This window comes from Monodelphis domestica, chromosome 6 (assembly GCF_027887165.1).
Source record: "Monodelphis domestica isolate mMonDom1 chromosome 6, mMonDom1.pri, whole genome shotgun sequence".
In the NCBI taxonomy this organism is placed as follows: Eukaryota; Metazoa; Chordata; class Mammalia; order Didelphimorphia; family Didelphidae; genus Monodelphis; species Monodelphis domestica.
The window spans coordinates 5,052,100-5,184,682 of record NC_077232.1 but is presented as its reverse complement, the minus strand read 5'-3'; the positions used below and the strand labels follow the sequence as shown (position 1 = coordinate 5,184,682).

The following is a 132,583-nucleotide window of genomic DNA, read 5'->3' as shown; positions in this document are numbered from 1 at the left end:
GGGTATAGCAAAGGCTGGGAGGTGGGAGATGGACTCCCGAAGTCAGGTAGCTCCAAGATTTCCAGCTGGGCTGCAGGGGAGCGTGCTCGGGGGGAGGGCCCCTGGAGCTCTGAAGGCCTAGCCATGGACAGCGTTCAAGTTCGAGGCCGAGGAGCTCCCTTTTTGTCCTGCGGCCGTGAGGTGGTCACTGAAGGGCCACACGCGGGGAAGCAGCGAGGCCCAGGGAGGCCCAGGGAGGCCCATAGGACCAAAGAAAGCTCCAGGGGAGAGGCTCCACACTCCCTGGGACAGGCGCAAAGGAAAGTGACCATCCAAAGGGAAAACCTTCTATGTGTCCCTCCGGATGAGGCCTCTGAAGCCTGCAGTGATTACTGTGTCCTATGAGACGCTGAGGAACAAATGAGGCTTTTTTCCAGAAGAGACCATATGAGAGACAGAGAGAGAACGAGGGAGAGAGGGAGGGGGAGGGGGAGAGAGAGAAAGAGACAGACAGACAGACAGAGACGGGGGGGGGGGGAGAGAGAGGGAGAGAGAGAGAGGGAGGAGAGAGAGAGAGGGAGAGAGATGGAGAGAGAGAGAGAGAGAGAGACGGAGGGAGAGAGGGGGGAGAGGAAGAGAGAGACAGACAGACAGAGACGAGGGGGGGGAGAGAGAGAGGGAGAGAGAGAGAGAGAGAGGAGAGAGACGGAGGGAGAGACAGAGACAGAGACAGAGAGAGGGGAGAGAGAGAGAGAGAGAGAGAGAGAGGGAGAGGGAGGGGAGAGAGAGAAAGAGAGCAGGACAGACAGAGAGAGACGGGGGGGGGAGAGAGAGGGAGAGAGAGAGAGGAGGGAGAGAGAGAGAGAGAGAGAGAGAGAGAGAGAGAGACAGAGAGAGAGAGAGACGGAGGGAGAGAGAGAGACAGAGAGAGGATGAGAGAAAGACAGAGAGAGAGAGAGAGGGAGAGAGAGGGAGAGAGGGAGAGAGAGAGAGAAAGAGAGGGACAGAGAGAGAGAGAGAGAGAGAGAGAGAGAGAGAGAGAGAGGGAGAGAGAGAGAGAGAGAGACGGAGGGAGAGACAGAGACAGAGACAGAGAGAGGAGAGAGGGAGAGAGGGAGGGGAGAGAGAGAGAGAGAGAGGGAGGAAGAGACAGAAAGAGGGAGAGACAGAGACAGAGACAGAGAGAGAGAGAGGGAGAGAGAGAGAGAGAGAGAGAGAGAGAGAGAGGGAGGAGAGAGGGGAGAGAGGGAGAGAGAGAGAGAAAGAGAGGGACAGAGAGAGAGAGAGAGAGAGAGAGAGAGAGAGAGAGAGAGAGAAGAGGGAGAGAGAGGAGAGAGAGAGACGAGGGAGAGACAGAGGGACAGAGACAGAGAGAGGGAGAGAGAGAGAGGAGGGAGAGAGGGAGGGAGGAGAGAGAGAGAGAGAGAGGGAGGAAGAGACAGAAAGAGGGAGAGACAGAGACAGAGACAGAGAGAGAGAGAGAGAGAGAGAGAGAGAGAGAGAGAGAGAGAGAGAGAGAGAGAGAGAGAGAAGGACGGGAAGAGAGCGAGAGACAAAGACAGAGAAGGAAGGAGGGAGAAAGAAAGAAACATAGAGACCAGAGAGACAGAGACCAATATCTGAGTTCAAATCCAGCCTCAAACACTTACTAGCTGAATGACCCAGGCAAGTCCATTAATTGCTGTCTGCCTCAGTTTCCCAAACTGCAAAACAGGGATCTATCTGCCCCTGCCTCCCCAGGTTGTCGGGAGGATCCGGTGAGATCACACATGTGGTGCCTAGTAGGTGCTCACCCTGCCCTCCATAAGCCAGAGCCAGTGTGATAAGTGTGAGAAGAACCCTCGCTTCAGAGTCACGAGCCCCAGATTCGAATCCTCCCTCTGCCATTTATTGGCAGAGACGTTCCCGGCAGGTCCTCCAGCCGTTTTGGGCCTCACTCTCCCCTGTCAGTAAAATGGGGGCCGTTGGCGTAGAGGCCTCGGAGGCGTCTTCCAAGTCTGGGTCTGTGAATCTGTGAATGCTGGAGCTGATCGAGCTTCTCTTGGCCGAGTTACAGCAACCTAGGAGATGGCCTGGGGCGCTGGCCCGAGGCTGGACACGAGGCCCTCGGGGAGGTGCAGGGGGGAGGGCGGTCCACCCATCGCCAGCACTGATGGAGCGCCTGCTGCGTGCCGGCCCGCTTCTTCCCGTGCGTCTTGCAGCCTCGCAGTGGCTACACAGGGGAGGGCAGAAACCTTGGCCTGGAAGGCTTGGCACGAAGGCTACCAGTCAGCAGCTGGTGACTTGCAGCCTCCGTGCCTCCTCTGAAGCAGGAGCGCGCATGGGGCGGGATGGAGCTGGCCTCTGAGTCCTGGGGCCCGGGTTCCAATCCTGCCTCTGGCCTGCACAGCCTCCGGGACTGGCAAAAGACACTGGGCGCCCCAGGACACGGGGGTCTCTGTGTTGGCAGAACAGGAGCACATCCCCACGGGCAGACCGCGTCCTCCCCGGCGGCCAGCCCTGATGAGGTCGCCGGGCCCCTGCAACCCCAGAATCTAAGGCGACGGGCAGGGGGCGCCCCACCTCCCGAGGAATTCCAGATTCCCAAGTCTTGGGTCGAGGCTCCCTCCAGCCTCCCAACACTTCCCTGGTCCCAGCTTTCCAGACAGGCCGGAAGGGTCCAGGAGCCTTGAGGAGGAAGCCGTGCAGCTGGCTCCGGAGCTTTTCGGGCCGGCCTTTTGCTCCTCCTCCTCTGAGGCTGGGCCATAGCCAGGCCCGGAACGTTTCCTCTCGGGCTCTGCTAGGCCAGAAGGGGCTTTGGGGCCCCTCTTTGTTTGAACCCGGGTCCTTTCGGCGGAGGCGAGAGGCGTCTGCCCATGTGATGGTGACCCTCCCAGCCTCCGTTTCCTCATCAGACCCTCAGGGGGTCCCGACCATCCCGTGGAGCCCCTCCAGGGGGGCTGAACCATTGGGGGAGGCTGGAAGAAGCGAGGCCCAGATTGGGGAAGGAGCGCGGCCATGTTTTCCTGCATATCCAGGCAGGAGGAGGAAGCTCCTTGCAGGGAGAGTGTCCTGTCCTGGGTTGGCTTCCACGTTGCCCCCTCGTTGCTCCAAGGCCTCCCGGCTGCCTCCCCCCGTCCCCGGCTCTTACCCCCCTGTCTCCCCCCCCCCCCCGCTCCCGGCTGCCCCCCCCCCCCACTCGTCTCTCCCAGATGCCGGCTGGGGCTGGCTGTGGGCACGGAGGGACCCAGAGGAGCCGGAGGGGCCGCGGCGCGAGTGCCCAGCCTCTGGCCTGGCTCTAGAACTTGGGAAAGGCTCCTCGGCCCCCCTTCGGCCTCCTTCAATAGACCGCTAAAGCAGGCCGTTTTGTGCCTGGGAAAGGGCCGATGGAGGGCGGGCCCTGCCCGGACCTTCCCTGCGGCCCTGCCTGGCCCGCCTCGGACGGAGCTAGCTGGGAGCTGGGGGCGTTTCCGCCCGGGGAAGTGGCGGGACGAAGCCCTGCGTCCCCTCTCCTAGGGAAAGGCATCGAGCTGGTCTGTCGCTCTGCCTTCCCAGCCCCGGCAGTGAGCGCGGCCCGGAAGTCTAACGGCGGGCCGGAGGACTAAGGAATTCCTGGCCTAGCCGGCCACTTAGCCTGGCGGGGGGAGGATGGGAATTCACAGCCCTCCACCCTCGGAAGCTCAGTGGTCCCATGGATAGCGCACCCTGCGCGAGGTCAGCAGGCCCTGCGTTCAAATCCAGCCTCTGCTACGTGATGGCTGTGTGACCCTGGGCAAGTCACTGAACTTCTGTCCGGCAGGCAGCCGCTGACTTGTTCATCTGTCTCCCCCCGTCCAGCGATCTGCCTGCCCAACCAGTTCCGTTGTGCCAACGGCCAGTGTATTCTCATCAAGCAGCAGTGCGACTCGTTCCCAGACTGCATGGATGGTTCTGACGAGCTCTTGTGTGGTGAGTGGGCCTCTGGGGGGGCTCTGATCCCGGCCCAGACCCTGCAGATCCAGTCCGACCCAATCCACCTTCCAGGCACTGTGCTGGGGATGCGGACATGAAAAAGAAAGCCAGTCTCTGCCCTGGAGGATTCGACAATCTAACGGGAGAGACGATGAAAACTGGGGGGTGCCCGGTGTGGGGACACGTCGATGGCAGCTGCCCAGGCCAGAGGGGCAGCAGGTGCCACGGGAGGAGCCGGCTGGGCTGCAGAGCCCTCTTTAAAGGGAAAGCAGAGTTTCGTTCTGCCTTCCAGGCCTCCAGTTGGAGTCCTGGCGCTCCCTGATGGTACTTCCTGGCCATGAGCTTTTCGGGGGTGGGGGGGGCAGGAGAGCCAGATCGGTGACCCGTACAAGTGTCTGTACAGGGCTGAAGTGACAGCTCTGAAGCGCCTTTGGTGGCACATCCATCCCCCTTCCTTCCCCCAGAGCTAAGCTTCTTATTGCCAGATTGAGTCCCTAGCCAGGTCTGGGAGGGAGCCTCTGCCTTATGAAGTCGGTTGTCCCTCAGCGTTCCCCCCCATCCACCTGGTCCCTCAGGGAAGTCCGCGACTGCCAGCTGCCTCCCTTGTTCCTGCCTGTCTCCATCCCCTGTTCCTCGGGAGGGGGTGCCAAGGAGGGGAGCCTCTGTATTTCCTTCTGGCAGCGGATGGTTTGTCGCCTGAGACCCTTGAGGAGAAGACGCGCCTCTCCTTGTCCCCATCCCTTCCTGGCATTCAGAGGGGGCGCTTGGCTCCACGGCGGGTACTTGGGCATGCCCGGAGGCCGGCTGTCCTGCGTGTCTATTTAGTGGCTGTTTCTTTTGGCCATGGATTGCCTTTGCAGACGACGAAGGGCCCTTCCTCCTCTCAGATTCTGCGACTGAGCCCAGCAGGTCTGGGCCTCGCGTGTCTGGCTCTGGACCCCACGGAACATCTCTTGGCTGAGGTCGATGGGCTCCTCTTTGGTACCTTCACCCTTTCAGAGCGTGGCCCGAGAGGCGCCGTCCCATAAATGACTTGTCCAGCGTGGAGCTGTGCTGTGTCCGAGGAGGAGCCGGAAGGCAGCTCTTGCCGGTCTCCGGCCAGCTCAGGACTGGCTCGTCGAGCTCGTCGTCCCCCTTCGTAGCCACGGCGACTCCATCGACGCTTCCTCTTCTCTTTCCTTTGGCAGAGATCACGAAGCCCCCTTCTGACGACCCGCCTTCCCACAGCAGCGCCATCGGGCCCGTCATCGGCATCATCCTCTCCCTCTTTGTGATCGGCGGCATGTACTTTGTGTGCCAGCGCGTGGTGTGCCAGCGCTACGCCGGGCCCAGCGGGCCCTTCCCCCACGACTACGTCAGCGGCACGCCCCACGTGCCCCTCAACTTTATCGCCCCCGGCAGCTCTCAGCACGGCACCTTTACAGGTAGGCTGAGAAACGGCGAGGGAACGTCCGTGACGTGTAGACCCGCTGCGTGCTCGGGATGCTCAGCGCCAGTGTGGTGTAGACACCCCCTTCCACGGTCCCAGCAAGATGGCAGCCAGGTGGCCGCCCGCTGGGCCGTCTGCCACAGCGCAGATTCCCAGGACATTCCTATGGTGGGGGGGTTGGGGGCGACCAGACCTGGAGTCCCACGTTAAGGGTGGGGCGGCGTGATTTAGGAAAGAGTCACCGGCTGAGGAGCATCCAGAGGAAAGAGGAGAGGATGGGAAAGGCCTTGCGCTGGCGCTGCCCCAGGAGGCGGAGGGCCCGGAACGGCCAAGCCGGGGAACCTTCGAGGCCCCAACGGGGATTGTCTGGGCCCAGAGTCACCGGGGGGTGCAGAGAGTTCAGGCTCAGCCTCAGGAAGAAGCTGCAGCAAAATGGGGCTGCCCCCAGGGGGAGGGGCTGCCTGGTGACGTCCCAGGGGGCAGGGCCTCCCCGCCCCCCATGGGGTCTCTCCACCGCCGGCGCCAGGGCTGCTCAGAATGGGCTGCTCTTCACGATGGTTGCCGTCTCATCCAGCCGCGAGATCCTGGGATTCTCAAGGGCTCCTGGGTGAGGCGGACCAGCGTCCTCTCCCCCCACTAGCCGCCCGGAAGCCCAGGGGACCCCAGCGCCCAGGATCACCCCAGCCTGCCTGCCTTCCCTCGTCCCTTTACAGGCATCTCCTGTGGCAAGTCCATGATCAGCTCCATGAGCCTCATGGGGGGCAGCAGCGGGCTGCCCCTCTACGACCGCAACCACGTCACCGGCGCCTCGTCCAGCAGCTCGTCCAGCACCAAAGCCACTTTATACCCACAGGTGAGGGCGCCGGGCCGGGGGGGGGGGTGAGGGGGGCAGGGAGGGGCCTAGGGATGGGGGGCAGCAAAGCCTCTTCTCACAGCCTCCCTCTCCCTCCCCAAGGGGAGGTGACACAGAGCTAAAGACCCAAGGGATATGTGTTGGTGCATTGGGGAAGTTTTTGCCTTGAGCAAAAACTCTCTCTCCCTCTCTCTGTCTCTCTCTGTGTCTCTGTCTCTCTCTCTCTGTCTCTCTCTCTCTCCCTCTGTCTCTCCCTCCCTCTCTCTCTCTCTGTCTCTGTCTCTCCCTCCCTCTCTCTGTCTCTCTCTCTCTTTCCTTCCGTCCTTCTTTCTGTATTTTCTCCTCTTTCTGTCTTCCCTTCTTTTCCTTTGTTCTTTCAAAGCCAGGACATGAGCTTCAATCTTGACTTCCATCTGACCCTCTTTTTGCTAACAATCCGACATCCGATATTCAGTTCAATTCCCAAGCATTCATCAGTCTCCATCACATAGGGCCAGCAAGGTGGCTAGGCCTGAAGCCAGGAGGACCTGGGTTCGGATTTGGCCTCCGACACTTCCTAGCCGTGGGCCTGTGGCCAAGCCCCTCCCCTCAGTCCTCAGCCCTTCCTGCTCTTCTCTCTTAGGACATAGGTAGGGGTTACAAAGAGTCCATGCCATGTGCAGGGCATGGTGCTGGGCCCTGAAGAGAGGAAGACAAAGCCATGGGCTGCTCCCCGCTTTCCAGAAGCTTCTCCTCTCCTGACTATGGCTCAGAAGCCACACACGGCCTCCATGTCTCTTTGTTGCCAAGCGATCCTTAGAACCGCAGCTCCGGGCCTGGGCCCAGGCTTTAGATGGAGTCTCTGCCGCCCGAGGCTGCCCTGTCGGTGGCGGGGCCCAGGGCAGAGCCCTGCTTTGCCAGGATCCCAGCGCCACGTGGGGCAGGTCTCCCAAGCTCTGCTGGCTTTGCCCAAGAGGGTCGGAGGCAGGAGGGCGAAGAATGGGCCTCGGCGTGGGGGTGCTGAGCTGCCCGCCGGCTCGCTGGCCAGGCCCTTTCCTCCCTTCCATCCTGCGGGAGGTGCTCTGAGCTCTGGCCGCTCCTCACTCGGGACACAGAAATGGTCTCACACTTTAGCCTGTCCGCCATGGCGGCCCAGAGGCTCAGCCGCTCTCCAGAGGAAGTGACCGCTGTGTATACAATGGTCGGGAGCTTGCCTCGCCCCAAGGTCCCTGTTGATGTTGGCTCGGAGGCTGCTTGGGCGAGATGGGAAGGCCACGCCTGCTAGGTCCCAGGCCACTGCCCAAGGGAAATGCCACGACTGACCGGACAGTCTCTGTGCTGTCCACTGGCATCCCTGGCTCCCTAGGTTGGATATTTCCATCCCAAATACCTTCTCCTGGCCTTTGCTGGACTGCCAGGATTCTGGAGCCAGAAAAACTCCCAGCTTCGCCTCTCTGAGCTCCCCCTCCCAAGAGGAAAAGGAAGCCAGCCTGTTGGAGTTCACATCACCTCCCCCAGCCCGAGGGGAGGCCCTGGAGGCCGGCCTGGACTCTGGCCAGATTCGGGGCTTTTCACAAACTGCCGTTTTCCATCTTTCTTGCCATTCACCCACCCGTGACCTCAGATGAGCCACAGTTGGGTTTGGGCCCAGCAGTCCCGGGCACGAGAGGTCTGGACGAGACAGCCACGGGAGGTCTGGTTCTTGAGGACGGCGCCGAGGAGGCTGTATTCGGTGCCCGCCGTATGCAGAGCTGCATAGGCGGCCACGGTCGGTCGCAGAGAACCAAAGATGGTCCGCCGGCGGCGGCGGCTGATCCAGTGAGATCGTGTCTGCAAATGGGGCTGCAGGAACGTTCGGGTGTTCTGTTCCTGCTACGGCTGTTGCCTCTTCTGTGGGAAGCGCTGGGGAGGAGGGCCGCGCAGCCGGTCTTTATGACGCTGCTGTGTGCCAGGCCCCGTGCTGAACCCCAGAGATGCGGGAGCCATGGGCGGCCCCTGCCTCGAGGAGCTCACAGCCTGCTGGGGGAGACAGCAGGCAAAGCACTGTGGACGAGCGTGTTCTAAACGGCGTAAAGTGGAGCTACCTGATGGGGGGTTTCTTGGACAAATCGGGACCTTGACTGAGGCTGGAAGCAAGCCAGGAGGCAGTGAGGAGGAGGCGTGGGAAGACAGGCACAAAGATGGGGTGTCTTGTGGAAGGAAAGCCAGCAGGTCGGTGCTGTCGGTGAGCCACGTACATGGTGAGAAGACCGCAGAGGCCGATTCTGAAGGACTCCAAGGCCAAACAGGGTCTTATATTGAGTCCTGGAGGGGATGGGGATGCCCTGACACTGACTGCATGGGGTGGGGAGGGACGCCGAAGCTGATTAGAGCACCAGCTCAATGGGAAGAGGAAGAAGCCTCCCGTCCGTTGGGGGGCCTGGAAGATGACTCCCCCCCCCCCCCCGAGGACACAGAGGAAGAGCAGTCAGAGGCAGGCAGAAAGGAATCCGAAGAAGCCGGTAAGCCGTGCTTGGCCTGCCGAGAAGTTGCAGTGCAAGAGAATGACGAAAGCCATTGGGTTTGGCCACAAAGAGGTTGTCGGGATGTGACTGCCGGCCTCGTACTTGTCTTTCTGTCTGGGAGATGTGATCAAGACAGAAACACCCAGAGAGCACGCTAGCGGGGAACCCTGGAAAGCACCTTTCCATAGGAACGAGGAGGCCAGAAGCCGCACCATGGAGCAACCATTCAAACGAGAGGAAAAAGGAAGGGAAATCCCTGCTCTCGGTGATCTTCTCCAGGAACGTCGCCACTGACCCCAGGAGCTGGATGGGACGATTGCTGGTGGGCCCGGAGAGAGCCGGCGAGGGGTTTCGGCAGAGCTTTGCCCAACTGCCCAGACACATCCAATGGCCGTTTCTCCCAACATTCTCTTCGACCTCTCGGCAGCCCTGGCTGTTGTGGATCATGCTCTTCTCTAGGTTTTAGCGCTCTCTTCCTCCTCCTCCTCCTCCTCCTCAGGCTCTCCAGGGCAGAAGGAAGGAGCCCAGAGCTGGGAGAGAATGAAGATCAGCGAGGGAGGAGAGATGTCAAAGGGGCCAACCTGCTGGAAGACACTAGTCAGAATGGGATTTCTTGTGTGGTCGAAGAAGCAGGTGCTCTCCATCTGAGAGAGGGCGGAGGAGGAGGTGAGATCAGGAAGCCTCTGAGGGTTGGGAGATACAGAGAGAAAGAACGGGGGGGAAATGGCCTCAGAGTTTTCAACAGAGTTTGAGGGTGGCTCGATTGGGCCACATTTGGTGTCTTCCAGCCCATCCACAAAACAGAGCAGAGGGGATAGAAGGACGCCGGGGAGCTGTGAGTTAAAATCCTGACTCCGGCCCTTCAGGATCTCCCTCCGGCTTCCTTTTCCGTCTTATTCCAAATCACCATCTTCTGTGCCCTCTGCAAGTCGGCCAGCCTGGCCTTCTTGTGGTCACCATCTCTCATCTCTCATCTCCAGGCTTTTGCACAAGCCGTTCCCCCTGCTGGAATGGACTCCCTCCCCGTCTTTGCCCTTTCGAATCCCAGCTTTCTTCAGTCCTTGGCTCATGGGCTCCCTTCAGCATGAAGCCACGGCCCACCCCCGCCCAGCGTGGAGCCCCTCTTGGGAAGAGTGAAGCTCTGTGAGGGGGACGATCTTGTGTTGCCTTCGTATCCCCAGGCCTGGAGCACGCGGGCATCCTTGTTGTCCTACTCTCCCCGACCCCATGGACTGCGGACAGCCACGGGTTTGCCTGGGGAGGACCCTGCGCCACCCTTTGCCGTTTCCTTCTCCAGGGGGTCTGGCAGCCCTTTTTTCCTTTTCCAAACCTTCACCGTCCCTCCTGGACTCAATACTGTGTCTTGGCTCCAAGGCTGGAGACTGGTGAGGACGAGGCCATGGGGTCACCCAGCGAGGCAGTGCGAGGCCGCATTTGGGCCCAGAATCTCGTGTGTCGGCGCCCGGCTTTCCCTCCACGGAGCCTCTCTCCATCGCGATTGCTTGTTTAACTCAAAGAAAACCAGCGTCGAATAGGCCTCGGCCTCGGAAATCGTCTTTGACAGACGCAGAAACGGAGGCCCAACGAGCGCAGTGGCGTTCCCAGGCGCGTCTGCGTAGGAAGACACGTCCGTACAGCCATCTGGCCCAGCCCCTCTCACGACCCCTCGGACCTCGGGCAGTTCTCAGACACTCAGCTGGATTTCGGAGTCAAAGATCCCGAGCTCGAGTCTCATCTCTGCCGCCCACTGACTGTGTGACCTTAACCCAGTCTCTGCCGTCTGAGCTTTAACTTCCTCATCTGTCAAGTGTCGCCCTAGAGTGGGAGTCCTGACGCTCGGGACGTGTCTTAGGCCTCTTGGGCAGAGAGTGAAGCCTACAGACGGCTTCTTCCAATGGGGCTCCACGTTTAAAAAATTCACAATTGAAGGAAACGCTCCATTGCAGGAAAGGTCGGTGAAAATAGTCTTTTTTTCCCATCCAAGTTCATGGACACCCTGAAATCTATTCATAGACCCCACCGGGAGACCCAGATGAAGAACTTCTGGACTGTGGGGCAGCTGGACGGCTCAGTGGGTGGAGAGCCGGGCTGACAAATGGGAGGTCCTGGGTTCAAATGTGACCTCACACACGTCCTAGCTGGGTGACCCTGGCCAAGTCACTTCACCCCCATTGCCTGCCTGGAAACTGGTACATGAGGCTGATCTTAAGATGGAAGGGAAGAGCTTTGAAGGAAGAAAAGAGCCCCAAGACTCCACAGACTACCTTGTAATTCTAAGTTACGGTCGGGTTATGGCTCCTGATCACTTCCGGGCGAGGCTTTTCCCATGGACGATTCCTATGCTTGAGGTTCGGGGATGGCCCACGTGGGGCTCCCGCCTTAGAGCCTCCTCTTTGGCCTTCCTGGAATTCGGGGGACCTGAGACAAGCGGCGGCGACGCCCCCTGTGGGGCGTGGAGGGAGGGGTGCGGGCAACACTAAGCCTCTTGTCCGCTGTCCCCCCAGATCCTGAACCCGCCTCCTTCTCCTGCCACCGACCGCTCGCTGTACAACACGGAGATGTTCTACTCTTCAAACATTCCCTCCACCACGAGGTCGTACAGGTAGGAGCTTCTGGCCCCCTCCCCCACCTGACCGTGCACCCCCCAGGGGTCCCCCCACCCCCGGGAGGGAAGTGAGGCCAGAGAGGCGTGCTGGGCCGGGACCAGGTTCCCAGTGTGAGCAGGAGGACCTCCGAGGCTGCTCTGCAACCCGCCCCCGGGTCACGCGGACACCGAGGTCTCCCGACTTCCTGTCAGCCTGCCTCGACTTCCTCTCTCAGCCCGCCTCAGCGGCCTGTAAGTCTCTACCACGTGGCGGCCTCCTCATTACCATTTTTCTGTGGGATGGATCCCAGCCTGCTGGGCGGAAGGGCAGGCCTGGCTTTCTGTGCCTGAGCATCGTCCCCGGCAGGTGGAGGTTCGCTGGGTCTGGCCCCTCTGGAAGGGCTGGAGAATGAGCCAGGCAGAGGGTTCCCTGGCAGGAGCTGTCCAATATGGCGGCCTTGGGCCCTGGTGGATGCTGGGAACAGCCCTGAGGCACAGCCCCAGTTTTGGGGACTCCAGCTGAGAGGCGTGGGTGGGGGGAAAGGGGGTTCGGAGGAGAGATCCAAGCTCTGCCGCTGCTCAGTAGTGTTGATCGGAGCCTCTGGGGCTCAAGGGGGCGTCAGGAGCCATCTTGATGGTCCCAGACATGTAGATCATAACGTTCCAAGACAGGATTGGAACCCAGGACCTCTCAGTTCTAGAGAGCTTTAAGTTCCGTAAAGCACTTACAGGAACCTTGTTGTCCCTGTTTTACCAAAAGGGAAAAGCTGACCCCAGGAAGGGCTTGAGCTGGCCCTGGTTCTTCGGGCTCCAGGTCCCAGCACTGGCCCAGGCTGGTGTCCTAGACAAGCGGGCCCCGGCCTCCTGGCGCTCAGGCTTTCTTCCCTTCTCCCCGGCAGGCCGTACATCATCCGCGGGATCGCGCCCCCCACCACCCCATGCAGCACGGACGTCTGCGACAGCGACTGCACGAGCAGCCGATGGAAGGCCAGCAAATACTACATGGATCTGAATTCAGACTCAGACCCCTACCCACCCCCTCCCACCCCCCACAGCCAGTACCTCTCAGCAGAAGAGAGCTGCCCCCCGTCACCAGCCACCGAGCGGAGCTACTTCCATCTCTTCCCGCCACCCCCCTCACCCTGCACAGACTCCTCCTGACCTCGGCCCCTCCGCCTGGGCCTGCTTCCCCCCCTGTAAATATTTTTAAATATGAACAAAGAAAAATATATTTTATGATTTAAAAAAATAAATAAATATGGTTGGGATTTTAACCCAGAGACGTGCGTCCTACCGGGGTGGGCAAGCCTGGGAAACTTTGTACAGTGGGGAAATATGTGTCAACTTAACGTTTCCCGTTCTTGCTGTGCTGGGCGGGGGGTCAGGGCCCTCCGGCGGGCCTGCCTGCGGCGTGCCTGCGTCCTGGGACCCCCCTGAGTTTCGAGTCCTCCTTGCATCCGGGTTCATCTCGGCCGGCCCAGCCCGAGGATTCCACTGCCTCGTGGTCCTCGGGCTCTCGGAAGGGCACCCAATGCAGGGGATCCCCTCTATGGCCGCCTCAGCCCGAAGGCCCTCAAGAAGGGGAGCTTCCGAGCCAGCCCGGCGGTCGAGGCGTCCAGATGTTTCTTCAGGGGATGCCTTTCAGCCCTAAGAAGTGGCCTGGCAGAGACGGGCTCATCTGAGAAATGGGCAGCCAGATGCGCAGGCAGGAGCAGACGGCCTCCTCCCTCCGCTCTACGCATTAGGTGGGCCGAGATGCCGCAGTCAGATCCTGGAATGGCTGTTTTATACAGAATTCCAATCAGCTGGACGTCCCCATTTCCCGGCTCTTCCAGGCCAGGCTCTGCAGAGTCCGAGGAGACCTTCTCCTAACTGGACAGCCGAAGTGCGGGGTGGCTATCGGGCCATACGGGACCGCAGAGTCCCACTTGTTCAAGCCAGGCCTGAACCAGAGCCTGGGCTAGACCAGACCAGCCTTCGCTGGAAGGCCTCCAGACGACCCAGCATGCTTTGGGGCAGCGCCTCTGGCTGGAGAAAGCGCCCTTTTGTTAAGCCAGTCTAATGCACCTTTAGGAAGTCTATAGTCCTAGCCCAGCTGAGGGTCAGGTCTTGCCCCAGAGTCGGGCTTTGGTCTACACATTAATTCTACAAACGCCTGATCGGGCCTGCTGTGGGCCAGAAATCCTCTCCACCAGGCTGCTCGGTGGCCCGCCCATGGCCAAGACGAAATTCAAAAATGGCGCCAGGCCCAGGTGGCCGCCCCTGCCTCTTGGAGAAGCGTGGCAGGGGGGAAGGAAAGAACCCAGAGAATCCTGCAGTTCTTCGTCCATCCACAAGCTCCGCTGGCCGGTGGTCCTATGAGAGGCAATCTGTGCCGGACAACCGAGACAGGAGCTCAGGCTTCATGTTCTTGCTACCAATGAAGGGCGACTCCCGGGGCTCCCTGGAGAAGCTGAGACAGGGCTGCACGAGGTGGCTTTTGTCCTAGCTCCAAAGCCCTAGAAATCTTTCATCGTGAGAAGAATAATGCCATCGTGCGTACCCACACCAGCATTTAAGGTCAGGGTGGTAGCAAAATGACTGTCTAAGCCATCAGTTCCCAGTTTGGGCTCAGGTGCAGAAGACAGAACGCCATGCCCAGAGTCAAGAAGACGAATTCAGGTCCAACCTCAGACGCCGCCGTAGTTGTGTGACCCTGGTCAAGTCACTTAACCTCTACTTGCCTTACTGTCCTCTATAAAATGGGGATAATAGCAGCACTTATCTCCCAGAATTGTTGTGAGGACCAAATGAGATTGTAATTTCAGTGTTTAGCCCAGTGCTTGGCACACAGTAGGTACTTTATAAATGTGAGCTAGTTTAAAAAGAATTTGACAATTGTATTTCAATATACTTGGTTTCTTTGTTATCCTCTGTGTTTTAAGTAGTTAAAGCTTCAACTGACTGCTAGGCAAAGGAGTCAATGACACTAAAAAACCATTGAGAACTCCTGCTTCTGGAGGCAGCTAGCTGGCTCAGGGTCTAGAGTCAGGCCTGGAGAGGGTAGAACCTTGGTTCAAATGTGGCCTCTGACACTTCCTAGCTGGGTGACCCTGGGCAAGTCACTTAACCCCCATGGCCTAGCCCTTACCGCTCTTCTGCCTTAGAGCCAATACACAATACTGATTCTGAGACAAGACTTAGTAAGTAAGGGGTAAAAAAGAAATCTCCTGCTTGAAACCAAATGAGCAACTGTTCTGGGGTCAGCTCAGACTATTGTCTCATTATAGCCAAGAACATAATTTCAAATCAAACAAGGAGAGAGAACAGTTATGAGAAAATAGTCATGTAAAATTCACATTTAGCCTGGAATTATAGAAGCAAGTTCTTGAAAATGAAAAATGGGAAGGGTGTGAACTTTAGATTACTCCTCCCTACTTAGTCTAACAAAAACAGGAATGTCTACACCCCTACTTAAGGATTCAGTATTTAGGAGGATGACCAGTGACAGACATGTGCTAGCAAATGACAAATCAGAAACAACTGAAAGATCCCTGGGCTGTCCTACGTCAAGCTTAAGCTACCATTGGTACATGTGAGATGCAGGAAGTGATGCAAGGAACAGTCTATATATTTCATGTCACTTCCTCTCTCCAGTATTTTTTTCTGCAGAGAGGTGGCTCTGACGGCAGCTTGCTGAGTATTTCGGCATCTTGGCATGGTGGCAGCTATTGTCCGGATTTGGAGGTGAATTTTCCTTGATACTATATTGGGAGAAGCATAGTAGCTTAGTTCAGGTGAGGCATCTTCACTGAGCTCTCTCAGAGTTTAGGCTGATTCTTTTCTCCTTTACCTTCCAAACACCATCCTCTTAGGAAAGCCTTGAAATCTTCAAAGACCTCATGGTGATGGTCTTTGAACTCCCCCTGGCACAGGCCAGGCAGGAGAAATCCTATACCCTCTTTTCTCTCTTCTTCTTAATTCCTTCCTTCTATATTAATTAAAATCATAAATTTCCAAACTGACTTGGGTATTTTATTTGGGATTTTCTCTGGCAACCAAATTAATTTAGACTAAGTCCCAACCCTAAAACTACCCTTACAAGGGGCAATAAGAATGCCACGTACACTGGCTATCACCATTTTATCTTGAAGGTGAAACCAATACCACCAAAGGAGCCCAGGGAGTGTCTTGTTCAGCAAACATTCACATTATCTGCCAAGCAGAAAGAGATGACTGCCAGTGGCAGGTTTGCTTCAGACTGTAAATTTATGGGGAAAGGATGATGGATAACTATGAGCAGAATCTTCTACATCAGAGTCCATGGAGGGTAAAACTGATCCAAGGAGAGCCTCACAAGTTAACTTACTAGGCAAAGGCATTCTGTGCAAGCATAAAAGCAGAAAGAGGGCAAACCAAAAAAGAAATGGAAAAGATCTGCAAGAAGTTATGACAACAATCTTTTTTCCAGTTAGGGTAGTGGGACATTGCACTTGGGCCCTGTTTTCACACTACCTGAGGCGCTTTGGGGGAAGAAAAGGGACCCTATTTGTTTTTTGTTTAAGCTACACAGATAGGTGATCCACACTGGAAGGGATACAATGGGGAGGCCTTTGAAAGGCCACTTTTACAAGGAGGTGACCAAAGAAATCTTGAACCTTAATGATTAAAAAAAATGGTGACAGAGAAAACAAAGTCAGCTGCCATGCTTTACTCCTGCTTGTCTATCACAATATAATCTCTTTGGGGGTTTTCTGCTTACAAAGAAAGATCATCTGCCCTGTGGTTATAGTGTAATTATTTTGTGTATGTATGTGTGAATTAAGTTGTGTTGTTTTCATCAGGACGCAAGGCATCGTGAGCCTCTGAATGAATCTCTAATTTCTCAGAGGAGGTTGGACTTACCATCCACATGGGAAAGACCAGGTGGATGAAAGGTTTCTAAGGCCAAGATTTCAACATTCCTCTGAACGGATCGCGTATGCAATAGGGTGTGTAATCTGGACAATTTTCAATACAGACAGATATTGAGCAGTAGCCAGAACTGGAAAAGAGGAGGATAGGCTAGATTGTCTTTGGAAAACTGCAAAGCCCTTTTACTAACCTCATGCTTCCCCAATCTGCAAAAGCCCATCTTCTGAATACAAATATTTTGCCCATGTTGCTATATGGCCGTGAAATCTGGAATCCCCCTGCCTCTGAAGAATTAGAGATGAGCAGCACCCAGAAGGCAGTGGAGACGGTCCTGGTGGGTATGAGCACCTGCCATGCAGAACCAATAAGAAAGGCTACAGATGAATAGGAGGAAAGGGTGGCGTCCAAGATCTGTTTGACAAGGAGACGAGATGGGTTGGTGATGGAGTGAGAGCAAATGATGACAGCTCCTCAGGCAGGGGGCTCCATTGGCACGCACATGATGTCAGGAAAAATCAAGGAAGTTTTCTAGCATGGCAGATGGTCCCCCTGTGGTGCACACTTCAGAGGACACAGATGAGAGGCACAGAGCATGGGCAGCTGTGGTTGGAGAAGATAATACATGAAGAAGCAATGGGACCACAGCCTTGAAAAGTAAATTAAGGTCAGATGATGGGATGGCAAATATCAAACAGAGGAGTCTCTTCGCTATTTTAAAGACTGCTGTAATCTGGTTTTTGACAAATCCAAAGATCCAAGATTTGGGGACAAATCACTGTTTGACAACAATTGCTTGGAAAACTGGAAAGCAGTGTGGCAGAAACTAGGTATAAACCAAACCTCACACTATATAGTGAGATAAGGTCAAAGTAGATACATGATTTAGATAAAATATGGGGATGCCATAAGCAAATTAGGAGAGTATAGAATAATTTACTTGTCAGATCTATGAATAAGGGAAGAAATTATGACCAAAAAGGAGATAAAGAACATTACAAGATGTAAAATGGACAAGTGATTACATCAAATTAAAAATGTTTTGCACAAACAAAACCAACGCAGCCAAGATTAGAAGGAAAGCAGAAAATAGGAAAAAAATTTTACAGCAAGTTTTTCTAATAAAGATCTCATTTCTCAAATATATAAAGAAATGGGTCAAATTTATACCAATACAAGTCTTTCTGCAATTGATAAATTGTCAGAGAATACAGACAGTTTTTAGAAGAAATTGAAGCTATCTATAGTTGTATACAAATGCTCCAACTCACTGCAAATGAAAAAGGACTCTGAGGTACCACATGAACAGTTAGGTAGCACAGTGGATACAGCTTGGATGGCCAGCACAAGGGATCTAGTGCACTGGGGTGGAGGTGGAGCACAGGGCAGGGCAGGAGCCACCACTACAACAGGCCTTGGGCAGAGCTGAAACAGCAGCCAAGGCTTCTGGAACTCTCAGGTGCAGATGGTAAGAGGGCATAGGACAACTGCTCAGAAGGAGATTACAAGGGTCCCTTTGCTGACTGTGTTGCCCATACACAGATCCAGGTTGCAGTCAGAGGTCCTGATCACAGGGTGAGGAGGAGCACTAGTAGCACAGTGGAGCAGGGGACCTGCTTAAGGTTACTCACAGACCAGAGCACAGGCCAGGAGAGTATTAAATACATGTCTCTTTATATCATACCACCCTTGAAGAATTGAAAGCAGAGCTAGCTCTGATGGCATTGTAAAGATAAGAACATAGACGAGTTGAGCAGTAACTATTCCTCTCCCCAGATCTCACCCTTGGATGCTCTGAAAACTTGCAGACCTTCAGAACCAGCTCTGAAAACAGCAGTATAGAAAAAGTCTGAAGCTTGGGCACAGTGTCTTTTTACCCCTCCCAAGTGAGCAGAGTCAAACTTTAACATAAAGTTCAATGAAAAAAAAATTGGCTGGAAACTGAGCAAACAATAATGACAAAAAAAGAATATGACCATAAAAAAGCTATTATGGTAGCAAAGAAGATAAGACATAATAAATTCAGAAGACAACAATGTGAAAACAGCTACAAAAATGCCTCAGAGAAAAATGCTAATTGAACCTAAGCCCAACAAGTATTTGTAGAAGTGTTAAAGAAATGAGTAGGAGCAGGAAAATTGAGAAAAAAAATGAGAATAATGCAAGAAAATTATGAAAAAAAAACCTTACCAGCTTGGTAAAAAGGCACAAAAATAAACGGAAGAAAATAACATCTTAAAAGCAGAATTGACTAAGTGATAAAAGAGGTACAAAAATTCATTGGAAAAAAAGACTTCTTAAAAAGCAGTCAAATGGGAAAAGAGGTATAAAACCTACATGAAGAAAATAATTTCTTAAAAATCAGAATTGGGCAAATGGAAGCTAATGTACTCTATCAGACATCAAGAAGCAATAAAATAAAGCAAAGAATATAAAAATAGAAGAAAATCTGAAATATCGGGGGGAAATTGACTTGGAAAATAGGTTGAAGAGAGAATTTAAGAATTACTATATTACTTGAATGTCAAGATCAGAAAACGGTAGCTAGATATATTTCATAAAATTAGGTAGAATAAGTGCCCCAGTATCTTAGATCCAGATTTTAAGTAGAAATTGAAAAAAATCTATCACTCACATCTTGAAAGCGATCCAAAAATGAAAACTCTTGGGAATATTATAGCCAAATTTTAGAATTCCCAGGTCAGGGAGAGAAAATCACGAACAGCCAAAAATAAAGAATTCAGATATTGTGGAGTGTTGAATTTAATTGTGGTTGGCCTCTGAATATATTAGTTAGGTGGTTGCCAGGGATTTAATTTCTAAATCCCCAAAATGAATTACTTTAAAGTAAATGGAATTTATGGTAGTTTATTTACAATAGAGGGAAGATATTAAGGAAGAGAGAAAAGGGGAGAGAGAGAGTAAACTCTGGCTTCCTCTTAGTCAGGTAGAAATACTAAGGCCCAAATCAGGGAAAAGAGTCTCAAGATGATGGTCCTTTCCTGGAGGCTTTATGTCTCCAGAAAGGTGGGGGTCACTAAGTCAGCCTTTCACTCACCAATGGTGACTGTCTGGGTGTCTGTCTTCTAGTCTCTCCTCCAAGTCAGAGAGCTCTTCGATCTCCTCAAATTGATTATTCAATCGAATATCTCCTCTTCTGCCCTCTGGGTCTCTTTTTAAAGATCTTTTTCTCTTGTGTCACCTTCCCTAAATTTCACATCTACCAATCACATCAGACACTTTCCCCCAGGTCTGCCCATTCTTTCGTTCATACCTTCTTCGGTTATATCTTTTGGGGTTGCTTAACACCTTTTTTGGTTAGTTCACCTTTTGTAGTTACTTAATACCTTTTTTGTAGTTAAAATGGGTAGATCTACTTTAAATACTGAGTTACCACCTTTTTGTAGATCAAAATCTAAAAATAGATTGTGGATTACAATTCAATCTTTCCAATAAAGGAAGAGCTAAGTATCTTCATTGTTACAATCAGGAGACAGCTAAATCCAATCTTCACAGGAGCCACAGTCAGGAACATACAAGATTTAGCTGCTTCTACATTAAAGGATTGGAGGGCTTGGAATATAATATTCCAGAGGGCAAAGGAGCTAACCTTACAACCAAGAATAATTTACTCAGCAAAACTTAAGTATAATTCTTCAGAGGGAATAAAATGGGTATTCAATGAAATAAAGGACTTACAGGTATTCCTGACGAAAAGCCCAGAGCTGAATAGAAAATTGGACACTAGGACTCAAGACTGAGAAGCATACAAAGGTAAACATGAAAGAGTAATCATAAGGAACTCAATAAAGCTAAATTGTTTACATTCCCTCATGGGAAGATGATACCTGTAACTCCTTAGAACTTTATCCTTTGGGGAGTTAGAAGGCGTCTCCATAGAAAACATGAGTGTGAATCAATTATGTTGGAGCGAAGGAGTGAGAAAGGGGAGACACGAAAGAAGGGGGGAGAAGTAGAATGGGGAAATTTTCCTCCCATTAAAGTGATCCTAAAGTGAAAATATGGTCTTTGCACCTAAAAGGCTGATAGGCTGCCTGCAGTAGGCGGGGTGCGCGTGTGTGTGTGTGTGACTATATAATATGGTGTTTCTAGAATTCCATTATATAATATAATATTATACCATGTTATCTGCAGAATGAATCCAAGGTGCCTGGAGGGGGGACTCCAATGGTTGGAGAGATTAGGAAAGATCTCACTGAGGAGGTGCTGCCTGCTCTGTGCCTTGAAGGAAGCCAGAGATTCCGAGGACCAGGAGAAGAGAGTGAGATCCAGGCAGCAGAGCCAGCCAGGGCCAAGGCAGGCATTAGGCTACCACATGGTGGGGCAGGGGATCAGAGAGACCAGCTTGGCTAAACACAGTGTCAGGAGAAGGGCATGATGGGCAATAGATTGGAAAGGCAATTGGGGTCTAATGAGGAAGAGTTTCAAATGACAAATGAGTCTCTAAGCCTGGGCGTCACAGGGGACTGCTGTAGTTCATTGGGCACCCTCGTGGGGGTTATTTCTTCTTTTGGAAAATCATCTCTGCTGCTTTGGGAAAGATGCATTAGATAAGGGAGAGACCAGCCAGGAAGCTGTTGTAACTGGCCAGTGGGGAGGTCCTGACAGGCTGAATTAGGGGGTGTCTGGGGCAGAGAAGAGAAAGGACATGGGAGAGGCTCTAAGGGCAGAATAGTATGATCCGGTGACTTATTGTATATGTGGGCTTGAGCTTGAAAGAAGAGCCGGGCCTTAAGCAGAAACGGAGAAGCTCAGAACACGGCCAGGCTGGTGGGGGAAGATACCGAGTTCACGACAACCTTGAGACCTCTTCTGGGCATCTGGCTGGAAACATGCAGTAGGCGCTTGGTGAAACGGAGCCTCAGGAGGAGACGGCGGCTGGAGAGATGGATTTGGGAGCCATCTGCTTGTTACTATTCTTTTTTTATCTTATTTTTAGTTTTTTAATTGAAAATGTTTATGTAATTAATTAATTTAGAGTATTTCCCCATGGTTCCATGATTCATGTTCTTTCCCTCCCTTCCCCCCCCCCCCTTCCCATAGCCGACAAGCAATTCCACCGGGTTTGACATGTGTCATCAATCCAGACCTATTTCCATATTATTGATATTTGCATTAAGGTGATCATTTAGAGTCTACATCCAGGATCCTATCGCCATCCACCCATGTGATCAAGCAGTTGTTTTTCTTCTGTGTTTCTGCTCCCACAGTTCTTCCTCTGGATGTGGTTAGCATCTTTCTCATAAATTCCTCTGGAATGTTCTGGATCATTGCATTGCTGCTAGTAGAGAAGTCCATTACATTCGATTGTACCCATGTGGCTACTCTTTAAAACTGGGAGAGAGCAGGGTCACCAGGAAAGTATATAGAGAGTAAAATCGGAGAGCCTAAGATGGAATCAGGCAAACCCCTCCCCCATCATCATCACTAGCATAACCACCACCACCATTATTTATTTATTACCTTCCTTCTTAGAATCAATCCTGTGCATTGGTTCCAAGGCAGAAAATTGTGTGAGGCAATGGGGATTAGGTGACTTGTCCAGGGTCTCCCTGCTAGGGAGTACCTGAGGCCAGATTTCCTTCTTTCTTTTCTTTTTCACGTATATGTAGAAATAATTTTTGACAATTGTTTTTCGACATTTTAGAATTCAGCTTTTCTCCCTCCCTCTCCCCCCAGGCAATGATTCAGGTTATGGCTCTCCTTTAAGGCCAGAATTCTTGAACCCAGGACCTCCCATCTCTCGGCTACACTCTCAATCCCCTGAGCTGCCTAGATCCCTTTCATCATGCCCATCATTACCTTCATCACCATCACCTTTCTATGGTGCTCTCTGTGGCCAAAGCAGGTTACACCTGTCTAATTTGACTCTCAGTCACAGGGTGATTTGAAAGCCAGGATGCAGCTCCTCCAGGACCACTCTGCCACCTTCCACTTCCTCTCGGCAGACCCAAGAGTGGACACTTTGGATCCTTGCTCCATCTACCCACAATGCATTTGGCTTGGCTGAGCAGAGAGCCTGCCTCTGCATGACCCCTCCTGCAGGGAGGACCCTCCAGGGGGTCTTTTGGACAGAAGCCAAAGCAACTTGGAATCCCCGTGGGAACAAGAGGGAGAGAGGTCCCCGTCAGCTCTCCCCAGATTAGGGCAGCAGCTTTCAGACTGCTACTCTGCCTCTCGTCTCCTCCCACTCCAGTCTATCCTACACTGATGATGGTGGGATCTTCCATGGTTCCTGCTTGGTCAACTCCAGAGGCGCCTTGTTGCTGCTAGGATAGGAAAGAAATTCCTCTGCTCCGCTCCTAAAACCCTTCCCTTTCTGCCCCACTCTTTTTCCTAGCTCTTTGGACATCACCTCCTCCTCTCTGTTCTTCATACCAAGCCTTTGTGCTGGCTGTGCCCCATGCCTGAAGCACCCTCCTTTTCTTCTGCCCCGGACTCCCACTTTTCCTTTAGGATGAAGCTCATGTACCAGCTTCTGCTGGAATCCTTTCCTCATTCCCCAAGTGCTGCCCGCGTCCTCCCTCCCTCCCTCCTCTCTTCCTGTTGTTGCCCTTCAGCCACCTCCGAATCTTCTTTAACTGTAAAACGTCCTGGCCATTGTTTCCTGACAGCATCTTCCCCTTTACTCTTCTCACCTCACTTGGGCTTTTCTTGGCAAAGACACTGGAGTGGTTGGCTGTTTCCTTCTGCAAATGAGGAAACTGAGGCAAACGGGGTGCAGGGACTTGCCCAGGGTCACGCAGCCAATGGGCTGAAGCTTCTTGACTCCGGGTCCAGTGCACCACCTGGCCGCCCCCGTCCCTTGTGGGGCGTTCTTGCCTCGGCTGCCCTCACAATGCCAGCCCTGGCCCTGTTCTGGGTGCCGGGATCCTCCGGGGCTAGAACGGAGCTGGCTGGACTCTGAGCCAGCTCTGCCCAGCGGATGAGAATGGCCGCCTGCAGTCCCGCCCACAGCCAGGCAGTCCCTGGTGCTGCTCTGGGCTCTTGGTGGCGGCTGCCATCCAGTGGCCAAACCTCCCTGGTCCAGGCCGGAGATTTCTTGGGAGGCCCTCCTCCAGGAAGGGGCTCGGGTGTGGCCTGGGCCTTGGAGGGGCCCACAGGAAGCTCAGGAGGGCCAGCGGTGTCCCTTAGCCCTGGGGGAGAGCCGGGACTCCCCTCCTGCCCTCTCCGCCTTTGCTCCCGTCCCCATTCCATCCCCCCTCAGGCTCTGTCTGCTCCAGACTCCCCCTTTCTGAGGCCAGGCGGAGCCAAGGTGAGAGATTTCAGCCCAGGAGTCATCCGGAGATCTGGGTTCGAATCCAGAGTAGACGGACCCTGACCAGTTGCCTGGTTCTTTGGGGAGCAGAACTTCCTGTGGACCTGCTGAGGGGGTGGAGGCCGGCCCAGAAACCAGACCGATTCCTTCCATACTCGCTGTCTGAGGCTTGACAGGTTAACAAACTTGTCTCTACGTGGGCAGCTGGTTAGCTGAAGCAGGATTTGAACCCAGGACTCCCTGGTGGCCTTGTCCCAGTTACTGGGATGAAAAGTCTCCAGGGCTCAGGGTGTTCCTATTGATGTCCCTGAGGTGCCCTGCCTGGGACCAAAGGCTTCCCCACGGGACACAAGCGCCACCTCAGGGAGCCCTGGGGAAGGTGTCGGGTTCAGATCCTGCTTATTATGGTCTGTGTGACTGGGAGCAGTCCTCGCTGCCTCCTCTTCAGGCCACCTGGAGTCCCTGCAGATGGGCCCCTGGTCCGCTGGCGGAGATCAGGAGAGTCCCCGACAAGCAGGGGAGGCCTGGCCCCGGTGGGGGCTCCCTTCTAGCCCCCTCTCCCTGCCCTGGGCTGGCAGCTGCCCTCCTCTAACTCCATTCAGTCGGTGCCAGGGCTGGTCACTCAGCCTCCGCCTGGAGCTGCCCTCAGCAGCGGAGGGCATTGCAGAAAAGAGTCCCTGGGATCCGAGTTCAAATTCGACCACACACGGGCTGTATGACCTTGGCCAAGTCACTTAACAGTGAGAGGAGAGAGAAGGGAAGGCTTTGTCTGATGGCCCGGGAGTGGGGTGAGGGGAAGGGCAGGGGTCGGGGCCCAGGCCTGGGGGCCCCCAGCACGAAAACCAAAAGGAGGCAAAGGGGAGCCAGTGGGGGCTGCGGAGTGAGAGTGAGGGTGTCATTCCTAGTTATCACTATGAAGGTTGCCGCCCCCTCCCCCCTCACAAAGTCCTGCAGGGAGCTCAGGCTGGCCGGGAAGCTGGCCCGAGGGTGGGCGGGAGCCTCCTCGGGCCCCCTGCAGTCACCCCCCCTTCTCTGGCAGGGAAGGCCCTGCCCGCCCCCGCCCCCCCCCCCCCCCCCCCCCAGCTTCCCAGGCCGACAGGACAGGGCGCGGCAGGCTGGGTCCTCCTCATCCTCTTCCGCAGCTGCCTTGTTCCTGGGACAGACCCGGCTCCGGCTCTGCCCGCTTCCTCCTGCAGCGCCCCGCTAGGGGCCGGCCTGCACCCAGGAAGGGGGATGGAGGAGGGGATCGAGAGTCCTGGGAGGAGCTGGAGCCTGGGGCCTCACCGGGTCACATGGGGCTCCTTCTGGGGCCGTCAGCCTCAGGGGGACCCTGCAGGGAGGCCCCCCCAGTCTTGCCCCCCCCCCCAGCTAACAGACCCAGGAAAGGTTCCGCCCCTGATATGGGGGCGATGGACCGTGGGGGGCCCAGGAGGGATGGGACGGGGCTTCCCCAACTCTCCGTCACCCCAAAGCCCTGGCTGCTGTAGGATGGGTGACCCCAGGAGGTGCAGCACCCACAGGTCTGTTTGTCTATATCGCTGCTTCAGTCTGGCCCCATCTTTGGGGGGGTCTCCCTGACTTTGGGCCCTGGCTCCACCCACTGCACTGAAACAGACTTCCTAACTGGGTGACCCTGGGCTAGTCACTTCACCCTGCCTGTCTCACCTTTAAAACGGGGGTGACCACAGTCCCTGCCCCCGCCTAGGTTAGCCCAGGGGGCTCAGGCTCCCCTGGGATTCTCAGCGCTGGCAGGAACTTGGGCAGATTTGTAGACGGATCAATCCTCGATCCCCACGACCCCTGGCGGGGCTGGTCTCTACCAGATGGAGCCCTCTACCCAGGGCTCGAGGCAGCATTCGAACTTGGCACCCACTCCCCACCCCCCACCGCGGGGCAGAGTCGAGCCTGCGCATTGAGGGACTCCGGGAAGCCTCGGACCGCGATCGGAACCCGGGAGGGGATCCGCTTTTTCTCGACTTCCATCTCCCCTAGGGTAAAATGAGAGCGCGCGAGCCCCCATTATGACGGTTGTGTATTTAAGGGGCGCCCGCGGCAAAAGGGGGAACGGTGACCACCGAGGTCGAATGCCCCGCGCCTCGGGCCCCTCCGTTCCCCCGCCAAAAGCGAGGCTGGAGAATGCGGGCATCGATCCCGCTACCTCTCGCATGCTAAGCGAGCGCTCTACCATTTGAGCTAATTCCCCGTGCCGGGAAGTGATAGCGCGTGGTTGCACACATTCGGATCACGTCATCGTGGCCCAGCGTCCCCGCTCGAGGCCCGCCCGCCCGCCTGCCTCCGCCCGCATCGTCGGGTCTTCATTGGCTGCCTGCTTGGAAACTGGGATTGGCCAAGCTCGATTTATTTTTAAAAAGCAGCGTGTATACCGACTGGGCGATCGACTTGTCTGTCAACTCGGGGCTCCGCTGTTGCTAAGGCGGAAGGGGAACTCGAGAGTCTTCTTCCTACTTCTCATTTGCTGTTTTCCGACCCCTCCAGCCCGAGCTTCCGGATCCGTCAAGTCCATAGGAAAAGAATGCGCTCTGAGTATTTGATTGATGGACGCTCTCGCCCAATGGACGGAAGGCTTCTGCAACCTCCGGGAAACCCAATAGAAATTAGGGCTGGGAGATTCCCCCCAATGAGCGTGACTCTGGGGGCGGCGCCTGAAAGGTGATTGGGCGAATGCCGTCCGGGGGCGGGCGGAAGCCAAGGGGGGGAGCTCCGGGCCTGCTGGCTGGGGACGCCGCCATTTTGGGCGCTTCGCGGATGGTGTCGGGGAGCGCGCTTCGCGCCTGAGCGCAGCCAGCGGCAGGGCCGGGTGAGCGGGCGGGCGGGTCGGGGCGCGCGCGGCAGGGCCGGGCCGGGCCGGGTCGGGCTGGGGGCGGGAGGGCGCGGGACCCGCCGGAGCCTCCCCGTCAGTCAGGCGCCCCGGAGGCCAGGCCGGGCCCGGAGCAGGGAGCTCGGGGAGGGGGAGGCCTTCCTGACGGGAGGGAGGTTGCCTCGGACCCCGGCAGTCTTTCCTCGGCCTACTTAGTGGCCATTAGTGACGTTACTATCCTTCCCCCCCTCTCCCTGGGCCTGCCGCGCGGCCGGTGTAGGCCCTTGAGGACGGGGCCTGCGCTGCCCTCCTGCTGCGCTCGGACCCGGACCTGGCCCTGCCCTCCGTAGGGGGAGGGGGCGCTCGGCCCCGCCCCCTGACTCCCTGTCCCGAGGCTGCCTTGGGGGCGGGGCCGGGGCACCGAGTTGGAGGGACTTCCCCTTCCCTGAGGCGCCCCCTCCGACCCCCCCACCCTTTTGCAAGAGGGGAAATTGAGACCTCTCGGAGTAGCGGGCATGGCTGGCCCCGCCGGGGTGGGTGGGGTGGGGTGGATCAAGTGTCCTTGGGGTTCCTGAGCCGTTCCCGCTTGACACCAACCTGGCAAGGGTCTGGGCTGCCCACGTCCGGCCCCAGGCTGGCGTGGGTCCAGAGGTGCCCAGCAGAGTGCCCATTGAGGAGGCGGCCTTGGAGGAGGCCATGCCAAGGAAGGCAAAGCCCAGCCCTCGTTCAGGGCCAGGTCAGAGGTGCGGGAGGTGCGCAGGTGTGGGAAGGAAGGCAGGCTCTGACCGTGTTCAGGGAGGAGCAGAGCAAAGGTCAGGAAGGCTGACCCCGGGGCCTCTGCTGGTCCAAGTGCCCCCGCCAGCCCAAGTTAGAAGCGGGGTGCTGTGGGGAAGGTCAGCTCATCCTCCCCCAGCCAGAGGGCTCCTGGTGTCGGGGCTGAGGCCAAGAAGGCGGGGAGGGCCCAGTAAGGCCACTTGTCTACGGCCCTGGAGGGTTTTAGAGGAAGGGGGAGGCCCGGATAGGGCATTCACCAGGAAACTGGACCCCACCTCTGGCATTGGCTGGGACAGGGCAAGGGTTCGCGCCGTGTCCCCTCTGGGCCCGCGCCCCTGAGCAGACTGTGTCTTCTCAATGGCCCGTGAGTTGTGGGATGCCCCTTTGGGTCCAGCTTGTGTCTGAGCAGGAATCTCCTCTTACAGAGTCACCGAGGAGTCAGGCTTGCTGGAGGGAGGACCTGGCCTGGAGGAAGCCCGTTCCGCTTTTGGACAGCTGTGATTGTTAGGACGTTTCCTTCCCCTTGCGCCACTGCTGAGACTCTCTCACGAGGTAGGTCGGTCCAGGACATCACCGCTCACCTCCTGAGGGTCAGAATACCCCAGGCCTGGCTCTTGTCACACTGCTCGGCTTCTCCTGGTTTCCAAACCCCCATCTATGGTTGTCGCTTCAATCACAATGCAGAAATAGCCAGAGAGATGTCAGGGACCTCCTAGCTTGGTCTGAGTGAATCCTAGTGCTCTGGAAGGTGCAGAAAACAGGACCTTGACACCCACCCAGAAGTGCCAGACCAGGTGCTGGGGAGAAAAGCGAAAGGACCATCCCTGTGGGCCTACAGCAGGGAGGGCCTGGAAAATAGGGGCGACAGGATGAGTCGGAACCCAACAAGGACCTTGGGGTCCTCAAGGAAGAGACCCAGGGACCCCGTGAGGAGAGGTGGAGGGAATCCTGTCTGGATTCAGTTCTGCAAGCATTAGGTGCTCAGGTTTGAGGGGCTCTGCGGTCGCCAGAAGAGACAGATCTAAAAGGGAATCTGCCCTTCAGTTTATACTATGTGGGGAGGATACAAGATGTTCATAGATTAAGGATAATAAATGACCAGCATCTCTAGCACCTCTGGGCTTCACAAAGCACTTTACAGAAATCTCCTTTGAGCTTCACAACAACCCTGGGAGGCAAGGGCTATTTTCATCCCTGTTTTACACGAGTCACGCTGCTTGCTGTTAAGTGGCTTGCCCAGGGTCACCCGTAAGTGTCTGAGTCTGGATTTGAACTTGAACACTCCTGACTAGGGCCAGCACTCTCTACTCTGCTGTCTGACTACCCAGGTATCAGTGCATCCTGTATCTAGGGGCGGGCGTATTGGAGCAGATCAGAGACTTTAGGAACATTGGAGGAGGACCAGGGGGCTGACCTGAGCCTTAAAAGTAGATGAGGATTCTATAAGGAGGGGAATAATGAAGGACCAGGAGCAGCCTGAGGCTGGAATAAGGGCAGGACCATTTATTAGCTCCCTCCTGAGTGTGGACCCTCAGGTCCTCCTCACCCCTGCACTATTGCAATAGCCTGATGTTGGGTCTGCCTGCCTCAAGCCTCCTCACTCCAATACCAATGTGATTTTCCGAAAACAAAGGTGCCATCTTAGGGGCCCCCCTTTCCCCCAACTACTCAGTGAGCTCCATTGTCTCCCTGGGGCCTGCAGGATCACATGTAAAGCTCTCTGCTTGGCATTTAAAGCCCATTTTAACCTGGCCCCCTCCCACTTTTCTTTGACTTGGCTCTGAACCTTCTCTGATCATCCCCCATGCCTAGAAGGCTTCTCTCTTTGACTTAGGACTTCTGGCTTCCTATCTGCCCAGCTAGAGGACCCCCCCTGCCCCCCCCAATTCTAGTGCCTTCCTTCTGGTAATGATTTCCTCCTTATTCTGTATAGAGTTTGTGCTTGTGTGTTTGCTTCTTGTCCCCTCCTCAATGTGCTGCTGGGCTGTAGAGGTCCCAGAAAGGCAGGAGCAGTGTGGGCAGACGGAACCACTTGAGTCTCGGATTTTCCTTTCTGTTTTCCTCTGTTTGTGCATCGAGTACTTGGCTTTGTCTTCTTTGGTGACTCTGGACTGGATTTGGAGGGTTTCCCTCTGAAGCCCATTCCCAATGGGTTTGGGGCTTTTTCTTCCCATCCAGACTACTGAGAGACTGCTTTTCCTAGTGGAGGGTCTGCTCGGGTTTGAGCAGGCTCCCGAAGCTGCGACTGCTGGATTTATCGTGTGATTCCTGGAGTTGCTCTGACTGGCCATGAGAGCCAAGGCTTGGGTTACCCTGTGCAAGGAGGGGGTTAAGAAACCCAGTTCTATCTGCTTGCCATGGACCCTTTTACTCTAAATGGTTCTCTCTCAATGTCGATTTCCTGTCCCTGATGAGATAAGTCACTTCCATTTGGCCTCTGGATCTCGCCACAGTTTGGTCCATACCCAGTGGGTCTTCTTCATTCCTAGGTCAGCCCTCTTTGTTTGAGCTCTAATCACGTCTAGCCATCAAGCATGTGTTTTACCCAGGTTGAGCTGTATTGAAAGCAAGAATATTAATATTCGGAATCTGGCAGTCCCGGGCTTGGCAATTCTTTGTCTAGAAAGATCCTAAAGCATTTCAGAAGTCAGGGGATGATTTACAGGATGGGCCTGGACTCCACATTGGTGGTGGTGTTCCACTCGACATCTCCTCAGCCTCACTGCTGTAGTGCCATCTTTAAAGCTGTCCAAAGACTTTTGGGACATGCTGTACCTGAAGCTGTCAAGTATCTGAGGAGGCATCAATGAAGCACTGATTTTGGGGGGACAGAGAATCCCAAGAAATCCCCATGCTCAGGAGAACATGGACATGTTGCTATTAGTTATTTATCAGTGACTGATGTCCTCTGCTGTGGAAGTACCCAGTGAGACTCAAATCCTCCTCTAAATAGCTGATGATTTGTTTCTGATATTGCAGGAGCCCCTGGGACCCCTTTTTTGTTCCCTTGAAGTTTTTGTACTTTGGGGTCTTATCTGGGAGCTCCATGTAGGATTTTAGAATTTGGAGGGACCTTAGATATCATCTCATCCTGAGGAAGCTGAGTCCCAGAGAAGTGAGACTTGCTCAGGGTCATCCCAGATTGTTAGCAGCAGAAGCAGGAACCAAACCCAAGGCCTGGACCCACATTGAATATCTCTTCTATTCTCTAACCCTTCCTTGGAAGAATGAAATCTAAACCAAACCCATTAATAAAATGACTTGAGAAAGGTGATGGTGCCGCTTTTTCATTTCATCTTCTCCATTCTGTGCTGGGAATGGACCCAGTCACTGACCTTTCAGAAGGATGGAAAGCCCAGGTTAGCCTTAGGTCCTTCTGTCCATCACCCATTTGGGTCACAATTTGTTAAGAGAGATTTTCTTTGAGTTTCAGCCTGGCTAGATAGAATAAAGAAGAAACTATAATTAAAATCTCATTAACTAGCTAGCTAGCTAGCATTTTTGGAGTTCTTTAAAAGCTCTTTGCAAATATTAATCTCATTTCAGCCTCATAACAACCCTGGGAGGTAGATGCTATTACTATTCTCATACAAGTTCTATGACTTATCCAGGGTCACACAGCTAGTCATCGGCTAAGGAATTGAACTCAGATCTTCTGACTCACAGGCCACATGCTCTCTAATCCACTGCTCCACCCAAGTTCATCTCAGAGATTCATACTGTGGAAGGTAATGCTGATAGGTGGAGTGAAAGAGTAAATCAATCTGAGAGTTTTTTTGAAGGCACCTTACTAGCTTTCCTTTGTACAAAAATGAATGTACCTCTTACAAATTAGACAGTGCAGGGTAGTGGTGAGAGAGGGAGTTGGTTTCAGACTGGAAGAACTCCGTTTAAAACCCACCTCTTACTTCCTGGCTGTGGGAGCTTAGGCCTCTAAGGGCACTGCCTAAGGCTGGAATTTGACCCTGGAGTCTGAGGGCTCCTGGAACTTGGGAGGAGAAACATAATGATATTTTTAGTTTGATAACATTGGTTTCCATTGTATTCCTGCAAACTTTATTTTATGCATTTAAAAATAAGGTCTCTGACAAAAAATTCCAAGGACTACAGCTAGGAAACTTAAATTGTTGAAAAGATGCTAACTTGCACTGGCAGAAGAACTTTCCTTACCTGGGAGTTTGTTTATCATCGGAGTGCTAAGCCTGGAGCCATGGAGACCAGAGTTCAAGTCTAGCCTCAGACCCTTAGCTTTGTGTCCCTGGACAAGCCACTTAATCAATCTCTGTCTGCCTCAATTCCCTCAAGGGTAAAATGGGGGTAATCTCAAGGCTATTCTTTTGTTTGTTTGTTTGTTTGTTTTGTTTTTAAAGCCTGTACCTTCTGTCTTGGAATTAATTCTAAGGCAGAAGAGTGGTGAGGGCTAGGTCATGAGGGTTAAGTGACTTGCCCAGGGTCCCACAGCTGGGAAGTGTCTGAGGTCAGATTTGAACCCAGGACCTCCCATCTCTAGGCACTCCCAAGGCTATTCTGAGGATTGAGTATGATCATGTGTGTAAAGTGCTTCACCATGCCCTTTCCTGACGAAGGAGCACCTTGACTGTCTGCATATACTGGGAAGGATTTCATTTTCTATCTTTCCTTAGGAACAGGCCGCTTGAGAATGGTGCCATGGCTTACCCTGCTATACGCTCATGGCCTAGCCTTGCATCTCTCAGCTTTTGTTCAGACCCTTAGATCTTGTGACCTCTCTCCCAGGTTTTCAGATAGACTTCCTCCTGAGCCTCTTTCTTTTTGGCCTCTACAGCCTTGGACTCTGCCAATCCCCCACTCTTGAATACTGCTTCTCTTGGATGACAGCTCCTCTGGATGACAGTGCTTTGAGGATCTTCATCTGGGTCACACCCTCTAGCTTTAGGTGCCCTCCCGTGGCTTGGTCACTTGCTCTTTTTCCTCTATTATTTTGATTATGATTCATCCTCTTTTTTTTATTTCTTTCTTCTCTCCTGACTTCTTCCTGCAAGGCCTTTTGGCCATCCCAAAGCAGACATGGCATCTCCTCTTCCATTCCAAAACAAGACATTCTTTTTCCCCTCAGATCCTTCATCTTCCTGACTTGGCTGTTCCTAGAGAGCTGCCCTAAGCTCAGTCCTCCTTCAGATAGCCACCTTCCTCACCACTACCCAGCGGAGGGGCCACTCATTGCCTGATGTCCTCAGAGCCTGGGAACCCCCTTTTAGGGGGTCCAAAGGATCAAATCTACTTTCATGATAGCACAGATGTTATTTATGTAACATGAACAAATGATTTGGGGAGTCTTCAGGAATTGTTAAGAGGATAAAGGGGTCTTGAGACCAAAAAGCCTCCCTTCCTGCCTCGAGTCTCTTTCTCCTCCTATTTGTCTCCAAAATTATTTTTCTAAAGTGTAGGTCTGCTTAAACCCAGTAAACTCCAGTGGCTCCCTCTTCCCTGTCATATAGGACCTTCACACCTTTCCAGGCTTCTTACTTTACCTCCTTGACTGATTTTGCCCCTTCCAAAGGACACTCATTTCTCTCCTATGTGTTTCCCTTTGTATGCATGGCCCTTGGCATTTGAAATGCTCTCCTTCCTATCTTAGCTTTATTGGCTTCCTTCACAAAATTGAGAGCATAAGCAGAATTAAATTGACATTAAGAAAAGGCAGTTGTCAACCCAATATGAAGAGTTTTAAGTGCTTCATCTCCTGCCTTTGACTTTGCCTTTCCCTGCCTTTCCCTTAACCTCCCCCCCTCCCAAATGCCTTCCCTCTGAGATTATGGATATTCAAGGAGTACCAGTAGCTTTGCTGGAGGCCTTGCTAAGACCTTTTCAGGGCCTCTCATCCCCAAGGTCATCCCCTAGGCTTGCTTCTGGATTTCAGTGACTGGAAAAGAGACTTTGTGGCTCAGTCACCTTCTCTGAAAACAAGGAGAAGCAGCAGCTGCAGTCACCACTACCACCTCCTTCCTTTTACTCTGTAAACACAGGCTTTCCCCCACCTATTATTTATCTCCATGTTGTCTTTCTGGTAGAATGTAATCTCCTGGAGGGCGTAGGCCACGTTTTTAGTAGTATTCTCTTAGTAAACACTTGTCAAGCAACTACAAATTTCATGGCCTTGAACACTGACAGTCTCCCTCCTCGATACTTTGTCTTCCCTGACTTGCCATGACCCTGTTCTCTGATGATTCCCTTCTCCCTCCCTCTGGTGTTTCCTTCCCCCTTCCTTCCCCCCTGTCCTCCTGTGTTTCCTTTCTTCCTTCTCTCTCCCTTCCTTGTTTCCTCCCATCTTCCCTCTCCCCACACTCTTTTCTCTGTCCTCTCAGTGACTCAAGAGCTACCTTGAGTTCAGTTTCTCTTCTCTGCAGACGACTCCCAGATTTACACTTCACTGTCCTTCTGAGCTGCCTGGAGATGTCCTGTAGGCATCTCCATTGAAGTTACATCCAAAATGGAGCTCATCTCATCCCTCCTCCCAACCTGGCCATGTCTGTTGAGGGCGTCTGTCCTCTTCCCACCACTCCAGAGGCACCATCTCAGGCCACAGCCAGACCCAAAGCAGTCAGTTGCTGAGTCTCATCAGTGGCATTCTTCACCAACTCACTTTGGGCTTCCAGTCTCTCCAGCCATCTTACAGCTGCTGAAATGAGGTGCACACTGACCACAAAACACCCCCAGCTCTGGGGAGGCAAAGAAAGGTGAAAAACCAACCGCTCCACCCTCAAGGAGCTCACAGTCTAACGGAGATGCTGTGCAAACAGATACTCTGTATACAGTTGATATATTGTTGTTTTTTAGTTCTGTCTGACACTCTGTGACCCCATCTGGGGGTTTCCTGGCAGAGATTGTGGAGGAGTTGGCCATTTCCTTTGCCTGTCCATTTGACAGATGAGGAAACTGAGGCAGAGGCTTTCCCAGGGTCACCCAATTAGGACCTGTGTGAGGCTGGATTTGAACTCAGGAAGTGAGTCTTCCTGACTTCAGGCCTGATACTCTATCCACTTCACCACTTGGCTGCCCTAAAACAAGATACAGAGGATAAAGTAGGGTAGTCTCAGAGGGAAGAACCTAAGATAAAGGAGACTGGAAAGGCTTCTTGCAGAAAGCAGGACTTCAGCTGAGGCTTGAAGGAAGCCAGGAGGCAGAGATCTGGAGGAGAAATCTTGTATAAGGAATGGTAAGAAGGCCAGGAAGAGTTTATATTGGGGGTGGGGGTGGGGGCTACCTCAGACACTGTCTAGCTACATGACCCTGGTCAAGTCACTTAACCTCCATTTGCCTCAGTTTCCTTATCTATAAAATAGAGATGATGATTATAATAGTGCCTGCCTCCCAGGATTATTGTGAGGTTCAAATAAGATAAGCACACAGTAAGTGCTCTAGAAATGGTAGCTCTTTTATTGTCAGCCCTGGTTTTAGGAAAATCACTGGTGGCTGAATAGGGGATGGTCCAGAGTGGAGAGTCTTGTGTGCCAGCTATTGCTGTAGTCCAGGTTTGAGGTGATGAGGGTCTCTACCAGGGTGGGGGTAGTGTCAAGAGGAGAGAAGGCAGCATGGTTGAGAGGAGTTGCAGAGGTGATGGATGGGAGTGGCAAGCCTGGGGGGGGATGGTGAAAGTCCAGCATGATTCTAGGTTGTAAGGGCCTGTCGGGAGGGGGATGTCCTTGACAGGAAAAAGGAAGGTCAGATCATGAATTCAGTTTGGGGCATGTTTAAGATGTTTCTTGGGCATCTAGTACAAGGTGTCTGAAAGGCAGTTAGAAATGTGAGACTGGAAGTCAGCAGAGAGGTTGGGGCAGGAAAGGTGAGACTTGAGAATTCTTAGCATAGAAGGTCATTAAGGGAAGAAGAGACCCCAGATAGAGTTCTAAGCAGAATCAGCAAGACCTGGGTTCAAATTCTGCCTCTAGTATTTTCTAGGAACAAATCCATTAGTCTGAGGGTCTCAATTTCCCTCTGTCACAGGCCAAATTGAGATGTTAATGTAAAGTGCTTTGCAGAATTTAAAGCAGCAGCAGCTAGGACATCAGGATAGTGTTCTCCAGACTCTGGTGCCTCTTGGGAACTGAGTAAAAACTACCCAGTGGTGGTTTATAAATTGGTGTAGAACTATGACATGTTGGCTGGAAAGGTATTGAAGGAAGAGTACCACTTGAGGGAGCCCAAGGTGAAAAATGAGGAAGGCCTGAAAGCTTGTTTTGAAAACTTCCATTTAAAAATAATCTTTTTGATGGATCCCATTCATTTCTGACTATTTTCCTGCTTCTTTCCCTCCCTCCCCAGCAAGCTGTCCTTTTGAATACACTTAAAGGAGAAAAGGAGGAGCTCTTCTGCCAAACACACCCTACCTCGGTCACCTCACCTCGGCCACCTCGGCCAGTGCATGCTTGATCCTGCGCCCCTAATTCCCTGCTTCTGCAATGAAGGAAGGTAGGTGCATCTCCTTGCTTGCCCTCTCTCACCTGACTTCTGGTCAGCGTCACTCATTCACCAGAGGGATGAGCTCTTCTACACACATGAAGCTTCCTTTCCTCTAAAACTCGTTTCTACAAACTCCTTAACTGCCTCCATTGTTGTAGCCACTGTTCTGTCTTGGTTTAGATTGTGTAGTTCCATTTAAAAATGGTAATGCTGGGGGCAGCTAGGTGGCTCAGAGCCAGGCCTACTGATCAGAGGTCCTGGGTTCAAATCTGACCTCAGACACTTCCTAGCTGTGTGACCCTGGACGAATCATTTAGCCCCCATTGTCTAGCCCTTACCACTCTTTTGCCTTGGAACCAATATACAGAATTAATTCTAAGATTGAAGGTAAGGGTTACTTTTTTTTAACTGATAATGCTTTTGAAGGAAATTTATATCCATTAGAAGAAACTTTCCCAGTTGGAGGCATTTCTGGATTTTTAAGATCCATGACTTGCTAGCTCTGGATGCCACCATCATTCCAGCAGATCAGAACACCAACATGTTAGCAGATGATTATATGAGTTTTCATGAGAAATGAATGACCCGGTGACCAGCTGGGTGGTGCTGCCCTTTTGGGTTGGGCCTGCAATCCCTGTAGCCAAGCCTATCCCTGAAGGGACCTTTCTGGTCTGTCAGGGCCTGCCTGAGCGTGTACTCCTCCGGGAGTCTCTGGGGTCACCTCTGCTGGACTGGATACTGCCAGGGAAAAGGGTTCAAGTCTTGTCCTCTTTCAGGGGTCTCATTAGAAACCTCATCGATTGTACCACAGGAAAGCACAGACACCCTAAAGGAAGCATCCCCCAAGCTCTTGGGCTTCATATATGGCTGATTAGTTTCTCCCTTTCTGTCAGACTGCTGCCACAGGGCTCTTCTCACTTCTTTCTAATTTACAGTTTTGAATCTATTTTGGAAACTAGATAATCAAGTTTGGTAAAATTCTATGTAAAAAAAAGTAAATAGACGGTCTTTGAAAATTACACTTTTTGTTTTGACACGACCACCTTTATCCCAAAATACTAAGTAAGTACATACTGAACCAGTCAGTGTGTAAAATACCCTCCCTGTGTGATAGTCCCTCTTTGTTGCAAGCAGGGGCACTTTCTCCAGCTCTTCTTGGTCATTGCAATTACATTCTTTTTTGTTTTATGGGATTTTCCCCCTCTTTGATTTTTTTTTTGTCTGTAGGCTTAGTCTGATGTCTCTGGGCAGAAGGTATGCACAGGTCAGTCACTTTTGGGGACTAGTTCCAAATAGCTTTTCTGAATGGCTCCACTCTTAGTATATAGCCTTGTGCCTATTTTCTCCAGGCCCCACTAATGTTTGCCATCTTCTTTTTTTGTCAGCTTGGCTAGTCTGATGGATATGAAGTGGAATCTCAGAGTTGTTTTAATTTGCATTTCTCTAATCATTAGTGATTTGTTACATTTTTTTTTCATATAGCTATAAATAGCTTGAATTCCTTGAGAACCTTGCCTATTCATATTTTTTGGACATTAATCAGTTGGGGAATGGTGCTTTAAAATCTGAATCAAATCTTTATATATAAATGTGACCTTGGCCAGAGAAATTGGCTGCAAAGATTTTCCAACTTAACTATTTCCCTTCTGATCTTAGCTTCATTGAATTTGTGTGAAAACTTTTAAATTGTACGTAATGAAAATCATGCATTTGTTTTTCTGTGATCTCTCAAGTCTTTGGTTAGGCCCTTGTTCTCCATCCATAGATCAGAAAAGTTTGTGTATGAAATGACCTTTTTATATCAAAGTCATGGATTTGTTTGGGAGTGTCTCTTAGAATGTGGTTGGAGATGTTGTCTCAATCTAATTCAGTTGGATGTTGCCCTGCCCAGCCCAACTGTCTTTGGGTACACTAAGCGGCTTCGATTATAGCTTTGTAGGATAGGTCTCCTTCCTTCTCACATTTTTTTTCATTATTTCCCTTGAGATCCATGAATTTGTGATTTTTTTTTCCTTCTGTAATGTGTTCCTTCGGTTGTGTGGTCTGATACCGAAACAAAGTAAGTATTTTCTTATTTTTATTCTATCAGCTCAGTTGACTCTTTTGAAAAATTACCATTTCCCCTGTCATTTAGATCTTTATTTCCATAAACAATGCTTTGAAGTTTTATTTACATAGTTCCAATGTGTCTTGTCAGGGAGACTCCCAAGTATTCTATCCACCCAATAGTTACTTTAAATGGAATTTCCCTTTTTATCTTTTCCTGCTATATTTTGTTGGCTGAAGATAGAAATGCTGATTTTTTTCATGGTTTATTTTGTATTTGGCAGTTTGGCTAAAGTCATTGTTTCAGTTAATTTTTAGTTGAATCTAGGGTTCTCAAAGTCTACCATCATGCCATTTGCAGAAAATACTCATTCAGCTCTGGGGTGGTCAAGATTCAGTGTTCCTGGGTGACTTGATTTTTTAAATTTTGAACTTGGCAGGTTTATCTTGGAAAAAGAACATCTCCCTCTCCTAGGGAGGTTGTTTTGGCCTTTTTCGAGTAGCAGATGAAATTAGTGGAATAGGCGGGCCATGGGTTCTGATCTATTACTGAGAAAGTTGGGGGAAATTGCTCCTTTGTGATCCTTGCTCTGCTATTGTGGTGCTTTGGTGTTGTCTTGAGCATCTGGAGTAGTCAATTCTAGTCAAAGATTCCCAGAAGCAGAGGAGTTGGATTTGGAGATTGGCCTACTTTGATTGTTTTGGGGTTCACTCCAAGTATGGCCAAAGTGGAAGAGGAAGTTCTTTACTTTGCTGCAGACTTTTGGGATGGCCCCATGGAACTTGCTGTCTTAACTTCAGGACCCCCCCCCCCTCACCCCCCATGTTTAGGCCTTGAAAAATTGTGGGTCTTCATCTGAACTTCTCAGTCACCAGATGTCTTATCAAAACAGTGAGGCAAGAGAGGTAGGAAGAGTTGGACTCTTTCCTAGCCAATAGGAAATGGGCATCATACATACACCTTGTTTGGAGCCCTGGGATGCTTTGGCTTGGCACTGAGTGGCTAAGTGGTACTTCCCAGTGGGCCCTTGCATGACCAAATGTGGTTTGATTACTAGGTTATCTAGGAAGGATGTTGGATCATTGTCCATGTCCATGTCCATTCTCTTGTTTACTCCATTCTTCTGGTTTTGTGCTTTTTTATCTTTGCATCATTCATGAATAATTTCTCAAATTTCTTTGTGTAGCTTATACCTCTCAGCTGTTTACATTATAATATATTATGTACTACCTACCATTAATTTAATTGTTGGACATTTAGGTTTTCAGAGTTTTACAGATATGTGTAGCCCAGCAGGTTTTTTGTTTTTACAATTCAGTATATTCCCAATGATGGAATTATTTGGTAAAAGGTGATAACTTTTGTAATTAAAAAAAAAACAAAACCCTTACCTTCCGTCTTGGAATCAATACTGTGTATTGGTTCCAAGGCAGAAGAGTGGTAAGGGTTAGGCCAGGGGTCCCCAAACTACGACCCCCCTGAGGCCATTTATCTGGCCCCCACCACACTTCCAGAAGGGGCACCGCTTTCATTTGTGGTCAGTAAGAGGAGCACTGTATGTGGTGGCTCTGCAAAGCACAGCGTTGCTCATGTACAGCACTATTTCCGGTGACATAATCTTTTGCGTGGTGCCTTGTTCTGAGAGTAACTGAACAAGAAGGAGGTGCCGCACAAAGGATTATGTGGCTGCACAATGGGAGCATGGTGAGTGGGGAACTGGGGGAGGGGATTCTGCATTCTGTATACTGCTGCCTGGTATAGTGGTGGTGGTGATGGGCCTGTGCAAGGTGTGACAGGCCCATCCCAGCCAGCGCTGTAGCCTCCGCTATCCCAGACAGCAGAATACAGATTTGTTCATAGTTTTTTTAATAGTCTGGCCCTCCAAAGGTCTGAGGGATAGTGAACTGGCCCCCTGTGTAAAAAGTTTGGGGACACCTGGGCTAGGCAATGGGGGTCAAGTGACTTGCCCAGGATCACACAGCTAGGAAGTGACTGAGTCCAGATTTGAACATAGGATCTCCTGTCTCTAGGCCTGGCTCTTAATCCACTGAGCCACCCAGCTGCCCCCAACTTTTTAAATTTTTATTCTGTGTTATCAGATAATGCTCAAATATAGTTGTACCTTTGATGTAAATACATGCCTGTTGTTCTATAACCCTGTCAGCATCACGTTTATTTTCCTTTAATTATTTTTGTCTATTTCATGAGTATGAGCTATAGAAAGCTCCCAAGTCATTTCCTTTTAGAAGCTATTATAATCATTTGAATAGAATGGAAACCTAAACTTTATTCCAAAAGAAATGGAAAGAATTTGGAGTAGTTGTGGCAATATTGAATTCTGACCATACCAAAAAAAACCAAAAACAAAACCAAAGAATTTCTATGAAGAGGTAACTGCTTTCAAGGTGTTCTGGTCACAGTATATGCACAGTTGAGTGTTTTTGGTTATTGTTGCTTTAAGAAAGTTTTCTTCTGTGAACAAGGAAGTATAATATAGTAAAGTGATGCTTTTTTGATAGAAAAACTTTAAAAAATGACCATTGGTGGCTTATAACAAAACAGAAACCCCTGTAAACATTAAAAGTTCTGCAATGATGTACCTCTGATTTACAACAGGTATTTTGAAGTAGGAGCAGAAAGGCAGGGATTTGGGTGGAGGTGCATTTTCATGGCAGGAGTGATAGATACCTGGCCATGGTGGAAAGTAAGGATTTTATAAGCAGAGTGAGGAGGAAGCCTCCTCCCCTCCCCCACATACAGTTGCAAAGACCAAAGGTGGAATATTGGGTTTGGGCAACTATTAATAGATCCGTTTTTATTTTTTAAACTCTTTCTGTTTTATAAAACTTTAAGACAGAAGGGTTAAATGACCTGCCTTTGGTCACCCAGCTAGGAAGTGTCTGAGGCTGAATTTGAACCCAGATTTTTTTTTTTTAAACCCTTACCTTCCGTCTTGGAATCAATACTGTATTGGTTTCAAGGCAGAAGAGTGGTAAGGGCTTCACAATGGGAGTTAAGTGACTTGCCCAGGGTCACAGAACTTGGAAGTGTCTGAGGCCAGATTTGAACCTAGGACCTCCCATCTTTAGGCCTGACTCTTAATCCACTAAGTTACCCAGATGTCCCCCCTCCCACATTCTCTTGATACTAGCCACTGTGCTACCTGTTTCACCCAGGTCCATTAGATTGAAACAGCAAGAATAAAGGAAATTAATGAAGTAAGGCTAGAGAGGTGAGCTGAGACTGTTATGAGGGCTTTGAATGCCAGAGTCAGGAGGTTTTGGTTCTTTCTCCAGGGGGTATATAGCCATTGAAGATTGATAAGAATGGGAGTGCTATGTCCGACATGTACCATAGGAAGGGGAAAAGTTTGGTACAGGAGCACCATTAGGATTTGGTGTGAGAAGGCACCAGAAGAAGTGAAAGGGGCCTCAATCAAACTGTATGAGTAGAGAGAAGGGATAAGAGGTCCAGTGCAGGTGGTTGAATGGAGCAAGAGTCAGGGTCAGTCTGAGGTGGGGAGCCTAAGTGACCAAAACATTGAGGACACCCTGAACAGAAATAGAGTGAGCCCAGAGGAAAGAATATTGGTTTGGGTATGTCAAATTTGAAGCATTGGTAAGGTGAACTGTGGAAAAATGGAAACTGCATGATACTATTCCTTTTTGGCTTCTTGTAAAATTTTCTCCTTAGTTTGGTAGCTCTTGAATTTGACAATTTACATTCCTTGGGGTTGTCTTTTGAGGATTTAATGTAGAGGGTATTCTATGAACTCTTTCAATGTCTATTTTACCCCCTTGTTCAAGAACATGAGGGCAGTTTTCTTGGATAATTTCTTGTAGTATGATGTTAAGATTTCTGTTTATTTCTGGGTTTTCAGATAGACCATTGATTCTCATTTCGTCTCTTTGTGATCTATTTTCCTCATCTGTCATCTTGTCTGAGATATTTTATGTTTTCTTTTATTTTGTCAATCTTTTGACTTTGCTTTATTAATTCTTGCTGTTTTGCAAGATCATTGGCTTCTAATTGCCTAATTCTGGTCTTTAAGGACTAGTTTTCTGTTATAATCTTTTGATTTTTCCTTTTCTGTTTGGTCTGTCCTGCTTTTCGTGACTTCCAACTGTTTCTCTAATTGGGAGTTCCTGTCCTTTAAACTGTTATTTTCTTTTTTGAACTATTTCCCATTTTTCTTGCCAGAAGGCTTCCATCTTTTTGATAAGTTCTGATTTATATTCTTCAAAAGCTTGTGGCCAATTTCCATTTTTTTTTTTGGAAGGTTTTGGTGCATTTATTTGAATTTCCTCTTCTGCTATTTCCTCTGTAGTCTGGATTTTTCCTACAGAAAAATTATCCAGGGACAACCCCCTCTTCTTGGTTTTCTTGGTGTTGGGAAGTTGTTGTTCCTGGGCACTGTTTGCCATCGCTATGGTGGTTTTTCCTTCCCATTCCAGTCAGAAATCTGAGTGAGGCTGCCAGGCTTTCTATTATGGAGCTAAGGAGCAAGATTTTTGCCTGAGGCCACCTCTCAAGTCTCTGAAGCTTCTACTGTTTCCTGCCCTTCTCTGTGCCATCTTCCCACAGGTGCCCAAGGTCTGGGCTCTTCAGCTTGCCATGGTTTCATGTCTAGCTGCTCTCAGGGGTAGGTCTTTGGTTGTCTTAGTCAGCTGCCAAGAACCTAGAGGTGCCTCTCGCTCACTCACTGATTCTAGAGTGTGCTGGCTCTGACTCTGGCTCTGTAGGTGGGGTGGGGGAGGAGGGTAGGTGAGCTCAAGTTTTGGTGGAAGCTTTTTCATCCTCTTATAGCGTGGAGATGCCCAAATCCCACATACCTTCAATTCTATGTCCTACTGTAGAGTCCCTTTGTTCATATGAATTTGGTTCTTTTGGCCTTTTGGGGTAGTCTATATCCGTAGGTGGTGAGGAGAGAAAGAGTCCTGGGTCTACATTGCTGCCATGTTTACCCAGAAGTCACTGACTGCATGATATTGAAGGAACCTGGAGCACCTAAAGAGTTGGAGGGCTGATAAGCATTCAGAAGCATCTAGAAGAAGCCAAAACATTGGGCTAAAACACAAGATGAAAAGAGAAATAATTTTGTAACATTGGCTGTGTCTGTTGGACTGCTTTTAAAAAATCCACTCTGTAAAGTGGAGGCATGGCTAGATTGCAGTTTGTATGGGGAAAAGCTAGAAACCTTTAGTGGACTGCAGGCTTAACATGATTCAACAGAACAGTATGTCAGCCCCAAACAGCCCTGCAGTATGTCTAGGTCTTGGGAAGTGTGGGGGAGGACACTGATTAGAGAGTGAGATAATAATCTCCCTTTTAGACATGTTAAGTGTCAGGTACCTGTGGCTCAGCCAGTTGATGTTCTGCAGATAAATAGAGATGTGGTCCTGGATTTCAAAGGAGAGATGGAGTTGGAGATGAAAATTTTGAAGTTGGTGTAGAGATGACCGAACTCCCCTTACTTAGAGAATGGAGAGAGTTAGAGTCTGGAGACCATGGACAGAGCCTGGAGACATTCATTTTAGGGGTAAGGAATAGCCAATTGTCTAGGAAAGGGCAAAAGGAACAGTAGAACTGTAGAGGCAGAGCCAGGAAGGAGGAAAAGATCCAAGAGGAAGAAGTGACAGTGAATCAAGAGGAGAGCAAGGATGATGGGGACAGAGACAGAAGGCAAGCTGTTTGTCATTTATACATGTGAAGTGATGTAAAACATTTCCATATTAGTCATATTGCAAAAAAAGGAAAAAGTCTGCTCCAATCAGTACTCAATACATCAGCTCTTTCTAGGGAGGTGGGTTGCATTTTTCATCTAGTAGTTGCGTCATTCCTAGACCAGTCATCATAAAATCTTGCTGTTACTATATGCAATGTGCCTCTGGTTCTACATACTTTACTTTGTCATCAGTTCATAGAAGTTTTCCCAGGTTTTTCTGAAACCGCTTTGCTCTTCATTTGCTTCAGTATAATATAATGTTTCCTGTCATAGTCATTTACCACGACTTGTTCAGCTCTTCCGCCATTGATGGACTTTCCTTTAATTTCCAGTTCTTTGCCACCATGAAAAGAGCTGCTATAAATATTTTCATACATATGGGTCCTTTCCTCCTTCCGATCTCTTTGGGATTCAGACCTAGTAATGGTTTTGCTGGGTCAAGGTATTAGGCACAGTTTTGTAGCCCTTTGGGCACAGTTCCAAATTGTTCTCCAGGCTGACAGAGCTGGTCCAGTTCATGACCAGCCATTCATCAGTACCTCTGTCCCCTCTAGCATTTCTTTTTCCTTTTTTTTCCCCCATGTTAGCCAATTGTTAAACTTTGTGTTGAGGGGAAGGTTTAAAACAAAGTTTTCAAACATTGAACTATTTTGTTGTGATAGGACACTTCACAGAAAATTCCCAAACATCTCTTAAAAACACTTTCTCTCAAATCTGCTTTTTTGGGTGAATGTTTCCTTTAGCTCTTAGAATCTTTTGTTTGCTCTCTTGCTCTGCTCAGTGTCACTGCCTCCTCTTCTCCTTTGCCCTTTTCTTGTGTTCTTCTGACAGGCACTGTTGTCTATTTTGTTTCTGTCTTTGGATCCTCATTACCTTACTCAGGGCTCTGCAGTGCAGTAAGTGCTTATGTCTTTTGAACCCTTTCTTTGATTTGGTCAGTCTGATACTAATTTGGTCAGTGGTAACCTTTGGAGAGCTGGATCAGATCATTGCTTAGGCTCATAAATTAGATTGCAAAGGGTTGGAAGTTAGCATAGCTTACTGTTTTTTAGGAATCTGGCTATTTGACTATAAAAGAAAACTTTGATTAGTCATGGGGTTAAAGGTTGTATGAATAGAGAGATAGTCAGGATGAGGCAGAGAATTGGCTCATGGGCATAAATGGAGGGCTTGATGTTGGAATTGGAATGAAACTTAGAGAATGAGACTACACCGTTCATTTTACAGATTATGAAACTGAGAACTAGTTAGGTTTAAGTGATTTGCCCAAAATCACATGGTAAATTGAAGAGGCAAGATGTAAACTTGACTCCTTTGACTTCAGAAGTAGACTGGGCATGTGCTAACAGACATTTCTCTTCCATTTCCCTGCCTCTGGTTTTGGGTTGGTAAGCCTTTGTTAAGATTAAAGGCACTCAAAACTCCTCCCACATATGGAGACGCACAAACAGGAAAAGGGGATCGTGGGAAATATAGTCTCTAGGGTTCAAGATTCTAAATCAACACACCTTACTGGATAATCAGACTCAATCTGATTCCTTGGTGCATATTGTCTAGAGTCAATGTTCTTTTCCCTGTTGACATAGGCCACCAGTTTACAGCAGGAAGACCCTCTGTAAATTTGAACTGGTCAACCAAATGGCCAAGATAGGGGGAGAAGCAAGGGAACCCAGAACTAGCAGTAGAGCAGGATAGAGTGGGGCTGGAGGTTCAGGTGAGGCCCAGAGGCAGGACCAGAGTGAGTATGGGAAAGAATTCTCAAAGGACCACAGAGTCAGTCAGCAGTGATGGGCATGGTGAGATCTGCAGATGAGGTGATGCTTAGAGATCCTTTGCTTATTAATTCTGTAATTCAATTTTGCCCTATCATGGTTTTTTTAAACCTTAAAAAAGATGTTTTGGGTTTTTTTTGAGTTTTTCCCTTCCACCAACCCTTTTCCCACTGGTTGAGAAGGCAGGCAATATAATGCCCATATACACTTACCGAGGTGATAGGATTTATTTAAGAAAAAGACAAACAAAAGCTGACTCTGCATCCTTTGTTTTTTTCAGCTTAGTCCACAGTGACCCTATAGTCTTTCTTTATTCAGAGATTCCCAATTACATGTAATAACAATTTTCAGCATATATTTTCCAACATTATAGGATCCTAATTGTCTCCCTCCCCTTTCCCCCCCTGGAGAGGGTAAACAATTTGATCTGAGTTATAAATGTATTGTGAAGCCAAACATACCTCATAGCCTTAAGGGTGTTGAAGGTGATAGGGAGGGACTATCCTGCCCAAAGGAATTCTGTGGGGGACATTTAGGAAGTGGCCTGTTCTAAGGGAGAGAGGGGAGCAGTATAGGTATCTCAGTGGATTGAGAGCCAGGCCTGTAGTGTGGAAGTCCTGTGTTCCAATGTGACCTCAGATACTTCTAGCTGGGTGGTCCTGGGCAATTGTCTTTACCCCCATTGCCTAGCTCATACTGCTTTTTTGCCTTGGAACCAACATGTAGTATTGCTTCGAAGACAGAAGGTAAGAGTTTTAAAAAAATGTATTATGCCAAATGGTTGTGGTGGTGGGGATGTCTCCAAATGCTCCATCCGAAGAACTTCATCTTTGTCACAGTTAATTGAACTGGCATTCCTTCTGCCCAGCAGCAAGCATATATCAAGCCCTTGTTGTTTCCCAGAATAGATGGTGAGACTCACCTTGAGAGCAGGGCTTCTCTGGGGCCTTTCCACAGTCCCTGGTACATACAAGGGGCTTCATAAAGTTTGGCTGACTGCTTGTCTCTGGACTCTTGTGAACCCTTTCCATTACTCTCCCCAGCTGTGCTTCTCCTCCATTGTCACCCTCCCTATCCCTTACTTATCTTCTGCCAGTAGCACATAGGCTTCCTGAGGGCAGGGTCTCTTTGAGTCCTCCTCACTGAACACACTGTGTGATTCATGCTCAGGAGCCATAGTGGTTGTTACTGCCCACAGACGTGTGAAGATGGAGAATGTTATATTGAAAAAATAATTAATTTGGGGTTCAACTCTTGGTTCAAACTTCTGGGCTTATGTTGGGCAATTTGCTTCAACTGACTCTGGCCCTCAGTTTCCCTGTCTTTAAAATGAGTTTCTGCTTGAATGATGTTAGACTCCTTCCTACTCTCAGCCCATAATACTTTCCTAATCTGTCTGTCCTCTCAGTGCAGTTAGGTCACTCTTCCGTGGCCCAGGGAATCGGACTTTTGTCTTTACTTTAACTGTTCTCTCTGAGATCCCCACTTTACTCATGGCAGTCTAGTGGAGAGTCTTCAGAGCCAGATGGACTTGGAATCGGCCCACACCTGACCCACGTTGACCAGGTGGTACTGGGCAAGTCACTTCATTGAGCTCCAGGCCACAGGTAGCAAAATTGAGGCCAGAAGAGACTTGGGCAGTGTTTGCCCCAACAACTGAATGTTAATTTGTGGGATCTGTATGTCAGTATTTGGCAGCCGGTATCAGTTTCTGTTGAGTTTGACACCTTTCCTCTAGGCAACTCTCTCATTGTAAAGAAAGTGCCAGCTTCCGTTGGTAAAGGACCTTCTTCCCTGGGAGCTACTTTCTTTGTAAAAAAAATTCTTACTTTCTGTCTTAGGAGCAATACTAAGTATCACTTCCAATGCAGAAGAGCAAGAAGAACTAGGCATTTGAGATTAAGTGACTTGCCCACAGAGTAACATAGCTAGGGTAGTATCTGAGGACAGATTTGAACCCAGGGCCTCCCAACTCTAGGCCTGGTGCTCTATCACTGAACTACCTAGCTGCCTTTACCTCTTTTCTTGATGATTCCTTATGGGAGGGAGCTCAGTGAGAATTAACTGTTGAGGTTAATTCACTTTGAAAGCAAATGAGCTCTTGGGCTTCATCGAGAAATGCAGATTTTGGAGGCCTGGGAGTGTGCCAGGCCAGTCAAATGGCCACCAGCATACCCCAGTTGGCCCAGAGCCATGGGAAAAGCAGTCCCATCGTGGAAGAAGAGACCTGCCATTCTCAGCACCAACCACAGCAGATAAGCAGGAGCAGGAGCAGGAGCTGGGAGGCCTGCTGTCTTGTACCACTCAAGGCACTGACCAGGTTCAGTCCTAGGCATTGTCTTGGAGGAGAAGTGGTTGGAGATGTTCAGGAGAGGCTGACAGGAATGGTGAAGGGCTTTCATCCTGCCATGTTGAGGGCCTGGGAATGAAGAGAAGACTTGAAAGAGTTTGTGATTTTACAAGCTCTAGGGAGCAGAGCCCGTGTAGCTCATAGAGTGGAGGAGTGGTATAGTTAGTCTTGAGTTTTAGGAAGCCCTTTTGGCAGCTCCTCTAGAGCTCTCTCAATTTGGAGGATAGAGCAGAATGGAGAGGGACCAGACCGAAGCAATAAAAGACAAAAAGCATTTCTTTTGAAGAGATTGCCCTGTTCAGAGCCCTGAGACCTGGGGATACAAAGAGGTAGGAGGGAGAACCTGCGGGGACATTTGTCAGAGCTTCTCCCTGGTTGCTTCCCTGGATGCTGGCTACATGGGCTAACCTGGATGCAGGATGGGTGAGGGGGTGGGTGTTTTATCCTGGCACCCTGGGTGTTCCTGCTCATCTGCTGTGGTTGGTGCTGAGAATGGCAGGTCTCTTCTTCCACGATGGGACTGCTTTTCCCATGGCTCTGGGCCAGATGGGTTATGCTGGTGGCCATTCGACTGGCCTGGTTGCTACCTCGTTTCTCTCATAGTACTTTGCTATTTCAGTGGAGGTGACTTGCCTGCCCCTTCTTTCTGGGGTTACTTCCCTGCATGACTGCAGGGAGTAGACTGGAAGCGGGGTTGAGTCTGCTCTTCCTGTGGTTCTGCTGGTGATTACTGGGCAATGATGAGGGCCTGGACAAAGGTGATCATTGTAAGATAGGTCAGGGGTGGATCTTGGCGTCTGCAAGAACCTTGTGGAGATAGAAGGGACAAGCTTGGAGTGCTGGTTAGGAAGGGGGATGGAAAACTGGGAAAAGTCCATCCAGACAAACAGGTAATGCTGTTTTTAGGATTAATTGGTATCTGCTGTGTGTGCATGTAAGTAGTTTGTTGGAGGGGAGAGTACAGAAGAAGGAAACGTGTGCCAAGCTTTGTGGGGGTGACCACCATGCTCTGGGCTGAGAACCTACCATCTCCTGCCTGGTGCTCAGGGAAGAATCAAGGACTTGGACAGACTTGGACAAATGTACTACATTTTTATCTTTTTCCCATATGTTGTCCCTTTAGGAGTCACTTAATTGAATTCTACTATCCTGACTGTGTTTTAGAATCCTCCAACTGACTGGGAAAGTACTTGGGATATTCTCTAGCTTCAAGAACTGAAGGCAGAACTTTAATTACTGTAGTTTGTCCTCAACATAGGCATAGCTTTTATATCAATCCTGGAACCAATTTCAAGGGGCTTTTTGAATTGTTGACAAATCAAGCCTCGTTCTCAATGAAATACTAGGTGTTCAGGCCTCCTGGGGCCCTGCCTGGAAGGTGCCATTACCTTTCTGCTTTTTTCTGTGAGGAAGAGAGGGCTGGTGGTGCCAACAGGGTTGTGCCCTTGTCATTACTGTGACCTAAGTGCTAGCTACATCTGTGCTTGTGGCCCCAGAAGCCACAAATTTATTTAATCTTACAGGGACGTAACCATTTCCTCCAGCATTTCTTGAGTCAACAAGCGTTTAATTAAGCATCCTACCATGTGTTTGGTGCCAGGTTGGGAATACTAATGTAAACAGTCCTTACCCTTAAGCTTATTATATTCTAATGGAGCCTGACCACACATAAAAGGAAGATCTCTTTTCATGACTTTTAGAAAATATTGGCCCCACTTGTCTCTATTTCCTTATTTCTCCATTTATTTTTTTCTTGTAATCTGGCATCCCAAACCATCTTTGGCCTTAGATAGTTCTTTATAAGGTTACCAATGATCCTGTAATTGCTAAATATAGCGGTCTTTTTATATCTATCTAAGTCATGTATCTATTTGGAACTTATTGTGGTATATGGTGTGATATGTTCATCTAAAATTAATTTTTACCAGATCATCTTCCAGTTTTTCCAACATTTTTTTGTTGAATATTGAGTCTTTGCCTTAGTAAGAAGGATCTTCTGATGTTTGCTTCTGCATCTCTTCCTAATATGTTCCACTGATGAATTTTTCTGTTTTTTAACTAGAACAAGATAATTATTGTTCTGTAACATATTTTGAAATATGTTACTACCCTTTCCTTCATACCTTTTCATTGTCCTTGAGATCTTGAGATTTTGATCTTTTAGATGAATTCTATTATTTTTCTAGCACTGTGATTTGATTCTTTGGGTGATTAGCATGTCACAGTAAATTAATTTAGATAATGTAATTTTTATTATGTTGGTACAGCCAAACTGTATACACTTAATTCTTTAATTTCTTTATGTCTCTATTTCTCTAAAGAGTATTTTGTAGTTGTCTTCATATATTTCCATGTGTATGTCTCAGCAGGTGACCTCTAAAATATTTTATATATTCTTTAGCTACTTTGAATGTAATTTTTCTATCTCTTCCTGCTGGGTTTTGTTGATAATATAATGAAACTTAGTCTGGCCTTTAAAGCTTACTCATATGACTCCTAGCTACCTTTCCAGTCTTGTTTACTGTAGCTCTCCTTCACATACTCTTGATTGCTTTCAGACTAGTTTGCTGGTTAGTCCCTAAAAGGGGATCTCTCCCAGACAATTCCTCCAGCTCTTGGGAGCCCTTCAGCAAACTTTGGACATAAGACTTGACTGACTGACCTCTCATTTATCACTTCTTCCATTTTGAAATTATTTCTGTTGCTTTTTATCTACTTTAATTAGCTGTTAGTCCACATGGTCTCTTGCCAGTAGAATGTCAAGGAAGCTCTGTGATGGGGAAATGGACAGTTTTCATTTTTATGATCATAGTAGTACCTCCCTTCCAAGATTGTAGTGAGGACCAAATGAGAGAATCATTGGAAAGTGCTTGTATATAGCAGTGCTACACAAACATTAGGTATTATTATTATTATTATTATTGCTGCTGGTGCTAATGTTATTATATTCATTGTCATGATGTTTGTAGCCCCAGCACCTAGCAGAGTGCCTCCCTTGTACATAAAGTAGGCTCTTCACATTGTTTGTGGAATTGTTAGCTTGGATTCATGATTTTAGAGCTGGCCAGTACCATAGAGATAATGAAATTTAGCTTCATCCTGTATAGAAACCAGGAGTAAAGAGGTTAATTACACAAGTGTGAATTGTACTTGGTGCTTAACCAGATAGTATTGTGCTCCATAGACCTCTAGAAAGCAGGACTTTGAGCCCCTGAAATTTATGTTGTCCAGTGCATGTAATGGAGTGGCCTAGAGAGTAGACCACAATCAAAAGCCAACAATTGAAGAGAATGTTTTATTGAAAACTGGGAAAAGTAGTACCCTGAAGGTATTCTTGCTCAGATATTTTCCATGCAAGTTTTAGCTCAAAGGACTTGTAGAAGTCTTCCTGCTATTATAGATGATTTCTGTTTTGCTAATAATAAGAAAGCCCATCCAAACAAAGATACTGTTGGTGATCCATGTGCCTCATCTTCAAAGTTATGTCTGCTGCCCCATGTTACTTTGTTATTTGGATGTTCCTGTTACTGGACTTTGTCCTTCAGGGTTCTATAATTTCAAGTGGCTGACACAGTAAGCCCCAGTGTTGTTGTTCTGCTCTCTCTGGTAAAGAGCATCCTGTAGTTTGTGGACGCAGTGCATGTTGGTTCCCTGAAATCCTCCCCAAGAGCCATTTCTAGATGGTGATTTCCTGATCAGTGGCTTGGCTGTGTTAATATCTTCAGTGGGATTGACTTCATGCCTGGCTGCTGCAGTTTTTGAGGGTCCATTAAGTTGCATAGTCAGACAGTGATGTAATCCAATTAGGTGCCTCTATTTTGGCCTAAGGTATAGCCTTGCTAATTTTCTCAAGGTGCTTCATGGAATTAATAGTAGAGATTCAGTACTTGGAGCAGTCACAGACTTTTGGAGTTTTTACTATAGTTTTCTAAGTTTCTTTCAAGTGATAGTCTTGCCACAACTTGTGTTGAAATGTCCATAATGATCAGTTTTCCACTTAGCCAAAAGGTTATTGATTGTTGACTTCGGTGGGAAATACCCCTGTTTACAGAGAACCTGATTAGGCAGCTTAACTCAGATCATCTTGTGAATGTTTTCTAATACAGTCAGAACACTTAGCTCTGTCCTGACTTGAAGGGGCTTGGAATAATGAGGTCATCATTGAACTTTCTCTTAGGCCCCAGGATTCTAAGTTCTTGAAGATCTGCAGGCGTTTTATGTATGTGATCTCATTTGTTCCTTCCAGTTCTATAAGTGAGATATTAGAAGTATTATCTCAATTTTTCTGATAAGGAAATTGAAGATTAGATTATTTGACTAGTCCAGGTTCAGACAGCTAGTAATTTGTTGGAGACTGACACTTCAGTTCAGCAGTTTGGGAGAAAAGGCTAACCTTTGTTTTACTAACTTAGTGTGGACTGCTGCTTCTTCCTGGACCCCAGGCTGATAAGTAGCCATTCTGGGGACCTCCATATCCTTGGCTGGAAATCAAAGTTGTTATCTTCCCTGCCACTTGAATGTCTCTGTTTAGGGAGTATAGGAGAGGAGACAATGACCATCCTAGAACTTCTTCAGCTCTAGGACATTTAGAGCTGGGAAATCCCTTGGAGAGCATCTTATGCAACTTTCTCATTTTATAGGTAAGGAGAGGGTAATCAAGGCAAAATTGGAATTCTGCTCCTCTGAGACAGGTCAACAGGTCAACACCATGTAATTTCTCTGCACTTGGTTTCTAACCACTAGTGTCAGTGGATAAAGTCCCAAAATCTGACCAGTTTTAGCTTTCTTGCCATCAGGACTTGAAAGAAGTTAGTGTGTGTGTGTGGGGGGGAATGTAGTTGATTAGAGTATACATCTTCATTTGAGTGTGGCTGCCATTGGGGAATTTTATTCCTTGTCTCTTTGTTCCCCACAATAACCTTTTAGGAACCTTTTTTGTTCTTCTCAAATTAGTAATTGTACTTCCATGTCCTAACCCTCCTAAGAGATGATGTCACTTCTTGTCCCCCCTTGAGTAGACCATAAGCTCTTAAACTTATTAGCTCAAGGCAGAGGTTCTCCCTTCAGTTTAGAGATGAGAAAACTGAGTCTAAACTGGTAAAGTCATTTCCCCAAAAGTTGTAGACTGCAAAAAAGAGAGTACGAATTCCAACATTGAACTCCCTTTTTCATGTTTGCAGATATCTCTGTATCATCTTCGTTTTCTCTTCTTTTTTTCTGAGAGTAGAAGAGGTATCCCTATTTTTAAATATTCAGTGACTGCTGTTTCTCCCAAGGATTAGTGTTCCTTCAACTAGTGTAAATCACCTCCCATCCAAACCTTTCAAGGTCATGAAGACTTTCTGAGTTTTGAATATTTTGTGTCTTCTTTGACTTTGCTTGCCTGCCTCTTCTCCAATCATCTCTGTATGTCTTCGATGATGGGTTGTGTTTTTTTCCTCTCACTCTTCTATACTGATCAGTATTAATAATGAGCTGTCATATAATTATATCCATAGAAACCATCTTCGTCCCTCCTTTTGTGTTAGCTACATTCATGAGTCCTGAATTCAAACCATGTTACCTTTTTAAAAGATTGAAATTTTGATTTCATTGAGTGTGATAGAACTCTCCCAGAGAAAACATGAAACAGAGTGGCACAGGGTCTTGCTCTTAAGGAGTTGACTGGAGCACAGGGAGTTTAAAGGATTTGCTGGGGTCACACAACCAGTAGATGTCCAAGGCAGGACTTTAACCTAGCCTTTTATCCACCATAAACATGACCTCTCTCATTTTCTTTCTTGTTATCCTGTTGTTGAAATTAATATTGTCTTCATAAACCTCCTAAAATAGCACTTGAAGAAACCTTCTTGGTGCTGGAAGGACTTGCTATAATGTGTAATGGATTATATTGCGTGTGTCCTTTTTGATACTGTGTTGGTTGAAACTTTTTTGCTGAATCTGTTGGATTGATTTTTTTTTTAATGATCTGCTTTGTCAACTGGGAACATTTTGGGGTCTCTGAAAGATCTATGTTGTTTCCTTATTATACCCCAGCCCACTCTCTTCCTCATGTTTGATTTTGTGCCTATATTGTGGTCCACTTAGGGCATCAGAACAGGACCTCTTGCGCCCTCTTTTCCTTGGGGAGTGACTGGAAAAGAAGCTCCTCAGTGGTTTTTTCTTGAAGTTGAGGAGAGTGACAGCTTGGGAGAATTGGAGAGAGGGAGGCTGAGCTTGGAGAGTTGGACAGCCCAAAGGCTCCCAGAAGTTTCAGGGCTGATGAATGAAAATGTATTGTGACTGGATGCTTTAACCTCACGGAGTTGTTGGGAGGACCAAATAAAATCATGTACATCTAATGCTTGGCAAACTTTCAAGTACTGTATAAATAAGTGGCAGCTAAAAGAGAAAAAAAAACTTAATCATACTCACTTAGGACAAGAACTATTAAGAAAATCAGACCCCCAAAAACAATTGTTTCAAACAACCATTGAACTCGACATGTAGTTTTCCTGAGAACAGAAGGGTTGGAATTTCCCTAAGAGGATTGGTTAAGAAGTGTTCTGCTTTATTTTTTAAAACATATGGCTTGCTAACTTTCTAGTTTGCTCTTCACAGAGATAGTGATGACATTTGCTTCCTAAGTCTCAATGAGGTTTATTGATTCAGACTCAAAGGGAGTGGAGGGGCCCCGCTCCTTGATCCCACCTCCCAGTGATCAGCATCCAGCCTTTGGAGATTAGACTAGAAAAGCTCATTGCCTCCAGAAATGGCCCATCCTGTTTTGAAATGACTCCACAGAATAATGGCAGAATAAAGATGGGAAAGTTAGATGACTTTAAGAACTTAGAGCTGCCCTGAGATTTTTGGAATGCTAAGTATAATGCTTTGAAGTTGGAAAAGTACTTTACAAGCAGCCTTTCTTTGAAGTTCAATAAGGAGAGTCCCTCACTAGGCTCTGGCATATCAAATCAGAAGGGTCCTAAACTGAAAACTGCCTGTGTCTACCCCACTGAGCTGGAGACCAGAGAGAGAGGAGCTGCTCTTTAGGAGGAAACAGAGGACTGGGAAGTCTCAAGAGGTTCTCAAAAAACCAGGATAGAAGAAGGGGCCAGTGATAAAACCCTTGGCTCAGGTTCTGTACCCAAATGTTCCATTTCTGGGTAACTAAGCAATCAATGAATGAATGATTTATGAAGCATTTGCCATGTGCCAGGCACCATCCTGGGCATTGGAGCTATGTCTCCATTCTCAGTGAGTAGCTTCCATGTTAAAGAGAGAAGTTCATAATGTAGAGAATGAAAAAGAAGAAATATAGACACAATAATTCCGTGTAAGATAGTTTAGGAAGAAGGGCGCAAGCAGTTGGTGGGATCATCTTCATGCAAAAGATGCTTGAGCTGTTTTTTAAAGAAAGAGAAGGACCCTATGATTTGGGAGTAAGGACAAATAACATTCCAGTCCTGGAGGATGGCCAGAACAGAGTTATGGGATCTTGTGTGTGAAGAACAGAGAGAAGTTGAGTTTTATTGAATCAGAAAGTAAGGAAAGAGTCAGGAAAGGTAGGCCAAGGCCAGGTTATTTGGAGTTTTAAAAGCCAAACCCAAAAGTTGGTGTTTTATCCTAGAGGCAAGAGAAAGCCACCAGTGAAAGCTGATGTTCTGGACTTGATATCTGATCAATCAGGAGGAGTCTCTCACTGAGTGGATCCTAAAGAAATCATAGGGGTGGGCAGAGGTGCCGGTGTGTTCAGCCACTTGATTCAGAATTGTGATAGAGAAGCTGAGGTGGTCGAGGGAAGCAAGGCCCATGTTGTCAGGCTTGTGGATTTCTTTGGAGTAGATTTCAGAGGATTCATGGAAAGGATCGGGAAGAAGTTAGCCCAGGAAGACTTGAACCCTTCCAAGAAAGATGGTCTGAAGTCACAAAAAGAAAGTTTTCATGATGAGGAAAAATAGAGACCAGACCTGGGAACTTGACAAGCTACTCTGCTTTGTGCAATTTTATGTTCTTTTAAAAAATATATCAACTTCATTTCTGAATCTAGCCTTTCTCTTTTAGCTTATAATTGTTATTATTATTATATCCCTACTAGCTTATATTGAAAGAAACAGTGAGTGAGAGAGGGAGCAGGACAAAGTAGATAGGTAAAGAACATTTGGATTCAAATCCCTCCTACAATATTTACTGAATAATCCTGGGAAACTCACCAAGCCTCTCTAGTCTTCAAATTCCTTTTCTTTAAATGGAAGAGAATAGGAAGGAAGGAAGGAAGGAAGGAAGGAAGGAAGGAAGGAAGGAAGGAAGGAAGGAAGGAAGGAAGGAAGGAAGGAAGGAAGGAGGAAGGGAGGGAGGGAGGGAGGGAGGGAGGGAAGATAGGAGGGAAGGGAGGGAGGGAGGGAGGGAGGGAAGATAGGAGGGAAGGAAAATAGGAGGGAAGGAGGGGGGGGACAAGCATTTATTAAGTGCCTGTTTTGTGCCAGGTTCCTCATAACCTGGGAGGTAGGCACTGTTATCATCTCCCCATTTTACAGTTGAGGAAATAGAGGCAGACAAAGGTTAAGTGACTTGTCTAGAATCTCACAGCTAATGATGATCTGAGGCTGGGTCTGAGCTTAGGTCTTCTTGACTTTCAGGACCTTTTTATCACTTTGCCACCACTTAGTAAGGTGATTTTGAGAGGTGAGGTCAAGAAAAGAAGTAAGACTATTGGAAGCAGGTTGTTGCAGCCTTCCTGATGGACAGTCTATCGATCAATATGCATTTGTTAAGGGCCTGCTTTGTGCCGTTCACTGTATTTTTTTAGTGATGTCATTGCTATAGCTCAGCTCTTCAGAATTTTAGGTTATACTAAACTATTTACTTATAAAAATGTAAAAGACAATTTCTGCAGATGTGTAAAAATGCTTACCACAGTCTCTTAAGGGTGTTGGGTGACTTACGAAATTTAGTCTCCTTTCCCTGTCATGCTAACTTCTGGTGGTGACCCACAGGGTCCTCTGTCCTGTCTTCACTGCTTCACATGATCAGTTTCCATCTCTGTGCTGATGCTTCTCAAAACCACCCATCTAGCTCCAACCTCTCCCTTTGACCTTCAGTATCCAGCTACCTATTGGACATCTTGCAATGGATATTTAGTAGTCCTGACCTGGGCCAAGCTAGGGCTTCTGGGTAAACTAGGGAAGGTGGGATTAAGGTGAGGCTTTAGTAACTAATTTAAACATGGTGTTTTTTCCAGTTTCCAATATTTATGCCATAGTAAAATATTGACATTAAAAGAAAAAAGTCAGACTTGGAACCTAAGGATTCAACCCTGAACCGCCACCTCCCAAGTCCAGTTTGTTGTCTAGGCCTATTGGTTTCACCATGATAGCATCTCTTAAATATGCTCCTTTTCTTCTCTGACACTGCCACCTTCTGGTGCAGACCCTCATCATCTTATACCTGCACTACTGCAGTGGGTATCTTCCATTCTTGAAGGCTGTCCCTGCTCATCTATCCCTCCAGGCCTCCCTGACTTCTTTCAAGTCTCAGCTCTAAAATTCCTGCTTCTACAGGAAGCCTTTCCTGATTCCCCTTTATGCTTTTGTCTTCTTTTTTTAGTTCCAATTTATCCTGTACATAACCAGTTTGTACAGAGTTGTTTGCATGATGTTTTCCTCATTAGATTTGGGGACTCCTTGAGGGCAGGGACTTTCTTTGGGTCTCTAGTGATTAGCGTGGTGTCTAGCACATAGGAGGCACTTAATCAATGTTTATAGTGATTGAATTTATATAAGTTAAATAAATTGCTTTTTTTTTTTTAACCCTTACCTTCAGTCTTGGAATCAATACTGTGTATTGGCTCCAAGGCAGAAGAGTGGTAAGGGCTAGGCAATGGGGGTCAAGTGACTTGCCCAGGGTCACACAGCTAGGGAGTGTCTGAGACCAGATTTGAACCTAGGACCTACTGTCTCTGGGCCTGGCTCTCAATCAACTGAGCCACCCAGCTGCCCCCTTGACTATTGCTTTTGAACAGGACAGTTAGGTGGCATGGAAGATAGAGCACTTGACCTAGAGCCAAGAAGGCTTATCTTCCCGAGTTCAAATATGGCCTCAGACACTTATTAGCTATGTGACTCCTGGGCAAGTCACTTCACCCTCTTCCCCTCCATTTCCTCATCTGTAAAATGAATTGGAGAAGGAAATGACAAGCCATTTTGATATCTTTGTCAAGAAAACCTCAAATGGGGTCACAAAGAGTCAGACATGACTAAGTAATATTGCTTTTATCACCTTAATATCAATTTCTCAGTTCTGTGAAAGTTCTAAATTTTACAGCTATAATATTTTATGCAGCTCCAGTAACTTTGGAGCAATTAGAAACAGGTTTTTTTTTTTTAGGTTTGGAGATTTTGATATGTTGGACTATAACATGAAACTCACTGATGTTTTTTGTGAATTTTGATACTAGCTTTAAAAATTTTTTTAGACTTTACATCAGGGACTAGTTTTTTTTTTTAACCACCCTTAGCCTGTAGCTCATTTCTATTTTATTGTTTAAATGAAAGATGAACTATGCCTTTTTCCCCCTCATTTACATATTTAGTAAAATAAAATATTCAGCTGAAATTGGCTAAGGTACAGGATGATAAGGTATAATATTTCTTAGTATTCCTGATGCAGAAGACTTTGACTTAATTTTGTTTTCTGGCAATGATCCTAAGACAAAATAACTGGACATATTAGAATTGTCCCTTTTTTTCTTATAGTTGAACCCTGTGTCCCTGTGTCTTCGCCCCTGCTAATCTGCTAATGCAGTAAACTGGAAGATTGCTGTTCCCAGGATTACCTGTAATGGGCAAGGAGCCACAGAGAAGAAAATTTTTCTTTTAATTTTTAATCTTTGGTTTGAAAGGTAAGGCCTTTTATTATCAGTTCCTTTATCTATTTTCTAGCTCTGGTTGGGGTGGGGGTGGTTAGAAGTCCTGAGATCCTGGGATCTTTCTGGCTACCAGAGGACACAGGAAATGAAGGGGAAACTTGCCTTTAATTATGCTTATTCTTCCCTCCAGAATCCCTTTTCACTATTCAGGTTGAGGACCAGAGCTACCCGCACCAGTACACTGGCCTCTGGGACATAGGCCAGGTCAGGGAGAACCAGAGAACTTGGCTTGTTAGCTCCTTGTCTACAGGACTGTCCTAGAGTCCTAAGTTCTACTTTCTGGACTTGACTTTACTCTCAATTGGTTAATAATTATTTTACTTTGAATAGTTTGCCTGTTTGACCTTGTTTTGGTGATTTTTTTCTTTGCAGACTGGTTAGGTGACATTATTAGGTGTGTCTGTTTTCATTGAAGAATGGAGGAAAACTTCTTGCCTTACTTGCCATGTTAAAGTATAACTCTATGAAGGATTCCATAAAGTCACATCTTCCTCCATCCTCCCCGAATAATGTGTTCCTTCTAGTCACTCAGATTCTAAGCCTCATTCATGACTTCCTGCTCTCCTCTCTGGATCCTGTTAGTCATTAAATCCTGCATAGTCTTCCAGGTAGCACCCTGATTCAGGTCCTAATCACCTTCTACCAGGCCTGTTGCCTCTTGTCTGGGCCCCCCCACCTCCGTCTTGTATGTATGTTGGAGGTGATATTTTTATAAAACAACTCTGTCTTTGACCAGAGCAAAGGAGAGCAGAACTGTCTCTGTCCTTGTCCAGGATACCTCTTCTGATACCGCCTGTTACACTAGCTTTTTCTGATGGCTTGTGTGGAAGGTTGCAGCCCCTTTCAGTCCCCAGCTCTTCCTCCAGCTGAATCACTGTCTTGCTACCCCTTACCCTCTCCAACCTTGGACTTGGGAAGGAAGGCATTTTTTTCCTGCCCTTAATGTGAAGCTTAATGATGACATAGCAGCTGATCAGTGCTTGTGGAAGCCCTGACTTTTTTCTTTGTGTATGATTTGTAACCTAGAGGTCTGGCCTGCTTCCTCATCTTTTTGCTAGCTTTTTTGTCACTTTCACATTTGATGCATGTGCTGTCCTTGTTGCTCTCTGAATCATTGTTAAAAAATGTTTAAGACTCCTGGGGTACTATACTCAAGTCTTTCTGACCTGAAATCAAGCCAAGAATGAGAGCTTTTTGAATCAGTTCATTTTCAAATCTGCCCATTTCTTCACTTGTTTTATTGCCCACCCGTGTCCATTTGTCCATGCCTGGAGCATGCTGTGGACTTTGAGACCTTATGTATTTCCTGATCTGTCAGTCTCCCATTAAAAAAAAAAGGAAATGAGATGAATTGGGTGTAGTTTATTTCCTGAAACCGTGCTCGCTTTTTGTTATCCCGTCCTTACTTCCTTTGCTAGTTCTTTCCTAACTTTCCATAGATAATGCTTCTAGCAAATTGTCAGAAGTGAAAGTTAAGCTCACTGGCTTAGAGCTTGAAGTCTCCTTTCTCTTCTATGCTTTGAAATTTGGCTCATCCCTTACCCTTCTTCAGTTTTGCAACATGTCTCAGCCATTCCATATGCTCCTGGGATGGAGTTCCTGTTGGCTTAAGCTCAATGGAGCATGGTTTCTCAAGGTATCTCTTCTAGCTCTTGAATTTCCAGTTCCTGTTGTCTAGTTTGGTTCTCTTTTGCCTGGAGAGCATTCTCCCTTTGTGCGGGGGAGGGAGGTGAACAGAAGTGGGTAAGAAGGGAACAGTTTGTCTTTCTCCTCTGTTGGGATTATCCGGTTCCTGCACGGGAGGCAGGAAAGGAGATTTCACTAAAGAGGCCCTCAAGGGCCCATGCTTTCAACTACTTGAGCTGACTTTCTTTGTGGCATGGATGTCCTCTGCTGTGCAGAGACCCTTGCAGCATCCAGTCTGGCAACTGTGATTTATTAACTCCAGGCCCCAGAGAGAATTCCCTCTGCCCTTGTTCCCTGCTACTTTGGAAGTTGACCACATTGTACTGATGCTAAACTCAGTTACTCCAGGACTCTTAGGAATCATGCTTATTTCTTTCCCTAGCCACTGCTGCTCAATTGTATTGATTCATAGTAATTTTTGGCAGAGGCAAAAATCTTTCCCCCTTGTTCCTTCCCTTGCCCATGATTTCCAGTTTCCCCCTTCATATCTGCTTCCTTAACAAACTTCTCTTCTTCTATTAGACTTTTTTCATCCTCTAGGGCTATGAGGAATTTGCTGCGCTTTGGACAATGCTGTATTCTTTAGCATTTTCTCTTGGCATTTTCTGCTCCTCACCCCCACCCCCAAGGGGCGTAGACCGGGTCCTTGTTCTTCAATATCTGTCTTAGACATTCTTTGCACTTATTATTGAGAATCTTCTCCTTGGAGGTAACTACATGTGTCTATGTCACCTCTATCATAGGTATCTACTTGCCTCCAGATTACAACTCCTATTTCTTTAGATTTATTCTTCCTTTTTGCCCCTACTCTTGTCCTCATCCTTAGAGTTTTAAATTTCCTTTTTAATGTTCTTGGAAATCCTGGATTCCAAGCTTGTTAACTATTCTGCTCCCATGACCCATTCCAGCTACTTCCAGCTATCCACTGGATATATCCACTATGGATGGCCATACTTTCAATCTCATCATTGGGTCCACTAGGTGGCTCAAAGGATAGAGCCAGGCATAGAGATAGTGGTCCTGGTTTCAAATATGGCCTCAGATACTTCCTAGCTGGGTGGCCCTGGGCAAGTCTCTTAACCCTTATTGCCTAGGCCTTAACGGCTTTTCTTCCTTGGAACCAATACTTAGTATTGATTCTAGGAGGGAAGGTAATTTTTTTTTAATCTCACCATCAACCATAACTGCTACCTCCCTGATTTTAGACACTGAAATTCTGCTCTGTGATCACAAGTTAATAATCCATTAATCTCTCCCTCTCTCATTCCTTAATTTAGGAGTTGGCAGACACATCCCATGAGCTAAGAATGTTCTCACATTTAAAATAAGACTTTATCATTTGTGTATTTTTTTGCCTCAGACTTTCCTTTGTTCTTCCTTAGCCTCCCATTACTTCTGCCTGTTCATTCCCTGGGTTCCTTTCCTGCTTCATTGTCATGGCCACCTGGTTGCTCAGTCCTGCTGTTTTCTACCTTAGATCCTTTTTGTGATCCTTTACCTTCTGACCTTGTTTACCTCTTGCCCCTCTACCACAGCTTGGGTTTCCCCAAATTTCTGGGTCCTTGCTCAGATATAGTCTCCCATCTCTGCTTGATTGTTTCACTGTTAGTTTGCTGTCTAATCTCTATATCCTTCCCTCACTTTCTGTATGGCAGTCATTCTGCTCTCCACCCTCTCTCCCTTGTACCCCAGCAACTGTCCCACAGTTTCCTTTCTTCAGATTGCCTTTACTCTTCACCTCATACTGGACTTGAGACATGAGTTCTTTCTTGTTGCTCCCCCCATAACTCTTCTGCAGTATCCCTGCTAGGCTGTGGTGAATTGATCACTCTTTTCCTTGCCAAGGAGAGCCCATCCCATCTTATCTACTGGAACCTTGGCCCACAACCTGTGTCCCCATCTTGTCATATAAATGTATCTCACCTTCTTCCATACTGTTCCTAAAACCTGTCCCTACCTCACGATCCTACAAATTTTCTCCCTTTGACAACCAAACTCCCAGAAGCTTCCGTTCTGCTGTGTTTTTCTTTTCTACCCTTCCCTTGGCCATTTGTAATCTGGCTTCCTACTCTCCTCAGCTCAAACTTTTCTTCCCAAGGTTATTAGCAGTTTCCCACTGTTAGATCAAATGACCAGTTTTCTCAGGTTTCATTTTACAGTTTGGGAAATGTCAAGTGGCTCCTTGTCCTGGAGTTCTTCTCTTTGGCCTCTGCTTCACTACTCTTGAGATTCCGACAGTTGTTTGTTGACCCCACTACTCCTAAAGCTCTTTTTGCTGGGTCCTCCTCCTCTTCCTCCTCCTTCTCCTCCTTCTCCTCCCAGGCTCCCTGGTGGTCTGAGGGTTGCCGGTATTGGTGAACTGATGGCACACATACCAGAGGAAGCTGCTTTCCCACTCTCCACACCTACCTAAGGACATTTTTCACATGACCTGCTCCTTTGCCCAGCAGTCCAGTGGAAGCGCTTCCTCCCTCCCCTGTCTGGAATAAGGAGCTGGGGCTCTCATGTGGCATGAGGGTTGCAGTTTGGGCACTCAGTTTCTAAAAGGTTTGCCATCACTGTCCTAGGCTTTATCTTGGGTCCTTTTAGCTCTCTGCACTTTTGGGGCTTAGGTCTCTCTGTCATTGTGTATTCAGCTCTTCTCTCTGAATCCTCCTTGAATGTACCTTATGATGGCCATGGCTATTTTCTCCTCCTAAATTTTGAAAGAAGTGCGTATTCCCTGTCACTCCCTGCTATCCCCACTGGAGTTCCCATCTTTCCTATTATACCTGGAATCAAGTATGCAATGGCACTCCCTTGATCAGTTGGTCTCACTTTGAAAAAGGAAGGTGTTTGAGTAGGGCCAAGGGTTAGGACCTGTCCCCACATGACCTCGGCCATCCCAGCCATCTTTTGTCCTTCTGCCAAACTTAGCTGTTTTCTTCAGAGAGGAGTCATGGACTCCTTCTGTTCAGAAGTCTCTCAGCTATTTCCTCTTTCCTAGGGCTCAAATCTCTTGGCTACCCTTCATGCTCTTCTCTCTTCTCCTCATGCAGCTTGCCTGCCCTTTCCCTCCTCCGTGCAGTGACCCGTGAAGTCAGTTCACCTAGTTCTCAGTACCTTGGATGACCAGCTTGTTTTGCCTTCAGCTCTTCGTTTTAGGCCTGTCCTCAACATGTTCCCCTTAAACACAGGAGGCTCCCTGGGCACCACCATGAAAGCCCCACTTGAGAAGCCCAGCTCTGTTCTGTTGCATTTTTATCGATTTTATTCGTTGTTTCCCAGTTCCCTTTTAACCTAGTTGGAGCTATGCTGGGCCCCCTGCCAGTACTCTGGGCACCTCTGTTTATAGGACAAATCCAATTATCCGATTCAGCCTCTGCTGTGCTAATTGTACCCTTTGGTCTTTTTCCTTGCTGAATGATGGTAAGTTCCATGAGGTTAGGGACTGTATTAAAGCTTTGTGTCTCCCTCACCATTTCAAATGGTAAAACATCAGGATGAAACATTGCACTGACTGGTCGATCCGTTGGGCGCTTTTCTTTCAGAAACCCCATGCTGATAGCCTCATCCCTGTCCTCTCCCCTCCTTTCAAACCCTTATTGAAATGCTTCTCAGCCTTCAAACACTCCTATAGACAGGTGTTGCTGTGTAGACCTGGCTGCTGACTTCTTTACCTCCTCAAGAGGGCAAGTTATTTTGCCTTCATGAGAAGAGACTGAGTCTGCAGTACAGAAAATAGCAGCTAAGAGGCATAGGAAGATTTGGCTTCCTGAGGGTCCTTGAGTAACTGAGCCCAGCATCAGTGTGATGTGACCAAATGAGTGGAGATTGCTTGACACTGGACGATATTCACGGGGTAGGGACTTTGGGGCTTTGGGCATGTTTCCTGGGATCTGTGTCAGAAAAACTATATGAAAAAGACTGGTGGTGTAAGGAAGGAAGCTTTAGGATCTTTAGGGGCTAAGTTATCCTGAAGTCAGCTGCTTTGCCTTCCTTGAAAAATTGCTCTTGTGTAGAAAGCTGAAGAGTCTGCTTTGGGGCTGCCCGGAAGGATATTGGCCTGGGGAGGTGATGCCTTGCCGTCCTGCCTTTGGGTGCATCGCAGTTTGAGAATTGTGTCAAGGTGTGGGTTGGGCTTTTTGGCCAGGATGGAGTTGCTCCTCATCCTTCTGTTTGATGACTTTGGAGCCTTGGGCGCTCTCCATCTCTTCCTTTGCTCCTTTGATGCTCCTGAGGCTTCTTCCTAAATTTCAAATATCTTTACCCTCTCTAGGAGCTGGTGCAGTGCCGCTTAGTGCAGTTCCCCACTGAGCTGGGGCCCCCAAATCTCCAATTGTTGAATATCTGTTCCCTTTTCTTCTTTTTCATAACCTTTGGAGGTAAACACCATGTTCTTGAGCAAGATGGTTCCATTGTTTTGTTTCTTGTTAGAGATTGTCCAGTGAGAGTCCTTCTGTACTGAAAGTCAATCCTGAGACGACAGGGGCCTGCGCAGGCAGATCTAGGGGATTCTACAGCTCTCAGCCAGGAGGGCTACTTGGCTCAGTGGAGACTGGGAAAGTCCCGTTGTGTCTTTAGGGTGGGTGAGTGGCCATGAGGAAACAGCTGCTGGGGTTCTCTCTCCCTGAAGGCAAGGCTGGAGAAGAGTTCACTTTCCTAGCCTGATGCGTAGCTTAGTGCAGTGATGGCCATACCTTGAAGTCAGGAGATCGAGTTTCTGGTTTCCTCCCAGATACTTACCAGCTGCTTCCTCTGCCCAAGGACAACAAGTCACTGGCGTTCTCCACCAGATCTGCTATCTGCCTGGGTGCCTGCCCCGAGTAGGTTTAGGAAAGTGCCCTTGGACCCTAACTTTTGGAGGCACTGGTACAGGCAGTCTGATTGACAGGAATGTGGTTTGGGATTTAATGATTAGGATGGTGTAGTGTCAGGGCCTGACATTCAGCACTCCTGAAGAGAGTAAGAGCAAACGAGCTAAGATCAGGAGGACCAAAGATGCTGATGGCAGTCGATGGCAACTTTATTGGAAGTAGTCAGGATTTTTATAACAAGCTAAAGGAAAAAACTAGCTGGGTGGAAGCCATGCTTTAAGGTTACTCAGCCAACCCATGTGGCAAAAGCAATGGGACCTGGAGCTCCCACCAAAATACAGACCCAAGCCAAGTCACAAGGACAAATGAGGATGTCAGCAGGCAGCCCATTCTTGCTTACCCAGCACCCTGCTAGTTTTTTCCTCAATGAGGGGTAAGCCCTTGAGTGCTAACTGTGGCTCCTGATTTGCATATTTAACCTGATTGCAATGGGTAGAGCACTGGGTGCAGTCAGAAGAACCTGAGTTCAAATATAGCCTCTGTGATTCTGGGCAAGTCATTTAACCCCTGTTTGTCTCAGTTTCTTCATCCCTCCCTCCCTCCCTTCCAGGGTTGTGAGGGTTTAGTGAGGTATTATTTATAAAGCACAGTGCCAGAGGAAACCCTCTAGAAATATGAGCTGTCTTCATCATCATCCCATTGCATTAGCCTTCCCTTCTAAAATTGGAAGCCCTGGACCCAAATTCTCATTGATACTCATTATTTCAAGTCTTAGGATTTGAAGGATTACAATGAATCATTCATGAAATTACTTAAATATTATACAAATATGCTAGAAAGTCTATTGACATTTTCTCTTATGATGACTATTAACTTTAAGTGGATTATGTTTAGAATAGGAATGGGATTGCATTTTCAGTTCACTTTCTCCTTGGGGTGGTACATTAGATTCCAAGAGCTTCCTCCCGCACATTTGATGGCGTTATTTTTCCTTATTCAAAGGGACCTGGGCTCCTGTTGAAAAGTGACGGAATAAAGTGAACTCTGCGCCTGGCGCTGGTCCTGGCCCGTGAGAGGCAGCTCGCCCGGAGAGTGTTTCTGAAATAACTCAGGGACATGTTTGCAGTAGTATGACTTCATTCTTTCATTTTTCTTTTCAATTGAGTGATGAGTTTACAGTCTGGGAAATGTCTTTGTTCTCTTTGCCTGGAGATAGAAAATCCCATCAAGTTCATTCGGTTTAGTGGTGGACTGGTGGATATCATAAATCCCTTCCCCTCAGGGAACTGAATCTCCCAACAGTCCTTTTAAGAATCTGGTGGCAAAAAGGCTTATTTGGTGAAAATAAGTTGTTGTAGAGTCTTTAGTATCCCAGATTATACTAGCATTATGTGTGCATTTGTGTGTTTGTGTATATGCCTGTGTGTACATTCCACTCTTTGAGGTAGGTGGGTCTGGTTGAACCCAGCTCTGTTCCAGATGACTTTTTAAACAGTTGAAGCTCTCAGGGTGGTGAAATGGGGTTTATCTTGCACTAAATGTATCACCAAGTAGGCTTCTTTGATAATAGTGACCTCTTAGAGGCTGAGGGAATTCTCTACAGCAGCGGTTCTCAACCTTTCTAATGCCGTGACCCCGCAATACAGTTCCTCATGTTGCGGTGACCCCAAACCAAAACATTATTTTGGTGGCTACTTCAAAACTGTCATTTTGCTACAGTTATGATTCGGAATGTAAATACCTGATATGCATTATGTATTCTCATTGCTACAAATCACACATAATTTAAACATAGTGATTCATCACAAAAACAATATTTAATTATATGTTGAGAAATATTAATCCAGCAGGAGGCAGCCTGAGCGCTGGGGCGGGAGGTAAGTCCTGCCTGGGGAGGGGGTCCGCAGACACTGCCTTCTTCCTGTCGTCTCCCTCCAACTCGAGCCTCAGCTTCACTTTGCTGGGGTTACTTGGCTCCGTTATCTGCCCCAGGACTTGTTCTTAACCCCTCTGGAGCCAGCGCCCGGGTGCTCTCTCTGGGTCTCTGTTTGAGTCTGGTCTCCAGGCAACAGGGTAAATCCATCACCCCTCATAGGGGGAGGGCTGCTGATAGGGAGCTAATATTAGTACAATGTGCGGACAGCAGGGTCCCCGTTCTTTCTGAGATCTTGCTGTAAAGTAGCGCGATTTCTCAGCGGCTAAAGTCATCGTAAATATGTATTTTCCGATGGCTTTAGGTGACCCCTGTGTTTTGGTTGTTCGACCCCCGCCGGGGTCTCGACCCACAGGTTGAGAATTGCTGCTCTACAGCAAGTAGCAGCATTGTGCCCCTGAGAACTCTCCGTAGAAGAATATGTCACCGGAGGGAGCTAGTGCTGTTTACATTGTTGATGTGGAGGGGTGACAGAAGAGGGGGGTGTCTTCATGTTTCCTTTGTCCTTCTTTTAGCAGGAACAAACTGGAATTCCCCAACTGCTCATTAAAGTGAAATACTCCACACAAGGAGACCCCTTGGGGACCGTCCTGAAGAGAGAGTTGAATATAGGGAATGCCTGATAACCTTCCTTTAGTCCATGCTGCCCCCAAAGCCCTTTAAAAAAATCTGTATGTCTAAATGAGGAAGAAAACATTTAGCAAAAGCATGGGATCATTGAGATTGAGGAGGAAGGGACTTGAAGCCATAGTCCAAGCCTCTCAGTTTACGAAGGAAAAAAAACAGGTTTTGGGTTCACATTTGCCAGCCCGCTGATATTTCTGGTCATGGGACTTGTTGGCAAGCATATTCACTAGCACAAAAGATAGAGCAAATCAATTCTGAAACCTTGAAACTGTTCTTTGTTGTTTTTACTTGTGTCTAATTCATAAGAATTTTTCTTTTTTCTTTAAATTCTTTCTGTCAATAATAACTCTTAAGACAGAAGGGCAGGGGCTAGGCAATAGGGTTTAAGCGACTTGCTCAGGTTTCTCATAGCTAGAAAGGGTCAGTTGTCCCAGTGTATAAGTATTTTATTTCTATTGTTTAGCTTCGTCCCAGATGATTGTTACAATTCCCAGAGAAGCAATCTTTACTTCGCTCTGCTCTTCTAGTGGCTATTGGGGCAGTCAGCACTCCTTTCTAAATTAAGTAAACAATGTTGCTGCTCTTGGGGTTTTTTCTTAACTCTTTTGTAATAACTGTACGGGAAGATCTGATCCAAAACTCTCCATTTCTAGGTAATTCCTCTCTTGCTCTGGAGAGATGCTAGGGCAGAATGGCCCTTGTTGATGCCTGTCCATGGAATCAGCATTGGGGTTTTAGAGTAAAATCTGAGGCTGAGATAGTCATTGGCCTGGTTCCAAGGTCCAATTCACTGTTTTGTGGTCCATCTTCCAAGCAGTTGGAATCCTCCTGGACCTATTCTTTTTTTCTTTTTTTTTGTATTAAATTTAAATTTTATTTTCCCCCAATTACATGTAAAAACAGTTTCTAACATTTTCCAAAGAATATTGAGTTTCAAATTCCCTCCCTCCCTTCCTCCAGCCCCTACCATCACTCTGCCTGAGATGATATGCAATCTCATGTAGATTTCACATGTGCAATCATGTAAAATATTTTTCCATATTAATCCTTTTGTGGAAGGAAAATCAAATAGAAAAAAAATTAAGAAAGTGAAAAACATTTGCTGAGTATTGCTGAGAATAGCTGCTATTCCCAGTTGTTCATTGTAGACCAAATGCCTTTTCCTGAGACAGGTCAGCAGCTATAGTGACTGCTGGGAGTCACGCAACGACGAAGGAGCAGAAGTGGAACTTTAACGCACCTTGTCTGGAGCCCCTCTGACTTTACTGGTACAGTCTCATTTGGTAAAATGAGGCCTAGAAGTTTTCATTTTATAATGGAACATAGGGCAGGTCTTCTCAGTGGGCAGTAGGTCCCTGGATCCATGGGGGACGTGTTCCAAGACCTACCATGAGTGGCTGATACCATGGGTAAAAGGGAACACCTGCTGACCTCTGACAATAGGTGCTCTTTCTCCTCTCTCCTGCTCCTTATTCTGTCACTCTTGAGGGCCCCCACCCTAAAAAAAGTGGAAGTGGAAGCAGAAGACATGTGCTCAGGTAGACAGACTACTGCTGCAGACAGACCTGGCGCTTCATCCCAGGTGTCAGACCTTACTGATGGTTTGATCTGAGACTAATGAGACAGAGTTGAGTAATGTATTGAGGCTTTATTGTGGGAAGGAGGGGGAGGAGGAAGGGAGAACAAGGGGGGAGCCCACAGTCCGTAGAAGGCTAGGGGTCTCCACCTGGGTGGAGAAGGGGGCCGTCTTTTACAGGGTGGTGGTCTGGGATGAGGTAACTTGCATCATCTCTATTGGGCAAAATTGGGATACTTGTGTACAGATGATTGGACAGCCCTAAAGGAGTTAGAAACCTCTGATTCTAGGGGTGGGAAGTTGTCAGGCCTGAAGGTCAATGATGCAGGAGGTGATTTTCTGGACCTGACAGGGATAACTTAGTGTCCTGCCAGGTTTTACTATTGTGGCAATTTCTGTCCCAGGCTTGGGCAGGTGGCGGGGAAGTGGGGGAGCTTTGGTCTTGGTAGGGATTGGGGGGGGAGGGGCTTTGGTCCCAAGATTGATTACCAGGGATTTGTGGAACTTAGAGTTCTAATGACTTTTGTCATTAGAAGCTGCAGGTTTTTGAAGTCAGTGTTAGGGGGAATGTTTGGATCTCAACCAGAAAAACAGGACAGCCTCCCAGTGTTCATGTCCCTTTGAGAAAGTGATTCATTTACCACAAATGGTGTTTTATAGCCAACTTTTCAGAAACCTTTTTAGCTATTCCTCCAAAATGGACTAAATGGGCCATATTTCATCTAGGATCAATTAAAAAATCTAGTTTGTCAGTAACTTGACATCAAGAATGAATATTTTTGTAACTGATTGGAAGTTTTAAAATATGTAGTTATTAAAATACAAAGATATTAATGAAACCTCTCTATTACCTTTTCCTAATCTAAGGAGGGAGAGATAAGGCCTCCTATATGAAATGGCCTGAATTCTGACATTGGACCTGCCATTTGGGTCTACCAAAGAGTAGCTAACACTTCTGTAGTGCTTAAGGGGTATTAGGCCTTGTGTTAAGCATTGTATAATTATTTGATTCTTTTAAGAGGTGTTATCTCCATTTTAGAGATGAGGAAATAGAGGCAAACATCAGTTGAGTGACTTGCCTAGGATCACACAGCTAGGATGTCTTCAACTGGATTTGAACATGTTTTGTCCTGCTGCAGGCCCAGCACTCTTGTCTGCACCATCTAGCTGTCCATGGATTATTTCCATCCCACAGTGAGACATCAGGAATAACTAGGCCTTAAAATTTTGATGCTATCCTTGTTTAGCACTTGGCATTTGTGTTTAGTGGTTTGAGTTGGACACAAAAATCAATAAAAATTAATGACTTGGTAGCAGTGGTTCCTGGTGCACTTAGCCATGAGAAATCCTAGTTTGGTGTTATGCATTTGGCCTAGTTTGGGAAGGACTGGTGGCCTATGGTTTTTAAAGCCTTGGAAAAGATAGTTTGAATTTAGAAGGAATTCTTATTGCTGTCTTAGTGATCTAGAATTCCTGAGTGACTTGTCCTAAAACAGTTACTTAACAAATAAGTAACTGTTATGTGCCAGGCACTCTGCTAAGTGCTGGGGATACAGATACAAATGAAAACAAAAGACCTTCCTCTTAAGGGGTTTATCAGCTAACAGAGGAAGACAAGGTGCCAAACAGCTACCAAAAGATGCTGAATGGCAGTGGGAACTAAGGGGCTCAGGAGCCTGGGCAAAGCCCCAGATGATATGTCTGAACTTAGCTCCTTCCTTAAAAGGAGGTGGAGTTTGTGGCTCCACCTTCCCACTGGGGAGGCCACAGGGTGGTGATGAGGTGGAGTCCAGGGGCCTAAGGGGGAAGTCAGGCGGAGAAGTCCCACCACAGTAGAGCCAGGTGAAAAATGGGTTCTCTGTTCTACCCTATTTGTTTCAACCCAAAAAGTGGTATAGGGATTTCTAGTTTCTTGGTGCTCTAAACATTTTGGTAATTTCTTCTCACCTGTTTTTTGGGTGGGAAGGAGAGTAATAGCTAAGTTCCCATTCTTTTAGGATTCTTCTTTGAGATCTTTTTGCCTCTTTTAGGCCAAACAAAAGAGTAAAGACAACACTAGGTTTCTTTGTTTTTTAACCTTTTATAAAATTAGAGACTTCAGAAAATAAGCCTAAACAGCAAAACAAACAAAGAAACAATATTAGGATGTTAGTAATATAAAGGGATTTTGGGGAAAATCTTCTAGTTCCTCTTTTTATCTGTGTGTGTTTGTGCCTTGCTTTATAAGTATATTGTCAGCTAGAGGCTGGTTGTTGCCTTTTTGGGTGGGGGGGGTCTCTTTCAGACAGGCATTCATTTCTTTAGCCTCTCTCTCTGCTTCCTTTTATCTCTTTATTCTGTCCCTTCTCCAGGCAGAAAGCATTCGTTTATGTGAGTGCCAAGTGTCCCAAGAAGTGCCTTTGCAGTTAGATGGGAACTCACAGACCCTTTTGTTTTAAGGGTTTGGAAGTTTGGGTCTTGGTTTGTTCTTTTATAATTCCCTGTGGTTCAACTGTCTTTGCAGGTAGCAATTGATGAAGCAATTGAACCTAATGGGTCAGATGGGCCCAGTCTTGACTGGCAAAACATCTCCAGCTGGGAGTAATTGTGCTTTCTACCAAAGCCTCATTCCAGGAAATGGGCACCGTCTTACAGTCATTGCTGTCAAAGGGCTCTAGGAGACTGTCCTAGGAGTTAAAGGGGAGGTGGGATGATTTGCCATGTTGTTCCTTTGTTCAAAGATTGTGGGACCTTCATTGATCCTTGAGATTTCAAGGCCAGTGAGGCAAGCTGCTTTATTCACTCTTCTTTTGGGAGGATGAGCCATAGGGCTTATTTGGGGGGAAATAAGGATTTCTTTCTTGAATGTGCTATTCTCCAGGAGATTCAGAACTTATCAGCTGTCTTTGTAGCACTGTACTAATTGGAGGAAGAATTTGTTTTGGGACAAGGGACTGGCTTCAGTTTTTCATTTTGCTGCTTAGGTTTTCTCAAAAATTGAGGAGAAATGACTTTTTCGTTTCCTCTGAAAGATGATCCTGAAAATATCACAAAAGGTGGTGCCTTAATGTGTTTTTTTTTTTTTTGATTGGCCAAAAATGAAATGTTTTCAGGAATCCCACAGTACTTCTAAATCCCATAGGCAGAGTTAGAGTGGTTGAGGCCAGGGGCCTTGTCCTGTTTTCTATCTCTTTCTGCCTCACCCTGAGCTCAGTGAACAGTTGGAGTTGAAAGTCATTGCTTAGGTACACTTTCATAGCCTTCATTTAAACAAGAGATTTGATTTTTATTCTATGTCTCATTTTGAAGCTATTGGTATGGTCACTGTACTGAGGGAAAGAATGCCACAGCTGGAACTTAGTATATTATTTTATAACCATGAATTTGTGTAGAAAGAGGAATCATGTTTGACTTCTATATTTCATGATCTCTTCCCAAGTGGTTCATTCTACCTACAAATTTTTTTTTTAAGTTCAAAGAGTTTAAAAAATAAAGGCCTTCCATTTTGGGGAGACAAAGGTCTAAAGAAAAATCAAATTTATCTGCCAAAAGTTTTCATTTGGATTAAAAGTTTCTTTCCTATATAAATGTCAGTTTGGGATTTTTGATTATAAAACTGAACTGATTTTGTGAGAGGTGGGGAAACTGTAATGTTTATGGTTAATTTTGTGATATATTTTTCCATTTCTTCAGACCAGCATGTTTTGGAAATTTGATCTTCACTCATCATCCCACATAGACACACTTCTAGAGAGAGAAGATGTAACGTTGAAGGAATTAATGGATGAGGAAGATGTTTTGCAAGAATGTAAAGCTCAGAACCGCAAACTTATTGAATTTCTGTTAAAAGCAGAATGTCTTGAAGACTTAGTTTCCTTCATTATAGAAGAACCACCTCAAGACATGGATGAAAAAATCAGATACAAGTAAGGAAATAGAATGGAGAGAAAAGAAAGGAGAAAGCCACATTATTCTTAAGACTTTATTCGTAGAATATTGGTGGGCCAATCTTCATGGTTCCAGTGACCCTGTTTTAAAAAATCATCATTTGAGACATAGTGTTGGGGCTTAGTCTTTTGAGTAAAATGAAGTCCAGGAGGCAATACAATGGATGGAAATACAAGCCTAGAGATGGGAGGTCTTAAATTCAAATCTGGCCTCAGATACTTCCTAGCTATGTGACCATGGGCAAATCACTTAACCCCCATTGCCTAGCCCTTACTGCTCCTCTGTCTTGGAACCAATACAAAGTATTGATTCTAAGGCAGAAGGTAAGGGTTTGGGGAAAAAGAAAGAAAAAGAAAATGAAGTCCATTGGAGTCGTGAATCTGAAACTGAAGAATTCTAAATCTAGTCCTAAGGCTTCCTAGGAGGGCACAGTGCTTTGTAGATCTCCTGAATCAGTGCTGAAACAGATCTCCACATAGGAAGACTATCCAAGAATTTTCCCCACTTTGTATGTGGGAAGAAGGAAGTTAAATGACCATAGAGCAAATTTGACCAGTATTTGAATGCTTTTCTGATTCTTGTCTTATGCACATTTAGCCAACTACAGCAGTGTCCTGTGCCCTAAAGACCTAGAAACAATTAGAACAAACTCTGGCCTTTTACTAACTGCCAAGATTAAAGAGCTCCTTAGGAACTTTAAGGGAAGGCTAAGATTAGCCAAATTGAAGCAGGTAATCACCTGGATATCAATCCCTCAGTAACTGAGTATTTACCATTAAATGTTGAGAGGACTTGTATTATGTCTATAGATAGAAAGAAGAATCCTATTAATGAGCTCAGGGCAGGGGGGGCTACTTCTATAATTCCAGATAGGCAATGAACCTGGCCATTCAAAGAAGTGGGGTCAAATGGGGGCTTCTCTACCCCCTCTTCTAACCTCCCACTCATTTTATAGCAAGAACTGAGAACTCTACTTCATGGGGTAAGAAATTACCGAGACTTGATACAACCCTTGTCAAGACCCAGGAGACTTGTATTTCAAGGACCATGAGCTCCAAGAAGAGACTTCATTTCTACCAAAAGCAGTTTAGAATATCGTTCTTGGCCCAGATGACCACCCTGTGCCAAACTCAACAGCCGACATAACTATTACCTGGCCTTTTGCTGATCCATCTTAGCTGACTGGAGAATGTGAAAAGTGCTTGGGAAGGAAAAGACATGCCTGACTCAGAATATCTCACACAGTGAGGGAATTAAATGTAGACTCTGACATGTTTTCCATGGACAAAAGAGGGACAAAAGAGGGAAAGCTTTGTGAGGGTTAGGAGCTACAAGGTCAGGGTGAAAGGCTGGGACAAGCAGCTTATTTATTAGCTGTGTGAAGGGCAGGGAGTATTGAGAGTGGGTGTTGGGGGAGTTTCTCTGAGCCTTATGAACCTCAGTTTCCTCACTTGCAAAGTAGAGGCAACATTTTATGCACTGCTTATGTTAGGTTTAATGCACAGGTCGCATTGTGTATTCATGTGAGCAATGATTATGGGAGAAGATGGCCAGGACATCAGAACAAGTGGGAGCTTAGACACCAAGTATCAAGTAAGATTTGGGAGCAATTGAGGACACGATCCCCTGCTTCAGATAGGATAAAGCCTTTCACTGTTGGTTTATTTGGGATCAACTGGTCACTGAATACTTTGTGAGACTCCTTCCAAAGCTTTCTCTGGGCAGAAATGACATTGACTTTCGGATCTGTGGAGTGGTGGAGGCTGGCCCTGTGAGTTCTTAAAATATAGCACAACTCTGACAAAGGTTTAATTTCCCAAATATTTAAGGAACTAAGTCAAATTTACAAAAAAATATCAAAAAAATGGGTAGGCTATGGCATTTTCTCATAATAAGCAGACTGGCCTTGCCACTAAAAAATCCAAAGGCCTTCTGAGCCCTAAGGAACACCTGTAGTTCCAATGTAATTTCCTGCCAACTAGCAGGACTCCAGGTTGTTTTGCAGCCTCATCTGGCCACTTAAAATAGAACCACAGATTTTCATGGCAAGTTCCTGACACTGGCTCAGAAGTTTTGCTCTCTAATATCCATTTTCATTTGTAGATGGGAAAATATTTTATCCAAACTTCCTCAGATTCCAAACTGTAGTTTGAGTGGTTTCATAAATTTGGAGGAAACTCTTCTAACTTTTGTTGTCTTGTATGTAATACTAATTTGTAATTATCTGATAATGAATGTTCTTTTCCTCTAGGTACCCAAATATAGCTTGTGAATTACTCACTTCTGATGTCTCTCAGATGAATGATAGATTGGGAGAAGATGAGTCTTTGCTAATGAAACTATATGGCTTCCTCCTGAACGATTCCCCTTTGAACCCATTACTGGCCAGTTTCTTCAGCAAGGTGCTAAGTATTCTTATTAGCCGAAAACCAGAACAGGTAAATACTTTTCCCCCAAAGATGGTGTTGCCATTCTTTTTATGAACATGCCACTGGCATGTGAATGGCAGGGTCCTCTATTCAGAAACCCTCTCATCCCCTCATGTGCTCCCTAGCCCAAGCTCATAAGACAAGGCTGAGTGGGAAGCTGTAAGAAGTGCCTGGTTTGGTACTGGCTAAGAGACAGAAGGGTGGATCAGTGGAATAAACTAGGGGTAAATGACCTCAGTAAGCTAGTAGCTTCTGGGACAAGAACTCACTATTTGACAAAAACTGCTGGGAAAATTGGAAAACAGTATGGGAAAGATTGGGTTTGGATCGACACCTCACACCCTATACCCAGATACATTCAGAATGGGCAAATGGCATAAATATAAAGAATGAAGTCATAAACAAATTAGGTGATCATACATTAGTATACCTGTCAGATCTATGGGAAAGGAAGTAATTTGAGACCAAGCTAGAGATAGAGAATATTTGCAAAATGTAAAATGAATGACTGACTATATCAGATTAAAAAGTTTTTGTACAAACAAAACCAATGCACCCAAAATTAGAAGGAAAGCAACAAACTGGGAGAACATTTTTATAATACAACTCTGACAAAGATTTAATTTCCCAAATATTTAAGGAACTAAGTCAAATTTACAAAAAATATCAAGCCATTCCCCAGTCAACAAATGGGCAAGGGCCATGAATAGGCAGTTTTCACAGGATGAAATCAAAACTATCAATAAGCACATGAAAAAGTGTTCTAAATCCTTCCTGATTAGAGAACTGCAAATTAAAAGAAGTGCCTGGTTTGTAAAAAGAAGATGCTAGTCACTGGTGCACTGTGGTGCTTATTATTAGTAAGTCCACAAGGCCTGGTTTTTAGTTAGTAGACAGTGGATTTGGAAGCATGAGCACGAGAGCTTCCAAAAGCAAGTTGCTCTTTCTGGATTTCCCATTTTGTTAGAAGTTTCTAAGTGCTCGTGGTCTCCCCTCTAGCTGTCATCTTAAGAGAGATGGAAATCCTCTTCTGATTGTTCTGAGCCAGTCTTCAAAGAGGGTCGGGGTCATTCATTACCCAAACCCCAGCTTGGTCAGCCTGTGCCTACTTAACAGGTTTTCCCTTTGGTTCCCCTAGTGTGCAGCCATGTTGGTGAGCCTCAGGCTTGTTGCATGAGCACCCAGTGATGTGGGAGTTTCTATTGTTTAGAGAGAAGAGGAACTGGCTCTGGTGAGGCTGTGGGTGAAAGCATCCTGGGAGGCGCTTTGTCACTGACTCAGATCCAGAGCCTTAGATAACTCAAGAACATTGTGTGGCACTAGGATGTGTTTTAGGTCCAGGTGCCTGAGCCCTCGAATGAAGCCTGTACACAGATTTACTGCTGTTAAACTGTAGGGCTGAAGATTGGCAGTCAGCTGGGCCTGGTGTGTGAGATGGTTGCTTCCCTGAGGGAGATTTAATGCTCTGTTTTATGGACTTTACTAAAAGATGTTTTTTTTTTTTTAAACCCATACCTTCTGTCTTGGAGTCAATACTCTGTATTGGCTCCAAGGCAGAAGAGTGGTCAGGGCTAGGCCATGGGGGTCAAGTGACTTGCCCAGGGTCACACAGCTGGGAAGTGTCTGAGACCAGATTGGAACCCAGGGCCCCCCATCTCTAGGCCTGGGTCTCCATCCACTGAGCTACCCAGCTGCCCCCCTAAAAGATGTTTAAAGTATGAGCGTGCATGGGAGCCTCAAGAAGTGACAGATTTAGGATGGCAATAGAGGGGGCAAGAAAGTCAGTCTTGAGTGAGCTGGTCTGTAGCATTCAGAGGCTAGTCAGTCTCTCATTCTAGGTCAGACTAGGAGAGATGCCCAGAGTATCTCTGTGACCTTATGGGGAGTTTGGACATTGGCCTTCCTATTATAAAGGGTCCCTAAGAAACTCGGTCCAAGTTCTAGCCCATCTTTAGCTGTTTGGGCCCATTTGAAATGAGGCTCTGAGGACCCTGACCTGACCTAAATCCATCTTAGATCTGACTGGCTTTTTCAGATCAGTTCTACAGATTTTTCTCGAAGGTCAAGTGATCCTCACAATGAGTTGCTGGTCTGAAATGCCTGTAACCTCTTGTGTTTCTTAGACATTGCCAACCACATTTAGACATGTTTAGACATTTTTATTTATTTATTAGACACATTTGGAACCCTCTGAGAAGAAACGGGGAAGGGGTGGAGGTGTAGCAGTGGGGACACGGCATCCCAGAGCTGGTCAGGGTTGCCTTCCCTACCAAGTAGCTCCTGCTTATAGAGCATACCAAACCACCCATTCTGTCTCTAGTACAAAAAGGGGATCCTTTAATTTGCAAGAATCCTATTAGGGAAGCGTATACTAGAAACTACCTGAGCCTTTCTAGTCTTCCTAGTTCCTTCTGGGCCCTAGGCTAATGAGTACCTTTTGAAGCCCATTTAAAATCCAGCGAGCTTTCTCTTTTCATACCATTGTCAAATTATCAAAATCTGTTAAATGCCAGCTCTTGCCCCCTCCCATCAAAGTTCTTCCTCACCCTTCACTGCTGGTCTTATACGCTCAACTACCTCTGACTCTCCCCACTTGATGCCAACTGTCTACTTGAAAAGATCAGGGCTGCCTGCCTCCCTCCTTCCTGGATCTGCTCATCTATAGACAACCCTGAAGTTTTATACTTTCAAGTGTCATTGGTTGAGGCCATTCGTGGGCATGGAGGGCTGCTCCCCTTGGCCCCAGGCACTCCCGGAGCAGAGCATGGGTTGAGAAGCCATGACTTCCAAGGCCCTTTTCCTCTGTTCTGAACTGTCTCCTCTCATAGCCTCCCAAGCAGTACATAGACACACAAGCCAGTTCACTTTTCCTGTAATAGTCAGCGTGGGCCCAGTTTTCTGCTCATGTTTATTATTAGTTGACAAGCTATCATCAGACCGCCCACATTTACTCTCTGATATACCAATGGGAATAGGTTAATTTACACTAAATTCAGATCTGGTGAGCATTGCTTCAGCTGTTAACTCTGTGCTTTCTGAATGCTGATCTCTGCCCCAATTGGATGGCTTTTGTTGGCATTCACTTTTCATAGGCCTCTTGTGTACCTCTAGCTAATTGGCATTTTCTGATGCAGTGTTAGATTTATTCATCCTGAGTGTGGAGTAATGATAAAGCCAGCAGAGCAGAGTTGCTGTTTGTTGATATATGCTTACAGAATGTTGACATTGAGACATTTAAATTGTGTCAGTGCATCTGACTTCTCAAAACATTCCAACATTTAGAATGACAAATTCAGACATGTCCTTGGGCCTCAGAATGTATCAATATGAATAAAGCTTTTTTCCTTTTCCCTCAGATTGTGGATTTTTTAAAGAAGAAGCATGATTTCGTAGACCTTATCATAAAACACATAGGAACATCTGCTATCATGGATTTATTGCTCAGGCTACTGACTTGTATTGAGCCTCCACAGCCCAGACAGGATGTGTTGAATGTGAGTACAATTTTTAAAGATCTATCTTTCTTGAAAGCCACCCTAGTGGAAGAAAGGTAGAAACCATCATGACCCTGCAGTAGACATGGGAGGGAAGGGAAAGATGGTGGTTCTGATGGCAGGAGACATTCAAGTGTCCTAGGACCTGGATGTCTTTGGGGTGTTTGAGAACTAGAATTGCAGCCACACTCTAGGGGCTTAAAGTTCTCATCTGAGTATATTCTGGCTGTCTTGGAAAAGTTGCTTATGTCAAAGGGCTGTCTGTTAATGGCCATACTTCTCCTGTGAGAAGAGGGAGAAGTTTCTTGGGGTTCAGGTCTTGGCTTTACCACAGCAGGTACCAGATCTTGGGGACATGAGGTTTCAGATAGGCAGGCCTTTTTTTCATGGAGATGAATTTCTCAGGAAATAATGGGGTAACAGGCAGAAAAGGGAAATTTCAGGAGTTCTTATCTGTATCTTTGCGTTTCATGCTGTCTCTTCTATTCTCCTCTTTCCCTTCAATGCCGTCCTCTAGAAATATTTTCCAGGTCATCCCATTTGAATTAAATATCTGCAGGGCCCAAAGGAGGTAGGGAAGGGTCTGCAAGAGTGTTATGTCAAGTTCTGCCCAAGGCTCTGACACATTATGTTAAAGTTTAGGGCTCTGATGAGATGGGCAGATGTCTTTGGGAAGGTGTGCCAGCCAGCATGTGTGCCTTTTACCTCCAGAAAGGTGTCTTGACAAGAGAAGCAGGTTGCAATGTGGGTCTTTAGTGGAGGGTTGGAAAATGTATGAGGAAGTTTCTCTGAGGGCTGGCTGGCATCTTTTAGGTGGAGGAGGCTGGGAGTCAGGCTTTCTCTGGGAAGAGTGCTGCATTGTTAATCCCAGGGAAAGGCACAGCTATCTCAGCCTGGTGTTCTTTCTGGCTTTGGAGAGAGGTGTAAATGACTTCGCTTCTTCTTGGGACCTTAGGAGCAATGAGAATCTAGGGGCAGAGGGAAAGAGTAGAAAGGAGGGTGTTGAGTTAAACCCTAGGGATTGGATCTACAATGGGAGAATATTCTAAAAAGTAGATGAAGCCAAGTGGGTATTGCCATTTCCTCCAGGTATTTGATCAGGGTCCCTGGGCAGTGGCCCTTAGGATGTCAGTTCCCTACTTCTTGCCTTAGGTTGTTACCAGTCTCTATCATAACATTCCTTATTTCATTCCATAATCTTCCATTAAGCACCTTTTGTGTGCAGTGCTGACCTGGGGATTCAGGAACAAAGCTGTGGAGCTCTGAGGGAATTGGTGAAGTTCTGTTGCCAAAGCCTTTCTCCTTCCTCCATTGCTTTTGAGCTGGGAAAGGGGTCAGGGCCATCTTCTAAAAGGTGAAGCAGAAGCTGAAAATCATAGCATCATAGCTGGAGAGACCGTCATCTTACAAAATGCAGGAAGAAACTAAAATCTTAATTGACTTGCCCAGTGTCCTGCAGGAAGGACGGGTTTGCTGGTGGACATGAGGACCAAGCGTACCCTGGATAAAATGTTCAAGATCTTGGAGCAGCCTCAGGAGCAGTAGGCAGGACAGGGTCCATTTCCTAGCAGGCATCCCCTGGTCAGACCTGTGAATTCAGGGCTCTAGGCCCCTAACTAATTCCTAAGCATGTGGCCTATTCATAGTTTTGGTTCACACTTTCCTCTTCAGGAACAGAAGTCTCAACCCTTTTCTTCTCCTCCCCCTCTTTCCATTTAGAGCCAGCTGCAGCTGACTTTACAGCTCGGTCTGTTATCTCAACAAGGCTTGGGGGTTCTTAGTTCTAGGCACAGCCTATATTTTAGGATCATGAGATTCAGAGCGAGAAGGAACCATAAAGATTGAACTCCCTCATTTCATATACAGGCCTAAATACATGCTGAGGTGATGTTGGCTAAGCAATTTGGCCCCCCAATCCCCTGGCTGCCAGGTTGTCAAGCGTGGGCTCTCCCCAGCAGCTGACATCCACATGTTAGAGGTTCCCTTGGTTCTTCTTGTTCAATTACAACTATTGCATCTCTCCTGCCTTCCCATCTTTGAAGGAACCGGGGTGGGGGGGTTGGGGGGGTGGGGGAACAACTTGAGTTGGGGAGAGGGTGTGGATTTCAGTAGGTCTAGGAAACATGATGTAACATTGTTCCCTCCACCCAGACAATTAGAAAGGGGGGGGGGAGAAGAAGGAGATGGGGTGGAAATGGGGCAGAAACACCTTGAAACTAGGACTTCTAGAATCTGGGGCAGCTTTTAGTCCACTACTCCAGTATTGATATCACTTGAGGGACATCCAGCTTTCCTTTTCACTTATAGCATTGGCTTAGACCTTCACTTTCTTAGTAAACTTATATTTTCTTTGTTTCTCAGCTCTCTTCCTCCTCTACTTGGAATCTTCTTTCTTTTTTTTCTCTCAATTTATAGTTCCCATAGCTTTTCTCTTTCTTTTTAAAATTCTTACCATTTCATCATAGTCAAAGCAAGAAGCAAAGGCCTCAGTTTCCTCATGGTAAAAATAAAGTAAAAATAAGTGGTCTCCAAGGTCCCTTCCAGTTTTAATGCTCTCATTCTGAGATGGATACTCATTTTAACCACATAAGTACTTCCTAAACAAAGCAGTAAGTGGTCTGTCAGATTGATTTTCTAAAATTTTCAATCTTTAACCACATGATGCTGAAACTTGCTTTCCATTGCCTTTTTTCCCCCTTTTGGCAGTAATCTTTACTTGGGTTAGATATTTAAACAATACCTATCACACAGTTTCATTTTCTTAAAGTTTTATAAAAGAGATTCCTTTAACCATTTAACCCTGAGACATTATGTCATTTTTGCTGAATGTCACACCAAAGTATGCATTCTTTCATCTTCCCATCTCCTTCCCTTTCCCCCTTTTTATTATTTCTGAATAGCTTGGCTTGTGAATTTTAGCCATCCTGTGAATTATCCCTTGATTATGATGTTAAGTCATAGTTTTTTGGTCATTGATATTAGGATTTGGGGAGTTCTTGTGATTGTTTAATGCTGGTGTTTCTAATAAGGTATTCACTGGCACTTTCACTGGGGAATTCTTAAAGCTTTATATCAATCAAAGCTAGAGAAATGTGTAAATATTTTACTTAAATCTGATGATATTTCCAACATGTTTCTCTTTGTTGGCATTTGACCAACAGCAATTCATTGCTTTATATCATGTTTTCCAGTGGTTAAATGAGGAGAAAATTATCCAGAGGCTTGTGGGAATAGTTCATCCATCTCAAGAAGAAGATGTGAGTATTATTGTTACATGACTATGACTATGCAGAGATTGGTTTTCCCAATTTTACGAATGGGGGTTTGGATCACTGAGCATTGTTACTGTTCTATAAGTGAAAATCAGTTTTGGCTACAGGTTAGAATATCAATAACCAAGCATTATGGAAGGAAGCCAGCAACTTTTCAAATAAATCAAATCAAATTGGACTTTTTGATAGTCCTTATTTCCAGTATATCGTTTCATCCACTACTGAGGTGAACTTCTGTGTGCCTTGTAGGTGTCTTCAGGGGTTGCTGTAACAGACTTATGTTGTAAACAACCTGGAATGCTAAGGTTACATGAACTTCGTTTTTCTTGGACAAACAAAATATGTAATCCATATTGACCCATTTTCAAAACATTTCGAATTTTATAGGGCCTAACAGACCCTGGTGAAACTGGATGAATACTTTAGTGAACTTGGTTTTTCCAGTGCTTAAGAAATGTCCTAAAATATGGGTCAGCAGGCAGGTGATGTAGCTTAAACTTTTTTCTGAAACTGTGCTTCTCTCTGGCTACCAAACCATCATTTTCCTTCAATTCCCATGACATTTTAAATATAAGTGTTTAGCCAGTTATTGTTGTTGTACAATGATTTGTCCCTCGGTGATCTGACTAGAGATGCCTTGGGGGCAGAAGAGCCTCCATTCCTGTGGAACATGGGGCTCGGCACAGAGATATCAAGTTTTCCAGTTGGAGTGGTTAGGATCTGAAGTTGGAAAGGACTCTATAAACCATGAATCTAAGCTCTTTCCGGTTATGGGAAACAGTTTACAAGTTAACACTGACCTTCTGTTTCTAACCATGGGAAAAACTTGTTACTCCATTGGTCACCTTGATCTTTTGGAGCTCTGTCTGTGACTAGTTAACCCTAGTGGTTCTGATGGGGCTGCTTAGCTGGCAAGGCTCCACAGGGAGGAGAGAAGCAGCGGCTATATAGGAGAGAGACTCGACTGCCCACTGGGAGCGCTATGAGTGCTGCTCCTGCCTTTTCTTTTGGCGTCCTAGAGTTTCAGGTCTGTTGCATTTTAGAAATTGGATTCTGAGAGCACTGTGATGAGAGGCACATCAGCATTGAAGGGAAGGGAGGAATGCAGAAAAGTGAGGTTCTGACCCAAAAGGTATATCAGGAATCTGTTCTACATATGGTCCTTCCCTATATACAGGGAATTCTGCAGGGCGCAGGGAGGAGATAGGAGATTTGGCTTTTCAGAAAGGACTAACAAAGAAAAGCCCCCTGTATCTGCCTAGGACAGTGGATCCTGTGCCACATTGAGATGCTTTGCATAGCTTGGGATTTGAACATTCTTCCCCAATGTCTTCAACATGGTAGACACTTAGGGGAGGAGAAGAACTTAGTCTTTGTGCTTCAAAAAAAACCCCAAGAAAGCCCACTATGGTAGATACTTGACGATTATACTCATAGCTTGCATTTACAAGGTGTCTTAAGTTTTACAAAGGATTTTATAAATATTATCTTATTTTATCCTCACATCAGTCCTGGGAGTATAGGTGCTCTTGGTTGCCATTTTACAGACAAAGAAACTTGGGCATACAAGTTGGGCATACAACTCATCCAGGATCACTCAGTAAAGTCTCAGACTAGATTTGAACCTAGGTTTCAGGAATTTCAATCCAGCACTCTTCTTGACTTTACTACCTGTGCTTCTCTAATCTGTGCTTCTGGGCTTGGATTCTTCCTATCCCCACCCCCATTATATAACACCAGCAGTGAATATTTTACATTATGTCCATTAGAGATAGTTCTTCGCAAAGTATTTGTAAGGAAAATAGGGTATCATGTGAGTGAATTATAATTTCATTTTATATTTTAACCTTTTATTTGCTATTTAATCTTTTATCTGTTGTTTAATATTTGGGGAATTCAAACTAAGTTAAAGATACAATCTCCCCCTCAGTTTGCAGTTAAATTTGGTGGACATACTAGAGAACAAGGTGTGATAACTTAGCTTTGATGATTCCTAGGGGAATAGTTTCCTGTGTGTTCTGCCATCCATAGAAAGACACAGTGGACCAGGAGGACATGACAGCAACCAGGGGAATAGCTCACTGATCATTGGCTTGGCATCTTTGAGCAGAATAGATTTATTGTTCAGCATTGAGGGAATGCTGGATCTGGGAAACTGTCAAAGGACAAGTCTGCACCCCTCATGCCTTCCAAGCCCTGACCCTGCAGTATTCCAAGCCCACTGTCGGAGTCCCTCAGGGTTGGAGAAAGGGTTCTGCCTTATGGGTAATTGTCCAGATTCCAAAGAAACTCCATACTTCAAGGCCATTAGCCATTCTTTGGAAGTGGTCTCCATTTGTTATATGTGCTAGGGGATCTATGCTGGACTATCCTTGGTTCTGCCTGTAGTCAGTAATCGATGGTGTAATTGTCTCCAGTTCTGCTGGGATTTGTACCCTGAGGTTTGGGGAACCTGTCAGTTAAGGGGAGAAGTAGAAAAGTTCTGGGCCTGTCCCAAGGAGTGCCTGGGGGCTGGGCTGTTGAGAGAATGTTCTGGGTCCTCTTCCTTCCTAGCCCAACTCCAGCCCCCCTCTCCCCTCATCGTTTTGTCAATTCTCCTTTTCTGAGGGTGGTGGTGTTAAAAACTCTGCTTTTCTCTCCAGCGGCATTCTAATGCCTCCCAGTCACTCTGTGAAATCATTCGCCTCAGCAGAGACCAGATGCTGCAAGTTCAGAACAGCCCAGAACCAGACCCCCTACTGGCCACTCTAGAAAAGTATGTTCACTCTGTTGTGTGTTGTGTGTCCAGTGTCCCTTACCACTGCTGCTCTTTTCATTCCATGTGTGCTGTGTTTGGCTTTTGGGGTGAAACCATAGCCCCAGAGACAACAGACTATTTTTAATTTACCTGGTCTAAGAGTTACACTTGTGGGACCAAGTCATCAAAGTCACTTGATGCTCCCCAATGGTAAGTAAACTTATCTACATCATATCCGCTCTTTACACTACTGTGCAGTGGCCACCCCTTTGTGGTCTGGGCTCCTTGACTTTAGGAAGGTGATTTTGTACAGTCTGTCTGTTTACTTTGCATGACTCATGACAAATGCCATTTCCCCCCCTTTTATCATTTTAAAATCCAACTCTCAGAGGTGCTGCTTTAAAGGGTCAGGCTTTGCAGTTCTCTCCCCACAGTTACAGCACTGGTGTTCCCCCTTGCTTTTTCACAGTTACCTTCATTGTCAAGGTTGACACCTTTGACTGATTTCTGCTGGTGAAAGATGATCCCTGAGAGTGGGCACTGGTCCCGAGCTCCCCTTGGTTTCCAGGAGCACATCTGCTAGTGAGCATCACTTGGATTAGAATGGAAAGGTGGAAACTTCCCCTGTCACCCCACCATGGCTCCATAAGAACTTCTAAAGTGCAGCCCTCATTTTTCTTGAAAGGGCTCTGTGACCTTAATATTGGGGACAGCTCAAGGAAACTCTTCGAGATAAGCTGAGGCCATTCTTCCTCCTTAGGAGAAGGGAAGTGATCATTTCCATTACGAATGAGGAAGACAGTCTGACTTAGGGAGAGTGGGCCTCAGGGCCAGGAAAGTCTGGGCTTGAGCTTTACCTTCTACACATAACCTCCATCTGACCCCAGACCTATTTGACTCTGGGCAGGGCCTTTACTTCTTGGTCTTCTCTGGCCAGCTCTTTTTAAGAGTAGAATTTGCAGGGATGCTGCTTCATCACTACTAGGGAATTCCCCATACCAGGGAAGTCCAAGGTCAGCCCATGGGAAACTTCCATGGGAAAGGGTTGAGGAAGCAAAGCCAGGAAGGTTTTTGTTGTAAGATGCAGAGAGATTCTAAAGCCCCACTCAGCTTACTTCTAGGGCATAAAATTATTTTAAGACAAATTATTTTGGCTTATGAGATGATACTTTTGGTGAAATAAAACTTTGCTATAGCTGCTGTTGGTCCCTAGTTTTCACACATCCATATTTTCTGTGTGGCTCATGATTCCAGCACTTGAGCATCTGCATTCAGAAGTCTGCCCCAAGAAACTGTCGGACACACAAGCCTAATAAAGTTTAGTATATAGCAGAGGGCCTGGCACTCAGGAGGGACAGCAAGTTCAGCTTCCACATTTCTCAGAGGGAGAGACAGAGACAGAGAGAGACTGCCACATGGCCAGGCCCTCTGATGTCCCAGCCAGCCCTCTTTTCACTGCTCCACTGTAGTTATCCATACCTTCATTCAAGGCATAGATGAAATATTGATTACATGTGTCCTCTAAGCCTCTGTTAAACAGCACTGAGTCAAGCTTAAATTTCCAAGGTGCTTGGTCCACCAGAGCCTTCTCCAAGGGAATGTGAGCCAGTCAATGATTCCTCTTTGGACTTAGCCAGGGAACCAGCTCTGCCTCTTCCTAGAACGGTTCTATCATCTCACCTCATTCTGTTTTGTTTGTTTTTACTTTTAACTAGAAGCATCTTGGAATGGCTTTTTGATCAAAATCTAGGGCAATTGATCTATCACATTCCCTTGCTGGAATAGTCTAGTAACCCTGAGTTAGCATTCCTGGTGGAGCAGTGAGTTCGGTGAGTCAGAAGTTTTCACTTGGATAAGTTGTGACTCAGACCTTCTATTGTTGCCATTGACCATAAGGTGCTTCTTCCCTTTAGTGGGTGATGGGTGTTTTTTGAGAAGGAAGGCAGATTTATGCTAGTCAGATTTAACTTTCTGTCTTGGAGGGGTGTGGAGGGGTCTGTCCCTTGCCCTGGAGTAGGGTGTCTGAAGCTTCTAGGATCTGTGATGGTGTAGACCTGAGGCTCTGGGTGTGAGAGACCAGACCCCATGGGGAGCAGCACAATAACTCCGTAGTCAGCTTTATTTTTGAGGAGGAGGTCGAAATGACTTGGAGGAGTGGTGAGACCTAGGCTAGAGAGGGCTTCAGTAGACACACGCTAGGAGAAGTTAGGTGTCTGTCTAGTGGTTTTTGTTTTTCCCTAGAAGAAAGGCAGACAGTGCCCCTGAGAAGGTGCTCTGAGGAGGATTCATTCTGTCTGTTGTAGGTGCCAATGAGTGAAAAAGGCTGACAGTGTTCTTAAAGATGACCTAGGGCTTTCCAGGCGTTGTCCACATTGGTGACTCAACTCATAGGATCTCACAATGACCTTGGCCCCATTTTACAGATGAACCCAGGGAGCATCAAGTTCCATTCATGACCAGAGGCAGGATTTGAACCCATGTTTTATAGCATTTGAGGCATTTGTGAAAATGCCATCACCCTTTTGTACAATGTTTGATGGGTAAGAGAATGTTGGTTTTCCACTTGAGGAGTGAACACTGAGGTATCAAATACTTTAAAAACACTTACACTTAGGGTTTACCCAAACCCTTAATTTATTCTTTAGATGTACTGCTGTAAAGGGGTGAGCCATTACATTTCAGAGCTAAAAGAAATGATGTTTTAGTGGGCACGGTGGTGGCTCAGTGGATTGAGAGCCAGGCCTAGAGACTGGGAGATTTTGGGTTCAGAACTTGGCCTCAGATACTTCCTAGTTGGGTGATCCTGGGTAAGTCACTTCACCACCATTGCCTCACCTTTAGTGATGTTTTGAGGGAAAATCTGTGCCAGCATCCTCATGCTATTACTGGGGTGGTTTTCCTGTTGCAGGTCTGTTGGGGCTGGGTAGCTCACGATGACAGAAGCATCAGCAGCCCTTGGTGGGCCAGACGGTGACCTTACTGCCTCTGACCCTCTTCCAGGGGGTTTTAAGCCCCCCCCCCCCCCCAGGTCAGCACCACAGTCAGAGACTCAACTGTCCTTCTTGTTCCCCAGGCAGGAGATTATTGAACAGCTTCTGTCCAATATTTTTCACAAGGAGAAGAATGAGTCTGCGATTGTCAGTGCGATCCAGATCCTGCTGACTTTGCTGGAGACGAGACGGCCAACGTAAGGCTTTTGTCTAACTTCTTTCTGAAGGATGCTTGATGTTCTTGATTTCATTCTTTCTTTCCCTTTAGTCTTTATGGATCAGCTTTTGTTTTCAAACCACTTACATAAGAGAGAACAGGCCAGCACCCCAGGAGCCAGCCCAGGGTCCCCAAGAGATGCTGTTTGGGTTCTTATAATTTGCATTCCTCTTACCGAGGATTAGAGCATCCTTTAATAGAGGCTTAATAAAAGTTTCCATTAATAATTTTTATATGGTTCTTAATAGCAATTTTGTTGAGAATATCTTTTTACCTCTTATCTATTGCAAAATGGATTTTGTTCTTACATATTTCTATATATTTTGGACCCTAATTACATCACTTTTATTCATATAAAAGCTTTTCAATTTCATGGACTCAGAATGATCAATCATATATTTTATCTCTATCCTTGTTTGGTTAAAAATCCTTTCTTTGAATTGCAGTTTGGGAAGTGTTTGTACCTATGTCTAGTGGTCATAAGGACAACAGAAATGTTAATGTTTCATCTTGAATCATTCAGTAATAATAGCTCTTACTTAGCTGTTTTGAGATAGGTGCTATTTCTGTTCCTATTTTAAAGATGCAGAAACTGAGTCTGAGAAGAGGGCAATGATTTGCCCCGAGTCACCTGGTTACTAAGTGTTTGAAGCAGGATTTCTTATCCTGGGTATGGCTGAACTACCACTTTGTCTTCAGGAGATACATATATGATAAGAAGGGTTACAAATCACTCATCCTTAGTCCATACCTTTTTTAAAATCCTTACCTTCTGTCTTAGAATCAATTCGAAGTATTGATTCTGACTAAGGTCTAGGCAATTGGGGTTAAATGACTTGCCCAGCTTGGATATGTATCTGAAGTAATTTGAAACCAGGACCTCCCATCTCCATGTCTGGCTCTATCCACTGAGCACCTCACTGCTACTTCCCCATATTTTAGTATAACAAAGAATGTGTAGAAGGGCAGACAAGGATCTTAGAGGGATACTAGAGTAGATATAGTCATAGCCCAGAGCTTACCTGCCTTCTACTTTTGACTTGAAATGAGGCTTTTATCAGAAAATTTACTACAAAGATTTTTTCTTCCTCAGTTTCTTATTCTTATTTTAGCTGTATTTGATTTATTTGTGCAGAAACTTTAAAATTTTTATGTAGTCAGAGTCATCGGTTTTATCTGTTGTTTGGTTTGAACTCTTTACCCAGCCCTAGATTTATTTGCTAGATGATTTCTTCCATGCTCCTCTGGTTTGCTTACTCTTTATGTCTGTGTCCTTATTTAAAATTTTCTTTGTATGTAATATGAAATGTCATTCTTTTTTTTTATTAAAGATAAAATTTAATTTTTAAAGAAATCAGATAAAAGATTTGCAGGAAAAATTTGAGTAACCAATGTAAAATTGATTAACAGTTTAGCACAAAACTCCATAGTTGGTCAATAGGAGAATAAAAACACTAAAATTTGACCAAATTCAATTAATTCCAGATTCAAATTGTTCAACCACTAAGGAATTTTTTTAAACATTATTTTATTTGGTCATTTCCAAACATTATTTCTTGGAAACAAAGATCATTTTCTTTTCCTCCCCCACCTCTCCCATAGCCGACGCATGATTCCATTGGCTATCACATGTGTTCTTGATTCGAACCCATTTCCGTGTTGGTATTTGCATTAGAGTGTTCAATTGGAGTCTCTCCTCAGTCATATCCCCTCCACCCATGTAGTCAAGCAGTTGCTTTTCCTCGGTGTTTTTACTCCCACAGTTTGTCCTCTGCTTGTGGATAGTGCTTTTTCTCCTAGATCCCTGCAGATTGTTCAGGGACATTGCATTGACACCAATGGAGAAGTCCATTACCTTCGATTGTACCACAGTGTATCAGTCTCTGTGTATAATGATTTCCTGGTTCTGCTCTTCTCACTCTGCATCACTTCCTGGAGGTCGTTCCAGTCTCTATGGAACTCCTCCACTTTATTATTCCTTTTTGCACAATAGTATTCCATCACCAACAGACACCACAATGTGCTCAGCCATTCCCCAATTGAAGGGCATCCCCTCGTTTTCCAATTTTTGGCCACCACAAAGAGTGCAGCTATGAATATTCTTGTACAAGTCTTTTTCCTTATTATCTCTTTGGGGTACAGACCCAGCAGTGCTATGGCTGGCTCAAAGGACTGACAGTCTTTTAGAGTCCTTTGGGCATAGTTCCAAATTGCCCTCCAGAATGGTTGGATTAATTCACAACTCCACCAGCAATGATTTAGTGTCCCTACTTTGCCGCATCCCCTCCAGCATTCATTACTTTCCATAGCTGTCCTGTGTTACAAGGGAATCACTTTAAAAGACTGATATATATATTAATTTAAGGTCGCCAAGGAATCAGCTATGTAATTCCTAAATGAAAAACTCAAGTCAGCCGTCAGCCTTTTTTGGAGTTTAATTACAATAGGAGTAAGAAAGGAATTAGAGATAGAGAGAGAGAAAAAGGGAGAGAAGGGAATAGGGCTTAAATACCCCTTCTGTTTAGGCTGGGCCAAAAGGCCCAAGCCCTTAGATAGCTGGGGCAAAGAAAAGAGATCAGTCCCTATTACTCACGTGTCCAAAATGGAGAAACAGTCTCAGAGGCCCCCACCTTCAGCTTCCTTCAGAGCAAGCCTTCTCAGAGCCCAGGAACCACACCGACCAAAACCTCAACAACATCCCTCCCCGAGACTTCAGACCCCCTATCTTTAAGGAAACCCTCCAAGTTGCCTCCCCTCAGTCCTCACATCTACCAATCCCTGTTCATCAATTTCCCTGTCAATGGAGGCTCTAGCTTAACCCAGGACCGCCCAGCGGTTTCTGGCTTTTGCACATGTCTCTTGAAGGTTATATTTTCAAAAGATTAAATCTTTACTCCTTTGCTACAGCCCTTTCTAAATCCTGTTAACTTGAGTATGGTAGAGATTGGAATAATTAAATTTTGATCTAGGCTGCAGCCCTTACTCAATCCTATTAGGACTGAATAGGGTGGAGATTTATTCCAAGTATCTCCATTGTATCAATTCTAAAATCAATCAAGACTCAAAGAAATTCCTGTTCTATGCTTAAGCATAGGTCAAAGTCCTTTCCATTGTTCAGCAAAGGGTTTCTGTCCTAAAGTAATCTTAAGAAGGGAAGAGAAGGAACCTCCCATGCCAATGGAGTTCCCATTCCAATAGACTATCAGTAAGAAATTTTCCAAGTATGAAATATCCCAGTGGTGAAATTTCCAACATTTATAAGTCTAAGGAAATTTGAGGTTTACAGCTGTTAGCCAATCTGCTAGGTGTGAGGTGATACCTCAGAGTTGTTTTGATTTGCATCTCTCTGATTATAAGGGATGTAGAGCACTTTTTCATGTGCTTATTAATAGTTTTGATTTCTTTGGCTGAGAACTGCCTGTTCATGTTCCTTGCCCATTTGTCAATTGGAGAATGGCTTGATTTTTTGTCCAATTGATTTAGCTCTTTGTAAATTTGAGTAATTAAACCTTTGTCAGAGGTTTTTATGAAGATTGATTCCCAATTTGTTGCTTTCCTTCTGATTTTAGTTACATTGGTTTTGTTTGTACAAAACCTTTTTAATTTGATGTATTCCAAATTATTTATTTTGCATTTTGTGACTCTAAGTCTTGCTTGGTTCTAAAATCTTTCCCTTCCCAAAGGTCTGACGTGTACTATTCTGTGTTCGCCTAATTTTCTTATAGTTTCCTTCTTTATGTTCAAGTCATTCACCCATTTTGAATTTATCTTGGTGTAGGGTGTGAGGTGTTGATCTAAACCTAATCTTTCCCACACTGTCCTCCAATTTTCCCAGCAGTTTTTATGAAATAGTGGATTTTTGTCCCAAAAGCTGGGATCTTTGGGTTTGTCGTATACTGTCTTGCTGAGGTCACTTACCCTGATTCTATTCCACTGATCCTCCTTTCTGTCTCTTAGCCAGTACCAAATTGTTTTAATGACCACTGCTTTATAATATAGTCTGAGATCTGGGACTGCAAGGCCCCCTTCCTTTGTATTTTTTTTCTCATTGTTTCCCTGGATATCCTTGATCCTTTGTTCTTCCAAATGAACTTTGTTATGGTTTTTTCTAAATCAGCAAAAAATTTTTTTTGGAAGTTCAATGGGTATGGCACTAAATAGATAAATGAGTTTGGGAAGGATGGTCATTTTTATTCTATTGGCTCGTCCTACCCATGAGCAGTTAATGTTTTTCCAATTGTTCAAGTCTAGTTTTAGTTGTGAGGAGAGTGTTCATATAGTTGTGTTCATATAGTTCCTGTGTTTGTCTCGGGAGATAGATTCCTAGGTATTTTATTTTGTCAAAGGTTGAAATGTCATTCTATATATAGTTTCTGTTGAATGGTGAATTGTATGGGATCTTAGGGTTTAATAAACACCAGGTCACTGTGTTCATTTGTTTCTGTGTAGATAATCTGTTCCATTGATTGACTTCTCTGTTTCTTACCTAGGAGCAGATTGTTGTGCTGATTACAACTATGTAGTGTAGTTAGAGAACTGACTGCTAGACCCGTACTCCCTTTCCTATTTTTCATTGATTCCTTTGATATCTTTGACCCTTTGTTCCTCCAGATGATTTATTTTTTTCTAGCTCTATAAATAATTCCTTTAGTAGTTTGATTGACATGACCCTGAGTAAATAAATTATTTAAGGTAATATTGGCATTTTTATTATATTATGTACATTTGTTTTATTTCTATTATATTGGCTTGACTGACCCATGATTAGAATTCTTCAGATCTGTCTTTAATTAGGTGGCTAATGTTTTATGTAGTTTCTGTAGTGCCTTGGCAACCAGACTCCGAAGTATTTTGTACTGTCTATAGCTCTTTTGAAGGTAATTTCTATCTCTTCTTGTGTCTTGCTGATAAAATATAAATATACTGATGATTATATGAGTTTATGGGAAAGTAGATTTTCAGAACATTTTAAGACTATTTCGAGGAGCTTTTGTAATCTGCCTTTAGGATTTCTGAACAATTTCGTGATGGCAATACCCAAGTCTCAAATCTCATCTTTGTCATCTTGAAAGGAGAGTTTGATGAAGTCATGCTTTTGTACCCTCAGCAGTCATCATTTAGAATAGTTTAGAAATATCAAACACTAGGGGGAAATGTCTAAAGTGTTGGTAAACATTATCAGCTAAGGAGCAGCATGACGGAGTTTACATTTCCCATACCCTATAGTAGTGATGCTGTCTTACCTGCTCTTACAGTGGCTTGAAGCACCTGAATCCCCCAGGGAAGTCAGCAGCTCCTTCTGTGGCCCTCACAGAGTTGGGAGTTAGAATAAGTGGACTGGGAGACCTTCCTTTTTTCCCCATTCTGCCTTAGTGCTCAGGAGCTCTTCCTCCAAGTTTCCTTCGTCAGTCTCTTCATGATTCTTGCTCTTTTCCTCCATAAGATGACTTCTGTCTCTGAGACTGCCTTAGAGCCCTCAGCACTAGGAACATATAAGCTACTTGATGTCATAGACTTTTTTTTTGCTCCTCTTTCTCTACTCTGTACTTTGGAAAAATTATTTGTTGAATATTTTAGAACGTAAGCCCATTGGAAATTGGGTTTGTTTTGTTTGTTAGCTGCAAATTAGCTGCAGTCCCCAATGCCAGGCACATAGTAGGTGCTAAATAAATGCTTTTTGATTGATTAGACTAGCCATGGAGTGTAGCTCTGGAAGTATGACTGCCTTTTGGCATAGAAAAGGGAAGAACTACACAATTTGCTTACTGTTGATTGCATTGAATATCTGCTGAGCCCACCCCACTCCTACCTTCAAACTTATTATATAATAGCTCAATCTTAGATATAAATAGGAAGCTGTTGATCATATTTTAATTTCCTCTTTCAAGGAACTGAATGATTTGCTTTAAAATTGTAGACAAATGAATTTGCTTTGTTTTAAGATTTGAAGGCCATATAGAAATCTGCCCACCAGGCATGAGTCACTCAGCATATTCAGTCAACAAAAGTGTTTTAGAAGCTATAAGAGGAAGACTTTCAGCTTTTCATGAACTCCTGCTTGAGCCACCCAAGGTAAGTTCCTGATCATAAGAGAAATTGGTCAGCTTATTAAAATTCTGATCTTACTACCTATTGGGAAATCTTGTTTTCATAAACTCACTTATTTTTCCTGTAATTAGGTCTGAGTAAACACACTAAAAATTATCTAACTTTGAATCATGAGGAACACCCTGACAGCTGCCATTCTGATTGCTCTCGAAACAGAGCTCCCTAATTTCTGATTGGCTCTATGGTATACTATATGTTATCTTAATTGGTGGAATTGGAGAGTCTTAGAATGAAATGAGCACATTTCCTACTTTTGAAGGTTTGCTTGTTTTTTTTCCCTCTCCAAGAACCAATTGGATATATATGTGATAATGCCTCAAAAATAATTCTTGGCACATTTTGGTGAGTTTGGTTCTCATCTGTGAGATTAGAAAGCTGACAGTCTTTGAAGAGGCATGAACTTGAAGAGTTTTCATTTTTTTTACCTGCCTAATTAAGCTCTTTCTTTGGGAATGAATGGTGAGGGTACACTCCAAGCCACAGGAGCTGGCATAACTCCCTAAAGTGGTTCAGGTCACTGTGTAAGCCTTAGGCTCTACGGGGATATTCCAGTAGGGATGCATGTACCTTCTGAAGTATTGATAGAGAGGCTGCCTCAGTTGTCCCAGGCTTGGGAATTTTCTCTCAAGCATGTCTTGGAATAATTAAATTGTTCTTTGGGACAGAGAAGGTGACCTGACTACCAAAAAGTCACTTTGGTCTAAGCTAGCCTTGTGGTAGACTCTTTGAATGGCTTCCAGGGCCTAGAGATTTTCAGTGGGCGTTATTGGGAATTGATTATTGGTAGCTAATATAAGTAGTTAAAATACAGATTTCTTTCCCTTTCAACTGACCTGTATTTTGGAAATGGTTCTATTAAAAATAATTTTAAAATACTCTTAACATGGGCCTTTCAGTTTCAAACTATGCCTTTTTAAAAAAATGTCAACTTTTATCTTTGGTCTAGGAATCAATACTGTGATTTGGTGTCTAAGGCACAAGAGAGGGAAGAAGGGGTAGGCAATGAGGGTTAAGTGACTTGCCCAGGGGATATAGCTAGAAAGTGTCTAAAGAGCCCAAGTTGAGCCTAGAACCTCTCCTCTGCATGCCTGACTCAGTCCACAGAGCCACCTAACTGCCCCAAGTCTATGCCTTTTAGAATAAATATTCCTTCTGAGGTTTTCCAGCTTCTTGTGCTATAGAAGTCAGTGGTAGTAGTTTTAATCCGGCATTCTACATGGTATCCTGCTAATATCAGATGTCTTTTTTTCTGCATGTTCTTTTATACTCATTTTTTGTAAGGTGCTCAATGTAGCTTGTGCCAGGACTGAGGGCAGCCTGTAAGTGGTTCTAGATTAGGGATCAGCCTGTGTGACAGCCAGGCCTACTGTGAGTATAAGCCATTTCCATGGATACCAATAGCAAGGCACAGTGGGGAGAGAGGTTGAGAGGACCACTGATTGGCTCTTCCTGCCTGTTTTTGGTGGAACAACAAACAATCCTACTTGGAATAGACCTCCTCTTGCCTTATGTTCTATTTTATGTTCTATGTTAACTTTTTCCAGTTTACCTGTAGGATCTCTAGATTGCTGTTTGGAACTTTCAGAAATCATATCCCTTTTTTCTTCTTCAAAATGAGGGGTTGGATTAGGTGACTTTTAATCTTAGAACATGATAGCAGCTTTTTGCTTGAAATAGTCAAGTGGCTCTGTGGTCTTTTTCAGGACCTCGGATCTAAGTTGATGGCCATGTGACCATGTAAATGAGCTTGTTGGAAATTACCTGAGGCTGCCAATCCTGGCCTGAAGATGATTTTTGCTTTGAAAAATTAGAGCCAGTTTATGCCCAAATCAGCTTAAGGGAAATAATATGCTGAGGTGGGGTCAAGACTGTTCTTCTCTTTTCAGAAAAGTGTTATGAAGACAACCTGGGGTGTGTTGGACCCCCCAGTGGGAAACACCCGCTTAAACGTGATCAGGCTGATCTCGAGCCTTCTGCAGACAAACACCAACAGTGTCAATGTGGACCTCATGGAACTGAACAGCATCGGTGTGATCCTGGTAAGGGCTCTCGCCGTCTTCTCTTCTTGGCCCACATGGCTTGATTCAACTCTGCTCTTGGATCCTGGATCTCAAGGTTTTCTGTCCATTTTACTTGAAATGGAAATTGGCCACATGAGAGTATTCCAAGGAAAGCATGGGGAAAGCTTTGCTTTCCACAGCTTTCTTTCCCCTCTGTTAGCTTGTCTGTCATGTTCAAGGGAAGTTGTTTAGTTTGTGTTCAGTTTAGATTTGCAGAATCAAATCTGGCAGAGGAATAAGAAGGGAAAGGATGTGAGTGGAGCCTTCTCTCAGAATTCCTTTGCTGCTCTTTTGGTCTTCTCTCCCTCCACATCATCACTGGCTTCAATTCCCCTACTTTCTACTCATGACCGTCATCAGCCTCCTTTAGAACCCCCATCATCTCCCTGACTTTTCATTCCTTCCTTGTCCATTCTGTGTTCCACATATCCAAAGAATTGATTCTGAATCACAGTCCCTCGGTCACCTCTTTCTTATATGAACCCTAGTGCTTCTCCTGTCCCATGCAGACACACAGACTCCTCATTTGGCATATGAGGCCCTTCCTAACTTGGCTCCACCTAGGCTTTCCAGACTTCTCCTACATAACTGCTTCACACATTCAGTAATACAGCCACAGTGACTTTCTTGGTGTGTTTTGCCCATAATGCCTTTATAAATATTAAATCCCCCCCCCCCCCCCCAAATGTCTTTGCACTGGCTGCTCCCCATGCCTGGAATGCATTCCCCATGTCTTCTGATCCCTCTTTTGCTCTCAAGTTTAGCCCCAGTGCCCTATCCAGCATAAGGCCATTCCTCATTCCGTCCTTTGCTAGAGATTGGTCCTCCCAAAGGACAATATATTTATTTGTATGGACTTGTGTGTAGACATGCTGACTCCTTTAATAGAAAAGAAGTTTCTTGGGGGCAGGGGCTATCTCCTTCTTGCCTTCAGATCCCTCCAGCCATATGCTTCCTGATGCTGGTTGGTTGATGAATTGATGTGCTTATTAGGCCAGGGAGGTTCACATGGAAATTGTCCATTATTTCTGTATTTTTTAGCCCCATATCTTCTGTCTTAGGATCGGTACTGTGTATTGATTCCAAGGCAGAAGAGTGGTTAAGTGACACACAGCTGAACCCAGGACCTCTCATCTCTAGTCCTGGCTCTAACCACTGAGCCACTTACCTGGCCCCTTGTTGTTTGTTTTCTTTACTTAACTCAGAAGAGCTTGAGAAATATCATTTCACTTGATTTAATATTGATATCAGGTATAGTGGAAAAGAAAGACTTTGTATGATCTCATTTTCAAAAGCGTATTAGCACAAAAAAATGGAATTAAGATTGTGTCATTGATGCTACCTTATTAATAAAAGGGTAAGAAATGTGACTTTTTTCTCCATCTTCCCTCATTGTGGGGAGTAAGTAAGAGCCATTCTTACCTTCATCCTCTGATCTGATTTCTTCTCTCATTCTAATTAGTATTGTCTAGAAAGTGAACACTAGCCAGAGCCCACAGAATTCTGGCTATTCAGCACACAGAAGAAAAATACGATTTTGCAACATCATTAAATTCAGGCTGATGGTGGTCCTTTTGGTAGGATTGTTTTCAGTCCCTAATTGGAATGTCAGAATTTGACTGAGGCTTTCTTATTTTGGTCAGTCCCGTTCTCCCCCCTCCCCCCCCCCCAAGAGCATGGCTCTCTCAGACTGACTGTGAGCAGGCAAAGTTGCTCCCCATTTTCCTTTGTCTTATGCCTTTGGCTGATGCTGTAAGACCTGCAGACCTGGAGCTCTGTGGGAAATGAGCCTACTGCTCAGGAAGACTGGGCACTGCGATGGCGTGACGTGTGTTGTGTGCATGAGTGCCCATGTGTGCCTCTCATTGGAAACCATTCTGTCGGGAGCTTATCATGGCCACATGCTTCCTGCTCCTCAGACTGTTCAAATACTCATAGCCCCATAGAGCAGACACATATATTCCCTCCAGGCTGATTGTTTCTTTTAATGTCATTTTGAGTTGTCCTCTTTTCTGCTGAGACCCCACATTTTCACTTTAGACATACCATGGCTGCTGATTGTGAAGTTGTGTTGTAAGCTCTGTAGTTGTAGAATGAACTAAAGGTTTTTAAGTTGTGCTCTGTTCTTTGGCAGGATATGTTCTTCAAATATACCTGGAATAACTTCTTACACACTCAAGTCGAAATCTGTATCGCCTTGATTCTTGCCAGTCCTTTTGAGGGCCCAGAAAACAGCACCGTTGGTGATCAGGATTCCACTGGGGACAATCTTTTACTAAGACATGTAAGTGCCCTTTTACCGTCCCGTCAGCCCTCCCTCTGTAGCAGAACCTCCTTTTTATGGGAATTTGAGAAGAACATGAGGAAGCATTGTGTGAGATTTCAGGGCTTGGAGTCCCCTTAATTTGGGCCTCTTCCAGAACTTCCCTGAGCTTTGGCTAACTCAGCCTATCCAGGGATGGCCTTCTGAGGCTTCCTTCCACTGTCTGCTTGTGTGGTCCTTTTATATTAGTATTGGGCATTTTTTGTTTGTTTTCTTGTCATTTTCGTGTCATTTGACAAACATCTCAGCTAGATCAAGTCAACTTCTTGTCTTCATGGCTTGGTTTACTTAGCTTTCCTGCCCTGAAAAAAACGGAGGGTAGAGCTGTAGTTTCTAATTTATCTCTAGAGCTTCTTTCCTAAAGGAATAGTAAGTATTATTTTGGCCAATCTCTTTCTTGGCTTGATTTTCAAAGTTGATCCAACATAAGATTGCTCTCAGCCCCAAAGAAGCAAGTTTTTCTCTTGGAATTTCTAAATTCATTTGACTTAGTGAAATTAGAAGCCTGGAAGTTGTAGTTGGCCATCTATGTTGTAGGGTCTTGGGCCTCCGAATGATTGCTTGGAGTCACATTTGTTTTGCTTTAACATTCTCTCCTCTCCTTAGTTGGAGGTTTAGATTCCATGGAGTATTCTGTGACTAAAATGGCTTCATTCCTAAGCAGGGATGGCTTTATGGGGAACACATTTCAGTGCTAACTAGATTTCTCCTTTCTTCCTTTCTTTAAAAACAAAAAAACAAAAAAAAAACCAGCTGTTTCTTAAGTGCCAGTTAGTGGAACGAATACTTGAAGCCTGGGAAATGAATGAGAAAAAACAGTGAGTAATCCAATTTTTTTCTGTTGAAAATATATTTGGATTTGTGATTTCAGCTAGTCCAGCAGGTCTGTGATTCCAGAAAGCTCTCAGTGTCTGAAGCCATTGGCTTGAAGGCTGTGCATGGGCCTCACACACTTGTGGGTCAGAGTTCAAGGCATTGAGGTGTGAAGAATGGACAAGGATGGGCTCAGGTCTTTGCTACCTGGGAGTATTAGGGAGAAGAGGGAGAGGAACCAGCGTATCCTTTGCTTACATGTGGAAAGCCAACTGTCCAGGTAGACCTGAATTCACCTAGGGCAGAGTTGGCTAACCTTTTCCTAGTTCAAGTGCCCAGAGGGCAAATTTAAGCTGTCTTTGAGCACCGAATTACCCAAGAGAGTTGAGGGAGAAAATCTTGCTTTTGGGAGGCTGGATAGAGGGGTGGGTCATGCAAAAAATATCCTTGGGTGCTGGGAAGAAGGGAGCATCTCCCTGAATGCAGACTGTGCACACAGCTTCACCAACAAGGCCTAGGGTGACTTTAGATCTGGAGCCTACCAGAGGTCAGGCACAACAGGACACTGGCTTTTCTGACCCAACAGTCCCTGGGATCAGGGATAAAGGCAGGTATTGGCACTTTATGGCCTTGATACCTACATGTTTATCCTCCCTGTCAGATCCTTGATGCCTGAATTGGCTTTAATAGGTACAAAAACTTTCCTTAGATAACTATGTAAAAGAGTTATGCAAACTCCTTTGGAAAACAAGATTTAGTATTGAGTAGTCATATGTAAGTGTGCTTTGAGTTGGCCTCTCTGATTAGTTGACTAGTTGGATCTCTGATTAGTTGACTAGTGCCTGCTCAGAATTTTTTCTCTGCTCTGGTTTAACTTAATCAGTAGCTTCACCCCCAAAAAAAGTGCATCAGTGACCATTGAGGATTTTTTCCATTAGAGAAGATGGTTTTAACCATCAAAAAACAAATTGATTGAATAAAGTGACCGGAGGTGCCCTTCCCTGTCCTCTCTCTCTGAGGGGCTTCTCATTTTGTCCCGCATTGCCTTCTACAGCAGCTTCTTCATTCTTTAAATAAACTTTTTGATGTGTCTTGTTTTTGAGACAACAGATTCTTGCCTTCAAACCCATTTACCAAAAGTATTTTCCCTCTGAAATTTTTCATTTTTTGACAGGTGGAAGGAACAGCTTCTGAATTGGAAAATTACCAAATATTTTCCATTTAGCACGCTGTTTCCTGCCTATTTTCAGTAGAGATGTGCCTAATTCTCCTCTTTCTTTCAGGGCTGAAGGAGGAAGACGACATGGTTACATGGGCCACTTAACGAGGATTGCTAACTGTATTGTACATAGTACTGATAAGGGGCCAAACAGTACTTTAGTACAACAGCTGATTAAAGGTCAGTTTATTGTTGTTCAGTTGTTTTCAATGATTCTGTGATCCTATTTGGGTTTTTTTTTTTTTGACAGAGATCCTGGACTAGTATGTCATTTCCTTTTCTAGCTCATTTGACAGATAAGGAAATCAAGTGACTTGCCCAGGGTCACCCAACTAGTAAGTGTCTGAGGCCAGATTTGAACTCATAAAGTTGAGTCTTCCTGATTCCAAGTCCAGTGCTCTATCCATTGTGAAAGGCAAGTTTAGCTTAAAATAAATAAGAACTTGATAAATAATAACTCAAATTCCATCAATTACAACTTAGTAGATATTTGTTTATAGTTGTTTTTTATATTAATTCTCTTCAAATTATGTGATCATTTTGAGTTATTCTGAGATGCTGTAAAAACTATGTAATGCTTTATTTCATGGTTGCCATTTTTATTTTAAGCATATAGTTTCTGATTTTGGCTAGTTGGTGTTGTTTCCTGGGGAATCTGCTGTGTGATTTCTCCACAAGTCATGGCTGTGTGAGATGGTTATTGATGAGGTTTCAGACAGCTTGATCTAGGGTAGGGGATTGTAGCCCTCGTTTAAAAAAAGCATGTCTTGAGAAGTATTTTAGTACCCTCAGGATCCTTTATGACCCTGTTTTTGCATTATTCTGAAGTGGGCTTAGGCCTGGGTCAGATGGAAAAGCATCCGTCTTCCTGGGAGGCCAGCGCTGTACTTGCCAAGTGGCTGGTCAGCATGTTATCAGCCTTTCTGAATGTCTGTGAAAGGTCCCCCAGGAGCCTGGCCTCTCCCAGAGGCTAGATCTGTGCTGTAAAGATTAAAATTAATATCGAATACTCCAAGTATTATATTTGATACTATTTATTAAATTCAACTTGAAGCAAAGGGATAGTGAAAGCTAGAAAAACCCAGCGAGCTGCTCCCCCACCTCCACCTGGATCCAGAGAGGGTGAGCCCATCAAGAACCAAAGCTAAATATGAAAAAAAAGTAATGACATACATACACAAAAGGGAAAAGGGGATTCTAGGAAATGCAGTCACCAGGGTTCAAGATTCCAATCAATACATCCCCCCCTCCCCCCCATGATCCTTTGGGAGACCAGTTTCCCCAATGGATCATAAAAACATAACTAACTTCTAGCTTGAACTAGAGGTATATACAAATACAGTTTTTAAAGGGAAATTTCAATAATTGGAGGATAAGAGGAAAATAAAAAGGAAAAGGAACAAAACCAATAATAGTTGCATTGACAAAATCCAATTAGGGGGCAGTCCCCTTTGGCATAAGAGTGTACATTCAAAACAAAAGCATTTAAAATCCCCCACTCCCCACCCCCACTCAAATTCTCGGTATCTCAAAGTTTACTCTGGATCTTCTGGTGCAGTGTGTGGTCTCTGCAGGCATCTTCATGACGCCTTCTCCAAAAAGTTTGCCCTCTGGATTCTGGGGGGTGGGTAGTCTCTTGTTCTAAATGAGGCTCAAATTCAAGTCAAAGTTCACAACAATAACATAGTCCCCCCGGAGGAAAATAATAGTGCCTTGGGCCTATGAGGGGAGGGAGAGTCAGGAGCAGAAATCATCCTGGGATGAGGACTGTGGATACAGCCAATGAAATCTGGTCTTGATATCAGGGCAGAGCTTCCTGTTCATTCATTAGACTGGCTGAGAGTGCCGTGGGCATCTCCTTCCCTGGAGCCTGACTAGACTGGAAGAGGCTTTCCCTGAGAGGGTTCAACACAAGGACTGCAGAGGGCCCTCCTGCTCCCTGAGTAAGGGAGTCACCCCAGGGACCGTTGGGTGGAGAGGAGAGGCAGGGAATGGCATTTATTAAGGACCTCATTGGCTCCCCTACAACCTTGGGAGGGAGATGCTGTTGGTACACTCATTTACACACGAGAAAACTCCAGGCCCCGAGCTCTGTGTGTCCTTGATCCACATTTGTCAGTTGAATTTATTGCTTCCTCTGGATCTTCAGTGGCCTCGGTGTAGTGAGGGTAGCAGATGCCAGGGCCGGGGTTTGATGGTTGGCACCTGCTCACACTCCTCGCCCTCTTTGCCCGCTTTCTCCACTCTTCTCCCTGGAAATATCCCAGGGCTCAGAGCCTGGGGGCACCTCGGAATGGTGTGAGCATGGCCCTAGGTGGCCATTTGCTCTTTCTAAAGCCCGTTAAGTGAGTGTGTGCATAGTAGGGCGACCTGGTGATACTCCTTCTTTCCCCTCTATTTCAAAGAGCTTCCAGACGATGTCAGAGAGCGATGGGAGACGTTCTGTACCAGCTCTTTAGGCGAGACGAACAAACGGAACACCGTGGACCTGGTACGTTGGATGAGGTGGAAGTGGCTGTTTTCTGACCTGGGCGACCCCCTACCTACAATCATAGCATGAATTTGTATGGCGCCTACTCTGTGCCCTGCACCTGGCTAAGCACTTTACAAATACCATCTCAGTTGGTCCTCACAACAACCCTTCAAATAGATGCTGATCTTATCCCCATTTTACAGTTGAGAAAACTGAGGCAATGATGAAGTGACTTGCCCAGGGTCCTACACCTAGTCAGTGTCTGAGGCCAGATTTGAATTCACTTCTTCCTGACTCCAGGCCCTGCTGTCTAGGTGGGACCTATAGTATTTTTTAACCAGAGAATAATTGGTTAAAAATGGAAGAAAGCATAAGTTATTCTAGCTTAACTGTTTCTCTTTTTTTTTTTTACTTTCAAGATGCTCATAGTCCTCTGATTTATCAGGGAGGGGTGCATCCATTATGTTCTTGTCCTCTGAGGTTTGTCATCTTGTCATCCATTTGTAACTTTGAATTTACCTGAGACACCGATCTGAGTGCAGACATCCTCAAGGCTATAACTCCGTGTTCGGCTGGTTACCACCACCTTCCAGCCCCAAACCAGAGTATAGCATCTGGCCTTTTGCTTTATTACAGCTATGGGGTGGTGGGCTCTATCTGGACTTTCTAAAGCCCTCTTTTAACTCTAGCTAACTCCATTGGCCTTATCTTGGTGGTGGTTGCTACACCCCAGGATTTCCTGGAGTTGTCTCCAAAATATGGCCTCCTCAGAGGTAGGATGGGTGGGGAGTACTCCAGTTTTTAGGTTATTGATATAATGAAAACACTTAAGTAGGCAACTCTGTTTTTGGTTATTTGGGAACGTGATTTTTAAAAAAATGTAATAATCATTTATATTGGTCTTTGGGGCATACTGTATGCCGTTTTTTTGCCTGGACATGGGATTAACTCGATGTGATTTTAATTTAGTTTTCCCTAAGGGCACCTGCTAGTTTACAATGGGCAAAACACAGCTTAGCCTGGATGTCCATTTACTACTGTGAATTCATTTGACTGTGACATAACACAGACTAGATATTTCCAAGCTCTCTTCTGTCTCTACATCCTCAAATGAGATCTCCACAGTGTAGAGCCCCCTGGGAAGCAGGAGATCTCAGTGTTGCAAGTCCCCAAGCCTCTGGGCCCTCATAACAGCCTGCCCTAGCTTACTCGCATGGCTAATTAGAAGTCACTGTTAAGAAATGGGGAGTGGGCTGACCTATATTCTTGTCAGAAAGCACACACAGGAACTCAGCTCAGTAATTCCCCAAAGCATCCCTGTGGCATGGCCAAGGACGTGAATTATTCCCTATGATGGTGACCATTGTCGTGGAGATTCTGGGCACCTTCCGTATGTTTTGAGGAAGTCAGACTTAGTCCATCTGGGGAAGATTCCTAGTTGCTCAGTAATGTTCGAAGTTTCATACCAAGCTGTGGTGCCCTGCCCAAGTTCTGGGCAGTTCAGAATTACTGGCTGTCTGGGTTTTGCAGGAAATGGAAGTTTTGTTTAGGGAGCTAAATTTTAATTCTATGGAAAATGGAATTCAAATCTTTACTTCGTTGGGAAGAGTATAGGGAAGTTGTCAAAGGAGATTAATTCTTTGTGGGTTTTGGTGTACATCTCTGCAACCCTAGTAGCATAGTGTTTGCAAAGTTTTTTCCTTTAACATAAGGTAACCCTGTAGATAATCTTGCCCATAAGATAACCTTGTATACACACAGTAAGATTTCAAGTAAGATTAGTGTTCAGTGATCCAGCTGACCTTTTCTCCCACAAGGGGTGGACATGTGACTATTCCTTTCCATCTGAAAGGAGCAGAGAACTCCATATTTTTGTTTGTTTCAAACAGGAATTTATAGCTAATTCTAGTTAACTATTAATAAGGCCTCAAAAACAAGATTAATCTCAGTAAGCAATAGGAAATTTCATTTCCTACAGGTAATAAGGCAGCAAAATAGTTTAAAGCTGATTTAATTCACAAAACAGTACAGGTGGATTGTTTGAAATTAAGATATTCTATAAAGTGAATGGAATCTATTTATAAGTGTCCCCAGTTGAAGGAAGAAAACTCCACTTCCTTCTGTGCTCCCTTCTTCTTTTTGGTCTCCAACCTGTGAGGCAGCATTTGGGTCAGTAGCTCCCCCAAGGTTTGGGCTTCTCTTCCATTTGATTTTTTCTGTTGAAGAGTAGCATGTATTTTCTGAGAGTATAAATTAATTTCAACATCTGAGGCAAAGGATTTCAAACAAAAAAGCTTCAATTATTATGCTTCCCACAAGAAACATGTAAAAATTTTGTAATACAGACTAAAGTCAGTGAAGTTTAGTTTTTCCACTTAAAATAAAAAATAAAAGTTACTTTAGAATCATTCCCAGGGGCTCCAATAAGTGACCCACCCAGCCTTTTAAAACTCCTACAGGTAGACAGACAGGCAAGACTGACCCCAGTCACATGTTTGGGTAGAGACATTGGCCTGCCCTGAATGAATGTTCATTCAGGATCCTTTTCCTTTTGGTATTTGGCCACCCCCCACCCCCACCCCCACCCCACCCCGCCCCTTGTCACTAGCAAAACTGTATTTGGTTACTTTTTATTGTGATGATTATTAAATTATTCAGCATGCCTATACTCCTGGTCCTTGGTGAGGTGGGAAGCTTCCCAGTGCCCTTGGTATTGACTTTGCATGATACAAATGTGATCTTTCAGGGGGAATGATTGGGGACTGTTAGTTTAGGCATTGTTACAGTGATTTGACAAAAGCTGAGAACATTCAGTGGGTTCCTGATGCCAGGCTTCAGTGCATGAAATCATGGGGTAGATAACTCCACTTAAGGGGAGCACATAGAGAACTTTATTCCCCAGATCTTCGTAGGCCCAGATTTGAGATTTATACTGATGAGCTACTTAGAGTTTTCCCTACCCATACAAGGATTTTCCTCTATCAAGTTAGTTATAGGTTGGTTTTTGTTTTTTGTTTTTTTTTTTTGATGAATTCAGTTCATTTTTAAGCTTAAGAGCAAATAAAAAGAGGGTTTTGGCTTTGAGAGAGCAGTTCCTAGAAGGACAGAGCTGCTCCACCCTTTGTTAATAAGTCATCAGAAAGCTTTTTTTAGAGTATATTCAAAGACTTGTGAGTAGGTCTTGCTTCTTGTGCCCTTTGCCCTAGTCTCACTGACATTGGGTTTCCTGTCCTTTATTTGGGTTGACATATAACTTATAACATATTATGTCCATCTTATATGATATTCATGGAGAATAGATGTTAAGCCTAACTTTCCTCCTTCCCTAATTTGTTATGGGGTGGGGGAATTAGCCTAAGGTTTTTCTGGATAATAAATCTTTGTGAAGTCAGAGTGAGCTTTGGTTTGTATTTTTTATCAGGCACATTAATGCAATTTAATTGTACAAAATACACCAACATTATGACAATTGATCAGTCATGGACAGCTGACTATTATTTTGTGAGGGATCTGGCAAATAAACCTTGAATCTTCTGTATTTACCTCCTGTTATGGTGCTGTGATAACAAGGATGCTGTGTTTGAGAGAGACGGATAATCTGTGGGTCCATGCAAGATTTGACCAAATGCCACTCCCTTCTCCTCCTTTTCTTTTGGGGTTGTTGTTGGTCTTCTCCCTAGGACTATTTCTTTGGCTTCTCACATAAACTGTAGGGTGCTCTGACCAGCCCCTGTGCCACATGTTAATGCAGAAGCAATCTTCCTATGAGGCTAATAGTGCAGCTAACTGGAGATAGGCTGTAACCTCGAACCCTTAGAGGCACACAGCAAGTTTATCTTTTGCTCATTTGAACTCAGGCCTTAGCTGACCATCCTCAGCTTCCATGTGACTGTGACGGTCTATGTCTTAATCCTTGAAGTCAGCCCCATTGTAGATTTTCCCCTACTGGAACAAAAGTGCACATACAGCTAGGCTTTTCTTATTATACAAGCCATTAAACCCTTGGCAGTGGTTTGAATTGGGCCTCTTTCAGTTTTCCATGCAACCATGTGGGTACTAGGAAGAGGGCTGTTTGACAATAAACTTAAGTCCACATATCATTTTTTTATTCTAAGCTTCCCTGCGAAAGGTCCTATTGGGTAGTAAATCCAAATAAGTTAGACTTATTCTGTTTCTCCTAGGCTGCTTGCTGGAGGTCATGATGGAAAACAGATAAAGCCAGGGTGGTCCATCAATCAGACCAGTGAAAAGAATTGGGTTGATTCGTTGGCAATGTTTTTGTTTAACATTGCTCTAGCTCTCATCAGCCCCTGGTTTGGGTTGACCTATTTGTGCCTTTTCTTTTATATATTTTAATAGAAAATTGAATGTACCTGTTTCATAATGACAATTTCACTACTGGTATTAAATAGTTATGTCCGTTTTTACACATAGGTCACAACCTGCCATATTCATTCATCCAGTGATGATGAAATTGACTTTAAAGAAACGGGGTTCTCGCAGGATTCTTCTTTACAGCAAGTGAGTTATGGGTATAGTTTTTGCTTTGGGATTCTTTGGATGGCAAGTCAGGTTAACCGTCCAAGAATTGTCTGTTATGCTTAAAATGTACATGCAAATATTTCTGTTTTGTAATGCTCTTTTATGTCACATTTTTAGGGGGACCCAAGGTAGTATCTGAGGGGGAATACATTTGTTTTGATTCTGTTTCCAGGGTTCAGTTAAAAAATATTAGCTCCAGATGCTTTTGTTAGACAATGTTAAACAATTCATGGAGCCCTAAATTAAAACTCTTAATAATGTTTCTTAAAAGTTATTTTCACTGTACAAACAAAATAACTCAAGCCATTTCTTTAATATTTTGTAATGAAGGCTGGCAAAAGCTTCTAAATGAAAACATTTCAGGAATTAATATAATTGAAAATTTTCACCATCTTCCTTTTAACTCAGTAGCTTAAGAAAATAGAACAGCTTTGCCCTGGTTCATAAAAACTATAACTTCTATAAAAAGAATTAATAAAGGATAGCTTTTGTACCATTCAAACAGAGTCACTTCTTGGAAATCAGCTAAACCCTAATAGTCTGCATTCATTTCTCTTTGGAGTCCTAGTCATTCTGGGACCATTGCTGCCAAAATGTAGTTTGGGTCATCAAAAAAAACACAGGGCCTGGAGTTAACTAGATGGCTCAATGAATAGAGAACCAGACTTGGAGTCAGGAGGTCTGTTCCCCAGACACTTCTAAGCTGTGTGATCCTGGGCAAGTGACTTAATTCCCATTGCATAACTCTTACGGTTCTTCTGCCTTATTTCCAATATGTAGTATTGACTCTAAGAAGGGGAAAGTAAGAGTATTAAAAAAAAATCCAGGCCCCTAAATACTTTGAACTTGTAACACAAACCTTTGTGATCCCCCTTATGAGCAGCAGTCATGTGAAATAGTAGGGAGGCAGTCCCTTGAGATTTCTACCATTTGGCATGGTTTCTACTATTCTCTTGAAACATTTATAACTAGAGCAGGCAGAGAGAGCATTTCTAAAACTCCTGACCCCAAATTATGTCTCCTCCTTTATCAGAAGACCCTAAAACTGCTTTCTCTATTAACATTTTGATGACATTAACTTAGACTTTAAATATATTATCTTAATTTTTCTGAATGTTTCACTAGTTGCTATGGCCCTCCAAGTCATTCAGCTGCCTTAGGAGATTGCCCAGTTTTTCCCAGACACTAAAGTTCAGTTCTTCTCTACAGCAAGGGCCAAGAAGAGCAGGCATACCACCTGTGTTTTTTTAAACTATTGGCCAGTTCTTAGGCTTCAGCCTGAGTCTCTTTTCCATTCATTTCTGGCCCTCAAGGCCAGTAAGCTCATTGCTCTGTGGGTGAAGCCATGGCTTTTTGGGGATTTGGCAGCTGCATAAGGAACACCTTGCTTCTTGGCTTGGGGAACCTTGACCTTTAGAACTGGCCAGCCAAACTTGGCAAGCCATCAAAGCTTACCTCATGAAGAAGTGCTATCTGTGACTGTGAACTCTTTGGAGATATGTGTGACTCAGGGCACTTCCTGTTCCTCACACTGAGAAACAGTCTTTGTAGCTATTTTAAGTTACAGAAACAAGTTTTCATGTGCACTGGGTTTTGAATTTCACTTGCCAAACTCAGATTTTTTTATCTTATCCATACCATTTTTCTGTAGAATAGTTTGTACAGATATCTTACAGCTTTCTGGTGTTATTTTCCATGTTATTTTTATTAAGCTCTTTATAAATAACAAATCTTTTGAGAAACAGCACTGGTGTCCAGCCCTAGAATATAACTGTGTAACCTCCAAAGGCACACACAGAGGATGGAAAATACCCTACTCTTTCTTTGAGTAGAGAAAGTCTCTTTTCCAAACCCCAGACAAGCTTACAAAGTATTTCCCAAAGTCCATGGACTTCTAATTTGTAGGTTGGGGGAAAAAATGAACTCATTCTCGCTTATACAATTCTCTGATGCCTCAAATATTAGATTTGGTTTGTAGAAAGTATCCAAAGATTAGTTAATAATTTTCAAGTTGCACAACACATTTATCTGAAATAAAATTCTTTCTATATTATAGCCCCATTTTTAGGGACTTTTAGCCTATCATCAGTAGCTGTTGACTAGTCAGAGAATGTTTTCATTCTTCTTAGGGGCTATTAACTTTGGCTATTGCCCCTGTTAGTAAGAAAACAGGGAGGCTCCCTGTGCCAAATCCCTTCAATGGTCAACTAGCCCTTCCAGTCCAGAAGCCTAGAATGCTCATAATCCCAACCTCTATGTCCCCTGCCTATGTAGAAGGCAGCATGGGGAATTAGACTGCATCTGAACAAAGGAGACAGGAGAGTGAGGAGATAAAGAACCATCAGTTAATTTTTGTGAATGAAAAAAGTGATGTGCTATTTTGTGAGTTCCCCCTAAAAAAGAATCTTGTTATTTTGGGTTGTTGAGGCTCCTCAGAACAGAGGGCCAAAGAGTTGACTAAGAATGTCTATCTTGTATTATACATGCAGGCTTCCCTGTTAGCTGAACTGGAACCATTAGTCTGAGAAGTAGGTTATGTTCATCATGCTTTGCTGATCTAGTCCCAGCCTCTTCTCTTCAGTGAAAACTCTTACTGAACAGATACCCACAAGTTCCTGTTTGTATCATAGTGAGACATGCACATATTCCACTCCCACCTCCCCCAATACCCATATTTCTAAGCAAAGATCCCAGAGGGAGAAGTATGGAATGGGTGACCAGTAAGACTATTGGAAGAGAATGGGATGGGCAGAGCCTGCTTGGAGTGAGGAGGGCTAATAGTAGGAGCCACAGTGGAGGGGGTTCTTCAGGTGTAGTTATTGTGGAAGGCATTGATGGAGACCTAGCAACACTTCCCCTTCCATCTAAGGCATCGGGTATCATTGTTAGGGATCAGAACTCTCTCTTCTTGGCACAGGGACCCAGTGCCCTGTCCCTTCTGGACATTCCCAGACACACTGCCAAGGGCACCCTTGATCACCAAGCTTTTGTTAAATCCCTCACTCCCAAAGAATTTTCTTTTGTTCAAATTTGAGGTACATTGGCAGAAGTGGTTTACTTTAGACCCAAGAAATGCTACTGGGGGAAATCTATACTTGACGTGTTTGGAGTCTCACTAAGGGGTGGACCCTCATTGTCTTCTCTAAAACTACCTCCCTTTGCCCCATCTTTTCCTTTATGACTTTTTTCTTTAGTGAAGAAAAACGAAGCTCCCAATCCCCTTCTTCAATTCTGGCCTCATTTCTGTGAGAGCGGTTTCCTTTTCCTTCTTGTCATCTTTCCCCCAACATTTTTATCACTTTGTCTTTCGTAGGCAATTTAAATGGCAGTTCGAGGCCCGATTGTTGACTCTCTGAATACCATGATCCCCAGGAGAGTCTGAGGCTGCCCCCAGAGCATTCACAAACTCATCCTGTGTCCATACCTGAGACTTGATCTTGTTCCACAAAACAAGGGCAGGCCCAAACCCTTATTATTACCCTGCTTCCTTTTCACAGCTGACCTTAGGGACAGTGTGGCTTCCTTTCTATTTATGTGCTTTATATTCCCTTTTTTTAAAAAGGACAGGGGGTGGGGCAGCTAGGTGGCTCAGAGGATAGAGGGCCAGGCCTAGAGACTGAGGTCCCAGGTTCAAATCTGGCTCAGACACTTCTTAGATTTGTGACCCTGGACAAGTCACTTAACCCCCATTGTCTAGCCCTTCCCCCTCTTCTGCCTTAGAACCAATGTACAATATTGATTCCAAGATAGAGGGTGAGAATTTTAAAGAAAACCGAGCTAGGGTTGTAATCTATTTGTGTTACAGTAATAGTTCTATAGGCTGTTAGATGTCTGGAGGCAGATATGTTGGGTGTATCTAGAATAACCTGTTTGTATTCAAATTTCCCAATGCTGCTTGATTTCCTCTTCCAAATCGTTAGCTCAGATCTCAACCTATTTTGTCAATAAAGTCCAGCAAGATCCCTTTTGAATATAATGACTTGGCCCATAGTAGGGAAAGAATATGGGAAATGCTCTTGGAAACTGGGTTGGGATCTTCTTTCACTTACACTTTGGTAGGACAGTTTGCAGATATGTCTGAATAATTGTTTCTTTAAAATGAAGAGTAAAAACTTTTTAATAACCACAAACCCAGTTCAACCTTGTGTTGAAATTAGTCAATGTTTCTGGAGCACAAATGGGCAAATAGTATTTAGATTATTATTAGAATCATTATGTCACTGTCGTTGGTCCTGGGGTTGCCAGGCCTTTTCTGATTATCAGATGCAACAAATGACGTCCAATTTTATTGACCAGTTTGGCTTCAATGATGAGAAGTTTGCAGATCAAGATGACATTGGCAAGTGAGTATGCTCCCCTAGGTCATGTCTGTCTTGTGCCCCATTGTTCCTTGGTTTCACTGGTGTTGGGTGGCTCTGCTACATGTGGGCCTTATTTTGGGGAGCAGTGCCAACAGGATTGCTTAGGGCACCTGGTGCTGGTCACCACTTTGCCACTCGTCCTTTATTTAGGTCCTGGGATCAGAGAAGGGTCAATATGGAGGGTTATAATCCCAGAGTTCCAGTTTCTTTTTGGACACAAGGCACATGTATAACCTGGGCAAGTCACTCAGACCCCTTGGTGTTCCAGGCAGCTCCATCAAACAAAGCTGCAGAAAAATGTGCAATGGGCAAGAAGGTTTCCTTCATTGGAATTTTCTACACCAAGAAATTCATTCTTGCCATCACCCCAGAGGCCTTGCATGTTGGCATCTTGTATAATTGCACCCTGTCACCTTGGCAGGTGGGCAGCTGTGCATGCATGGATTTAAAGATTTTAGAGCTAGGGCCATAAAATCAGCAGAATGTTGGCCTTCAGGTTAGGAAACCTGGAATAGAAATCCTTTCTCTGATGCTATCTTAGCAATGACCCTGGGCAAATCACTCCCCAACTCAGCCTCATTTCCTCATCTCTAAAATGAAGAGAAAGGGTCTGTGTGTGTTATTACCTGACAGGGTTGATATAAGGATCGAATGAGATCTTATCTGTAAAAGCTTTTTGTAAACTTCAGACCATTAGATGGATGTCAGTTCTTACAGTTTTGACAGAATATACATGAATAGCATGTGCTTATTTCTGTATTTCCAAGATTTGTAATGTTGTTTGTATGTTATTCCTCTGCGTGACCTAGATTGCAGCCCCCCTCTCAGAGCTCCCCTAGCAATATTGCTGGGAGCCCTTCCAGATATATGCTAGTTCTTTGACAGCATCCATAATAGTCCACAAACTGCCCTATACCAGAGCCTTGCTGGCTTGGCAGAACCTGTTAGAGAATGTCCCATGGTCATTGTCCCCTCCAAACCAGGATGAAACATCACAGGGGAACATAGGGCTGGGGGGGGGGGGGGGTTACAAGACGGTTTACAAGAGAGGGAGATTTCCATTTCCCTTCTGATAGTGTGAGGGGTCATTGGTCTTCTTAGGCAGTCTGAGATGGTTTGTGCCTTTGTTAATTCAAGTTATCCCATGAGGATGAACTCCAGGCCAGGAGATGAGGAGTGGGTCTCCCTTCAGACCTGGATGAAATTCCCAGACAGTTCAGACAACCAAGAAAGGGTTTGTGTGTATGTAAGCCCCCTTTGGAGCTGTACTGGCTGCCTCTGGCCCTCTTGTGTTCTTACACCATTCCCTAGGACCCCAAGACCCAGACTTTCTGCCTAGATTTTGCCTTTAAAATGCTAGGCAGCACCCTGATCTCCTTAAAGTTCAGAGTTTTCACTTACAGATATTTAGACCATTTTAAAGAAATTCTGGTAAGAATTGTCAAGACTTTGGTCCCATTTTGGCTAGATAGTTGTAACAAAGAAGCTGGAATCGGCCCCCCTTTTGAGTGTGGCTTCTCCATGCCACGCGTAAGTGTGTTTATGTCTGCAGGGTCAGGGTACAGACCTGCAGGCATCCTGGAGACTTGGGTTTTACATTGCACCTTTGTTTCCAGCTGTTTCTTCTAATGAACATTAAGTGCTTATTGTATGCTAGGTAGTAGCAGTGGTCAGCTTCCCTTCTCTCACCCTCGTGGGGCAGGCTTAGACTGACATTTGCCCTGTTGTAGTTGAGAACAGGGGGTGTTGTGGAGCGCAGATGCTTCCTTGTTTATTCTCGGGGACTCAAATGCATAAACCTGTATTTTATTTGCAGTGTTTCTTTTGATCGGGTGTCAGACATCAACTTTACCCTCAATACAAATGAAAGTGTGAGTAGACAATTTCCTGTAAGACCTGATGGGACATGGCCAGGGGAGGGATGTTGGGGATTTAAGATTTGGCTTCCATCCTGTGACTGAAGATGTTCCTCTATAAAATGGGCTCCCAGCCACCTATCTTGTAGCTAAAGATTCTTGTGAAGGCCTCCAGGCCTGGGTAATGAGGTAATGAGGATGTCCTCATGTGCTTGTGCTACTTTGGGAGGTCCCCACATCAGCTGGGTGAGCCTCACTGGCTAGGGCCTGGGCTGCAGAGTGGAAGACTGCAAAGTCAGAACCAGTCATTTCATTCTCATGTGAATGAGTTGGTGTCAACAGCAGATCTCTGCCACAGATGCCATCCTTAAGACAATTACCATTACCCCTGGGGGGGGTATACTGGGCAGCAGAGAGAAGGTGCTCTCTAAGCCCGTGGGGGCAATAAGTAGTCTGTTTCTTATCATCTAGGCACATTCTCTTTAGAAGAGCACAAGCTAATTTGCTGGTGTGAGGTGGCCCACTGCTCTGGTCCCTGGGCCCCTATGTCTGTTTATGGCTCAGGGTCAGGATCAGGGAGGGGTCTGTGATGCTCACCTGGGAACGAAGTGATGGGGGGGGGGGGAGTGCCACAAGCCCAGTTTTTTAGGGGAGACGTCTGCCCTCACTTCGGGGAAGGGCTGTGGCATCTTGACATGTATTTTGCATGTGTGCCATGCTCAGTTGTTGAGAGGAACCAGGAATGTGAATGCCATTTCTAATCTGCCCCTGAGTGCGTCTCTGAATGACCCTTTATGAAGCCCCAAACCAGATTACTCTAACCAAGATGCAGATCCAGACCCATAGAGCTCTGGGGAGAGCAGGAGCTGTCGTACCTATCTCCTGCCCACTCTCTTCTTCTCCCTCATGTTTCTCCCATTTCTGTGTAGGGAAATATCGCCTTGTTTGAAGCCTGCTGCAAAGAAAGGATACAACAGTTTGATGACGGAGGCTCAGATGAAGAAGACATTTGGGAAGAGAAGCACATCGCCTTCACTCCAGAATCCCAGAGACGGTCTAGGTGAGTGGTGGAGTCCAGTGCTGGCCTCACCCCTAGCCTTCCTTGTTTGCTTCTTGGACCCAGTACTGCTGACAGAAGCAGAGACCCTTATGCTGCTCACCTGCCCACCTGGCCATTTTCTTTTGTGATCTTCATAACTGTCCTGTTCTCCAGATGGGAAAATTTGGGGCTCTAGGCTGTGGTTTGGCCTGTCATGTCTTCTGCAATGTTACTCTGCCTCTCACTTCAGTGGCAATAGTTATGCCTCACTTCCCCCCTTTGATGTCCTCAGAACAAGTCCTTCCTCTTGCCATGAAATTGTGGGAGAGTAAGGGATGTGGCCTAGCTTCTGGATGGTTGAGTGACATTTGTGATTCCAGGGCCTTGTTCACAGAGGCTTCCCAGATCTCTGGTTTCGCTGCTGGGATTTCCCCTTCCACAGAGAGAGTGACCAGCTACCCTCTCCCAGAGAACAGGACAAAGGGGAAGGAAGGGCCTGTCATTCGTGCACCTCCTTCCAATCACTTAAGGTAGTATAGTGTCTCTCTCCAAGCTCCTAAAGGAAGGTAGTGGAAAGGGAGCTGACCAGGCCCCTAATCTGTTTCCCTTGACCCTGGCTGATGGGGTCGACCATTTTTCCTGGTTCCTGATGTGAAGTCCTTGGAGAAATGTGATGATGAGTGCACTATAAACAGTGAGGAATATGAAGGGCTCAGAGAAGCTAGCCTTCAGCCAGGCTCACCTTCAGATTCTGTTGCCATTATCCAAGCTGGGTGTCAGTTTCCAGGAGTGCTGTTATGGAGATGGTAGAGATGATTTTCCCTCTAGTATTGCCAGAGATATTTCCTAGTACAAATGATCTAATTGAACTCTGATGCAGGCCAAGCAAAACTCTTTTTTTCTCCCCAAACAGAATAATTTAAATTTGTAAATTAATATGGTCATTAAACTTGCAGGGACTACTTTCTTTTCCATATCGTCTGCACTTTTAAGACTAGCATCAGCAGTGATGTTGTGTTTAAACTTTTGTTTATTATTGCTTTGAAGTCTGCTTCAGAAATGTTTTATTGATGCTTAGGTTTTTTTTGGAAGCCATTCCTTTCATATTATCATTTGCTCCAGCCTATTAATGGTGGTGTAGGAGACAGGTTGAGCCAAAATAGCCAACCACATGACCTTATCTGATGACCTTTCACACTGTTTATTGAGGAAGACAATCTGTTCCATCAATTTTCTGGGATCAAGATCTGTCATTGCAAATGACTTAAGGCCAATTGCATTCACTTGTTTCATTGGCTGTTCTCACCACAATCATCATCATTGTTGATCTGGGCTGATAACTACTGTAAAGTCTTTCTTCTTATTGCTGTCTTCCTTGGGCGGAACTCTGTTATATTTTCTGGTTTAGTGAATAATGAGAAAAATGCCACTGAGCATGTGCCCTTCTTCCCTTCAGCTCAGGGAGTACAGACAGTGAAGAAAGTACAGACTCTGAAGAGGAAGATGGAGCAAAGCATGATTTATTTGACTCCGGCAATACCAACACAGAAGATAAAATGGAGGTGGATTTGAATGAACGTAAGTTAGTTTTGGAGTGTTCAGCTGCCTGCCTTCCCAGATGCCTATTTTAGATAGTTACTATTAAAGAATTTTCGTTGTTCCATAGCCTGCATTGATCCCATATTATTCCTCTTCCTTCCTGCTTCCAGAGGGCTATCCCATGTCACATTTTTGGTACTGGTTGACAGATGTCAACATTCTTAGCAGCAGAACTGAAGAACGAAAGGGAAGGGCCATTGGCCTTCAGATGGCAGGGCTTGCCAGATTTGGGGATCCTGGGCGATCCCAAGCATCTTTATATAATGTCATGTCTGGATTTTTGGTGGTGGTGATCTCATCACCATCACCTGTCAGGCTAAGTCTGGATTCTTGTGGCTTCTGCAAACACTCATTCTTCATATAGAATGTGTGTGCTTGCTTGATGTCCTGGGGTTCCAAGGAGATTTCACTGACAGGAACTGGTATATTTGATTTCTGAAGTCATTTGGACCAGACCCAATAGTCTGTGACTGGGGCCATCTTTTGGACGAGACCCAATCGTTCTTGTATTCCCTGGCCTCCATCCAGGGGCAGGCCCATGTTCTCAAGCCACAGCCCTGACTCACAGCCTCTTCCCTGAGGGAGCCTGGTTGATTCCTCTGTTACGCTTGATGGAGGAGCTTGTTTCGTTGGTAGAACCCTCCAGTGCAGTACATCACTCACCTGCCCCCAGTGACTTGCGGGCTTAGCCTAACAGGGATGAGGGGCTGCTTCAGCCATTCTCATCTGTATCTTATTTGTGTGTTGCCCCTTTTCGTAGCACCTAACTGGTCGGCCAACTTTGATGTGCCCATGGAGACAGCACATGGTGCCAGCCTTGATTCTGTGGGGTCTGATGTTTGGAACACAGAAGAACCTATGCCAACTAAAGAGACAGGTTGGGCTTCATTTTCTGAGCTGACATCCCCATTGAGGTGAGTGTGCAGTTGGCATTCATGTGACCAGTATGTTTGAGAAGTGGACTGTTTCTTTTAACTCTGCCATCACAATCTCCCTAATGGGACCTTTGAGATGGATTCCATATCTTTTTGCTAACCCTTGCTGGGAATTTTTGTATTCTCTACAGTTCTCTTATATGAGTATATCCCATTGTATTCCCTCTTGACTCCCAAAGCCCCTGGATCATTTGCAAATTAAAGATAATTGTAGATTTATAAAATATACATTCTTTACATGTGTGTTGCTTAAAGAAGGAAGTCCCTTAATCTCTGCCCAGCCCCTTTGGAGGCAATACGAGGACTTCCGGGCCATCACTCTCTCCACCATTATCCATTGGGTATTCATAGTGAGGGCAGCAGATATGGCCACCCTGGCTTCTCTTGGGACCCAGTTGTGTAGCTGGAGTCTTCAGCAATGGGTTTAAATTCACAATTCCTATATAAAATAGAGAACAGAATTCCTCTTTGAAAAGTTGGGGGCCTGTTTGGAGGGGGTTCACTGGTCTGTCCCCTGTTTGTGACTGTCAGAAACAAATCGATTCAGACCTTGTCAGCAATTTGAATAGTCACGAATCTTGCTGGGTTACTTATTTAGTTCATCTAACTGACCAATCTGTGATGCTGAGGACTCAGTATGATGATTAACAATGGGCATGCAGACAATTCTCCGGAGACTTTGTAGGCAGCCTTTGATTAGTCTTATAGTTTAGTTCTTGGGGAATTTTCATACTGATCATGGATTTAATGATCTCCTTGCCAGTTGATTGGTTAAACATATTCATTAAACACTATTTTGCCTATAATTCATTTCTGTTAACTAAGTACAAGAAATCATTTTCACTTACTTTCAGCTATTAATAGCTGTCTGGCAAATACTCTTTTTAACCATTATCTCTTTAAGTTACTCTGACTAAAGAAAACAAGAAGAGAGTTGAACAGAGGAAAATGGTTTTTTCCTTAACAGGTAGCACTAAAGAGCCTGAGGCCCTGAAGCCCATGGAGGGTAGAGATAACCTGTCAGGCCTCGGATGCAAATTTGGCACATCTAAATCTCTGAATGAGCTTTGGATTGTTTGGCATATTTGTGCCATGTGTCCAAAGTGAAACATGAGGCAGTGTTGGAATATTTCAGCCCCATTGAAGCCCCAGAGACTCTTTTGCTTTCTTCTAACAAGGCTAGACAGTCTGCTTACTGCTCAATGGACTTGTGGAAATAAGGGCGGGTTGTAAATCCTTCACGTGGTCTTTATGTTGCTTAATGTTATTTTTGCTGTGTACATGTCTAAGTTGAGTGAATTATTGGGGCCAAAGGGAAGTAGGCTATGTGTAGGGAAGACTATTCACTAAAATCTGAAATCCCTCCCACACATCAATTTTGATTGTACCACAGTGTATCAGTCTCTGTGTACAATGTTCTCCTGGTTCTGCTCCTCTCACTCTGCATCAGTTCCTGGAGGTTGTCCCAGTCCCCATGGAATTCCTCCACTTTATTATTCCTTTTAGCACAATAGTATTCCATCACCAACAGATACCACAATGTGTTCAGTCATTCCCCAATTGATGGGCATTCCCTCGTTTTCCAATTTTTGGCCACCACAAAGAGTGCAGCTATGAATATTTTTGTATATGTCTTTTTCCTTATTATCTCTTTGGGGTACAAACCCAGCAGTGCTATGGCTGGATCAAAGGGCAGACAGTTTTTATCGCCCTTTGGACAGAGTTCCAAATTGCCCTCCAGAATGGTTGGATCAATTCACAGCTCCACCAGCAATGCATTAATATCCCTACTTTGCCGCATCCCCTCCAGCATTCATTACTTTCCTTTGCTGTCATGTTAGCCAATCTGCTAGGTGTGAGGTGATACCTCAGAGTTGTTTTGATTTGCATCTCTCTGATTATAAGAAATTTAGAATATTTTTTCATGCCAGACATCAATTTTGAATGTCACTGCTCTTGGATTACTGACATACTTGAACTATCTCTAAATGCAACCCAACATCAGAAGAACATGGTCCCTCCAAGTTAAAGGAGATTCCCACTTTGGTCATTTTGATTCCCTCACCATTATTATTTCAGCTGAGTTCAGAAACCAGTCCAATAAATGTGAGTCTCATAAAACTTCATACTGGGCCCTTGCTGCTATTAGGCAGCCCTGGGAGAACTTCATCATTCTCTATCCACTAATCCCTCATGCCTAGAGGCTGTTCCAAACTTGTGTGTTTCCCACTCTCTTGGCCTTCTTGCTCTTTGTCTACTACTCCTCTGTGTCTTTAACATTGGTGGCCTAGGATGAATTCTCTCACAATGCCTTGTAGCCTTGAGGACTTATCCCAAGTGTTCCCTTCTTCCTGATCCCGACTCACAGTAATTGGGGATGTTTTCTATGTATCTTAGCTTAGGTTGTGTAAGTACAGTCTTCCCTTGAGGTCAAGGCCAATCTTTCCTTTGATTTCTGTATCCCCTAGTTCCCAATCCATAATAGGCAATAAATGGTAGTCAGTTGATTGAGAATTCTTCCTAATTCCAAAAATATATTTTTCTCCTAAAAGTACAAAAGATTCTTTAAGGAGTAATTCTCCAGTGGAAATGGAAACCAATACTGAACCAGTGGATCCCTTGACTAGCAGTACTACTGTCTCCCTGACAACACCCCCAGAGGGTAAGTATACAGTCCTGTAGAACACCATGCAAATGAGAGGATTTGTAAGCAGCTGGGTGACTTCCTGTAGGCCAGGGGGTTTGTCCATGAGGAATCACTGTGGTCAGTTTCTCAAAGAGAATTGTGGCAAAGGTAGCCCATGTCTTCCTGTGGCAAGAGTGTGAACAGAGTTAGTACCAGAACATGAGAGAATTTCTTCAGAATTCATTCACTCTTCCTTTTGTACTTAACTACATAGTTTTAAAAATATTTTGGAGTAGATATTTCAAACTAGCACTAAAATGTTCCCCTTCACCATTCTATTCTGGGAGCCAAAATGCTAAAAGGAATCCCAACATGGTACAACTCATGTTTGCCAGCCCTTCCTGATTGCCCAGGGCCCTAAATTTGTGCCTTGTTGACTCTCTGTGGTGCTGAGTCAGGAAGGCTGTTTGGGGTGGGGGTAAGGGGCATTATTTTACAAATGAAAAGGCCACAGCCAAGTAGCTTGCTCTCAGGGGCTCCCTGCTTTGGAGCCAGGGCTAAGTCTCTATCAGGCACTCTTACCTTCTCTGGATCCTCCCCACAAATGATCTTTCCCCCTTTTTTGGGGTAGATTGCCACTGGGGAGAGGGTGAAGAATGTAGGGTTCTGCCTCCCTCAGAGTTGTGGGAGATCACCAGTCACCCCTGAAAGACAATGTTCTTAAAATGCTTTTCTCTGTAGCCCCAGCTAGTGTTGCTATGGAAGCTACTTCTGATGGAGAAGATGAAGCAGAAAATCCTGACAAGGTAACGGAGACAGTGATGAATGGCAGCATGAAGGAAACACTCAGCCTTACGGTAGATGCTAAAACTGAAACTGCCGTCTTCAAAAGGTAACCATCTTTGAGGGCAAATAACCAGCCATTTGGGCTTGGGGTGGAGGGAGGGAGGTGACCACCTGGGGGTCTTCAGGCTGACCCCTCCTGCGGCAGTTCAGAAGCTCATTCTGGGGGAAGGTTTGACTTTGCCAAAGAAAATCTCCCAGAACACTGAGAACAACCAGTTTTCTGAAAGCCAAAGTTCCTATAAAGTACAACTCCGGGGATCAAGATTGCTTTAAGATAATTCTGGTTATCTATTGAGGTTACATGTGTTGGAGCAGCCTGCTCTGAGCATTGGGGAGCCCGGGGGGTGGTTGTGGGGGAGCTCTTAATTTTAGAAATAGCCAAAAGCAATTAGTAACAGCTTTGGGGTCACAGTTCTAAGCAGCCTGAAGGAAACCTTGAGCGTGGCTACATGGAATTAGTACCAGCCAGGCCAGCTGAGTCTCTCCTTTTGACCACAACCCTACATGTGAATTGTGCCCTTCAGTACTAGATCCCCCAGAAAGTGTAGGGACATGGCCTGAGGCCAAGGGAGTAATTCCCATCAGGTAGATAGGGAAATGAGGAAGTGATTCATGAGCTAGGAAGCAGCCTGGCTCAGGTGGCCACTTAGACAAATGACTAGTAGCCACATAAAGCATCCTGGAGGGCTGAACAGAGTGCTAAGGATAGTTTTGAAGGGGATGGAACTGAGCAGACAGATGCACCCATTAAGGGAAACAGTCTACCTGAAAATTTGAGAAAGACGGGGATAAGGACCCAAAGCAAAGTGATGGCATAGAACATGTGAGCCCATAAGTCCAGGCTCCCAGGAACTAGAAGGTCAGGGCTCAAGTAGGCAATAGCAATTTCTGTTGTGGACTCTTTTTCCAAGCTCCCCTTAATCTCTCAGGGCTATTACTTAGGGAATGCATCCTGGCCACATTAGCTCGTGGTAGAGTTTCCCATCAATTCTCATGGCATTACTCCTCAGTCTTGAGACATGAAGGTCATTCTTGACTGATGCATATTTTGGTCAGTCAGATGTGAATGAGAGAATGAGATTTAGAAAACATTTGAGGGTAAAAGGAAAGAAAAGAAAACAATGGCCATTGCCTGACCAAGCACAGTTGGGGTTTTTGATAGGATTATTGGAAGAGAGGGGTGGGAGGGGAACTCTAAAGCATGTGATCAAAGGCTAGAATGGTGTGAGTGGGGTGATAACAGTGTTTGGTAGATCCAATATACTTGGAATGGATGGACCCAGAGAATCATGTTGAAACTTTCTCGTTTTCTTGGAGAGGGGAGACGTTAGGTACTGTGCTCCTGAACCTTCTATATAGGATTTAGGTAAAAGCATTGATGCATACTTAGTCTTTCTAGCTTCCAAATCTGGAAGAGAGGTTTTAGATGTTAGACGATGGAGCCAGGATCCAAGCTTTATAACGTTGGGCCGCATTAAGCTGGTAAAATGAAATTTAACAAGTATATATACACCATGTCTTAAGAGTCGAGTTCCATAAATCCACTTGCCAAGTGGAAAGGGTAGGAGGTGTGGCTAGTTAGAAGATCCTTTGGGGGACACACGCTGCGGATTTTCACAGAGTGTTCCAAGAGAGGTGGCTGCCATTTTGGAATCAGTTGCAGGACCTTGGAACATTTGTCTTGGAGAGAAGATGTGGTAGGTGATAGGACTGGCTAGGATAGTTGTCAAGTGTTTCTAAGGCTGTCCTGTAGAAGAGGGGGCAGGGTTATGCTTTGGCTCCCAGATGGGAAGAGAAGATTTTGTATAAGGACAGACTTGCTGCCAGCCACCCTGATAGGACGGGGGATGGGCAAAGGTTTGACCATGGTGGGGGTATTCTCTAAGTAGTTCCTATAACAAGTTGGCCTGGGTGGCGTCCCCGTCCTTCCCCTCCCCCCCCCAATCCCATTTGATTTTCCCAATTGAGCTTATCCTTACAGAGGGCTGCATCAGGGCCCTGGGCAAAATGCTCTCCTGCCTTGCCTTGGAGGTCATGGGAAGAGCATCTGTCCATATGCATGACCACCCTTTCCTACCCTGCCCCCAACCCCCCGTTTGCCATAGTCATCAAATATGTGCCATGTCCAGTTTTGGCCAAATTGAATACCAGCCCCGCGAAGCTGGTTTCATTTGGTGAAATATGTACGATGTTCTTGTTGCCTGTGTTCTCATGTGCTAATAAGTGCTATTTGGTCTGAGCTAGCTGCAGGCAGTTTTTCCAGAAAGTGATTCGGTTATTTTATTCTGCGGGTGGTGTACTTAGAAGAGAGGAATAGGTATTCCCCCCTGCAGGAGTGGAAACCTGAATTCCCAAATAGAACCCTTTCCTTTCTCGTTCTTTCCTCTCTTCCCCCTTTCTCCCCAAAACTTGCTGTTCTGCTGTGACCTCTTGTGTGTCGTAAAGCCTTCCTGGGGCCTGGTGGGCTCTGGCAGCAGCTCTTGTTTCTCCCCTCCAGGGTCCCCATGACGTCCTTTCTTTCCCTGTTCGCGCCCCCTGTCCTGGTTTTGTGGCACCCGCTCCCCCCCTGGCAGGAGAGTTCTGCCCTGAATGCCCCGATCTTTGGCGCTGCCTGGGGGCAGGCTCTAACCGTGACTATTTGTTCCTTCAAACAGATTCAGTTAACACCTTCACCAGTCTGTTTCTAGAAAGATAACGTTTGCCCCTGCGCAGTAGAGGAATTGTTGTGCCCAAATCCCTAATTCCCGAGAGTATTTTGAAATGTTTATACATTTCTTTTTCTATTTTGCACACTTGGCTTCAGAGTGTTGAAATCCTATCGGTATGTACGCTCTCGTGTGGTAGTCTGGGTTTGCCCTCGAGCACCAGCAGCATTCCATCGTCCCCTCGTGGTTCTCCTTGTCGTTCGTGCGCTCTCTTTCCCGTCTCCCTGTGTCTGTGGCCTCCGTTGTCCTTCCGCCCTGAGCATGCAGAGCCTGCCGCTTGGACTTGACCCAAAGCCATTGCATGTGACCTCATCCAGCGACCCCCACTCTCCCCGGGCTGTGGGGCGTCCTAACGTGAGCTGTGCCTTCTCTCCTGCAGTGAAGAAGGAAAATTGTCTACCTCTCAAGATGCTTCTTGTAAATATGTGGTGGAGGAGAGGACAGAAGGTGGCGATCCCAGTCCTGCTGCTTCCCAGCCGGCTGGCCTGAGCCCTGAGCACAGGTAAGGAGGGAAGGACCGAGGGCTGCTTTCTCCACAGAGCCTGGCTGTGAAGTGGCTTTTCTTGTCCGCGCGTCTTTGGGCAGAGAATCGCCTGTTTTGTCAGCCTTGAGGGACCCTATTTCATAAGCCTTAGTTCCTTGTGGAAACCGTGGCTTTGGGAGAAGCCGCTCTGGCATTTAGAGGGAGGCCAGCCCTGCAGGAAGGTGCTTGGGTACCCTGTGACAGTGCCCCCGGCTAGTATCCCTGGCTTACTCGGCCTCGTCCTTTCCCAAGGATGTCTCTACTGTCTCCTCACTCCTTCCTGGCCTGGCAGCTGAAGGAGAAGGCTTCATGAGAGCCCAGGAGCCTCCGATCTTCCTCGTCCCTTCTGGTGGCTTTGTCTGCAGAGCTGCCCAACCATTGGCCTTTGGAATCCCTTCTGAGACTGTCCCACGTCCTGCTGGGGCCACCCCCGGCCCACCTGCACAGCCTGACTCCAGCCTAGGGAGGTGGTCACAGTCAGGAGCAGGCAAGTGCGTAGGGAGTCAGTTGGCAAACATTTACTGAATAACAGTCGCTGAGAAGGCAAAGAAAAGCAAAAGCCAGAGCCCCTCAGGGGGCAGAGAACAGCAGGAGCGCTGCTACTGCCAGCGACCTAAGGTTAGGGAGCGCTGCTTTGGCACCAGCCCAGACTGTCCCGGATGATTTTCTGATACCACCTGCCTCCTTGTGAGCCTTGAAGACGCCTTTTTCTATTTCTTTACCGAGCCTAACTGACTCGGTAAGTCATTTAAATAGAACAATTTCTGGAAAAGCTCATTTTTAGTGATTTCCTTTTACCTTTGGTAAATGAAATGACTGGAAACAGACACAAGGGGGTGCTCCATGGTTTTTCTACCAAACCCAATCAATCCACACCTTGTCCTGTTTCCTGAAGGGGGGGGGGGGGGGTGTGTGTGTAGCCTGGGAAGGTTTTTTAGAGGCGCGCGTGCGTGTGTGTGTGTGTGTGTGTGTGTGTGTGTGTGTGTGTGTGTGTGTGTGTGTGTGTAAGTAAAAAAACATTTTTATCAGACATTTCTATCAGGCTGAGGTGGGATATGAATCCAGATCTTCTGGCTCCAAGTTGCATTGCTCCCTAGCTGTTAGTGCAGCTAAGCTTTTGGTGGAAGGAGCCTCCTCTCTGCCTTCTAGCCCATTCTGAGCCCATAGGCAAGTCTTTTCTGTTGATAAACTTCCATCTGTTGCCACAACTTTTAGAATGATGACATTCATTATATTCCTTTCTGAGAGTCATTGAAGAGGAGAATTACAAGGAGTTTGGTTTCTTTAGCCTGTCCTGTAGATGGAATTTCCTAGTCATGCCAGTGTTGGTGGCAAAAGGCACTTACCAGGGATCTTTGGAGCTACCTTCCCCATGGGCCCTTGCTAGCTTCCATTCTGGAGGCAAACTTGTTTAGTTCTCCGCCCTGAAGCTTGGTGCCTTCACAGCTCGCTGCCTCTCAGGTGCCAAGGGTCCACAGATAGCCAGCAGGTCCCTCAGTTGCCCTTTGGACAGGAGTGGCTGAATCGGGACCTGTCCCATTGCCTCGGCAAGAAGGGTGCTCCTTCTTTCCTCATTGACCGGAGGATTTGTTTGCAGTAGGGTGATACAGCCTTGTTGAGGGGCTCCCTCAGCTTGCATACAGCAGGTGGGTGCTGCCTGTTCCTGTCGAGGGGGCATTTCTAGGGCAGAGCCCTCTGTGATCTCCCCAGTTCATCAGGGTTCCCTTTGGGTATCTGGCGAGGTTTCTTTCCTTGGGCCTCTCTCTTGGCCTCCGGTGGCAGCCGCTTATTCCATCCTCGCCCATCCATTTCTCTTATTCTCAGGCTGGTCCTAGAAGTAAAAGGGGGGAGGCCACTGCTGCCTCCTTCTTTGCCCCATAGTGCTTGGTCCCTGTGTTCCTTCCTCTGAGAGTCCTGTGTCATTGAGGAGCATTCTGTTCAGGAAGGAGGATCTTGCTTAATTGATAAGTGGACCCTTGATTCATCGGAGGCTTCCCCCTGCCAGTGCCCTGTTTGTCTGCAGCCCCCCATGGCCATGATGGCAGCTCCTTATTCCCCAAAACATCCTGCCAGCAGTTTCCACCGGGTAATTCCCAAGTTTCAGGAGTCATTTTGCATCTGGCCTGAACTGTCCAGTTGAGGGTCTCACATGGACACTTGCCAGTCGTTTCCCAGAACAGTGTGTTGGTGCCTCCTCAAGTGGGAATGGACTATCCTCTTCAGGGCCACCGTCTTCCTGCGCTTCCCAATGCTGATGCCCGGGGTGAGCCCGACTCCAGTGCCCTGAATCTCTCTTTTGGTTCTCTAGGACTGATCCGCCAAGCCTTTTAGGAGAGACGTCTGTTAATGGCCCTGTATGATACGTCGTGGTCTCCTGCTGTCGACTGAGGACTACAGACTGGTAACCAGGGGTTAAACGCGGTGTTTCTTGCGGATTTCATCTAGAGCCTGCCCGGGCCAGTCACTGCTGCACTCATTTGCAAGGGATCAGGACCAGCAACGTTTATATTCTAGATTTTAAGACATTGTACAGAGAAAATCAGAAGTGTAAAAAACTTGCACATTGACAAATACCAAGCATTTTTGCCTCTGTTTATATTGTATTGTTCTGAATAATGGGTGGCCTGTGAAAGAAGACCCTGCCATCCGTGTAATAATAGTAGGAATACTAGAGTTCAAATGGCTGTAAGATTAGTTTTATAAAAGTGAATACACAGATCTATTGTATTGGAGACATGACTATTTGACAATTAGTGTGACCAAAGTCTTAGGCCGTTTTCATACATTTTTTCACCTTGTACAAAATTCTGAACTCATTTTTCTTCCGGGTTGGCAAGAAGTTGTAGGGTTGCGATGCCCTCAAAGGGTAATTTTGGTTGTTCTGACTCTCAAAAGTGATTTTAAATAAGAAATTTGGGGTGTTCTTTTTATAACCAGTTTTTAATTGGTAACTGTTTTCTGTATTGTTTCAAACAGATCAAAATGTAAGTCTATTGGTAGAGATTTTAAGTATTTATTGCTACAACTTAGTTGACAAATTGATGTTACTGTAAAGCCATATGTTCTGTTCAGTCTTGTTTGCTTGAAACGATTCCTCATGCCGATGAAACACTAGGTTCTTTGCGGTGGATGTGGCTTGGGGTTTGGGGTTTAGGGGTTCGGGATAGTTCACCTGCCTTTTAACCCATTCATTCACCAAATTGTACCTTGCTAACCGAGCATTACAAATGAACATTTCAGAACAATCTGCATATTTATAATACTCTACTCGTATTAGGCAAGTCACGGGAGGAGATGCGCACATAGCTAATTGGATTAGCGGGCGTTCATTTTTTTTTGGGCATAGCATTTTAAAAGTACAAATCAAAATTGGGCACCTGAGCATGTTAATTGTTTTCCTGTACCTTGTGAAGTTTTCAATCGTAAATTCTAAGCCAGTGTATTTTTTTTAGACCTGGTTTGTGTATATATAGTGATTATGGATACTAATTCATTGTAATTTATAATTTTCTATGTCAATATAAAAATCCACCTGCCTTCTCCAACAACAGAAGTGATAGGCGTGTGTCGCCGCCATGTCATCCGTCTGGTGAAGGGGTCGCTTTACGTCACCTTGCACTTTTAGATGCAAATCAGCTTCTCATTTCTGTAATAGAAAGTTCTTCACATATTTTTACGTCCTTTGTTTTTTCCTGACCAGTATTTAAAACCAAAAGGATACTCTGAACGATGGCCAACGATTTTTTAGACCTAGCATCCCAAGCAGCGTGCCTAAACATTACATTACATACAGAAATAAAAAAAAAAATCAAATGTATAACGGCTTTTTTGGCTTATTCCTTTTTCCATTTCCAATGGTGTAGAAGCTACCCAGGGATTTCCAGAGGCAGCCCTGCCCATTCTCAGGACATTGGACTCCAAACCAAGAACTTGGATCTTTAGGTTGGGGGTGGGCGGGTCTCCCTCCTCATGGGTGACATCCTCACCGACCCCTGCTCAGGATAGACTTGGGAGTGTCCCTTGAAGAAGTTACTGGCCTTCCTGAAGGGCCTTCCTTTGGAGGATGGCTATAGTGGCCCCAGGGGGACTGGAGTTTGAACCTCCTGGCATTGGCTGGAACATGTTCTGATCCTGCTTTGGGATCCAGCAGCTGCCTGTGGACATCCTTGTGAGAGGCCACCAGGGCCCTCCTTGCCCTCTCCATGGTCCTCTGCCTGGACAGTCGAGCCCAGAGGTAACGTGGTGTCTCACTCATGTCCCAAGGCAGGGATCATGGGGTTTTCCTACGTGGTGAGGGTCAAGGAGGAGGAGGAAAGCTGACTGCGGAAGGTACCACAGCAAGGATGGATGAGCTTTCGCCCCTTACTTTGGTGTTCTTTTTAAATGACTGTATTATCTGCTTTGGACATACTGAATCATGAGACTGAAGTTATAGAAAATACTTATATTAAAGAAAATAAAGCCTCCTTATTCTAAGTTTCTAGTACAGTTTTCTTGCATCTCTTGCTTGGAGTAGCAGAACATGGCAAGTGCTGCCGGGACGGGGCCAGAGAGCAGGAGCAGGTCTGTGCTAGAGTTGTTGCCCTGGAAGGGAAAGCATGAGTTTTGTGGGTCTGAGGATCTTCTGCCTTGAACATCTAAGGCCTTCTGGAACAGTCTTTTGAGGATTTCTGTGCTCGTTGCTTCAGAGTTCAGGGTGAAATTCTGCATGAACTCCTGCCCTCTTGCCCTTCCCTCCTCATAGGGGTACCAGAGCTCCAGAGGGCAGCTTGGTGTCAGCTTGCCATTTTGATTGACTTCCAGGCTAAGTTTTGGTGCCGCTGCGAGCCTCGCCCCCTCCTTCCCCCCCGGCTCAGCTCTGGCTCCCCTTCTCAGCTCTTGCAGTCTGACAGTCCCCATGGCTCTCCTCACACAACTCCACGTGTCCTGCCCAAGCCCTCGGCCCAGCACGGGGGTCTTGGGCCCCCGTCCCCAGGGGCTCCTCCTCCTGCTGTCAGCACGTACTCTCTGTGGACCGTCTGATTCCCTCCTTTTCTCTGTGTTCACTTCGTCTTTCCCTTTAGATTAGAACTCCAGCCTGACGGCGAGGGCAGAGGCATCTCGGGCGCCAGGGCGGCGGGTGACCTGATGCTTCATCGGGGAGGGCGCAAGTCAGGCTTGCTGGTCTTCCTTTGGTGAATCCGATGCTTTTAGAAACGAGAAAGGGGCCGGGCTCCTCGGATGTTCACTGTCATCTGCACGGCACCTGTATTCCACGCCATCCTGTCATTTTGTAGGTGGAGGAAACGAGGCTGCCGGCCTATTTTGCCCAGTCACCCATGCAGCGTCAGGATTGGAACCCGAGTCTTCCACCACTCTGCCTCGCTGCCTTGAACGGGGTCCTCCCTACCACAAACCATGCAGGTTCCAACCCAGCCAGTCCGGGGCAATGACTTGGCCTCCATGCCCTGGGAAGGAAGGAATCACTTGGAACCCCGATGCCTCACCTGTTGGGTAAGCACGGCATCTGAAGAGCCAGAGTTTCTTGGCGTGTGTAGCAGGGATCACTCTGACTAGCCAGTCCTTCCAAATCCTGCCTGATGGTCAGTCACAGCTCTCCACAAAGCCCGGGTTGGCCATCCTGGGTCCCCCTGACCTGCTGCCGCATCATTCCTGGGTCCCTGAAATCGGCGCTCTCGTTTCTCAGAAAGAGGCCGACGTGGGGTGACCTCTGCATGCGGCTGGGCTAGTCTGCAGGAAGTGAGCAGAGCACCCTAGAAGGGACTCTCCCGGGGCTCCTGGGTCTCTTGGCTTGAACTTGGGGCAGGAGCAAGCATCACTGGCTCCCCAGTGCAAATACAGGTGGGACTGGAGGACGCTGGGAAGCATCCTCTAGGCAGGCTTTGGAAAGAAGCAATTCCCGCCGGTCCTCCTGGGAAACCCGCCGCGTTGGGAGACCGCTGGCTCCCTCCTGCTCTTCCCTCCCAGGTTCAGCAGATACCTGGCTTCTCACACCCTGCTACCTCGTTTCTCCTCCTGGGCCTCCTCTCTGGGTCTCAGCCTCGCCGCCGCCAGCGTCCGCCGACCTTCCCCCGACACGCGCCACGTGGCTTGCCCTTTGCTTCCCCTCATGCTCAGGTACTTCAGCGTCCACAGTCGGGTTTGCATTGCGTCTTGTTCGGGTCCTCCAGCCACCCCTTTCCCAGAAGCCTTCTAGACAACATCGTAAGTAGGCCTGTGAGCGGCCAGTATACCTGCAGAAGGGACCCCGGAACCTAAAGGAGTCGCCAGAAGCCTCGGGCACCACCGACACAAGGTGCCGCCGATAGGAACTCGTCTGGCTCCCCCAAAGCCTGCGTAGACAGACTCCTGTCTCTGCCCAGGCCCCGCTGCTAAGTGCCCCCAGTTCTGATCCCTGCTTGTGTGGGTGGCCTCTGCCTCTCCCTCCTCTTCATCACGCTGCCTGCCTGCCTGCCTGCCTTCATCTGCACCCTCTGTGGCTATTAAAGTGGGATCACCGGCTCATTTCCTGCAGCCAGTTGTGGGCTTCACTGGTGAATGGCCAAAGAACTGGGTGTGCTGCTCCCCGTTTCATAGAGGAGTCGAGTTTGTCGAGCAGCCTAGTTTAAAGTTCTTTCAGCTCACTGACAAGTAATGACAAACCACCAGTCTTCCAGACTTGAATTACCTTCCGTGTTTTCACCTCTGGGGGAGCCTCTGACCTCTCCGACATCTCCCCAATTTTTTCATTTTCCCCAGGACTGGAGCACTCTCTCCCCTCACCATCGCCTCGTGATGCTTCTGAATTCTGATGCCTTTACTCTTTGGATCCTCTCTAACCTGCATTTTATCCCATTTCCGCACGCAAAATGCAAAAATTATGTTTGTACATGTTATTTCCCCATTCAGTGTTGAGCACTCCACAAGCAGGGACCTAATATGGCCTTCAGATTCTTGGTTCTCCCATGTTAGACCCTATTGCTCGACTCCTTTATTCTCACCCCACCAGCCTTCAAGCCTCAACGCCCCCCTTTACTCAACACTTATTTTATTGTTTGGCCGTTTTTTAGTTGTGCCTGACTCTTCGTGACCCCATTGGGGAGTTTCCTGGCAAGGATACTACATTGGTTTGCCATTTCCTTCTCCAGTTCGTTTTATAGATAAGGAAACTGAGGCAAACAGGATGAAATGACTTGCCCAGAGTCACACAGCTAGGAAATGTCTGAGGCCGGATTTGAACTCATAAAGTTGAGTCTTCCTGACTCCAGGCTCAGCGCTCCATTCACCGAGCCACCTCCTTGCCTTCCTGACTGTGCAAAGAAGTGCAAAACTCAGTGGCTCTTTGCCACCCTTGACCTAGTGGAGCTCACTCACAGCCTAGCTAACCATTCATGTAGAGGCTGGGGGGGATGATCAAGTCACCTAAAGGCTTTGGGGAGTATTCAGGGCTGCTTTCATTCATCTCATACGTTGGTGACCTTCTCTCATTCGGTTGGGATGGGTCCGTCCAACATTATCTCCTTAGATTTCCCTCCTGTAATACTTACTAGTCTTTACTCTTCCTCTCTTCTTTCCTCTGGCTTAGGATGACGCTTAATTTAGTTTCTGTTTGTACGTCTCCTCGTCTCTGGGCCTGAATGAAGATGATGTCTGAGAGTCTTCCAAGTCTGAGTCTTTGGTCTCTACATCTTCAGCCTTTCTGGTTCTCAGAGCCTCTTCCCTGTCAGCCTTCACCTGTGCTCAGGCATCCTCTGTCCCTCTATAAAGCAACCACCGTCCCAATCACCGTTCACTGGTAAAATGCAACAGTTCCCACTGCTCGGGCAAGCACTGGATATTCAGCCAAAACTGTTGGGAAAACAAAAAAGCAGCCTGGCAGAAATAGGCAGAGGCCAGCATCTCCTCATGGGCCATTGAAGATGAACTCAAAATGTCTATGTGATTTAAACATGAATTTGAAACATTGGAAGCAAATTAGTAGAATGTGGAAGAAACTACTTGTCAGGTGTATGGAGGGAAAAGTTCATGAGCAATTAAGAGGCAAGTTAATAGGAAGTAAAATGAATCCTTTTGATTATGCAAAATTAAAAGTTTAATACAAACAAAACCAGTGCCGCTAACCTAGAAGAAAAATGGAAAGTTGGGAGGAAAAACCTCCTGCAACAAGTTTCTGATAAAGGTCTCATTCCTAAGAGATAAAGAAAGAAAAACCAGTCAGACTTGCGAGTAAGAGCCATTCTCTAGTTGATGAAGGTCAAAGGATATGAACAGGCAGTCTTCAGAGGAAGAAACAGCCTATGAAAAATGCTCGAATGCACTAGTAATTAGGGAAATGCAAATGAAAACAACCTCACATCTATCAAATTGGCAAAGATGACAAAAAAGGACAAAGACAAATGCTGGAGGGGATGCAGGAAAACATACAGTGAGGAGTTGTGAATGAGACCCACCATTCTGGAAAGCCATTTGGAACTGTGCCCAAAGTTGTTTAATTAAATTATTATCATCATGCCCTTTGTAGTGATACACCTAATTGGTCTACACTCCTTAGAGGTCAAAGAAACAGGAAAAGGGCTCATGTCCAAGAATAATTCGATAGCAGCTTTTTGGGCAAAGAATCGCACCTGAGGAGAG

At 46.0% G+C, this 132,583-nt stretch overlaps 2 protein-coding genes and 1 non-coding gene across 6 annotated transcripts; 2 read left to right on the top strand and 1 right to left on the bottom strand.

Annotated features, from left to right (window-relative positions):
• Positions 1-3,726: 3,726 nt before the first annotated feature.
• On the top strand, positions 3,727-12,532 carry LRP5 (LDL receptor related protein 5). Its single transcript, XM_056801186.1, has 5 exons — positions 3,727-3,906; positions 5,097-5,333; positions 6,052-6,191; positions 11,179-11,276; positions 12,158-12,532. Exons 1-5 carry the CDS (start codon positions 3,879-3,881, stop codon positions 12,417-12,419), a joined length of 765 nt encoding a protein of 254 aa, XP_056657164.1. The 5' UTR covers positions 3,727-3,878; the 3' UTR covers positions 12,420-12,532.
• Positions 12,533-25,557: 13,025 nt separating this feature from the next.
• On the bottom strand, positions 25,558-25,630 carry TRNAA-AGC (transfer RNA alanine (anticodon AGC)). Its single transcript has one exon. It is a non-coding gene; the product is annotated as a tRNA-Ala (tRNA).
• Positions 25,631-26,093: 463 nt separating this feature from the next.
• Positions 26,094-127,787, top strand: PPP6R3 (protein phosphatase 6 regulatory subunit 3). Of its 4 annotated transcripts, none has more exons than XM_056801184.1 (27): positions 26,094-26,245; positions 27,445-27,571; positions 35,321-35,467; positions 58,086-58,231; positions 65,743-65,868; positions 72,549-72,781; positions 75,055-75,241; positions 78,589-78,726; positions 81,918-81,983; positions 84,641-84,753; positions 87,809-87,922; positions 93,885-94,014; positions 95,937-96,089; positions 98,245-98,394; positions 99,187-99,251; positions 100,530-100,645; positions 102,871-102,956; positions 107,373-107,459; positions 111,777-111,823; positions 113,658-113,712; positions 114,627-114,757; positions 116,193-116,314; positions 117,096-117,249; positions 119,823-119,932; positions 120,638-120,788; positions 123,827-123,949; positions 126,279-127,787. In XM_056801184.1, the coding sequence occupies exons 5-27, from the start codon at positions 65,857-65,859 to the stop codon at positions 126,328-126,330; spliced, it is 2,595 nt and encodes an 864-aa protein (XP_056657162.1). In that variant the 5' UTR covers positions 26,094-26,245; positions 27,445-27,571; positions 35,321-35,467; positions 58,086-58,231; positions 65,743-65,856; the 3' UTR covers positions 126,331-127,787. The 4 variants fall into 4 exon arrangements, with proteins under 4 accessions (XP_056657162.1, XP_056657161.1, XP_056657160.1 ...); XM_056801183.1 differs by having other exon boundaries at positions 111,744-111,823; XM_056801182.1 differs by having other exon boundaries at positions 111,726-111,823.
• Positions 127,788-132,583: the final 4,796 nt, after the last annotated feature.

Excerpts from the sequence above, each read along its gene's own strand:
- LRP5 (XM_056801186.1), top strand. The coding sequence starts at position 3,879 with ATGGATGGTTCTGACGAGCTCTTGTGTG. Across the intron at positions 3,907-5,096 it reads TTCTGACGAGCTCTTGTGTG|AGATCACGAAGCCCCCTTCT; the intron begins GTGAGTGGGCCT and ends TTCCTTTGGCAG. Across the intron at positions 11,277-12,157 it reads TCCACCACGAGGTCGTACAG|GCCGTACATCATCCGCGGGA; the intron begins GTAGGAGCTTCT and ends TCTCCCCGGCAG.
- PPP6R3 (XM_056801182.1), top strand. Across the intron at positions 81,984-84,640 it reads ATCCATCTCAAGAAGAAGAT|CGGCATTCTAATGCCTCCCA; the intron begins GTGAGTATTATT and ends TTTTCTCTCCAG. Across the intron at positions 96,090-98,244 it reads ACAGCATCGGTGTGATCCTG|GATATGTTCTTCAAATATAC; the intron begins GTAAGGGCTCTC and ends GTTCTTTGGCAG.